Genomic DNA, 113,241 nt, shown 5'->3' with positions numbered 1-113,241 from the left:
GTGTTGCGGGCATATTCAACCCACACTAGTTACTGGCTCCAGGTAGTGGGTTTTGGCGCAGACCAGGCAGCGACTCGTTATCTCCAGGTCTTGGTTGGCTCCCTCCGACTGGCCGTTGGACTGGCGTTGGAACCCGGGAGACAGGCTGGCCGAGGCCCCAATGAGTGTGCAGAACGCCTTCTAGAACCGGGACGAGAACTGAGGACCCCGGTTGGAGACCATGTCCACTGGGAGTCCATGGATCTGGAAGACGTGATGCACCACAAGCTGGGCTGTCTCTTTGGGTAGCTTGGGGAGAGGAATGAAGTGGGCTGCTTTGGAAAACCGGTCCACTGCTGTCAGGATGGCGGTGTTGCCATCAGACGGGGGAAGGCCCCTGAAACCAGGGACGGTGAAGAACAGGCAGAGGTTGAAGGAGACCAGCCGGAGCTTGCCGGGGAGTTGTTCTGCACACAGATCATGCATGTGGCGACGAACGCAGAGACATCAGGAAACATGGTAGGCCACCAAAAGCGTGGTCGCACAAAGGCCAGGGTCTGATGGGAGCCTGGGTGGCAGGCCAGCTTGGAGGAGTGGGCCCACTCCAGGACCGAGGAGCGGACAGTGTCAGGAACAAACATCTGGTTATCTGAGCCTCCCCCTGGGGTTCGGCTGGGAATGCTGCACCTCACGAACATGCTTCTCTATTCCCTGCTTAGTGCCGTCGCAAGGATGGTCTCGGGTTCCGGGGGCGTAGCGTGGGGCTATAGTGACATGACAGCACATCTGGTTTGACATTCTTGGATCCCGGTCAGAATGAGAGGGAGAAGTTGAACAGGGTGAAAAGCAGGGCCCACCTAGCTTGCCTGGAATTGAGATGCTTGGCAGTGCGGAGATATTCCAGGTTCTTGTGGTCTGTCCACACAATGAACAGATGTTCCGCCCCCTCCAGCCAGTGCCTCCACTCCTCCAATGCCATCTTCACCGTGAGAAGCTCACAATTCCCCACATTGAAGTTCCTCTCCATGGCAGTGAGGCGATGGGAGAAGAAGGTGCAGGTATGTCATTTGAGGTCCAGTGCAAAACTCTGGGACAGGACAGCCCCCATTCTGACATCCGAAGTATCGGCCTCCACCACAAACTGGCGGGACGGGTCAGGATGAACCAAGATGGGAGCTGTGGTGAAACGGTGTTTGAGATCCCGGAACGCCTGGTCAGCACCTGGGGACCACGTGAGCGGAACCTTGGGAGAGGTGAGTGTAGACGGGGGAAGCCAGGGTGCTGTAACTCCAATCCACCACTGCTCTCACCTTCCCGGGATCCACCTGTACACTCCCTGCAGTGATGGTGTAACCCAGGAAGGGGATGGTGGACCGATGGAATTCACACTTCTCTGCATCACAAAAAGCTGGTTCTCCGGGAGGCATTGGAGAACCTGTCGGACGTGGAGCACGTGTTCTTGGTGGAACGGGAGATAACGACGATGTTGTCGAGGTACGTCATTCAGCAGAGCCTGAAACCCAGCAGCGTTGGTAAGGCCAAATGGCATGACCAGATACTCGTAGTGACCACTGGCCATGTTGAAAGCAGTCTTCCACTCGTCCCCTTTCCGTATCCGCACCAGGTGGTAGGCGTTCCCGTAGGTCCAGCTTGGAGAACACGGTGGCCACCTGGAGAGGCTCGAAGTCCGGTGAGATGAGTGGTAGTGGGTAGTGGTTCTTCACCGTGATGTCGTTGAGGCCCCGGGAGTCGATGCACGGTACAGGGTTTTGTTCTTATTCTGCACAAATAAGAACTCTGCGCTGGCAGGGTAGACAGAAGGATGGACGAACCCTGCAGCTAGGGAGTCCTCAATGTAGGTCTCCATAGCCTTGGTCTCTGGACCCGACAGAGAGTACAGTCGTCCCCGGGGCGGAGTGGTGCCTGGGAGAAGGTCAATCCCGCAGTCATAGGGTTGATGCGGCGCAAACGAAGTGGCCCGGGCCTTACTGAACACCTCCCGGAAGTCCTGGCACTCCGCGGGAATGGCGGAGAGGTCCGGGTCAACTTCCGAGCCCCCAGGAAGACATCTGGGGGCAGGCTGTGCTGACTTCAGGCCATGAGCGTGGCAGAACGGCTCCAGCCCACGATGGCACCAGCAGACCAGTCAATAAGGGGATTGTGTTGCTGGAGCCAAGAAAATACTGTGGGAACCTGAGGAGACTTAATAAGCAGGAATTGGATCGTCTCGCTGTGGTTCCCTGATACACGTAGTTTGATGGGGGTGGTATTGTGGGTGACCCAGCCTATAGTGCGCCCGTCCAGTGCTCTAACGTCCATGGGAATGGAGAGGGGCTGAGTAGGGATGCCCAGCTCGGACTCCAGGGTAGCATCCATTAAGCTCTCATCGGCCCTAGTGTTGATGAGTTCCTGTTAGAGATTTCTACTGGTTCACCCAGAGCAAGATGGCATGGAAAGGGGTATAAGTAATGGGAGAAGAAAAGTTATCTGAATGGCCCACCAGATTACTCGCTCCTATCGGTGAGCCTGGTCATTTAGTGGACAGGTGTACACAAAATGACCAGTAGTCCCGCAATACAGGCAACTCTTCGTGTGAAGCCTGTATAGCCGTTCGGCTGGGGACAGCCTCGCTCTGCCTAGTTGCATCGGCTTAGGAAGAGGTGAATTGGCAGACTTCGGAGACTCTCGGGGGAACTCGGGTAGCCTCGGGTTCTCTCGGCAACGAAGCAGTTGGGGACTTTCGGGATGTCTCGGAGGTGAGGTGGAAGCCCTGGGCGAGGAGTGAAATCGAACCTCCTCTCCTTCCTTCGCGCCCATAGTCGCCCATCGATCCAAATGGTTAAGGCAATGAGCAGGTCAAGATCCGTTGGTAGATCCCGGGCTGCAAGCTCGTCTTTTACTTCCTCCAATACTCTGTGCAGGAACGTGTCGAACAGCGCTTCCGTGTTCCAGGCACTCAACGTGCAGAAATCCACTGAATAGTCTGCCACACTGCAGGAGTCTTGCCGACGCTGGAGTCACTTCCGGGCAGCCGGAGACAAGCACAATGACAGGTGAAACAGATCACGGTGTGATACCAACGATACTGTAGAAGCCGCCTGCTCTTGCTTGGCAAACATATGGATCCATCCAACATGTGTTAACTCTGGCTGCTCACCAATCCAGAAAATGTTACATTGACAAATGATCCGAAATGACTTAACTAAACCCAAGCCAGGTATCAGTATCACCTTTATCATTCTGCTAAGGACACAGAGTTTGGCTGAAAAGTTTAGACTACAATGGCCTCTGAACAACTGCAAAGTAGGCGTTGTAAAGGTGGCAGGTAGCTTAGCAGTTAAGAGCATTGAGCCAGTAACCGGAATGTTGCTGGTTCGAATCCATGAACTGACTAGGTGAAAAATCTGTTGATGCAAGACACTTAACCCTAATTTCTCCTGTAAATCGTTCTGGATCAAAGCTTCTGCTAAATGTAAAGTAGGTTAATCTCACTGTTAAACAGCAATCTCAATCTCTGCTGTAGTGCTTGTCAAATAAATAAAAAATTCTCACATGCGCCAAATTCAACGGGTGTAGATTTTAAAGTGAAATGCTTACTTACGAACCCTTTCCCAAGAATACAGAGTTAAAAAGTAAAAGTTTTAAAACAATAAAAAAGGAAATAGTACTGTAACACAATAAAATATACAATAACGAGATTTCCGGTACTGACTCAATGTGCAGGGGTACGATGTAATTGAGGTCATTTGTACATGTAGGTTGGAGTAAAAGTGACGAGGATAGATAATAAACAGAGTAGCAGCAGCGTATTTAAAGAGTGTGTGTGTGTGTGTGTTGGAGTGTCATTGTAGTATGTGTTAGTGTGCTGGTAGAGTCCAGTGAAATTTGACTCAAGATTACAATTGGACGTCCAAATGTAACTAGCATATTTCCTCCAAACTGTGCTTGCCTCTGCCAGACATGATTGAAATCTGTAACCATTTCATTTAAAACACCAATATTTCATCTCAACCCAGCCCAGCCTGTATAGTCTGGCATGGATTCTTGAGGCTTGAAAGTGATTTTAAGAACAACAGCCAAACACAAGACATGATGGGGGAATTTCTAAGAGAAGCTTGCTCGCCAAGTCAAAGTGCATCAAGCTACATTGAAGTATAGCCTAATTCTGAACTCTAAAGTTGAATATCCCTCATGCTTAGATTGTCATCTATGGGCCATGTGATTATGTAGCCTGCCCTGGACCCATACTGTATCCCATACTGTTATGTACCCCAATCAACCCAATATGCCAATATTACACAATAAAACAACTTATTATGCTGTAACAAATGTAGCAGATTTATTACATTAGCAAACAAAAAAAACAAAATTTTGTTCAGATAGTTTTACTTAAAAATTGTACTGCATTATACTGGTAACAACTACAAGTGACTAAACTGTTAGCGCTAAAGCCATATATGGGACCATATCTATGTTCCCTCAGCCCTATATTCCCTCAGTTCCCACAGCCCTATGTTTCCTCAGCCCTATGTTCCTTCAAAAACCCACAGCCCCATATTCCCTTAGCCCTATGTTCCCTCACCCCATGTTCCCTCTGCCTAATGTTCCCCGCGCCCTATGTTTCCTCAGTTCTATCTTCTAAACCAGGGGTCGGCAACCGCAATGAGAGGAAGAACCTTTTTTTAAATTATCTTAATATCTAGTACTTTTGGAGCTACACGGGGGGGACATTATAGACAAAAACTTGATATTATTTGGATATTTTTCTCATTTTTGATGTAAACAGGTATTTTGATCCACTGTTGCATGAACAAATAAATAAGGACCATTTGGTACAGGAAAAACATCCTTGCATGTTTTCTGATGCTTCCTCTGATCATATCTGAACTCCTCTTTCCTTATTAATCTTATCCTGATTTAGATTATGTTTGTATTGCAAAGTGGACAGATGTGCTCACTGGTGGCTTCTGCAGTGACTTTAGGGTTCATATAGACATTGGCCAGTCAAATTCAAGGACTTTAAAATCATTTTTCAAGTACTTAATTATTATTTTCAAAGGCCTACATTTTATAGTAAATTGTTGTAATATACAGTGCATTCAGACCCCTTGACTTTTTCCACATTTTGTTACATTACAACCTTATTCTAAAATGGATTACAGTTTTTTTTCCCTCATCAATCTACACACAATACCTCATAATGACAAAGCAAAAATAGTTCTTTAGAAATGTTTGCGGAAATATCACATTCACATAAGTATTCAGACACTCAGTACTTTGTTGAAGCACCTTTTGGCAGCAATTACAGCCTTGAGTCTTTGTGGGTATGATGCTGCAAGCTTGGCACAACTGTATTTGGGAAGTTTTTCCCAATCTTCTCTGCAGGTCCTCTCAATCTCTGTCAGGTTGGATGGAGAGTGCTGCTGCACAGCTATTTTCAGGTCTCTCCAGAGATGTTCGATCGGGTTCAAGTCAGGGCTCTGGCTGGGCCCCTCAAGGACATTCAGAGACTTGTCCCGAAGCCACTCCTGCATTATCTTGGTGGTGGGTTTAGGGTTGTTGTCCTGTTGGAAGGTGATCCTTCGCCCTGGTCTGAGCTCCTGAGCGCTCTGGAGCAGGTTTTCATCAAGGATCTCTCTGTACTTTGCTCTGTTCATCTTTCCCACAATCCTGACTAGTCTCCAATCCCTGCCACTGACAAACATCCCCTCAGCATGATGCATGCTTCACTGTAGGGATGGTGCCAGGTTTCCTCCAGACATGACGCTTGACATTCAGGTCAAAGAGTTCAATCTTGTCCTTCTGGAAGGTTCTCCCATCCCCACAGAGGAACTCTGGAGCTCTGTCAGAGTGACCATCGGGTTCTTGCTCACCTCCCTGATCAAGGCCCTTCCCCCCCGATTTCTCAGTTTAGCCGGGCGGCCACATGTTAGATATTGCTGCACTGTCGAACTAGAAGCACAAGCATTTCACGACACTCTTAATAACATCTGCTAACCATGTGTATGTGACCAATAAAATTGGATTTGATTTGAAGTCAACGGTGATTTGTCAGAACCTGAGAGTACCCTTTTGGACATCAATGTTGAATTCAAGAGTGATCTGTCAGAACCCGAGAGTATCTATTTGGACGGCAACATTCCACAAGAGAAAAGTGATCGAACTGGGTAGGTACCTCTTTGGTTGGCATACAAATCTGAGCACTTGCATATCTCTTAGGGGTTGAGATTGAAAATGTAAGTGACATCGCACTAACACGTAAGAATTATACTATTCTGTGAATGGAACTCAATATGGGGTCATTCAGAGTGAAAATTGAACTATTCTTGTCATTAGGTTTGTGGCGGTCTAATTGTGCACTTATTTCAGTGATGGGATTGTGAAGACGAGGATCCCGAGGCACAGCCTGGCTCCTCTACCATGGAAGTGAATGGAACTGGGTAAGGTGTTATTCAGAGGGAAAAATGTATCTATTCTTCTGTTAGGAGTGTGTATCGGAGGCGAAGTCAGGTGCAGGAGAGCAGAGTGTAGTGAAAATGACAACACAAAAGGTCAAAATGACAACACAAAATAACAAAGTGTGCCCAAAACACAGAACATAGACAAAAAGTAATGCGGGTAACAATACCCACAATATCAAAATACACGTGATGGAGAACAGAGGAATAAATACATATGAATTGATTGGGGAATGAAAACCAGGTGTGCAGGGAACAAGACAAAACAAATGGATACATGAAAAATGGAGCGGCGATGGCTTGAAAGCCAGTGGCGTCGAACGCCGCCTGAACAAGGAGAGGAGCCGACTTCGGCGGAAGTAGTGACATCTTCTCATTACAGATAGGCAAACTTTTGATATTTTTCCAGTGATATAAAGACAGAGAATGAAGTCCAGGATACTGAGGCCCAGTCCCGCTCCTCTACAATGTCAGCGAACTGGAAATGCTCCTCGCACGCGCATCACACACAAACCTCACCACCACACAGACCAGGCTTGTTGTCCCGGAACCCAAGGACTCCTCTCAGGCCAGGTCTCTCTCTCCATAGAAAAGCAGAATACATTCCTGTTCTCCCCATCATACCAGCCAACTAGGCATGACACAAGACCCCTGAGATGGATGTAGTTGTTTGGGACTATGACGGGAGCGAATCAAACCCGGGATGTCTTGATGACAATTCAGATTATTGTGTGTCCTCTGATGATGAGTCAGATGAACTGGACTCGATCATCTCGTAATACATTTTCTGTTTTTGAGGATATAACATATGCCTGGTCCTGTTTATGTTTGTGCTGTATAGATAACTCCTATGGTTGTTGCCATGCCACATTTGGTATGACAATGACTATAGGAGTTGGCAAGACAACACAAACGGATCTGGGACCAGGCTAATAGCTTTGTGTTCTTTTGTGCTGGGGATTGCCTGCATGCAGCTCATGATAGTTATAGGAGTGATGGGGGGTTGTATGTGGAGAACTAGAATGAATCTGAATATCTTCTTTATATGTCAAATAAAAGGCATCTCTCTTCGGTGGGTTGATACTAAAAAACAAATTATAATTATAATAGTTCTTTACCACACAGGCTAGACTCGCGTGCGAAAAGGAAAAGAGTTCCAGCCGAGTCTCCCCATAGCTCCAGCAGAGGCAAGGCTACACCGAACAGTGCAGTTGCAGCATGTATGGAAGACAGAAAAGGACAGTGATGTGGTTCCCAAACAATTGAGGTTCTTTCAGCCAGGCAGCCTGGGGTGCAGCTGAACCCTAGCATCACTTATGGACTTATGCAAGCTGTTCTTCAGTGAACAGACCATGAGGGTCCTGTGTGAAAACGTTTGCTGCACTGAAAGTAAAGGGGCTGAATAATTTTGCACGCCCAATTTTTCAGTTTTTGATTTGTTAAAAAAGTTTGAAATATCCAATAAATGTCGTTCCACTTCATGATTGTGTCCCAGTTGTTGTTGATTCTTCACAAAAAAATACAGTTTTATATCTTTATGTTTGAAGCCTGAAATGTGGCAAAAGGTCGCAAAGTTCAAGGGGGCCGAATACTTTCGCAAGGCACTGTATGTGTTTGGCCTGGTATGGTTCTCAATCGGAGGCAGGTGTCGTTCGTTGATTCTCAGAGACATACTTAGGTAGCCTGTTTTCCCCATTTGAGTTGTGGGTGATTGTTTTCTGTCTCTGTGTCTTCACCAGACAGAACTGTTTTGTTTTCGTTTGTTCTCCTTGTTATTTTGTGTTCAGTGTTAATAAACATCAACATGGACACTTACCACGCTGCATATTGGTCCGATCCTTCATACTCCTCGTCAGAGGAAGACGACTCTCGTTACACGGGCATTACTTTTCCAGAGATGTATAAACTCATAGGGCTTCTGTTCTACATGTCCATGGTCAAGTTGAAACGGATGAGAGACTACTGGAAAGTGAACAGCATTTTCTCCCTCTTCCTTTGATTGATTGATAAATATATTTGATTGATATCAGCAGATTCATTAAATGAAAGATGTACAGCATTGATTGTTCCTTTATATGGGTGTGTGAACTGCTCCTATTGTTAAACCAATATCAATGAATTGGAAATGGTGACCACTCAGAGAAATACATTGATATTATTACTAACTGTTCCAAACTGAATATCCCTCATGCTTAGACTGACACCTAGAGGCCATGGGATGCTCTGTAAATGATGGTTGATAAAACCACAGAAGCCATAATGAGCTCAGGGGTGATTAGCTTTTGCCCTGATAGATTTGAGAGGGTGGACGCATCGGCGGAAATGGAGTCCCTAGAGAAAGCAAGAACAAGGTTCAGGAGTACTGCAGTATTATCATAAGTAGACGTATACTTGGAAAACAGGAGGAATGGAGGGAGAAAGAGGGAGAGGAGGTCTAAGAGAAAGAGGAAGAAGAGGGTGAGTTTGAGTCTGATAGAAATGGTGGGAAAAAGGGAGATGGTTTGTTAAAGACGAATGGTAGAAAGTGTAAGCAGAGGGAGCTGAAGACAGGAGGAGAAATGGAAGTGAAGTATCAGAGGTGGTAGGTGTGGTGAAGTTATTGGAGTCTATGACAGTAGGAGTGAAGTTTATGGAAAAAGTGGGCTCTTGTCCTTTGGCTGATCCATTTGTGGTTTCACGGTGGGTGAAAAAAAGAGTTGGGTAATGTGGAATTGGTGAGGGTAACCAGAAGTGGTCTATTGATAATTGTTTGTGTTTCTGTTGGTCAGAGGGAGAACGTGCTCGGAATAAAACAAATGGGAGCAAGAAAAGTGAATTGTTTCGCTCCCAAGAAAAGGGCACCAATGAAAAAAGTCATAACTGGGGTAGCAGTAAATATAAAAGTTGACCAGCTAAGGGGAAGGATCCAAGTGTATTTGATGTTCGATGCGACGCAGACAGGGTGGCGAGAGTGGGGAAATAATTATTGTCTGTTCTATAGAGTTTTGAAGATGAGTCTTTGCCCGACAAAGTGAAGTTAGGATATATAAGTTATCCTGTACGAGATTATGTGCTGAATGCCTTGAGAGACTAGTCAAGGAGCATATCACCTCCACCCTACCTGACACACTAGACCCACTCCAATTTGCTTACTGCCCCAATAGGTTCACTGACGATGCAATCGCCATCACACTGCACACTGCCCTTTCCCATCTGGACAAGAGGAATACCTATGTAAGAATGCTGTGCATTGACTACAGCTCTGCATTTAATACCATAGTACCCTCTAAACTTGTCATTAAGCTCGAGACCCTGGGTCTCGACCCCACCCTGTGCAACTGGGTCCTGGACTTTCTGATGAGCCGCCCCCAGGTGGTGAAGGTAGGAAACATCTCCCCTTCGCTGATCCTCAACACTGGGGCTCCCTGTTCTCCTACTCCCTGTTCAACCATGACTGCGTGGCCATGCACGCTTCCAACTCAATCATCAAGTTTGCAGATGACACTACAGTGGTACGCTTGATTACCAACAACAACGAGACGGCCTACAGAGAGGAGGTGAAGGCCCTCGGAGTGTGGTGTCTCACTCAACGTCAACAAAACAAAGGAGATGATCGTGGACTTCAGGAAACAGCAGAGGGAGCACCCTCCCATCCACATCAACTGAACAGTAGTGGAGAAGGTGAAAAGTTTTAAGTTCCTCGGCGTACACATCACGGACAAACTGAAATGGTCCACCCCCACAGACAGCGTGGTGAAGGAGGCTGAAGAAATGTGGTTTGTCACCGAAAACACTCACAAACTTTTACAGATGCACAATCGAGAGCATCCTGTCAGGCTGTATCACCGCCTGGTACAGCAACTGTTCCGCCCACAACCGCAAGGCTCTCCAGAGGGTAGTGCGGTCTGCAGAACGCATCACCGAGGGCAAAGCAACCTGCCCTCCAGGACACCTACATTACCTGATGTCACAGGAAGGCCAAAAAGATCATCAAGGACAACAACCACCCAAGCCACTGCCTGTTCACCCCGCTATCATCCAGAAAGCAGGGTCAGTACAGGTGCATATAAGCTGGGACCAAGAGACTGAAAAACAGCTTCTATCGCAAGGCCATCAGCCTGTTAAACAGCCATCACTAACATAGAGAGGCTGCTGTCAACATACAGACTCAAATCTCTTGCCACTATAATAAATGGACTTAATAAAGGTATCACTAGTCACCTTCAATAACGCCACTTTAAAAATATTTACATATCCTACATTACTCATCTCATATGTACAGTATATACTATTCTATACCATCTACAGCATCTTGCCTATGCTGCACAGCCATCGCTTATCCATATATTTATATGTACATATTCTTATTCATCCCTTACATTTGTGTGTATAAGTTAGATGTTGTGAATTTGTTACATTACTTGTTAGATATTACTGCATTGTCGGAACTAGAAGCACAAGCATTTTTCTACCCTCCATGAACATCTGCTAACCATGTGTATGTAACCAATAACATTTGATTTGATTTGAGGGTGGTGTTATTTGTATTTTATATCATTTTGAGATTAGTGAGTGTAGCGTTAGAAGGGTATTTATTTAGTACAATTTTATTTTTCAAGCAAAGTATAAGGGAGTTGTACTGCAGTCCAGTAGGTGGCGGTAATGCAACAAATTGGATGCCGTTCAACTGCCGTTGAACCTCATAGAAGAAGAAGAAGAAGCTTTTGCCCTTGTCTTGTAACTTTGAAACAGTACTCTGAACATGCGATGTATGAAAAATTACAAAAAAGTAACTTGTTCCCCCTCCCACCATTCTCCATTAGTCATTAAACGTCACGTGTACCATAATGAAAACAATTAAACGTATTTAATGTCGTTGCTTGCCAATTCCCAAGATATTAATCAAATGATCTACTCATTCAAATCAATGTATACTTTTGGAGAAATGTCTGAAATGCTGAAACGCAACGCTCATAGAGTTCATTGTCTAGAGAGGGCTGATGTCACGGTGTACCATACCAATCCCCTCATTCATTAGACCGCCATCAGCCATTCTCGTTCCAAGTGGCAACATGGTAGACGTGGATATCATCGTGAACAAGTTTGTGGCACTTTGGAGGATACCGTTTGTCCGTCTTAAATTGCCGTGGACTTTCTTGGTTCTTTCCATGGTGGGATCCCTTGTCAAGTCGACACAGCTCGTCCCGGAGACATATTTTAGCAACAGCAGAAATGTTCTCAATATGTAAGTAGAGTCAGCTAACGCTACCGGTTAGCAAACTATAGAAAGAAAGCTCGCTAGCTAGGTAACGTTAGCTTGCGAAGTGTCAAACCCTTGCGAGCACAGCCACGACTAGGGCCAAACGCCAGTGTTATTCAGTTAAACAGGCGAGTTAGCTAACTATATCCCCAGTTCGTATTTTCGTATTTATTTAACGTTACAATGCAAGGAGGAGCAACATAGAGGTTAGCTAACTACAACCACTTACCAAATTCCTCTTACCCCATTCATAAACACTAACGTTAAATACTTTTAGCGATAGCTATAGTATAGTATCTACTGACATGGGGAATTTTGTTAATAGTCCCGATGCCTACACTTAACATTAACAGTAACTGGCTTTTTTATTTGAAGGGGCATATCAACACAGGTTTAGAAAGCAATGATTATTGGAGTTTACACGGAGCCAAATGTGGGCGAATGTAATGGGTGAAAACCCTACATACGGCTAGACACAAGTTTGCCTGTGTAGTCTGATTATCAACGGTCTGTGCTACTTCTTACATGACCACTTCCTATATCCCTTTCAGGTATTTTGTCAAAGTGTCCTGGGGCTGGACTTTATTGCTGTTGACCCCATTCATCTTCCTCATATACTACAAAGACAGCTTGACCTTTGCCCTCCGGCGAATGAGCTCATTGGTGGTGGCCACAGCCATTTGGTACACCTTCACCGAGACCTTCTTCTACATTGAAGATGCCACAGGTACATGCCACAGGGATCAAGTCCCTCATAAAGAATTCACCACAAAGTGGAGATGCAGGAATGCTGGGGGTCAATGGGACGGCTATGACATCTCAGGACACTCGTTCATTCTCTCGTACTCTGCACTTATCATTGCTGAAGAAATGGCACCTATGGCTACCATGGAGAGGAATCGGAACATTGTTCTTGATCTGTTATATGTGTCCCTTAATGGAATAGTATTCATCTGGATATGGATGTTTATGTGTACCTCTGTGTATTTTCATAATTTCTGGCAGAACGGTCTCGGGACTGTTTTTGGAATTCTGGCATGGTTTGTCACGTATCGGGTATGGTATCCAAAGCCCTTATCGCCTGGTCTTCCACTTAAGCCCACAAAGCAGAGTTGACTCGCTTAAAATCAGCACTACTTAGTACTAGGCTAAACATCCTACTCGCACTCCTGTGTGGCTCTGCAACGTTTGGCACCTTCAAAACATTACATTTAAAAACATTGACATTCTTCTGAGGGTCAGTGTTGACCGTTGTTGTTGCTATTTAAAGTTGTCTTTCCTTCAGAAGGGTAATTTTGGACAGGGGTCCGGGGTTGGTTTGCATGCAGCCCCTACTCCCTATGTGGCCGTAGGCAGCTGGTGTTCTTAAAATGACTCTGAAGTAATCTGAGATCATTGCAGTGCATGGCGTTGACGTCTCGGTCCAGGCCTATCAGCTAGCTAGTCTTCTCCAGAGTTGGGGTCCATACCATTACTTCCTGAATTGAAAAAGGAATTCACCCAAACCTGAAGAAAATAATAATAATTCACCCCACTCTGGTGGTCACGGTGTAATTTTTTGTTTTACGATTTTGGCTTCAAATGTTTTATTAGTGTGGAAATATTTATTGTAGAGAAATGTATAAAGTAGCTTAATTTGTTTATCAATGGCAAATGTAGTGAACACTACATTTACAACGAGATACTATAAGGCTGATCTGTAAGCTATTTTGAAGGTAAGGTATTGTGGTTTGCCTACAAAATTATTGTAACACACAACCCTCCAAATAAAAATGAGATCAGTTCTGGAGCTAGTTGTACAGATTGCCAGATGTCTCAAATGTCCAGCAGCTCTCAATCAGCATTGCTTTATTCATAAGGCCGAAATACAGTCAGCCAAAATTGTAGCCTAGCTATTTCATTTTGTTATACAAATCATTAAGGACAACACACAATTCTTTCCAGAACCAAAGGATTCTAATCATATTAATGCTACTACTAGCTATAGGTGCATTTGTTTATTCTCAGCACTACCTAGGGACATTGAATATTGAGTATGATATACAAGTACATTTATTGTGAATTTAATTGTATTTTAAGTAGATTGCATGACTGTGCACTCAAATAAACTTCTTAACAATAAGGATATTGTCTGTTTTGTTTGTGAGAAAAAAATATGATAAAATAATAGAGAAAATACATTACATTCAATTTAAGTGTTGAAATAAGTTTATATTCTCCAATTTCTGTTTTTCAATTTCATAATACATTTTTTTGTTGATGGCAACTGAAGAAATTAAGGCTTATGAACAAACACAGTGCACTCTAAATAAATGCATGTTTATAAAAATAAGAAATACTATTGTGTAATATGCCCACAAATAATGACTAAGAGTACTCAACTTGATGAATTCATTGTCTCGAGAGTTCTGTGAGCCATATGAATTACAGACCTTATTTGCAGGGATTCATTTTTTCAGTTGTAAGAAGTAGATCATTATCGGTGACAATGGTGCTTGTTCTAATGAAACATATACACGCCTTGACAATGATAGGCTGGTTATGGAAAAGTGATTTCTCAATTGGTCTCTGACATTTCACCCAGACAGTGTTACAGTTTATGTATCAGTGAAAGTCCCAGGAGAAGCCACAATAGTGCAAGAAGAAAAAACAAAATGAAGTGGATTGTAGACACTTGTGTTAAACTACTGTATGGCTAATAATGAAAGACAACGTATGTTTAAGTTGAGTACTAGGCAAACTGTCAAATCAACTTAAAATATTCAGACCTGTGCCATTTTGTTATTGTTCTTATACAGGGGACTGCTGGAGTCAAATGTTCTTTCCATTATCTAGATCTCCAAAGCTCAACATATTGTGAATCATTTTGTTTTTACAGTTCTTCTGCACAGATTTTTTTTTTTTTTTTGTCACCAACAAACACAAACGTGATGAACTGTAACTTCTCAACTTCCAGTTTTCAGACAAACTTGGTCTGTTTTCCCGGACAAAGAATAAACCTAAACCTTGTCCTAAACTAAACAGTTATTTCAATGAAGATTCTCCATTGAGTATGCTATTTAGTACGGGACTAGGCTTTATCTGTGTCTAGGAAACCGGCCCCAAGTGTGTCTTGACAAGGAGAAGTAATAAAAGTGAAACCATTAGGTAGGGCCAAGTCCAAAAGTTGCACCCTATTCCTTACCTAGTGCACTAGTTTTGACCAGAGCCATATGGGCCCTTGTCGCATGAGTGCACTACATAGGGAACAGGGTGCAATTTAGGACATATATCCCACACAGCTGACACATTGCTAATGAAACATTGGTCATTGTCTTTGGTTCAGAATCCTCTTCCAACGCCCCATCTCAGTAGTATCAGCCATGCAGTCTGTTAACAACCATCTGCACAGTTACTCTGTTCACTCAAAGTGAATGAATCTCAAGTCTTTTCTCTTCCTCAAAATGCCTTGAAAAGAAAAAGTATATTTCTCAGTTGTTTCCCATGCCTTGACAAGGAGTGGACGGATGTTTAAGCAATGGAAATAGAGCTGAAGATCCAAGATTCCTCAGCTCTTCTCGTTTAATGCTCTCCTGTCTCCTCGATTCCCTCTGACATTTTGAAAAGGAGGGAGGGAGAGGACGTGAGGAAAGACTTTTGAGAAAGAGATTCTGGTTCTGTTGAAAAACAGAACTGGAGCTTCCTGCATTGCATCTTGTCCTGTGTTTCTTTTTTACCCCGACCTCATTTAAATATAAATAAATCCTTGTAATCATACAATGCAAACCCTGCTAACGTTCCACATTCATCTGTGTACATGCTAGCACTCCTGAATAGAGGGGAACATTGTATAGTTCAGTCAGACTCCAGAGGGGTTTTTTATAAGAGGTTTAGGTTTTAGAAGTTTAGGTTAAATGCCTAGTTATACCAGTCATATAACAAAATAAACAAAAAGGTTAGTTAGCTGAACTAAAACTCCAGGAATCAAAAAAATGTCAGCTATCCATGTGAGTATTTAACAGAACAATGTAGAATTTCATAAGCACTCTATAGGGGCACTGTTAAAGGCCACTGACTGATTCCCCGCTCAATATTGCGGAGGGCTCAATTTACCCTTTTAGTATTTCTCCATCATACCTCTGACTTTCAAGGATCAGTTTATGATCAGTTCAAAGCTGTGGTGTGAGAAATGAGAATCACCTTTTATTAATGAATGAATGGATGGAGCGCATATGTTTTCGTGGTGCTCTAAAGGTAGTGTCTGTATTTGGTTGGTTCAGCCGATCCCAAATCATTCCCGAACCATTCCCTCTGGCCCCATGTTTGCATATCTGAAGGGTCTGGGTAGGTATAAGCAGTGTCGTCGTGGAGCTTACAGATCTGCAAACAACAGTTATGGCCAAGGGATAGGGAGCTAATTGGGACTGACTGGATGTCTTGCTATCCTAACGTCTCATCTGGCAGTTTTTGGCAGCACAGGAAGTATCCGAAGTTCAGTATCAGTGTTCATCATGTCAATTGACTGGGTTTTAATAACGGAAACCCCAGGCCAACAGAGGAGTGAAGGGCAATAGGTGAACGCCAAAACAATGATGGAAAATTGTATTAAATGGGATATTTCTGGATGTTACCAATAAGGCCCTTTATCATCTTCCCCAGAGTCAGATGAACTCGTGGATACCGTTTTAATGTCGCTGTGTGCAGTTCGAATGAAGTTGCTAACTAGCGTGAGTGCAATTGCTTGCTAGCGTTAGCGCAATGACTGGAAGTCTAATGGTGACTGGAAGTCTAATGGTGTCTGTTAGCTTCCAGTTATTGTGCTAAAGCTAGTTAGCATTGGCTCGCGAAACTACCTCAAGCTTCCTTTATACTGGACACGGTGACAAAAAAATGTTATCCACAAGTTCATCTGACTCTTGGGAAGTATATAAAGGACCTCATTGTCAAAATCCAGAAATATCCCTTTAATAAAACTCTAGTACATGCAGGTTGTGGATGAGCCCCACTTTGGGTATGGTGATGCAATGTCAAAACATTATGTCTGGCTCTCTCATGTGTTGGGAATATGACCATAATTCAATATAACTGAACCTAAAGCATGTCTCCAAAATGAGCTAATGAAAAAGTAACATGTTGATCGATAGACCAGAAATTAAATAGATGAAGGCATTGAATACCAGAAAAAAATTGCTGTTAAGAATTCCTTTGTGTATGGAATGTTTGTATATTCTTTGTTCACCCAGGTAAGTAATAGTGTTCTCTATATAGATTCATATTTTCCTGCTGTCGTAAAACATTACAGAAAAGTTGAAACATCACACAAATACACAGACATTTAACATAAGGAGGTGGGGGCGTTCACTACACATATTTCTTTTTTAAAAACCAATAGGCAAAGTATCCCATCCCTCCCAGAGAGCCCATGAGGAAAGAGGCCCCGAAAAAAGATGGCGGCTTCTTTTTTACCATTCGGAATGCGTTAGGTAGAACTGCTGACAGGAGGGTTGTGTGGATGTCGCCCAAAACCTTGCGGAAAGCGTAGCGTTTTTGCACCCGCTCGAAAAAGGACTGGAGGTTGGGTCGGCTGCCGTCCTCCCAGTATTTCTTTGAGAGTCCCAAGAACTTAAGCCTGTGCAACAAGGCTCCCAGGCAGACATCAGCTAGTGTAAATTCAGGTCCACATAGCCACAACTCACACTTTTGACCTGCCAAAGGGAAAAAAAAACAGCATACTGTAGCAGAGTGGTATGAAGTAGCATTGTCCCAGATATGTGTGCTGTCTTGTCAACTCTTATATGACCATAGTACAGTGGCAAGAAAGAGTATGTGAACCCTTTGGAATTACCTGGATTTCTGCATTTATTGGTCTTCAAATTTGATACGATCTTCATCTAAGTCACAACAATAGACAAACATAGTTTGAGGTTGTGTCAGCTAAAGACCTATGAAATCTCTGGAACATGCTAACATCTGTGTTGACGAGACTACGATACGTAAAACACTGAACAAGAATTGTGTTCATGGGAGGACACGGAAGAAGCCACTGCTGTCCAAAAAAAAACATTGCTCAGGTCTGAAGTTTGCCAAGGTCCACCTGGATGTTCCAAAGCACTACTGACAAAATATTATGTGGACAGTTGAAACTAAAGTTGAGTTGTTTGGAAGGAACACACAACATTGTGTGTAGAAAAAAAGGCACAGCACACCAACATCAAAACCTCATCCCAACTGTAAAGTATGGTGGAGGGAGCATCATGGTTTGGGTCTGCTTTGCTGCCTCAGGGCCTGGACAGCTTGCTATCATTGACGGAAAAATTCATTCCCAAGTTTATCAAGACATTTTGCAGGAGAATGTTAGGCTATCTGTCTGCCAATTGAAGCTCAACAGAAGTTGGGTGATGCAACAGGACAATGACCCAAGCACAGAAGTAAATCAACAACAGACTGGCCTCAACAGAAGAAAATACACCTTCTGGAATGGCCCTGTCAGAGTCCTGACCTCAACCTGATTAAGATGAGGCGGCATGACCTCAAGAGAGCAGTTCACACCAGACATTCCAAGAATATTGGTGAAATTAAATAGTTTTGTAAAGAGGAATGGTCCAAAGTGCAGGTCTGATCTGCAACTACAGAAAACGTTTGGTTGAGGTTATTGCTGCCAAAGGAGGGTCAACCAGTTATTAAATCCAAGGGTTCACATACTTTTTCCACCCTGCACTGTGAATGTTTACATGGTGTGTTCAATAAAGACATGAACATTTATAATTGTTTGTGTGTTATTAGTTTAAGTAGACTGTGTTTGTCTATTGTTGTGACCTAGATGAAGATCAGATCAAATTTTATGACCAATTTATGCAGAAATCCAGGTATTTTCAAAGGGTTCACATACTTTTTCTTGCCACTGTATTTGTAGTTGGCAAGATAGAACAGATCTGGAACCAGGCTAGCAAAATAAAACAGAATATGTTTGGTAATGTCTGAACTGAAGGACATAAACATAAATAACATGGCAACAGTAAACATGTCGTCCCCCACAAATGGGCCCCACCCCGTGTGACTAACAAATTTCAGTTAAATACTATATCTTCCGCCTTGGGCCAATCAGTGTAATTCTGTAAATACCGGATCGCCATGGCAAGACACATCATTCACCCAAGTTTCGTCAAAATCAGGCCAGCGCTGTCTGAGATATTGCGTCTGACAATCATATGGACAGAGGCAGGTCCACAGTCCCCTCCCCGATTTCATCGATGGGGACAATAATCTCCCCTTACCTTTATACTCGATTTTCCTCTTTTCTAGCTCGGCCTCCACCTGATCTAGTACCATCGCCAACTCGGCAAGGATCTTCTTCAGGTAGCTGACATTGTCATGGTCCAATATTTTTGCCTGTGAGCACAAGAGTAATCCTATATCACAATACAGTACACGCACTTCAGCTCTCTGAGGTTCCATTCTGTGAGCTTGTGTGGCCTACCACTTTGCGGCTGAGCCGTTGTTGCTCCTAGACGTTGGAGGTTGGCCCTGGCAGTAGCAGCTATTCATGTTGATATACAGTGCCTTGCGAAAGTATTCGGCCCCCTTGAACTTTGCGACCTTTTGCCACATTTCAGGCTTCAAACATAAAGATATAAAACTGTATTTTTTTGTGAAGAATCAACAACAAGTGGGACACAATCATGAAGTGGAACGACATTTATTGGATATTTCAAACTTTTTTAACAAATCAAAAACTGAAAAATTGGGCGTGCAAAATTATTCAGCCCCTTTACTTTCAGTGCAGCAAACTCTCTCCAGAAGTTCAGTGAGGATCTCTGAATGATCCAATGTTGACCTAAATGACTAAGGATGATAAATACAATCCACCTGTGTGTAATCAAGTCTCCGTATAAATGCACCTGCACGGTGATAGTCTCAGAGGTCCGTTAAAAGCGCAGAGAGCATCATGAAGAACAAGGAACACACCAGGCAGGTCCGAGATACTGTTGTAAAGAACTTTAAAGCCGGATTTGGATACAAAAAGATTTCCCAAGCTTTAAACATCCCAAGGAGCACTGTGCAAGCGATAATATTGAAATGGAAGGAGTATCAGACCACTGCAAATCTACCAAGACCTGGCCGTCCCTCTAAACTTTCAGCTCATACAGGAGAAGACTGATCAGAGATGCAGCCAAGAGGCCCATGATCACTCTGGATGAACTGCAGAGATCTACAGCTGAGGTGGGAGACTCTGTCCATAGGACAACAATCAGTCGTATATTGCACAAATCTGGCCTTTATGGAAGAGTGGCAAGAAGAAAGCAATTTCTTAAAGATAGCCATAAAAAGTGTCGTTTAAAGTTTGCCACAAGCCACCTGGGACACACCAAACATGTGGAAGAAGGTGCTCTGGTCAGATGAAACCAAAATTGAACTTTTTGGCAACAATGCAAAACGTTATGTTTGGCGTAAAAGCAACACAGCTGAACACACCATCCCCACTGTCAAACATGTTGGTGGCAGCATCATGGTTTGGGCCTGCTTTTCTTCATCAGGGACAGGGAAGATGGTTAAAATTGATGGGGAGATGGATGGAGCCAAATACAGGACCATTCTGGAAGAGAACTTGATGGAGTCTGCAAAAGACCTGAGACTGGGACGGAGATTTGTCTTCCAACAAGACAATGATCCAAAACATAAAGCAAAATCTACAATGGAATGGTTAAAAAATAAACATATCCAGGTGTTAGAATGGCCAAGTCAAAGTCCAGACCTGAATCCAATCGAGAATCTGTGGAAAGAACTGAAAACTGCTGTTCACAAATGCTCTCCATCCAACCTCACTGAGCTCGAGCTGTTTTGCAAGGAGGAATGGGAAAAAATTTCAGTCTCTCAATGTGCAAAACTGATAGAGACATACCCCAAGCGACTTACAGCTGTAATCGCAGCAAAAGGTGGCGCTACAAAGTATTAACTTAAGGGGGCTGAATAATTTTGCACGCCCAATTTTTCAGTTTTTGATTTGTTAAAAAAGTTTGAAATATCCAATAAATGTCGTTCCACTTCATGATTGTGTCCCACTTGTTGTTGATTCTTCACAAAAAAATACAGTTTTATATCTTTATGTTTGAAGCCTGAAATGTGGCAAAAGGTCGCAAAGTTCAAGGGGGGCGAATACTTTCGCAAGGCACTCTATTATGGGTAAACAAAGAACTAACATAGAACCTGACACAATCACTTGGGGTAATTGCGCAATATCTATCCTACATCACACCGAAACATTGTCAAAAACAACCATGTTGGAGATGCTCTGTGTAATAGGAATGTACACAACAGCTCATATTGCTTACAGTTGTCAATGTGACCAGTTCATTTGAGTAAGAACAGTATCACCTCATCTTAACAATCTTGTAAGGCCATGCTCATTTAAAGAAATTGTTATATGCCTTTAAAACACATACACACACACACACACACACATGGTACATTTAGAGCGAACGGAAAGGTAAATTGTTTGTATTGTGACAATCATCTGTAATGTTTCTCTCTTTTAAGGCTTCTCCTGTGGTCTGGTGGTGCCATGCTGCCAGTCTTACCATGAGTTTTTTCTGCTTGGAGAGGTATGGCTCTGTCAGAGTGGGCTCCTCATGGTCCAGCTTCATCAGCTCAGACGCAGCGTTGGTCAGGTGTCCTGAGGACAGAGAGACAGAGACATCAGTGACTCCTGGATGAAATAGTGAGATAAGACACAATATTCAGTGCCTACTGGAGTCAATACCTCTGATAAACCCTTCTGTCACCACAAATGTCGGTCTAAAACAGTACCAAAGGCAGAGAGTTGATGTTCAATAACAGCAAATGATCAAGTGTATATGTTCCTAGTTGACAAGAGTATAATTCATTAGAAATACACAATTTACAAATAGAGATCCCATTAAATCTGCATTTCCCAAGGACAACCCATTTCCGTTATAAAGTGTGAGATATAAGTCGATAGCATGTTGTTCATAAAACACATGAATGACTCGGATTAAATATAAACATTGGTGTGCCGCCTCAAACAACAAATAAAGCAAGTTTATTTAAGAGACATCAACACAGGGCATGGGGTTTCCTGGTTAATATATTCCACTGCAGGCTTTTGGCTGGACTAGTCTTTTTCTTGATTTACGCAACACGTCCATGAAGTAAGGATTCATGTACTGAGTGCGGACTCAATGACCTAATATCGCATACAGAGAATGAGTGACATTGCTTCAATTCAATTTGATGGATTTTAACGATAAACAAGGTGAAATTGGACAGCGTAATTTGGTTCATGACAACCTGTTAACATGAAAATGTTGTGAGAACGCTGAATGGTAATGGATAATTATATCGGTTTTCATTTTGTTTTGGGATATTGCGGATCATGAACTCTGTTTATATTCAATATGATATTATTACAATGTGCACGGGCCTTGCATGTATGCATTTTTATGGTCTACTAATAAACATCTCAAAATAATTGAGTTCATACTACAGTTGAAGTCGGAAGTTTACATACACTTAGGTTGGAGTCATTAAAACCCGTTTTTCAACCACTCCACAAATTTCTTGTTAAACTTCTTATGGCTGAAGGAGCAGTATTGAGTAGCTTGGATGAAAGGTGACCAGAGGTACCCAGAGTAAACGGCCTGCTCCTCAGTCTCAGTTGCTAATATATGCAAAGTATTATTAGTATTGGATAGAAAACACTCTGACGTTTCTAAAACTGTTTGAATGTTGTCTGTGAGTATAACAGAACTCATATGGCAGGCAAAAACCTGAGAAGAAATCCAAACAGGAAGTGAGAAATCTGAGGTTGGTCGATTTTCAACCCAGGCCCTATTGAATTCACAGTGGGATATGGATGAAGTTGCACTTCCTGGGGCTTCCAACTGTCTTTAGAAACTTGAATGAGGCTTCTACTGTGTTGTGGGCCTGAATAAGAGCTGAATGAGTCAGGTTACTGGCAGAGAGCCATTTCCTGGTCATGCGCATTCCACATGATATCGACCTGCGTTCCATTGCTTCTCTAGACACAAAGGAATTCTCCGGTTGGAACTTTATTGAAGATTTATGATAACAACACCCTAAAGATTGATTCTATACTTAGTTTGAAATGTTTCTTCAACCCGTAATATAACTTTTTAAAGTTTTTGTCCGAAGTTATGTGGGACCTGCACGAGCGTTTGGATATGTGTACCTAACGCGCTAACAAAAGTAGCTACTTGGACATAAATAATGGACATTATCGAACAAATCAAGCATTTATTGTGGAACTAGGATTCCTGGGAGTGCATTCTGATAAAGATCATCAAAGGTAAGGGAATATTTATAATGTGATTTCTGGTTTCTGTTGACTTGAAAATTGTATTTATTTTCTGGGCTGCGTCTCAGATGATTGCATGATTTGCTTTTTCCGTAAAGTTTTTTTAAAATCTGACACAGCAGTTGCATCTAGGAGAGGTATATCTATAATTCCATGTGTATAACTTGTATTATCATCTACCTTTTATGATGAGTATTTCTGTTGAATCGATGTGGCTATGCAAAATCACTGGATGTTTTTGGAACTAGTGAACGTAACGCGCCAATGTAAACTCCGATTTTTTTATATGAACTTTATCAAACAAAACATACATGTATTGTGTAACATGAAGTTCTATGAGTGTCATCTGATGACGATCATCAAAGGTTAGTGAATAATTTTATCTCTATTTGTGCTTTTTGTGACTCCTCTCTTTGGCTGGAAATTGGCTGAATTTTTCTTTGGCTTGGTGGTGACCTAACATAATCGTTTGTGGTGTTTGTAAAGCCTATTTGACATTGGACACTGTGGTGGGATTAACAATAATATTACCTTTAAAATGATATAAGATACATGTACAGTGGGGCAAAAAAGTATTTAGTCAGCCGCCAATTGTGCAAGTTCTCCTACTTAAAAAGATGAGAGAGGCCTGTAATTTTCATCATAGGTACACTTCAACTATGACAGACAACATGAGAAGAAAAAATCCAGAAAATCACATTGTAGGATTTTTAATGAATTTATTTGCAAATTATGGTGGAAAATAAGTATTTGGTCACCTACAAACAAGCAAGATTTCTGGCTCTCACAGACTTGTAACTTCTTCTTTAAGAGGCTCCTCTGTCCTCCACTCGTTACCTGTATTAATGGCACCTGTTTGAACTTGTTATCAGTATAAAGACACCTGTCCACAACCTTAAACAGTCACACTCCAAACTCCACTATGGCCAAGACCAAAGAGCTGTCAAAGGACCCCAGAAACAAAATTGTAGACCTGCACCAGGCTGGGAAGACTGAATCTGCAATAGGTAAGCAGCTTGGTTTAAAGAAATCAACTGTGGGAGAAATTATTAGGAAATGGAAGACATACAAACCAATGATAATCTCCCTCGATCTGGGGCTCCACGCAAGATCTCACCCCGTGGGGTCAAAATGATCACAAGAACGTTGAGCAAAAATCCCAGAACCACACGGGGGGACCTAGTGAATGACCTGCAGAGAGCTGGGACCAAAGTAACAAAGCCTACCATCAGTAACACACTACGCCGCCAGGGACTCAAATCATTCAGTGCCAGACGTGTCCCCCTGCTTAAGCCAGTACATGTCCAGGCCCATCTGAAGTTTGCTAGAGAGCATTTGGATGATCCAGAAGAAGATTGGGAGAATGTCATATGGTCAGATGAAACCAAAATATAACTTTTTGGTAAAACCTCAACTCGTCGTGTTTGGAGGACAAAGAATGCTGAGTTGCATCCAAAGAACATCATACCTACTGTGAAGCATGGGGGTGTAAACATCATGCTTTGGGGCTGTTTTTCTGCAAAGGGACCAGGACGACTGATCCATGTAAAGGAAAGAATGAATGGGGCCATGTATCGTGAGATTTTGAGTGAAAACCTCCTTCCATCAGCAAGGGCATTGAAGATGAAACGTGGCTGGGTCTTTCAGCATGACAATGATCCCAAACACACCGCCCGGGCAACGAAGGAGTGGCTTCGTAAGAAGCATTTCAAGGTCCTGGAGTGGCCTAGCCAGTCTCCAGATCTCAACCCCATAGAAAATCTTTGGAGGGAGTTGAAAGTCCATGTTGCCCAACAACAGCCCCAAAACATCACTGCTCTAGAGGAGATCTGCATGGAGGAATGGGCCAAAATACCAGCAACAGTGTGTGAAAACCTTGTGAAGACTTACAGAAAACGTTTGACCTCTGTCATTGCCAACAAAGGGTATATAACAAAGTATTGAGCTAAACTTTTGTTATTGACCAAATACTTATTTTCCACCATCATTTGCAAATAAATTCATAAAAAATCCTACAATGTGATTTTCTGGCTTTTTTTTCTCATTTTGTCTGTCATAGTTGAAGTGTACCTATGATGAAAATTACAGACCTCTCTCATATTTTTAAGATGGAGAACTTGCATAATTGGTGGCTGACTAAATACTTTTTTGCCCCACTGTATGTTTGAGGAATTTTAATTATGAGATTTCTGTTGTTTTGAATTTGGCGCCCTGCACTTTCACTGGCTGTTGTCATATCATCCCGTTAACAGGATTGCAGCCCTAAGAAGTTTTAACAAACTATAGTTTTGGCAAGTCGGTTAGGACATATACTTTGTGCATGACACAGGTAATTTTTCCAACAATTGTTAATTAACAGACAGATTATTTCACTTATAATTCACTGTATCACAATTCCAGTGGGTCAGAAGTTTACATACACAAAGATGACTGTGCCTTTAAACAGCTTGGAAAATTCCAGAAAATTATGTCATGGCTTTAGCAGTTCCTGATAGGCTAATTGACATAATTTGAGTCAATTGGAGGTGTACCTGTGGATGTATTTCAAGGCCTACCTTCAAACTCAGTGCCTCTTTGCTTGACATCATGGGAAAATCAAAAGAAATCAGCCAGGATCTCTGAAAAAATAAATAATTGTAGACCTCTACAAGTCTGGTTCATCCTTGGGAGCAATTTCCAAATGCCTGAAGGTACCACGCTCATCTGTACAAACAATAGTATGCAAGTATAAACACCATGGGACCACGCACCCGTCATACCGCTCAGGAAGGAGACACATTCTGTCTCCTAGAGATGAACGTACTTTGGTGCGAAAAGTGCAAATCAATCCCAGAACAACAGTAAAGGACCTTGTGAAGATGCTGGAGGAAACACGTACAAAAGTATCTATTTCCACAGTAAAACGAGTCCTATATCGACATAACCTGAAAAGCCGCTCAGCAAGGAAGAAGCCACTGCTCCAAAACCGCCAGAAAAAAAGCCAGACTACGGTTTACAACTGCACATGGGGACAAAGATCCTACTTTTTGTAGAAATGTCCTCTGGCCTGATGAAACAAAAATACAGCTGTTTGGCCATTGTTATGTTTGGAGGAAAAAGGGGGACGCTTGCAAGCCGAAGAACACCATCCCAACCTTGAAGCACGAGGGTGGCAGCATCATGTTGTGGGGGTGCTTTGCTGCAGGAGGGACTGGTGCACTTCACAAAATAGATGGCATCATGAGGAAGGAAAATTATGTGGATATATTGAAGCAACATCTCAAGACATCAGTCAGGAAGTTAAAGCTTGGTCGCAAATGGGTCATCCAAATGGACAATGACCCCAAGCGTACTTCCAAAGTTTTGGCAAAATGGCTTAAGGACAACAAAGTCAAGGTATTGGAGTGGCCATCACAAAGCCCTGACCTCAATCCTATAGATAATTTGTGGGCAGAACTGAAAAAGCGTGTGCCAGCAAGGAGGCCTGGGATTGATTTGCCAAAACTGACTCAGTTACAACAGCTGTGTCAGGAGGAATGGGCCAAAACTCACCCAATTTATTTTTGGAAAGCTTGTGGAAGGCTACCTGAAACATTTGATCTAAGTTAAACAATTTAAAGGCAATGCTACCAAATACTAATTGAGTGTATGTAAACTTCTGACCTACTGGGAATGTGATGAAAGAAATAAAAGCTCAAATAAATAATTCTCTCTATTATTATTCTGACATTTCACATTCTTAAAATAAAGTGGTGATCCTAACTGACCTAATACAGGGAATTTTTCCTAGGATTAAATGTCAGGATTTGTGGAAAAACAGAGTTCAAATGTATTTGGCTAAGGTGTATGTAAACTTCCGACTTCAACTGTATGTGAATATTTTACAATTAATTGTAAATGGTGACACTGAACTTGACTTGACTTACTACGTATTTCAGCGGTGGCATACTTTGGGATCATGGAGTCGGTGGTGAGCTCTGGGTGCAGGATACAGCCGTGTGTGTAAGCATCCATGGGCAGGCCGTCCAGCAGCTCACGGTACTGCTGCACACGCTCGTGGAGTGGAGAGTCAGCATCGGGAATTAGCTGGGCCACCGTTTCTAAAAAGAAACCAGGTAAACACAGACAGAGGTATTTACAGCCAAACATACAATGCATTCGGGAAAGTATTGAGACCACTTAACTTTTTCCACATTTTGTTACATTACAACCTTATTCTAAAACGGATTAAAATATATTTTCCCCTCATTAATCTACACACAATACCCCATAATTACATTTTTGCAAATGTACTTTTTTTACACAAGTATTCAGACCCTTTGCTATGAGACTTGAAATTGAGCTCAAGTGCATCCTGTTTCCATTGATCATCCTTTCTTCAACTTGATTGGAGTCCACCGGTGGTAAATTCAATTGATTGGACATGATTTGGAAAGGCACACACCTGTCTATATAGGGTCCCACAGTTGACAGTGCATGTCAGAGCAGCAAAAACCAAGCCATGAGGTCAAAGAAATTGTCCATAGAGCTCTGAGACAGGATTGTGTCGATGCACAGATCTGGGGAAGGGTACCAAAACATTTCTGCAGCATTGAAGGTCCCCAAGAACACAGTGGCCTCCATCATTCTTAAATTAAGAAGTTTGGAACCACCAAGACTCTTCTTAGAGCTGGCCACCCGGCCAAACTGAGCAATCAGGGGAGAAGGTTCTTGGTCAGGGAGGTGAACAAGAACCCGATGCTCACTCTGACAGAGCTCCAGAGTGCCTCTGTAGAGATGGGAGAATCTTCCAGAAGGACAACCATCTCTGCAGTACTCCACCAATCAGGCCTTTATGGTAGAGTTGCCAGACGGAAGCCACTCCTCAGTAAAAGGCACATGACAGCCCGCTTGGAGTCGCAGACCATGAGAAACAAGATTCTCTGGTCTGATGAAACCAAGATGGAGGAAACCTGGCACCATCCCTACGGTGAAGCATGGTGGTTGCAGCATTATGGTGTTTCGGATGTTTTTCAGTGGCAGGGACCGAGAGACTAGTCAGGATCGAGGGAAAGATGAACGGAGCAAAGTACAGAGAGATCCTTGATGAAAACCTGCTACAGAGTGCTCAGGACCTCAGACTGGTGTGAAGGTTCACCTTCCAACAGGACAACGAGTCTAAGCACACAGCCAAGACAATGCAGGTGTGGCTTTCGGGACAAGTCTCTGAATGTCCTTGAGTGGCCCAGCCAGGGCCCAAACCATATCGATCATCTCTGGAGAGACCTGAAAATAGCTGTGCAGTGACGCTCCCCATCCAACCTGATAGAGCTTGAGAAGAGCTGAGGAGAAGAATGGGAGAAACTCCCCAAATACAGGTGCGCCAAGCTTGTAGCATCATATCCAAGGAGACTCTATATTAGAATAAGGCTGTAACGTAACAAAATGTGGGAAAAGTCGAGGGGTCTGAATACTCTCCGAATGCATTGTAACACATAGGACCATATAGCATTCTAACATATAGGCCTGTAACATAAATAGACAACACGGTATACCAACTTCAGCCTTTACTTTATGTGCAAACAGTCCACTTACAAAGCCTAACAATGGTGTGTAAGGGGGATTTTACTGTGAATGGAGTAAGCTCAACTACAACCCTGTTTCTGACAATGTGATACATAGGCCAATATGCAGAACCAGAAGCAAGATCAACAAATAGCTATGTGTTTTTACTTTAGATTAAGATACGAGCTAGTTTAGGTAGGCTATGAGCTGCTGAGGGCTGGCCAGAAAGCTGTGACTGATGACGGGGAGTGGGGACACAGGAAGTGCCCGGGGATATTCCAGTCTGTGCTGTTAATCTGGTTGTGTGTCTTTAAGGTGGAGCTGGAGGCCTGGAGCTGCACCCGGCAGACTGCTGACTAATCAGTCCAGGCCCAATAGGTAGACTTGGGCATGGCTGTGGCCGTACGTGGCTAGGCTCTGGAGGTCTGCTGCTGGTGCGCTCTGCTGCAGCACTAAGCACCCTTCCTCAGACAGAACACAAACAGGGGCATGGCCTTGGCTTGGACACAGCCACAGCACTGCTGCACCTCGTGCCAACATGATGATGGTGCACAATAAAATGTCGCACTGGAGAGAACCCACTGAACTCACTATGTTTTACTGCCCAGTCACATCTCACTCTGATACATGGCAAGCAAATGGGACACTGCTGACAAAATACCAAAACAAGATTCTCCCTGAGAAAGCATAAGGAGAGCATAAAGAGAGATTAAGGTTCAGCTTGCCTGGCTACCCAGACTCCTGGCTACCCAGACTCCTTGCTACCCAGACTCCTTGCTACCCAGACTCCTTGCTACCCAGACTCCTTGCTCTGCTAAAATGCTATGCCACGCCCACAAACTTTATTTTCCTCCTCAGGGAGTCTGGATATGACCATATGGTGCTTTCAAGACAATTGGGATCTCTGGAAAAAAACGAGGTCAGATCATGACATCAGTGATCTTCAAGTCGGAAAGTCGGAACTATAGAAAGATGCCAGAGTTTCCGACTTGGAATTATGAGTTGGATGACCTTTTAAAAAAAAAAAATTGAAGTTGGAGAGTTCCCAGTTGTTTTGAACGCGGCATTTCTCCCCAACCCTTCCCTGAATGCGAACACATTCATGGCGTCTGATTGGTCCCAGAAAACAAATGGGTTGGGCCAGAGCCAGAAAACGTGGTTGAAGCGGTGTTTTCGAAGTACATAATTGGCTTTAATACTGTGATTGGTTAGAGGCGATCCAATTGCTGATGACTTTGTTTTCACCATAAACGACGTCACTCAAACGACATTCAATGATGGCAGATTCACACGAAAGTCTGCAGCGAATGACAGAACAGCGTAAGAACTTAGTGTGAGGCGTCAGGCTAGTGCTTAGCTACCATAAAATAGTAAGTGATATGGCAGTGGATTTCACCTTGCTAGAGGTAGGATTTCAACAATAGGCTAACTTGAGTTGACTTGGCACTAGATTTCCTGTCCTTTACTATGACAGGATTTTCTCTGCTGCTTCATCTACACTTCCTAGGCCAACTCCAGTCCCCTTTGGCAGGGTGCATTAGAAAGTACACAGAATTGGAGACATTATCTGTAAATCAAGCAGCTGGATGACACATCCTCTTTAAAATGAGCATGAGGTCTGGGTCGTGTTCAGTAGGGCTAAAAAGTTTTTCAACCAAGTGAAACAGGGAGATAAACTACTCTGACATATACTATGCTAAACGCTTTGCTACACGGGTCCCTGCTGAACACAAATCTGCTACTCAACAGCCATATTGAACATGAATATAAACTGAAAATAATCAAAATGTCATTAAAGAAAAATAGCTACATCTGTTTAAAATAAAATAAGAGCTTGAAAGTTACAAATGGACGTTAATGACATGAGAGAAATCATTGGAGCACATCTGTTGCAACTGAAATCTGAAATCAGTATTGTCGGCTTCTATAGCATCAAGCCTCTCTGTCATGGATGGGTGAGTGTGAAGTGTCTCGATCTGAAGTAAGAGGAAGTCCTTCATCCATTGGCCATGGTAAATACTGCATCCCTGCAGGCCTTGCTGGAGCCATTCTCTCGGGACATTACATAACGACCCACAACCACCACCGCAAATGACCCAAAGGACCATGATAGGACACGTGATATACTGAGAAAAACATGGCGCACAGAATACAGTCAGCATCTGGGTTGAATTACACTTCCCTGGTGAAAAAATAGCTTAACACGGTTTACGAACATTAAAATAGCAACATTAATGCCTCAAAACGTCTCTACTCTTTGCTATGCAGCCGCCAGCCAGTCACTGACTTAATGTCATGGACGATCATTGATCCCTGAGCTGCAGTGAAACATAAGATTGGCCAATTAGATGTATCTCTGTTCACAACTGTTCACAATTCCGTCTGTAAGTATTCAATAACCTGGTGAATACTGTTTATGGTTACTAATAAAGACATGAGTAGCCCGGAAAAGCAGTACATCCCCAAGTTAGTCTCTAGGTAGCCCATCGCTATGACCTGGTTGTATACTGTTTGCTATGCAGTCACTACTGTAACATCATGGGTGAAAAGAGACCCTAAAGTAACCTTAAAGGAAAAAGATCAAGTAGTCTGAAAGGCAATACCTCCCCCAAAATGAGCCTCTAGGTACTCTATAATCTGGTTGTAGTCTGAGACGATGGTGTCTCCGTGGATGAAGACGGCCACCTCCTCCCCCAGGTTGAGCCTCATGAACCAGGGCTCCTTGTGCTCGGCTATAGGGAGACTTACGTCTCTCTCTTCACACAGCAGACCCTTCTCATTGATCACTAGACGCACCTGGACGAAACACAGAGAAACACTCGAGTTACATGTTCGTCTCATAGCAAAAGGCACAAGTTACATCTACATTTCATCTTCAGAGACACAAGTTACATCTTTGTCTCATAGCAAAAGGCACAAGTTACATCTACATTTCATCTTCAGAGACACAAGTTACACCTTCATCTCTTAGCTCAATTCAGTTTTTTTTTCAGTACTCTTGATGGTCCTTGTTATTACAATCTTATTACAAATATGTGCTAGTGAAGTGAATCTAAGAGGGAAATCCCTTCAGGTCTACAAGGGTTAACATAAAAAATTTAATTTTAAGTTGCGTTCGCAATTTAGCTTATTGTTGCTACTTGTACAATGTTTTGTTGGAGAACAATTTTAAAAGGAAACAATTATCTGTTTCTTTCCAACCAACTGCACGCCCTGGAGCAGAGAAGCCTGCTCTACACAAGTACAGACAGGCATGAAACAGGATGTTAAAAGTCCTTAGGAAAAAGTACTGTTCATGCATCACTGCCAGATGTAGGCCCCTTTATCTTTTGTGTTCATAATCCCAAGCAAAATAATGATGTTTTGTTGTGCTCAATAAGAACTAAAAGGGATTCTGTGAGGCAGACAGTATCCATTTACAGTGTCTTATTAAAATCCATGCCAAGCTCCGTAGATGGCTATTGTAGAAAGAATATGAATTACACTGTGGAGGTTGAGGGGGCCATGGGTTTGTTGTACATGGCCAGACAAATTATAACAAAGCATCGCAAAGTGTGAGTGTGAGTGCATCAAATTATTAAAAAGTTCAAGCCTAGGAATTATTACAACCCCTGTCTAGTACAGGGTAACCTTGTCCCCACGCTATTGTGCACAGAGGGAGGAAGACTGGTGTGTGAGACAGAACAGGAAGACCTTGTAGCTTGCTCAACTTACTGCAACAAGTCCCATCACTGATTACCTATGTAACAGCATGACACTTAAACAGTAGCTGAAGTAGATGACTGTAGAGAATTATTAGGGTATATACTCAACCAGAACAACGATTCAAAGATTACAAATATTCCTCAATCATATGGTTGCAGCAAATGTACCAATCTAACTCTTCTAACCAGACTATTAATTGCACCTTAACATTAACTCCTCATCATAAACTCACTGACCAGGGCCATACTAGCACAGATAACCTTCTGCAATTCTACACATTTGTCATTGGGCAGAAAGGTTTTTTTGTTTGTTGCAATTTTAAAGCTAAATTCCTAAATTCCCCCACCTCCTTTAAAGCAAATTTCCTGCAATTCTACACATTTTGCCATGGGGCAGAACATTTTTTTTTTGCCATTTTAAAGCTAAATTCCTAAATTCCCCAACCTCCAGAGGGCCCCTAAACTGATGTGTTCAAATCACATTTTATTTGTCACATTCTTCGTAATCAACAGGCTTCCTTACCAACAATGCAGAGAGAGAAAACATTGACAAAATAGAAATATAATAACACAAGGAATAAATACACAATGAGTAACAATAACTTGGCTATATACACAGGGTACCAGTGCGGAGTTGATGTGCAGGGGTATGAGGTAATTGAGGTAGATATGTATATATACACAGGGCACCAGTGCGGAGATGATGTGCAGGGGTATGAGGTAATTGAGGTAGATATGTATATATACAGTGCATCGGAGAGTATTTAGACCCTTTGACTTTTTCCACATTTGGTTGGTTACGTTACAGCCTTATTCTAAAATGGCTTTTAAAAATTCTACACACAATACCCCATAATGACCAAGCAAAAACAGTTTTTTTAAACATTTTTGCAAATGTATTGAAAATAAAAAAACTTAAATATCACATTGACATACAGTAAGTATTCAGACCCTTTACTCAGTACTCTGAGGTAGCCTAGTGGTTAGAGCGTTGGACTTGTAACCGAAAGGTTACAAGATCAAATCCCCGAGCTGTCGTTCTGCCCCTGAACAAGGCCGTCACTGAAAATAAGAATTGTTATTAACTGTTTTTGCCTGACTTGCCTAGTTAAATAAATAAAATAAACACTCTGTTGAAGCGTATTTGGCAGTGATTAGTGTTGGGTATGACGCTACAAGCTTGGCACACCTGTATTTGGGGAGTTTCTCCCATTCTTCTCTGCAGATCCTCTTAAGCTCTGTCAGGTTGGATGGGGAGAGTCACTGCACAGCTATTTTCAGCTTGTGTCTCTCGAGAGATGTTCGATCAGGTTTAATTCCGGGCTCTGGCTCAAGGACATTCAGAGAATTGTTCCGAATCCACTTCTGCACTGTCTTGGCTGTGTGCTTAGGGTCGTTGTCCTGTTGGAAGGTGAACCTTCACCTCAATCTGAGGTCCTGAGCACTCTAGAGATGGTTTTCATCATCATACTTTGCTCTATTAATTTCTATCTATATAGTCCTCCCACTAGTCTCCCATTCCCTGCCACCACCTTAGGGATGGTGCCAGGTTTCCTCCAGACGTGACGCTTGACATTCAGGCCAAAGAGTTCAATATTGGTTTCATCAGACTACAGAATCTTATTTCTCGTGACCTGAGAGTCCTTTTGGGTGCCTTTTGGAAAACTCCAAGCAGGCTGTCATGTTCCTTTTACTGAGGAGTGGCTTCTGTCTAGCCACTCTACCATAAAGGCCTGAATGGTGGAGTGCTGCAGAGTCATGGGGTCTGAATACTTTCCAAATGCACTGTAGTTGGGGCAATAGGATAGATAATAATCAGCAGCGTCATATGCAGGGGGTCCCCAACCAACGTGCTCATAATATGCTATCTGTCGGTGCCCCGACCTCCAAGAGGCCCTCAACTGATGTGTTCATATGCTATGTAAACGGCCCTGTCACTGATAACCACTGCCATCTGAGTTGGAACCACCAGAACCATAGATAGCGATAGAGATCTCTATATCTGACCCAGGGATCCACTGACACCTGAGTTGGACTCACTGACATCTGAGTGTTGACTACTGTATAAGATCTAGCAGTAGAGACTTACAGGCTCTGGGGTATACTGTAGTGACAAAGGTGTAAATCTCCAACCTTCTGCAGCAGTTAAGACTGACAGACAGTGAAGTATTTCTCTTCAATTGCTTCAGATGATGCCGTAACCTTAAGGTATCAAACTCATGCTATATCATTCCTCTTGTGCACAATCAATCATTTACTGTATGTCAGGTGGATCAATGATTAAATGAACTACATTATGAGAGATTGAGATATAGTTTACATACATTGATGATTTTCTAAAGACATCAAGAAAGACAGGTTTGTACAGGTTAATGCAATGACAGAGCAATTTTTTTGGTCTGTCTCAGCTATATCTGCAGTGACTTGGACATCTGTCTTAGTCCTCCTTAGTTTGACCAAAATCCCTATATGGATCATGTGAATTGTGCATGGACATAAATTGATGTACTTTTTTATGGCATACTCAAATATAAAACACATTTGCCTGTTTGTTGGCCACATACTGTATATTGGTGCTGAGAGGACAGAGGAACCAGGGTATCCTAACATTCCCTGTTCATTATCTCAAATCCAATGCCGCCTAAACCATCATTAACAGCAACCTCAAGTTGTACATAGTACACTTTGCCGAATGACAGTTTTAGGCTACTCTGTTAAGATGTAGGACTGTCGAAACGTTAAGGAATGCAACCTCTCTAAGTGGAACCCTCGACAATGACGTTTAAATGATGTTTACTGTTACTGTTGAGTGACAACAGGACCAGATCAGCAGTAGCTCCCAGAGTGGTTTGTAGCCAATAGCCTAATGGTTTGGAGTGGAGCAAAGCTAGCTGAGCACAATACAAACAGATGTGTAGAGCGGATGTCTAACCAGGTGCCTAGCAACACTGGCCCACATGTTGTCTTCATTGCATGATGTTTCTATATGTCATATTGATGCTAAATGTTGATCCTGTGTTCACTATATGTGCATTTGGGAAAAAACAAAACAATTATGTCTCTATATTCAAAATGCGTAATATACACTGAGTTTGTAAAACACTAAGGACTCTTTCCATGACATAGACAGACCAGGTGAATCCAGGTGAACGCTATGACCCCTTATTGACGTCACTTGTTAAATCCACTTGAGACAATTGAGACAGGGATTGCGTGTGTGTGTGCCATTCAGAGGGTGAATGGGCAAGACAAATGATTGAAGTGCCTTTGAACGCGGTATGGTTGTAGTTGCCAGGTGCACTGGTTTGAGTGTGTCAAGAACTGCAACGCTGCTGGGTTTTTCACGCTCAACAGTTTCCTGTGTGTATCAAGAATGGTCCACCACCCAAAAGACATCCAGCTAACTTGACACAACTGTGGGAAGCATTGGAGTCAACATGGGCCAGCATCCCTGTGGAACGCTTTCCACACCTTGTAGAGTCCATGCCAGATAAATGAAGTGTTCCTACTGTACACTCTGTGTATGTAAAAAGTTATATCAAGAATATTTAGGCTAGTTAGCTGGCTAACTCTTGATCCTGTAGTATACCCCTCATTAGAGAAAGGTATCTGTATCAAAAAAGGCTCACAATGGGCCCTATATACTATTGGAATAAAAATGGCCAAGTCTATGAATAGATTTTTGAACAACATATGCACTACATTGAGAGAAAGGCACAGGGAAGGTTGAAATGTTGCATTTTGTTTGTTTTTCACAGAGATACCTCACTTTCAATCAATTATTTACATTGTCATATTTTGGACCACAGGAGGTGTAGCCTGATTTCTCATGAATGAGGCGAAAATTGTCCAAACATAGCATATGCCTTGTTAGAATTAGACACCGTCTTCTAATCACCGAATCCATTGGAATATAACAGATATTGATCACCAATACAGTTATAGCCTATCCATCTCGTATAATTCAATGTCGAGGAAAATGTCCACACCTGATGATGCAGAGGTTTCATAACGTCTCGTATGAGAAATATTGCCTAAATGTAAAATAAAAGAAATAACACAAACGTGTAGGCCTACAACATTATATATATAAAACATCTAATATATTGAATTAAAAAATATATAGCTAAAGCAGATATGATATGTAAGAGACAGAGCGGGAACACCTCCATTTCATTTTCATGCTGTCGGTGTGTTACCTTTTGAGAGGTGAAAGACTGCGTCCAGTGATACAAAACAAGCTTGTCTTTAGAGAAACTAGGTTTCGACTCTATAGCTGGCTCTTCGCTTTTCTCCATATCTGTTATTTCACCGTCTTCATCCATGGCTGAGATTGGCCACCAGCTACAGTTGGTGGGGGTAACATTGTTGGAAGACGCCATGACAGAGGGTTTTGTGAATGTGAGAGAGGACCAAGGGAGGGAGAGAGGAGAGATGGAAGGAGGGAGGGACAGAGAGAAAAGGAGAGAGAACAAGAGCGCAAAGGATTTCAGCACCACGATCAGAGCATCATAGATTCGACGCGACGCGGCAGCATCAATTTTGGACAGCGCCCAGTACTGAATTCTAGATATCTTTCTTTAACGCTTGCGTTGGCAGAAAATGTTATAGCGTAATCCACACAACGTTAACCATTTACTCGAGCATGGGAATACGTTTACAATTATATTATTGTGTAAACTATTACATCACACGCGCACAAACATGCGCCAGTGACGAGAGGGTGCATTTTACGAGAAGGTCAAAGTGCTCTCTATGAGGAAGGAGTGTAGCATAGCCGTTATTGATAGGTCTTTGTTTTTAAAAGGACGGTGACCAATATTGGTAGTTGGATTAAAAAGCATTAAAAGCATTTTATTGTATTTTTAGGTCTTAACAGGTTACAGTATAGGGTCCCCAATCCAACTAATGATTGTGCAATTTAGCTGCATTGAATCAATTGCATTAACCCTTCTCATTTTACTCATAATAAACTCAATTACTCCACGTTTATAGAGCAATTTAGGTGTTTTTGTTGTGTTTTTTTATCCACAAATATTGCAATGATTCATCTGTGCCAGTAGATGGTGCGAATTTTACATGCTAGGGCTGAGCAATCAGGAACTTAGGCATCCCAAGCAAGCCTCAAGGTGGCGTTCAGCTAAGTGAACAAATAAATATGAGGGGTCGTGCTGAACATGAAATGTTCTAAGATCAATTCGGCGGCTGTAAATGGCAGCAGTTCAAGTTTTGAGTTGCATCATATGAATTGAAGCAATACGAGTTTAGAGTCAATTTTTGTATTAAGACTATATAGGCATATATGATAGTTTACTTTCGCATCCATAGCCTATTGGATCCCATGAAGGAAATACTGACAGTATTCAAGCAGTGGTACTATTTTTCCATGACTAAGATTTCAAGCCGTCCTTTTTATTTGGCTTTGAAATGTTTGTTTTAACCACATGTTGTTGATGGTGCATAGTTGATCGCCACCTTATTAAAACAGACCAGGTCTGTTTAAACGCTCTGTCTTCAGTGTGTGACTGTGGATATACCCTACGCATGCCCAACTCTGAAGTGGCGAGTGATCTGGGATGACTCCTTGCAGCAGGGTAAGGATTGGGTTGTATTTTTGGAACAGTGTGTGTGGATCTGGTCGCCTTGTTAGGTCTGCTTAAACATTTTACAACCGCACCAAGTGTTTTGAGATAGCAGCGGCAGAGTGAGGGGAAGCAGGGATAGGGGAAAGGGGCTTTTCTATGGCCACCTTGGAAAGCCATGCAAGATCCCTGGCTCAACCAGCAAGATAATACATCAAAAGACAGTTCAACTAAATAAGGGCATATAAGTTTTATCTCTCGGGGGGGAAACAACCGTAACAAATCTTACTCAGTCAGCACAGAGGCTGCATTAAGTTCATGACTCTAAAAATCGACCGGGGATCAACAGAAGTCATCCATGAGGGAATAAGAAAATGCGCGCCTAAATCAAATTTGCAGGGTCTAGTGCGAAGGCTACGTGAAAAATACCGAAAAGTACAAATAAATTCTAAGCACAGTACCAGGGATATCCTAAATAGTTTTTAATGACAGGAGAAGGTGGATGCAGTCTGAAGGAAGAGATTTTTATCTTGACCAAGATTTATTTGTTGTCATTGATTTGACTTTACCTTTGAATCACATTTTTGTATAGAGCCACAGAAGGGAAGGTATGAGTGGAGGTCGTTTTGAATTTGATGATGGCGGAGCTTATTGTGGTGGTTGGGAAGGTGGCAAAGCCCATGGGCATGGGATCTGCACCGGACCTAAAGGACAGGGCGAGTTCTCCGGCTCCTGGAATTACGGGTTTGAAGTAGTTGGAGTGTACACCTGGCCAAGCGGAAATACCTATGAAGGCTTCTGGTCGCAAGGGAAGCGCCACGGTCTAGGAGTTGAGACTAAAGGACAGTGGGTTTACAAGGGAGAATGGACTCATGGCTTCAAGGGGAGATATGGCTTGCGTCTGAGTGTGGGTAGTGGAGCAAAATATGAAGGAACATGGAATAACGGATTACAAGATGGATATGGCACAGAGACATATGCTGATGGAGGTATGTGATTGTTTTTGCTGTTGTATTATCTTGTCCAGTACCTGGAGGTGGGCTTGACATTTAATCATGTACCAGCCATATCATGGCATTTAATTAAATCAAGTATACACTACCGGTCATACGTTTTAGAACACCTACTCATTCCAGGGTTTTTCTTTATTTTTACTATTTTCTACATTGTAGAATAATAGTGAAGACATCAAAAAACTATGAAATAACACATGGAATCATGTAGTAACAAAAAAAGTGTTAAAAAAATCCAAATATATTTTATATTTCAGATTCTTCAAATAGCCACCCTTTGCCTTGATGACCGCTTTGCACACTCTTGGTATTCTCTCAACCAGCTTCATGAGGTAGTCACCTGGAATGCATTTCAATTAACAGGTGTGCCTTCTTAAAAGTTAATTTGTGGAATTTCTTTCCTTCTTAATGCGTTTGAGCCAATCAGTTGTGTCGTGACAAGGTAGGGGGAGTATACAGAAGATATCCCTATTTGGTAAAAGAGCAAAAGTCCATATTATGGCAAGAACAGCTCAAATAAACAAGGAGAATGGACAGTCCATTGAGACTTTAAGACATGAAGGTCAGTCAATACGGAACATTTCAAGAACTGTGCAGTTGCAAAAACCATCAAGCGCTATGATGAAACTGGCTCTCATGAGGACCGCCATAGGAATGGAAGACCCAGAGTCACCTCTGCTGCAAAGGATAAGTTCATTATAGTTACCAGCCTTAGAAATTGCAGCAAAAATAAATTCTTCAAAGAGTTCAAGTAACAGACACATCGCAACATCAACTGTTCCGAGGAGACTGTGTGAATCAGGCCTTCATGGTCAAATTGCTGCAAAGAAACCACTACTAAAGGACACCAATAAGAAGAAGAGACTTGCTTGGGCCAAGAAACACAAGCAATGGACATTAGACCGGTGGAAATTTGTCCTTTGTTCTGGAGTCCAAATTTGAGCTGTTTAGTTCCAACCGTTGTGTCTTTGTGAGACACGGTGTGGGTGAACAGATGATCTCCGCATGTGTATTTCCCATCGTGAAGCATGGAGGAGGGGTGTTATGGTGTGGGAGTGCTTTGCTGGTGACACTGTCTATGATTTGTTTAGAATTCCAGGCACACTTAACCAGCATGGCTGCCACAGCATTCTGCAGCGATACGCCATCCCATCTGGTTTGGGCTTAGTGGGACTATCATTTGTTTTTCAACAGGACAAAGACCCAACACGCCTCCAGGCGGTGTAAGGGCTATTTTACCAATAATTAGAGTGATGGAGTATTGCATCAGATGTCTTGGCCTCTACAATCCACTGACCTCAACCAAATTGAAACGGTTTGGGATGAGTCGGACCACAGAGTGAAGGAAATGCAGCCAACAAGTGTTCAGCATTTGTGGGAATTCCTTCTAGACTGTTGGAAAAGCATTCCAGGTGAAGCTGGTTGAGAGAATGCCAAGGCTGTTATCAAGACAAAGGGTGGCTATTTGAAGAACATTTAGTTGTATTTTTTAAATGGCTTACAATGTGATTCCATATGTGTTATTTCAAAGTGTTGATGTCTTCACTCTCATTCTACAATGTAGAAAACAGTCAAAATTAAGAAAAACCCTTGAATGAGTAGGTGTTCTAAAACTTTTGACCGGTAGTGTATGTAAGGGAATCTGGAATTGATCATATGTAATAGCGATACAGTAATGTGTAATAATATTGAATAGAACAAGAAGGCCCGCACACTGTTGAAGCTCCCAATTCATTGACAACGTTTCCATCCAAAACGGATCTTCGTCAGGTCAAACACACTGAGTGTTCACATCCCCAAAATATACACATTTCACCTCACATGACCATTGCGGACATGACGCATGGTGGGTGAAAAACACATTTGTATATCTCTAATAATGGAATAACAATGAGATGGGTGCATGTCATGGTTCCAGAACATAATATATGTTTACAAAATGACCAAGTGGGTAACCTGGAAGGCAAGACAAATCAAAGTAAAGTAACATATTCAGGTAAGAAATGGTCTGATATCAAACCTTTGATTCGGACCTCTAGGAGACATGGTACGCAAATCAGTGAATCCAATACAATTATCTTCTCAATAATAGATTGTCAGTATCTCCTCCCCTAATAACATTGTACCATTGCTGCACATCCATTTGCCTCACTTGACATTTAACTTACTTGACATTTAACATGTGAAGACGGCTAGAGGCAGTTGCACAGGATTGGTATTTACTCTCTGTGGTGCCGATATATTCAAGTGCAGCTGAAGATGTAGCATCAGGGATGTGAGTGATTATCTACAGTACAGTAGGCTTTCCAGCACAATCCTAATGTCCCGTTTCAGTGTTTTATGAGAGAATGAGCGACTAAAGCTTCCGCCAGTGGACCAAGAAGAGGAACCCAAGTGTTGCTGCAGATGGTCCATTGGGATCTTGCCCATTGCTAAGGACCTCTTGCCAAAGTATAGTGGCAGTGGAAGGCACATTAGTGGTGTGTGTCAATACAAAGTGTGTCCTGTGATGTGGCATGCTAAACTAAGCTATCTTAGCTGTTTTAGTTTCATTGTTGTCACACACACAAGAAGTCATGGGTGCTGATCGGTCGCCCCTGTCTATATAATCTTGATAAATTGGATCCTCGATCAGCACTCCTACTCTGAGATGCCCTAAAGAACTGGTGAGAGAGCGGAGGAACATTAACAGGAGAAACAACACTGATTCCTCTACAATGTTGACTGAATGGACCGTAGCTTAGGCAGAGGAGTTGGCAAAAGCACATGCAGTAGAGATCTAGGACTGGGCTATGTCTTCTCATACTGTAACTGTACACTTGAACCTGCTGAGTGATCACACCAATAAAATTGGTGGCGGTGCTGTCTGTTTAAAGCCCCTGGTCCCTTCAGTAGCTGACTCATCAGACTTGGGCCCATTTGATTGGTTGATTGAGAGATTCTGACACCATGTGTCAGGAAGTAATAATAGTCCAGCAGGCTGCTGTGTTCTCTTGGCCTCACGGTCCAACTATAGCTACAGCCAATGGCATCCAGACACAGATTTTGCATGACAGACTAGACCCATGATTAGTTTGGGTAACATAGATAACTTGCACTGTAGTCTTTCACGCAAACTATATGCCCAAAGGACAAAGTAGGGAAAAATGTGTCAGGGTTCTCTATCATGTTATGGTTCCTGACCTGCATTGATTCCACATAGTCTAAGTTACCTCAACATTGCAATAATGCAATTTATTCTACTTTCCAAACAAAACCATTCATCTCACACTGTTGATTTACCTTGCAGTGGCATAAGGGTGATGATAATGATAAATAGCCAACCCACACATCTTCAATGAAATTGTGTGTGACGTGTGAGGCTAGTGAAGACGGTTTAGTCTATATCTTGTCTATTTCTGTAGATGTTAACATATCTATTAATGCCCTCTGTGTCTTTTCAGGCACATTTCAGGGCCAGTTTACTGGCGGTATGCGACACGGGTACGGAGTCCGTCAGAGCGTGCCCTACGGCATGGCGGCGGTGGTCCGCTCCCCTCTCCGCACCTCCCTCACCTCCCTCCGCAGCGAGCACAGCAACGGCACCTTGCTCCAGCAGGATGTCCCCGCCATCACCACCACCAACGTCGCCGGCCAGGAGACCCGGGTCACCACGCCCACCAAGCTGGGGCCCTCCCGGGGCGGCTTCGCCCTGACCCTCCAGGTGGACCCGGATGCCGTTAAACCCAAGAAGAAGGGCCTGTTCCGAAGGGGGTCTCTCCTGGGGAAACTGAAGAAGTCAGACTCCCGTACGTCCTTATCCAGCGTGAGGAGCAAGTTAAGCTTCCTGGGATCGAGGAGCGAATCTGCGTTAAGTTCTGCTGCCAGCGATGTGGCCAGCGATGCCAACTCCACCATCAGTCTGGGAGACGAGAGCCTGGCCGGGCCGGATGATTTCCCCCCCGTGGAGGCCGACATCGATGCCACCACCACAGAGGTCTACATGGGGGAGTGGAAGAATGACAAGCGCTCGGGCTATGGAATAAGCGAACGGTCCAGTGGTCTGAAGTATGAGGGTGAGTGGTTGGACAACCAGCGACACGGCTATGGATGCACTACCTTTGCGGAAGGGGGCAAGGAGGAGGGAAAGTATATGAACAATATGCTGGTGAAGGCCATGAAGAAGAGGGTGATCCAACTGAAGGGCACCAAGATCAGGCAGAAGGTGGAGCGCGGTGTGGAGGGAGCTCAGCGTGCCTCTGCCATCGCCAAACAGAAAGCGGAGATTGCTGCTTCCAGGTATAGACAATAAACATACTCTGAGTGTACTAAACATTAGGAAGACCTTCCTAATATTGAGTTGCACCCCTTAGGCCTTCAGAACAGCCTCAGTTCATTGAGGAATCTTATCCAGAGCAAGTTACAGTAGTGATTGCATATATTTTCATACTTTTTTCATATTTGTCCCCTGTGGGAATCAAACCCACAACCCTGCGTTGCAAGCGCCATGCTCTACCAACTGAGCTACATGGGATACACGTGTGAAAAACCCAGCAGCGTTGCAGTTCTTTGACACAAACCGGTGAACCTGTCACCTACTACCGTACTCCGTTCAAAGGCATTTCAATATTTTGTCCTGCCCGTCCACCCTCTGAATGGCACACACACACAATCCATGTCTCAATTGTCTCAAGGCTTACACATTCATCTTTAACCTGTCTCCTGGTTCCTCTGTCCTCTCAGCACCAATATACAGTATGTAGCCAACAAACAGGCAAATATGTTTTATATTTGAGTATACCATAAAAAGTACATCAATTTATGTCCTTGCACAATTCACATGATCCATATAGGGATTTTGGTCAAACTAATGAGGACTAAGACAGATGTCCAAGACACTGCAAATATAGCTGAGACAGACAGCTCTATATATATATAGATGTGTGTGTGTGTGTGTGTGTGTGTAAGTGTGCGTGTGTGTGAAGCATATTTTGATTTGTTTAACACTTTTTTGGTTACTGATGATTCCATATGTGCTATTTCATAGTTTTGATGTCATCACTATTATTCTACCATGTAGAAAATAGTCCAAATTATATATATATATATATATATATATATATATATATATATATATACACATACATGACTGGGATAGACTAGGTGATTATAATCAGACACATTTTCAGTAACACTTCAATAGCACCAAAATAACAAGCACTCTATTTCAACCCGTTGTGGTTTAACTGTTTATTACCTATGTCCTATGAATAAACTATTACTTACCTTCTTTAAAACAAACGTTACAAATCCTTCAAGTCCGCCACATTTCTCTCTAAAACAACTCCCACTAGGCCTTGACCTAAGGTCAATGTTAAATGTTCTAGTCACCGATGATTATTTCTGCGTAGCAGTGCATGGACAAGAGAGCTACTTGACGCTGAAGGATCAGAAGAGGGTGATCTTGACAAATAACGAAACCCTGGAGCCAGATCAGAGTCAGCAGTTGCAGGTGTTGCCCTCATGCCTTATCTGGCTGTGGTCACAATAGGAACCATAGAGGACACAGGGGAAAACAATACTTCTCTGTGTGGAGTTACCAGGCTTCATAGACAGTTGGTAGCTGAACATGCAGTGTCGTTCTGCCTCTGCCATGTTTTAATTAGCCTTAGATCGGAGATCATGCTTTAATTCTTGCATCCATTTTTCCTTGCTACTCTCATGTGCTTCGAGGACCACCCTGGTACAGTAGAAGAAGGCTGTTTATTGACACCACTGTTCGTTGGCAGCATGGTGCCTCAAACAATGAAAATGAAAGTCATTCTCCTCCTGCAGTGTATGGGGATCCAGGTGAAGAGCAAAGTCAGCTATGTCAATCAGAAATTACTGCCAAGTTCTAAAGGGGAAGAGGCAATGCCATGGTTTCAGTTTACTGTGCAGTCCCTTGGTGTAATGGTGACATGGGCCTTTCTCTAAAAGGTTGTCTGTTGGATTCCCTGACAACCCTCTTACCTTTGCTGTTTGCGTCATGTGTGTGACTGGGTATTGTGACAGCAAATGATTCAATTCCAGTTGTAAAATGGACAGTAAAAGTAGGGAGGAGAGGGGAGGAGGAAAGGATGAGAGGGGAGGGGAGGAGAGAAGGAGAGGGGAGGAGAAGAGGAGGAGAGAGGAGGGTGTTAATGGGGGGAAGGAGAGAGGAGGGTGTTAATGATGGGGGTGAGAGAAGGAGAGAGGAGGGTGTTAATGAGGGGAAGGAGAGAGGAGGGTGTTAATGAGGGGGGTAAGAGAAGGAGAGAGGATGGTGTTAATGAGGGGAAGGAGAGAGGAGGGTGTTATGAGGAGAAGGCGAGAGGGGGGTGTTAATGAGGGGGTGAGAGAAGGGGAGAGGAGGGTGTTATGAGGAGAAGGCGAGAGGGGGGTGTTAATGAGGGGGTGAGAGAAGGGGAGAGGATGGTGTTATGAGGGGAAGGCGAGAGGGGGGTGTTAATGAGGGGGGTGAGAAAGGAGGGTGTTATGAGGGGAAGGCGAGAGGGGGGTGTTAATGAGGGGGGTGAGAGAATGAGAGAGGAGGGTGTTATGAGGGGAAGGCGAGAGGGGGGTGTTAATGAGGGGGGTGAGAGAGGAGGGTGATATGAGGGGAAGGCGAGAGGGGGGTGTTAATGAGGGCGGTGAGAGAATGAGAGAGGAGGGTGTTATGAGGGGAAGGCGAGAGGGGGGTGTTAATGAGGGGGGTGAGAGGAGGGTGTTATGAGGGGAAGGCGAGAGGGGGATGTTAATGAGAGGGGTGAAAGAAGGAGAGAGGGGGTGTTATGAGGGGAAGGCGAGAGGGGGATGTTAATGAGAGGGGTGAGAGAAGGAGAGAGGAGGGTGTTCGTTTCTATTAAAAACTGGGTGGTTTGAGTCCTGAATGCTAATTGTCTGAAAACTGTTGTATTCCATGGGTATGACAACAACAACAACAAAAAACATTTTACTGTTTTAATTACGTTGGTTAACAGTTTATAATACCAATAAGGCACCTCGGGGGGTTGTGTCATATGGCCAATATACCAGGGCTAATGGTTGTGCATAAGAACAGTGCTGAAACGTGGTATATTGGCCATATACCACACCCCCTCGTGCCTTAATTGCTGAATTCTATCGCCTTCCACTATGAGCCACCACTAATACATCTGAGAGGAACTAGCATACTTGACCGTAAGGGAACCTAGCTGCAGGGCACTTCAGTTTAGATTGATACACTTTTGAGAGAGGGTGTTGGTTGAGACTCTGCTGATAGCGAGGGAAATCCCTGAGGCATCAGCTTTCATATCTGACCGAGCATATCAGAATTAGATTTTGTTCTTTGTGTACTGTAGGCCTAGACCTTATTTGCACTCTTACTCACAAGCTCAGGCTACCGACACAGAGAAACAGTCACTGACGGTCAAGATGACACAGGTTTCCTCCGTGCCTCACCATAGAAGGCAGCAGTGTTTATGTCTACTGGAAGCCACAACAGCACCTGAAATAAGCCCAGTGTTTACAACAGTAAGCCTGCGCCCCAAATGGCACCCTATAGCCTTTATAGTGCAGGGCCCATTGGTTAGTGCACTATATAGGGAATAGGGGGCCATTTGGGACACATCACGAGGCTCTGGCTGATGAATTACAGATCTTGTCCTGGCTCCTAGGCAGATGGAAATCTAAATATTTCACCACTGATACCAGCGGCATTGCAAGAGTTATGGGCCAAACATTTGTTGTATTGTTTTACGGTTTTGCTGGATCCTCTTCTTCAGACAGGCCTAGCCATGAAGACTCCATACATAGACATGTGAAACAGCCAGCAGCCTTTTGAGGACTCACTGTGGAAACAGACGGTTAGTGGATGAAGGACACCACGGTGGTCTTAACCTGCCTGGTCCCTGGAGGTTTTCATCAATGAAAGAGGCCAAACCTGATTTGTCCCATACATTCCGCACATTGTCCCATACCCCGGTACCTCTAACCGGTGACCTCCAGTAAAGCAAAACTGATACAAAATCATTGTTCTAGTTCCTACTATTTCACTATTATTCATACATTGAAAATAGTGAAGTGGGTCTCCCGGGTGGCGCAGTGGTCTAGGGCACTGAATCGCTGTGCTAGCTGTGCCACCAGAGACTCTGGGTTCGAGCCCAGGCTTTGTCGCAGCCGGCCGCGACTGGGAGGTCCGTGGGGCGATGCACAATTGGCCTAGCGTCGTCCGGGTTAGGGAGGGTTTGGCCGGTAGGGATATCCTTGTCTCATCGCGCACTAGCGACTCCTGTGGCGAGCCGGGCACAGTGCACGCTAACCAGGTCGCCAGGTGCACGGTGTTTCCTCCGACACGTTGGATGCGCACTGTGTTAAGAAGCAGTGCGTCTTGGTTGGGTTGTGTTTCGGAGGATGCATGGCTTTCGACCTTCTTCTCTCCCGAGCCCGTACGGGAGTTGTAGCGATGAGACAAGATTGTAACTACTAAACAATTGGATACCATGAAATTGGGGAGAAAAGGGGGTAAAATAAAAAAATAAAAAAAGTGTCTGAGCTTGTCACTTGGACTCAAGAAATGGAGACGAACGGGAACTAACTAATCATTCATACATACTACACAGAGGAGTACACATTGAAGCCCTCTGTTCTGTTGTTGTGGAGGGGTGAAGGACAGGGCAGGGGATCTAGCCAGGATGGTATCCCTTAGCCAGACGTGGACCATGTCCCTGGCAGCAGTGACTCTCTGCGCGCTGCCCAGCCATCAGCCATGGTGCCAGGGCCAACAAGCAGCCATTGTGATTAAGTCAGTGGTTTATAAATACAACCTGTCCATTGAGACACCCAGCCGCCCTTAGGTTAGGTTAGCTAATGCTCCCTCTCCCTCCCTGCACTGACATTCAGTCAGTATTTTGAGGTGGGTGTGTTTTTGGTCTGGTGTGAGGCTGAGTCTCTTCAGAGTATATGAAGGCAGCAGAGGCCACGGCGGTCTGGGACTGTCTGGGTGTAAATGGTGCACAGAGAGAGAGCGAGAGAGAGAGAGAGGCCTAGTATCAGTAGTCAGTAAGAAATGGAGGCCTAGACTGACTGGGTGACTAAATAAGGGCAGGCACACACTGTTGCTGAATCACAATCACAGGGGAATGCAGGCAACAGTTGATTGCTGTTGCTATACCGTCTTCCAGCAACTTTCCTGCCCAGTCTAAATAGTCGACACTGCCTGAGAAGGCAGACCAGTAACATCACATCACAGTATACACTGGAAGTAGCACTGCTGTAAAACAACTAATCAATGAAGCGTGAAGGAAGTAAAACAACGAAGGCTTGCTTACTTGAATGATTGCAGGCTTGTTTTCTAAGATCCAAAAATGGAATATGTTTCTGGTGTTAGTGTCCTCAACTAAGCCTGAAGACAACTTTGTGTGTCTGTTGGAACCGTTTGTTAGCTAATCCCCATGCAGTGACAAAGCTCTGAAACAGGTTTTAGCACTTTCTCTCTGGTAGCTAGCGGACAAGGAACCAGACCTGGGTTCAAAAAGTATTTGAAATAATTGCAAATACTGTAGCTGGGCTTGATTGATCTTGTCTGGAAAACAATAGAATAGTCGCAAAACTACAAAAAACCTTGCCTATCTTGCATTCCAGGAAGGCTAAAGCAAACAGTTAACGTAAAACGATTTTCAAATAGTGTTTAAACCTAGGTCTGCAAGCAACACATAATTGACACCACAGCAGTCAGTCAGCCTTCCTTGCGTCAGCAGGGGTGTCAAATGGTTTCATGGATATAAATATGACCGAGCTCATAACTAAGTGGGGATATTAGGTTGGCGTATACATGTACCACACCTTGCATTAGCCGGGTGTCTAGACTTACATACAGTAGTGCTGATATGTAAATTTTGTTTCAATGCAGCCAATCATATGATTTGTAAATATGAGTGTTGCGGATAACACCGTCTATTCTTAGCTTTGTACTGTATGTACTCTTGCAAGACCTATTTATTGCCCGTGTGTAGTTGGAAAGGATGACAATAGGACGAAGATAACTGTGGTGAGACACACTTGTACCTGACTACGCGCGTACGGATTTTGTCAATCTTCCCATTCACATTGTTTCAAATCAGAAGAGGTAAAATGGAAGTTTAGTGTTGGTGTCGGTGTCCTATCACCCAGAAGAACAAGCAAATCATGTATGTCCTGACTGCTCTGTCAAGTAGCACATTTATACTGCTGGTACTATGAAACCCTCCCCCTGCTATAAGTTCAGGACCCCACTCATCTGCAGAGCACCAGTGACAGGCCACGATGACACAGGGTCTCCTGTGACTGTCGTGTGAAGCATGAAGAAAAGTAGACTGACCTCAATATAATTTCCAGCAACAGTGAAGGCTAATGAAGTGGGTTTTTTTAAAGCAGAAAATGACGTTAGCCATTCTTTTTCAAGTGAGTGTCAAGCTGGCTTTATGTTCACGTTTCAATGTCGGTTGGGGTCGAAGGCAAGTTTGTGACGACTGACTGAGTGTCTTGCATTCTTCTGGCTTCTTGCCCTTAGAATATGGGGTGTCTATTGGGGGAGTCTAAACGCACATATGGTATTTAGGCCGCAGCTTCATATCAGACTTTGTTGAACAAGTCTGTTTGAAGTGATTGCTATTGATTACTGCGTCACATTGCAAGAAAGGCATTTCACTGTACATGTGCATGTGACATTAAAACTTGAAACCTATCAGTAGAGGGCCACCAACTAAATTGTAGTAAAACTGCCTTGGTTCTGGAGTACTGAGCATTGATATTAGCATGGCCATAGATCTCTTTGTGCTGGTCTCAGATCTGTTTGTGCCATATTACCTGATGGTAAAACTGATTGTTGCCTGGTCCTAGATCTGTTTGTGTTGTATAGCCAACTCCTATGGCACAATATTGACCACAGGAGTTGGCATAGGAGTTGGCAATACAGCACAAACAGATCTAGGACCAGGCAACAATCAGTTTCACCATCTGGTAATACAGCACAAACCGATCTGAGACCAGTCTACACTAATGGTTTACTTAGCGAGCCATCTGAGAGGACTCTGAGGAATGTGAGGAGTACTGCAGGTAGTCAGAAAGCACCATCTGTTGTGACACTCCTCCCACGGAATGGCACTGCCTGGCAAGCCAACAGAACGGCACTACCATTTTAGGAACCTCTGAACACTACACACAAGATCATGTTGTTATGTGTTACCAGTAGCCTGTCATATCTGTGAAATGTTAACATTTTAGGATGTATGTTTGTCTCACTACTTACTTGCACAATGTGAAATTGATGTTTCTAGTCAGTCTAGATAGAGTCTAGACCAAACCTTGAGCCTCAGCCTAGACCACATTTTCATCAGAATGTCTCGTAGTATATTGTGCAGTTTTGAAAGTATGTTTTATACAACTTCTTACCCCAGTTAAAAGTTCATAGGCTTGTAAATGGCAGATGGGCTTGTCAGCTGTTCAATAGCACAGACTCTCCAGCCCTCAATAGAACAGACTCTCCAGCCCTCAATAGCACAGACTCTACAGCCCTCCATAGCACAGACTCTCCAGCCCTCAATAGAACAGACTCTCCAGCCCTCAATAGCACAGACTCTCCAGCCCTCAATAGAACAGACTCTCCAGCCCTCAATAGCACAGACTCTACAGCCCTCCATAGCACAGACTCTCCAGCCCTCAATAGCACAGACTCTCCAGCCCTCAATAGCACAGACTCTACAGCCCTCCATAGCACAGTCTCTACATCCCTCCATAGCACAGACTCTCCAGCCCTCAATATCACAGACTCTACAGCCCTCCATAAAACAGACTCTCCAGCCCTCCCTAGCACAGACTCTCCAGCCCTCCATAGCACAGACTCTCCAGCCCTATGTCTGCTCTTTTATCAAGATAACCAACCTGTCTGAGATTGGGCTGAGACTACTGTATAAGAAGATTGTTGACTTAAGAGCAGACCGGTATTGATATACTATATCAAGACAGGGAGTCCCAGTCACCTCAGCCTAATTGTCCCATTGGGGAAGTGCTGCCTACCCCTCAATGTCTTTAAGTGGATGGATCTATTTTGAGCCCAGCAGTGTAACATTACAGCATGTCAAGTATTTACATAGTAATGTCAGTCTCAGCCCCAGCTTGAGCTTGAGCCTGGGGTTGATATCAGTGGCATTGAATCCTGAATACCATCACTTTTTACTAGGTTTTGTAATAAACCCTGGGAGGTAAATCAGAGAAAAATAGAAGAGAAAATGTTGGGTAAGAGGAGGCATCTGTAGAGTACAGTGGGGCAAAAAAGTATTTAGTCAGCCACCAATTGTGCATGTTCTCCCACTTAAAAAGATGAGAGAGGCCTGTAATTTTCATCATAGGTACACTTCAACTATGACAGATAAAATGAGGGGGGGGGAAATCCAGAAAATCACATTGTAGGATTTTTAATGAATTTATTTGCAAATTATGGTGGAAAATAAATATTTGTTCACCTATTTCTGGCTCTCACAGACCTGTAACTTCTTCTTTAAGAGGCTCCTCTGTCCTCCACTCGTTACCTGTATTAATGGCACTTGTTATCAGTATAAAATACACCTGTTCACAACCTTAAACAGTCACACTCCAAACTCCACTATGGCCAAGACCAAAGAGCTGTCAAAGGACACCAGAAACAAAATTGTAGACCTGCACCAGGCTGGGAAGACTGAATCTGCAATAGGTAAGCAGCTTGGTTTGAAGAAATCAACTGTGGGAGCAATTATTAGGAAATGGAAGACATACAAGACCACTGATAATCTCCCTCGATCTGGGGCTCCACGCAAGATCTCACCCCGTGGGGTCAAAATGATCACAAGAACGGTGAGCAAAAATCCCAGAACCACACGGGGGGACCTAGTGAATGACCTGCAGAGAGCTGGGACCAAAGTAACAAAGCCTACCATCAGTAACACACTACGCCGCCAGGGACTCAAATCCTGCAGTGTCAGACGTGTCCCCCTGCTTAAGCCAGTACATGTCCAGGCCCGTCTGAAGTTTGCTAGAGAGCATTTGGATGATCCAGAAGAAGATTGGGATAATGCCATATGGTCAGATGAAACCAAAATATAACCTTTTGGTAAAAACTCAACTCGTCGTGTTTGGTGGAAAAACAATACTGAGTTGCATCCAAAGAACACCATACCTACTGTGAAGCATGGGGGTGGAAACATCATGCTTTGGGGCTGTTTTTCTGCAAAGGGACCAGGACGACTGATCCGTGTAAAGGAATGAATGAATGGGGCCATATATCGTGAGATTTTGAGTGAAAATCTCCTTCCATCAGCAAGGGCATTGAAGATGAAACGTGGCTGGGTCTTTCAGCATGACAATGATCCCAAACACACTGCCCGGGCAACGAAGGAGTGGCTTCGTAAGAAGCATTTCAAGGTCCTGGAGTGGCCTAGCCAGTCTCCAGATCTCAACCCCATAGAAAATCTTTGGAGGGAGTTGAAAGTCCGTGTTGCCCAGCAACAGCCCCAAAACATCACTGCTCTAGAGGAGATCTGCATGGAGGAATGGGCCAAAATACCAGCAACAGTGTGTGAAAACCTTGAAGACTTACAGAAAACGTTTGACCTCTGTCATTGCCAACAAAGGGTATATAACAAAGTATTGAGATAAACTTTTGTTATTGACCAAATACTTATTTTCCACCATCATTTGCAAATAAATTCATTAAAAATCCTACAATGTGATTTTCTGGCTTTTTTTTCTCATTTTGTCTGTCATAGTTGAAGTGTACCTATGATGAAAATTACAGGCCTCTCTCATCTTTTTAAGTTGGAGAACTTGCACAATTGGTGGCTGACTAAATACTTTTTTGCCCCACTGTATGTTTAGGTACAGTATACATCTTTAAGTGCTGTCAAACTCCAACTTTTGATAATACATTTATTTAATGCAATATTATGTAGCCTTAATGTCAAACAGACACATTGTGCAGACACAATATACTGTATGTTCTAAAAGTTTCACAAACTTCTGTACATGTATTTTATTTTAAAAAGTAAAAGGATGATTAAAGTAGTACGCAGTAAATAGGTCAATTTTTTTAATTATTTTTTTAAATCAAAGGTAATTTTATACTAAATCTGCATGTATTACATTTGCCTCCTCTACAGTATGTATAAATACACAGACTAATCCTGAATAAATCTGTGAATATAACATACACAGTACAGGGGAACACCCTGCAAACACCCTGGCACTAACTCATTGTCCGGGTCGAGGTGTTAAAAGAGTCATTTATTTCTGTTCCAGCCCAACGAGAGAGTAGGACACCCTCTCTAGCTAATAATAATAGTGAACCACATGACCAACTCAACTCCACACATCAGCCCTATAGCTTTTTAAATGAATGAATATTGTAAACAAGTAGCATTTTGTAGTATTTCTGTCCATTTCAGTCTGGTTTTGGATTAGTACAGTAGCGTTGGTTTTTACAGCACAACCCCTTAGTTGGTTTGTGCTTTTGGTTCGTACCAGTATTCATCTCTTGGACTATAGGGCTAACTGGGTATATGGCGTGGTATGGGAATCTTAAGTGTTGGGGATGTTCTCATTGCTTTTTATAGTCCAGACAAAGCGCCAAAGTATCTTTCCAAAATGAAGAGGAAGGGAATGGATCAGGCTTGCAATGGCAACAGCAGTCCCCTAAAACCTAGCGAAAGTGCAACAGGATTTCCCAATCATTTTCACAGGCAAATGTTGTCATGATCAAAGATCAGAATCGGATTATTAACAATGTTTCAGCTCTTAGCCTTAGATCTGTACATTTGAATATTTCATCACGATGACATCATAAGTAGCTACAGATTTAGCATGCTTTTGTAAAGTTGAACAGTTGAGGCCCTTTGCTCCACTATGAACTAAAATAAGTCAATCCAGTAAGTCATTGTAAGGTTGAGTTAGTTGATGTTGAGTAAAGAAGCTTTGTTTGTTTCCCTGCAGGACGACCCATGCTAAGGCCAAGTCAGATTCTGCCGATCAGGCCTCTCAGGCTTCCAACCAAGAGTCCAGCCTCGCCAGGTTGGTGGCCAGGGAACTGTCCCCTTCCTTCTATCAGCCAGGTATGTGGACTGGACTTCTCAGCTGCGGGATTGATATTGACAAGAGAAAAATATATACAATAGCCTTGATTTCCAAGCTTTCTTACATTCGTTCCAAGTGCTGTATGAGACTTGGAAATATAGTAATAATTGACTTTCAAGAACAGTATTGAAAAGCAAGTGTTACAAAGTGAATTTAACGAAATGACAAGATTTTAATAGCTGTTCTGTTCAAAGCATCTAGCGTATATTGTTGTTTAAAATTATAGATAGATCTGTCTTGCTACTGTTGCAGCTAGTCTTTGCTTGGCTTGGGCAGGCACTCCACAAGGGTAGTCACCTTTGACTATCTAAAAAAAGGACCATCTTACTTGGGTAGAGCAATCATATCAGTTTCCTTACAGCTCTGTCAGGGCCCAAACAGTCAGGCCCCAAAGCCTTGTCGAGTGTGCATTTCTTTCTCCCTTCAGTCACTCACTACCCACCCAGGACCCACTGAGTGCTTAGCAGATCCAAATAGATACTGATAGGACCTCCCGCAGCGGTGTAAGGCACTGCATCGCGGTGCTAGAGGCGTCACTACAGACCCAGGTTCGATCCTGGGTTGTATCACAACCGGTCGTGATCGGGAGTCCCATAGGGCGGCACCCAATTGGACCAGCGTCGTCCGAGTTAGGGGAGGGTTTGGCCGGGGGGGGGGGGGCTTTACTTGGCTAGCGAATCCTTGTGGCGGGCCGGGCTCCTGCAGGCTGACCTCGGTCATCAGTTGGACGGTGTTTCCTCCGACACATTGGTGCGGCTGGCTTCCGGGTTAAGCGGGTGGGTGTTAAGAAGCGCGGTTAGGCGGGTCATGTTTCGGAGGAGGCATAACTCAACCTTCGCCTCCCGAGCCCGTTGGGGAGTCGCAGCGATGAGACAAGATTGAAATTGGGGAGAACCTAAAATACCAAAAATAAATTCAGAAGAAATAGACACGGATAAAAAGTTGCCACTGACTGTCAAGTGCCTGCATTAAATATCTGTGTCTAATGGTACAAATGGGGCACGGTCACAGTGTCACTCAACCACACTGAAGCTGACAGGGAGAAACAGTGCTATTGTGAAGACAGACGCTGGGAGACGGGAAGCAAGTACAGGGAGTGAACATTTAATGAATAACGGACATGAGACAAAACAGGGACAGGATTTGGAGAGTGGGCACAAAACGACCTTAATGCAGACATTGGGAAGAAAATGAGGAAGTGACAGATACAGGGGAGGCAATAAAGTAATATAGTCCAGGTCAGTCCCGTGAAGCACTGATGCGCGTAACAATGGTGACAGGTGTGCATAATGATGTGCCAGAGAGGGGAAGTGGGAGCAGGCGTGACAGCTATAGACTATAGTATTTCCCGAATTCTTCATTTAAGAATTTTCCTTGATCTTCTTGATTGAAAAATTGGGGCTAAAATTGAGGGCTAATGCTAAACACCAGTATGTGATTGATAGTGATTGATAGTAGATTGTCTCACTCCCTCTACTAGTCTTTTTTTTTGTCTTTGTTTGTGCTTGCTTGTCTTTGTTTGTGCTTGCTTGTACTCTGTGTCAGATAAGTAAGTGGTTACGTCAGAGCCTGTTAATAGAAGGCTCTGAGTCAAGTCAGTGGTCATGTCCGAATAAACATACTGGCGTACTACATACTTAAACCGCATACTCATTTCGAAGCTTAATCTAGTTGTAGAAGTCACTCTTTTTTCCGACTCAAGTGTCAGATAAATCAGATAAATTGACGCGCTGTACCAAAACGAACGAATGGCTGGAGTCAACGCAATCACACATTAGATGAAGCGTTTGTAGTACTATTTTCAAAATTACAAATACTCTAAAACTTTTTTGCATAGTATTTAGTATGCTAGTGTGGGTATTCGGACATGGACAGTATTTCAAATCCTACCCTGCAAAATGATCTTGTAGGTTGTACATCAAAAACCAGCTAGCAGTTCTTATTTCTTTAGGCCTATATTACAGACTCAACTTTGGTTTGGCATATTGCAATTCAGCTATTAGTTTAAAGGCCCACTCTGTGATATTTACAGCCTAAAGTAGCATGTTTTTAGACCTATGAAATATCAACCCTATGTGATCTTATAAGGGAAATGCAGTTGCTGCTTTTTCTCAGGCCAACTGTAGTCACCCCACTGTGACTGTCACAGGACTGTGTTACAAGAAGACAGAGTGGCTCCAAATACAAATCTAGACCTTGGTGATACTCCTCAAATCCATCCACGACTGTCTGCACTTCCTAGCTAATAACCTCCATTATATCCTGCACTAACCATTTTTTTATTAGCTACCATGTAAAACAACACATTTCACTGCACCTAACCGGTGTACGTGACTATAAAACATCAATATAAATTATAAAACATAATAAATTAGTCGGCTCTTAATCTTGTTGTTATTGGAATCTCATCAAACATATACAGTGCCTTGCGAAAGTATTCGGCCCCCTTGGACTTTGCGACCTTTTGCCACATTTCAGGCTTCAAACATAAAGATATAAAACTGTATTTTTTTGTGAAGAATCAACAACAAGTGGGACACAATCATGAAGTGGAACGACATTTATTGGATATTTCTAACTTTTTTAACAAATCAAAAAATGAATAATTGGGCGTGCAAAATTATTCAGCCCCTTTACTTTCAGTGCAGCAAACTCTCTCCAGAAGTTCAGTGAGGATCTCTGAATGATCCAATGTTGACCTAAATGACTAATGATGATAAATACAATCCACCTGTGTGTAATCAAGTCTTCGTATAAATGCACCTGCACTGTGATAGTCTCAGAGGTCCGTCAAAAGCGCAGAGAGCATCATGAAGAACAAGGAACACACCAGGCAGGTCCGAGATACTGTTGTGAAGAAGTTTAAAGCCGGATTTGGATACAAAAAGATTTCCCAAGCTTTAAACATCCCAAGGAGCACTGTGCAAGCGATAATATTGAAATGGAAGGAGTATCAGACCACTGCAAATCTACCAAGACCTGGCCGTCCCTCTAAACTTTCAGCTCATACAAGGAGAAGACTGATCAGAGATGCAGCCAAGAGGCCCATGATCACTCTGGATGAACTGCAGAGATCTACAGCTGAGGTGGGAGACTCTGTCCATAGGACAACAATCAGTCGTATATTGCACAAATCTGGCCTTTATGGAAGAGTGGCAAGAAGAAAGCCATTTCTTAAAGATATCCATAAAAAGTGTCGTTTAAAGTTTGCCACAAGCCACCTGGGAGAGACACCAAACATGTGGAAGAAGGTGCTCTGGTCAGATGAAACCAAAATTGAACTTTTTGGCAACAATGCAAAACGTTATGTTTGGCGTAAAAGCAACACAGCTCATCACCCTGAACACACCATCCCCACTGTCAAACATGGTGGTGGCAGCATCATGGTTTGGGCCTGCTTTTCTTCAGCAGGGACAGGGAAGATGGTTAAAATTGATGGGAAGATGGATGGAGCCAAATACAGGACCATTCTGGAGGAAAACCTGATGGAGTCTGCAAAAGACCTGAGACTGGGACGGAGATTTGTCTTCCAACAAGACAATGATCCAAAACATAAAGCAAAATCTACAATGGAATGGTTCAAAAATAAATATATCCAGGTGTTAGAATGGCCAAGTCAAAGTCCAGACCTGAATCCAATCGAGAATCTGTGGAAAGAACTGAAAACTGCTGTTCACAAATGCTCTCCATCCAACCTCACTGAGCTCGAGCTGTTTTGCAAGGAGGAATGGGAAAAAAATTCAGTCTCTCGATGTGCAAAACTGATAGAGACATACCCCAAGCGACTTACAGCTGTAATCGCAGCAAAAGGTGGCGCTACAAAGTATTAACTTAAGGGGGCTGAATAATTTTGCACGCCCAATTTTTCAGTTTTTGATTTGTTAAAAAAGTTTGAAATATCCAATAAATGTCGTTCCACTTCATGATTGTGTCCCACTTGTTGTTGATTCTTCACAAAAAAATACAGTTTTATATCTTTATGTTTGAAGCCTGAAATGTGGCAAAAGGTCGCAAAGTTCAAGGGGGCCGAATACTTTCGCAAGGCACTGTATTTCTCCATGTTGTTCCACAGGCCCAGAGTACATGAAGAAGAGAGCGCTACAGGAGATCTCAGATGGCAATGAGAACACAGGCCCTATACTGCATGAACCACTGTTAGCAGGGCAGCCACCGACACCCGCTGAAAGCCCAATGCTGCACGACAGGCCTGACTCCTCTCCAGCCCGCACGCCCTCCCCCAGCCCTGCTGTGACCCCTCCAGCGTCCAGGCACTCCAAGCAGGGCAACGTCAGCAAAGAGGACCCCCATCTCCTCGGCCCCGCTGGCTGGAACGGGGACAAAGGCAATGGAAGTCGGGGGAGCAGCCGCCCCAATAGCAGAACCAACAGCCGACCCACCACTCCCGCCCCTGCCGCTGCTCCCCCTGAAGAGCGCCTCGCTACAGCCCCCATCCCTAGCAGCCGCGCCTCCAGCCGCTTGAGCAACAAGGTAGAGCAGGGCTCGGACCTGGAGATCAAACCCCTGGAGAAGACGGCATCTGAGACTAAAGTGTCCGAAGCTGCTCCCTCGATAAGTACCAGTGTCGCCTACTCAGAAGAAGAAAAAGAAGCCCCACCCCTTCCTCCCACCTCCAAAGTGTCTTCCAAAGCTGCCGTCACCCCCGAGCCTAAATCGTTAGAGCCCAAACAAAGAACAGAGTCGGTCAATGAACGACCCGTGTCCACCATATCTGAGAGCGAACCAGAGTCCAGTGCCCAGTCTGTCAATAAAGTGTCACCCAAGCCTTCGCCATCACTCAGGCAATTGACGAAACAGGAGGCCAGTCCAGCTTCAAAACCTGCCACACCTGCACCTACACCAGTGCCTAAAGCTGCCAAGCCAGCCCCGAAGGTTGAACCCAAAGCAGAGGCCAAGCTGATGAAGAACATGGTGAAGAGCCCAAGTGAAGTTACAGAAGTAGTAGAATTTGAGCAGGTAAGGCAATTCAAACACTCAATATCTCATGTATTGAAACGTTTTGAGAACACACTCAGTCAAATGAAGACTGTCCTTACATGTTATGTAGTACACTCTCCCATAACCTGGGTTTGAAAAGCAGACTCAGAACATACAGTAGGTCCTCTCTCCTCTGAGTGCAAATATGTAACCTGATGTTACTTTGGAGACTGTTATCTGCAGTTGATGCTGGTCCTTTAAACCACACTAATCAGACCCCATTTCTGATTAACTTCCCCTCCGCTTTTCCTCTGATGTAATAATAATTATCCCTCTAGTTATGTTTGTACCTATTCTCAACTGCATTTCCTTTCTGACAACCACAATCAAGGCAATTTGTTGGGAGCTTACCAACAGCTACCATCGTTAGCTACACATGTCCAATTTTGTAATCCAGATGACCCATTCCGATCTATGAAAGTATGTAAATGAACGTTGCATTTCAGGTGTCTGTTACATAAGTGTTTATCGAGGCAACAGTTGTTTGTTCTGAATGATTATGGAAGCTGTAAATGGCGTGCAGACTAGTGGTTTGTCTGGGACGTGAGACCTCAGCGCTCTGCCCTATATGGCATGTACTCTAGGGAGGTTTTTCCATGGCCCAGGCTCCCTGTGTTGAAAGGAGCATACAGCATATGGGAACCTACCAGACCGCCTACCAGACCGCCTACCATGCAGCAGCAGCTTCTCTCCCAGTCACCATATTTCACAAGTGTTGTTACTAGAGTCATTACAGCATTGCTACACAGGAATGGATGCAACTTAAATGTAAAAAGGATAATAGCGATTTCATTTTTCATTCATCCCATTTATATTGCTGTTGTTTCATAGATCTTAAACAGGTCTGTCTTGAGGAAGACATTTTTATCTCAATATGACAAACCTGTATAAAGGTTAAATAAAACATGAAATGGATCTACTACTGTACCTCTCTCTTCCAGAGTCCGAACACCATCATGATAACCATGGTGATTCTTCTCAACATTGGCCTGGCCATTCTCTTCGTACACATCTTGTCATGAAACACTGTCGACCCAGGTAACTAACACAGCTCTCTGACTGTCCTGCCAGTTACAGATATACACTGAAAGGTACCTGTTTCTTTTGTTTCAAGCAGTCAAAACACAATGGCACTGAACTTCTGACCCTTGCAACCTGTAAGGAAGTGTCTGTTTGATCTGGTCACATGACTAAGTATTGCTTGATTACAACAACAATTACTGTTTGCATGTTTTGACTCGGAGGTACTTCCAGGTGGTGACGATTATGATGATGATGATGAGACATTAACTTGTCTTCATATTTGTTTTGTGTGCTTGACCTTTTTCCCCACAGGTCACCACCTTGCAGTGGTGTTGAGGTCATTTTTAAGCAAGGACCATACAGAACAAGAAAACTGCCAAGAAGCACAAACCTTATATGAAGGAAGCATATGACAGCTCCTCCACACACAGCCTCTTGTTGATGTGACTGCGTTGAGGTTCTTTAAGGCTAATCTGCTTTCCAGAGGCTTGGAATCAGAGGAGGCTGGTGGGGGGAGCTATAGGACGACGGGCTCATTCATGTCTGTAATGGAGTTAATGGAACGGTGTCAAACACATCAACCATATGGAAACCACATGTTTGATTCTGTTCCATTTATTCCATTCAAGCCATTACAATGAGCCTATCCTCCTATAACTCCCCCCGCCAGCCTCCTCTGCTTGGACTATCTGGAGACGGATTTAAGAACACCATATGAATCCGGATTGAAGGACATCAATGCATATGAATCCATATGGCTCAGGATTGAAGGACATCAATGAATCAGGAAGAGGGTCTGGAAGAGAAGAGGGTCTGAATGGACACTGTGTTTGTAAAGAAGAGTTGTTGAGTGAGTTTCGGTGAGTTTCGGTGTCTACCCTGGAGATGTTGTTGAATGTTATTCACTGGTGAAGTTTTTGGTAAATTATATTTCACTGTATCTGAGTCAACTAAAGCACTGTGTGTTATGTTTTCACAAAGGGCTAAACCCTTCATATTGGCAAACACTGTCTCCTCAGATCACCGGCAGATTAGAGTGGTTGTGGTGTGGACAGGCTAGAGTGTCAGGAAAGGATTAGTTAGCTTTGTAATTAGATATTTATTTAGCTGATATCTTGTCTATAGGAATGTAATCTCTGGGAAAATCTCAAATGAACTGAATATTCTCTAATTTCTGCCTATTTTTGCCAATTATAATTAGTGGTTTGGGGCTAATATCAGTGTTCCTATTTATTGACAGAAATCTATATTATGCTCCTATTAATTGATCTGCCTTCTTCCTTTTTTGCCCTATTCTCAACTTTCTTCAGTAGTCATCAATAAAGACATGTTACAGTCTCTTTGACGTCACAGGGCTCTAAGACATGAAATGCTGGTTCTTTATTCGGCAACGCCTAAGAATCCGTGATGTTCTTGTCTGCAATGGCAATGCAACCCACCACAGCAATGCAATGTAATGGACAGTTGTGTTTGCACATAACATATTCTCTCTCCAAGGCAATTTTGAGTGAGTCACACTGGAATGGTACTTATATCTGTATTATTTAGTAAGAGGCTTTCAAATGGCACAGAATCGAGGAGGAATTCTAGGTCTTTAACCAGTGTATGTGGTATTGGATTTCTGGAGTAATGTGTATCTATGTTGTTTTCTGGTTGTCTGATCAAAAGAAACGTAAAGCAGCCTATTGAATGGTTTGATTTGAATAAAAACATGACATGAAAATAATGATACATTTGGGTGGGGGGTCAATTTTGTCAAAAACCATTAGGGAACATTTAGTGTAGATTTCAAGAGGGTATTTATTTGAACCAATGGGCTTGCGTTGTTAGGGCGTAATTGTGAGCAGTTGTTTGGGAATTCAGTTGGTCTGTCTGCTTCAGAATAGCTCACACCATTTAAGATGCATTGCACTCAGAACAAACAGTTTGCGCTTCATAATCAATCAAGATGATTTTTCTCCCAACGTTTGTATGCACGTGGGCACTGTTGTGGGTGTGTTCTGGTACCTTTTTGAAGTATACATCTCCAATGTGGTGTATTGAAAAGAAACACTCCAGGTCTTACTTTACTGGAGAGCACTACAGTATGAGATTCTGCACTGTATAAATCCGTATTTATAACTTTATTTCCCCTATGTCCCCGAACAGTTGTCTTCCCCTCAAAGACGATTGATAAGTAAGTGGGAAAAGATATTCAAGATAAGGTACTCTTGTACATTATGTAAAAGAGGCCTCAGATCTACTTCCTTGCTACTCCCTATGGACAATGCACTTGTATTGTTTCCCTCGTGCTCATAGCGACATTAGACTCTTCAACAGTCTCCTTACTCTCGACATTGTTTCATAAAACATCGAAACGTTCTGTAACATACTTTCATTGCAATAAAACACTCACGAGACCCTCAATCAGAAGTGACTGGTTATATCCAGGAGCTGATTATTTAAGACATAATCCTGGATGGATCCCATTGTATTCATAAATATTGCTGGTCCTCTTCTAAAATTGTGAAATGAAAATAAAAGATATCTTCCAATGTTGTGGTATATGTCATTTTCTTCACGGGGAAGATACTTGCACAATAAACACATGCAAACCAGGCTGCAAGGAGTACAAAGGCCTTGTAAATGAGTAGACCAGGCTTTTTGGGCACATGTAAATACCTGACCCATGCACATTGACTCATAATAATCTATATACTGTTGTTTTTGCATTCTTTCTGATCTCATGGCATCATACCAACGTCAAACCCCTTGCTCGTATATCAATTTTCCATAGATACAGCACATGGTTGCTTATATTTTTGTCATACCATTGCAACCATGTCTAATCCATACATTTAATGAGCTGGATAATTGTAAAGGAGCCTATATCATGTTTTGAGTCTAAACGCAGTGGGAACAAAGACAGTATTTTTAAACCCCAGCTGTCCTCTCTGCCAGCTTGACAGACCCCCCCCCCCCCCTATCCTGACTGGGCAGGATATGAATTCCAGGACCTATTTTAGATCAGGGCTGTGAATTAGGACTGAGTTCTTCTTAGGCCTAGTTGACTTTCACATTTGTAAATTGGAGTACGTTTCACTTTTCAAATTCACAATGAATGTAGTATTGTAGCATGTATTATTTGTTTGCATTCTGAGGGTGAACAAATGAAGTATATTTGGTCTAGCTCTACCCTGTATGCACTTATGGCTGTGATTTTTTTCAGATACATTTTTGAAGGGACTTTTCTAAGTGTGTTGATTTAATATTACCTTTGAGCTGTAGTGTTCAGTATTGAATTTGACCGGCCAACTACAGTAAGCGTCTATTGGTAGCTTCTGCATGTTCATGTTCACGGCAGGACAAGGACAAGTATTTATTGCACAACACTGCCCTCTAGACAAGAAATGTTTTAGGTATCAGATCAGAGGTTCATCCTACTTACAGTCTTGAAAACCAACACACACGAGCACCATAGCTGCTCTTTCAAAGAAAAGCTCTCATATATTTCAATTATTTAAACTTCGAGTAGTTTAAGTAAGTCGTTTTAAAACGTAATTATTTGTTTACAGGTTAGTATAAATGTGTAATAAGCGTAATAACACATACATTGAAATTGTGTGATTCTAGGAACTTCAGTGTTCCTAGAACCCAGTGAATCTGTCTAATCCACCAGTGTGACTTCATGTACAGGTCTATGCAACTAAAGGTACAAAGACCTCTAAATGGGAAACTGAAAATTACGACAAGTACACGTTTTGTTTTCCATACAATTTATTGTCAACATGAAAGTGCTTTTTGTTTGAGGTTAGGAGTTTTGAAAGGGCATACTGGCTGAAAAGAATAGAAAAGGGTGGATCTATGGAAAGGGGGAGTGAAAAGAAAAGGGTGGATCTATGGAAAGGGGGAGTGAAAAGAAAAGGGTGGATCTATGGAAAGGGGGAGTGAAAAGAAAAGGGTGGATCTATGGAAAGGGGGAGTGAAAAGAAAAGGGTGGATCTATGGAAAGGGGGAGTGAAAAGAAAAGGGTGGATCTATGGAAAGGGGGAGTGAAAAGAAAAGGGTGGATCTATGGTAAAGAATTTGAAAGACAGACAAAGAAAGACAGCCATTTCTAATCCTGTTCTCTGTCTTCATCTACTTCACTTCTGTCATGTCCCACCTCTTCATAATCCTTCTCCGGGGCTGCCATGTCAGCATGCACACAGCCCTCTGGACTTTGGCCAGGTCTCCACCAAGGACTACAGTGGGAGGCTGATAGTTGATGCCAACCTTGAAACCAGTTGGACACCAGTCAACAAACTGAATAGAATGTTTGGTCTTGACATCTTTGGGCATCACATCACCACGGTACAGAAGGCAGCATGAAATGTACTTGCCGTGGCGAGGATCTCATTTCACCATCTGGTTGGCCGGCTCAAAGCAGGCATTGGTGATTTCAGAGACAGTTAACTGCTCATGGTAAGCCTTGGTAAGCCTTCTCTGCAGAGATGACTGAGGCATAGGTAGCCAGAGGAAAATGAATACGTGGATAGGGCACCAAGTTGGTCTGGAACTCTGTCAGATCAACATTGAGGGCACCATCGAATCGAAGGGAAGCAGTGATGGAGGAAACAATCTGGCTAATGAGCCTGTTGAGGTTGGTGTAGGTGGGACGATCAATGTCGAGGTTCCTACGACAGATGTCATATATAGCCTCATTATCCACCATGAAAACACAGTCAGAGTGCTCTAGGGTGGTGTGGGTGGTCAGGATGGCGTTGTAAGGTTCCACCACAGCTGTGGACACCTGGGGAGCTGGATAGATGGAGAACTCCAGCTTGGACTTCTTGCCGTAGTCAACAGACAGGCGCTCCATCAGCAGAGAGGTGAAACCAGAGCCGGTGCCACCTCCACAGCTGTGGAAAACCAGGAAGCCCTGAAGGCCTGGTGAGAGAAAGAGAAACACGTCAATAAAAGGAGAATAACAGATGTCCACGTTCTAATCAGATAGTTGATCAAATATTTTATTCATTCATTCATTCTGAGAGAGCCACCAGTTTGTGGATACTGTCCAGCACTAGGTCAATGATCTCTTTGCTAATAGTGTTCTGTCCACGGGCGTAGTTGTTGGTAGCATCCTCTTTGCCAGTGATGAGTTGTTCAGCATGGATAACTGGCGGTAAGTCCCAGTGCGCACCTCATCTGAGGAGAGAAATCAGTAGCTCATGGAGGAGCTCAACACCAATGGAGTAAACAGAAAACGTACCTATGACTAGGCTCAAGGTCCAGAAAACACAGACCTGGGGACATGCTTTCCAGCCCCAGTTTCACTAAAGAAGGTGTTGAAGGAGTCGTCTCCTCCTCCGATGGTCTTGTCACTGGGCATCTGTCCGTCAGGCTGGATCCCATGTTCCAGGCAGTAGAGCTCCCAGCAGGCATTGCCAATCTGGACTCCAGCCTGACCCATGTGGATGGAGATGCACTCAGACTTCGGGAAAGATAGTTGTTTACAACTTTCTCAGCTAAATAAATAGTTTTAATTTGAAAATCGATCAAGTATTAACTGGAAATACACATAGGACAAATCATAATCCAGAGGAAATTATCACCTTCAAATTCTACTTTACAATCTTCTGAAAGAAACAAGTTCTTAGAATATCTTTTGGCATAATAGACAATTGGGCCAAAACATTCATCTAAAACTGGAATAGTAACAACAATATTTCATTTGTTTCAAAACGGAAATGGCCTAGAGTTTGTTTTGTTTAATTCTTAGCAACTCTGTAGGTGAGGAGAGGAGGGGGCTTGGGGCATGACAGAAAACGCTTTCATTGTAGAGATAGGGTACCGGTACACATGGGGACACATCACCTGACTGAAGAAACAAGTGATCGGCTGTTGAACAGACAAACAGACAGTGTTTTTTAAACCAAATGTCACACATAGCCTACTATGGGGGACTAATTTGACAAATCAATTACAATCTGATCAACACATTCCAAATAATGAATGCATTTGACTTCAAACTAATTTATTAGACCTGCTAACTACATATATTTTGATATGAAATGTTAAATCAAGGTATTTTTACTATGGCACTCAATTTTTTAAAACATTTAATAGCATATCAGCAAAGCAGTTTGAACTTTGTTATTGTCAGACATTCTGAAATATCTCATGAAATATTTAAGTTCGAAATGAATAAAAACCTTACAGGTTACTCATTACTTTCAGCCCACTTCAAAACGAGGCAATTTATTTGAATATATTATGAGTGCCAATGACTGAGTTTACATTTTCCTCTACAATGAGTCATTATCCCTGGGTCGCTTCTAATGCAGACATCAAAGCAGGAGAGAGATGTCATTAAGAAGAGACATCAGTTCAAAGTCAAGTTTTGTTAGAGTAGTTGGCTGAAGTTAACAAAATGATTGAGATTGATTTGTGATTTGGTTTGGGTTACAAAACGACATGTGTAAAATTATGACTAAAACATTTGTTTTAGTCAAATTGACAAATTGTGTTGAAAAAATGGAAAATAAACAGCTTTCATTTAACTATTGTAAGAAGATATGAAGTTATTGTAACTAACAATAATATGATTTGTGTGTACTCACCATGTTTAAGTTGAGAAATTTCAAGATGTGGTTCTGGAGAAATTGAATTTTCTTTTAGTTTAACTCTCACAGGCTTTTCTTTGGGAGACTGTAGTAAGAAGTCTGATAGAAAATTTGAAAGGTGGAGCAATTTATACTTCTACGATACAGTGGACAGATGTCAGAGAAATTCTATAGGAAGAGAAACTGCAGATTCTTTCAAACAACAATTTTATAAGAATTGAAAACACAAAGCAATCAATAACAACCACTCGATCAGTGCATCGTTAGGAAAGCCCAACGAACAGTTGTCTCTCTCCTCTTATAGAAAAAGTACAACCTATTTTGTTTATGTGTCAGTTTAGCAGATGGGTGGATACAGGGACGGAACATGGTGTGTAAAAGCTGATTTAGCTTGTCTGTTCAGATTAAGATAGCTGACGCTGCCACCATTGTCTGTTCCTTCCTGCATGTTTCCACACAGCTCCCTGTAAGTCCCTGTAGAATGTGAAAACAGGATGTCACATACTGCGGTTGCACCCAAACGGCACTTATTTGTATACCCAGACATATGACTAAGTCACATAAGACATGCCTGTATCAGCAAAAATACTAACATTTAACAATGGAAAATTCTCAAAGTAAAAACAGCATAGTAGGACTAATTAAACATTATAGTATGTCATGAATATTACATTTCCACCACACAGACTTTGTCGAAACTGATTGGAAGATCTTATATGCCTTTTCCCAATTGCTTATCAGAGAAGAATAGGTCAAAGTATCTCTCCCATATGCGTGTGGTTTAAGTAAGCATCTTCAGAACCTACTTTTGGAAGTTGAAGTAACACTGTAATATATTTCCAAAACTGCAGTACTACAATTACAGTTAGTACGTTTCCAAATTATAAAAATATCCCTTCCTTGTAACTGCAGTATTTATTTATAATTAATCTAGGTCTACCAGATACAGATTCCTCTACTTCAGATGAATATGTTGGAGTTTTAAAAACATTGATAAGTAATTGATGAAAAGTATACAAAAAATACTGGAATCAATTTAAACACACACTTTTATTGGTGAATCTTTAATGAAACAAACAAATCTGTGATTGTCACTACAACAAACCAGTTGTGCTTAAACCTAAACAAGAAGCAAGAAAATATCAAACTGTAAGAAGAAATGCATTGGTTTTGAAAATGTGCTACTATAAGATACGGGAGCCAAGGGCGTCCTTGCATGAACACTCAGTACTCCTCTCCCTCCTCCTGTCCGTCACCCTCGACGGTGTCAACCCCCACCTCTTCGTAATCCTTCTCCAGGGCTGCCATGTCCTCTCTGGCTTCAGAGAACTCTCCCTCCTCCATGCCCTCACCCACATACCAGTGCACAAAGGCACGTTTGGCGTACATCAGGTCAAACTTGTGGTCAAGACGAGCCCAGGCCTCTGCAATAGCAGTGGTGTTGCTCAGCATGCACACAGCCCTCTGGACTTTGGCCAGGTCTCCACCAGGGACTACAGTGGGAGGCTGGTAGTTGATGCCAACCTTGAAACCAGTTGGGCACCAGTCAACAAACTGAATAGAACGTTTGGTCTTGATGGTGGCAATAGCAGCATTGACATCTTTGGGCACCACATCACCACGGTAAAGAAGACAACATGCCATGTATTTGCCGTGGCGAGGGTCACATTTCACCATCTGATTGGCCGGCTCAAAGCAGGCGTTGGTGATTTCAGCCACAGAGAGCTGCTCATGGTAAGCCTTCTCTGCAGAGATAACTGGGGCATAGGTAGCCAGAGGAAAATGAATTCGGGGATAGGGCACCAAGTTGGTCTGGAACTCTGTCAGATCAACATTGAGGGCACCATCGAATCGAAGGGAAGCAGTAATGGAGGAAACAATCTGGCTAATGAGCCTGTTGAGGTTGGTGTAGGTGGGACGATCAATGTCGAGGTTCCTACGACAGATGTCATATATAGCCTCATTATCCACCATGAAAGCACAGTCAGAGTGCTCTAGGGTGGTGTGGGTGGTCAGGATGGAGTTGTAAGGTTCCACCACAGCTGTGGACACCTGGGGAGCTGGATAGATGGAGAACTCCAGTTTGGACTTCTTGCCGTAGTCAACAGACAGGCGCTCCATCAGCAGAGAGGTGAAACCAGAGCCGGTGCCTCCTCCAAAACTGTGGAAAACCAGGAAGCCCTGAAGGCCTGTGCACTGGTCAGACTGAGGAGAAAGAGGAACATGTCAATAAAAGGAGTCCACATTCGGATCAGATAGTTGATAAAAGATTTTTATTTATTCTGTGGTACCCACCAGTTTGCGGACCCTGTCCAGCACCAGGTCGATGATCTCTTTGCCAATAGTGTAGTGTCCACGGGCGTAGTTGTTGGCAGCATCCTCTTTGCCAGTGATGAGCTGTTCAGGATGGAATAACTGCCGGTAGGTCCCAGTGCGCACCTCATCTGAGAAGAAAAAAATCAGCAGCTTATGAAAAACAGAATGGGAAGTTCTCCTACAGGGACAACGGTTCTGCATCAAACCTTTTTCATCTGAGGACCTTCACTATGGAAGACAGGGTTCTAAAATGTTTTTGTTGTTGTTGGAAAAGGTTCTGGAACCAGGGTTTTTCAACAGCCCTCAAATTCAAATCCGAACCTCAAAAGTCAGTTCTACTGTTTTTTTTTTCTTTCTTCCCCCCTCTAATCAGGGACTGATATCAATCAATCACATTTATTTATGAGGCCCTTTTTACACCAGTCGATGTCACAAAGTGCTATACAGAAATCCAACCTAAAACCCCAGACAGCAAGTAATGACGATGTAGACCTGGGACACCAAATGGGTGCAATTAATTATCAAGTAACAGAAAACCAGCAGTACTCTGGACCTTGTATAAGATTTCAATACCCCTGTTCTACAGGGACAAGCCAAAGAACCCTTTATGGTTCTAAGTATAACCTTTTTTTCTTAAGAGGGAAAGCTTACCTATGACTGTGGGTTCCAGGTCCACAAACACAGCCCTGGGGACATGCTTTCCAGCCCCAGTCTCACTGAAGAAGGTGTTGAAGGAGTCGTCGCCTCCTCCGATGGCTTTGTCAGATGGCATCTGTCCATCCGGCTGGATCCCATGCTCCAGACAGTAGAGCTCCCAGCACGCATTGCCAATCTGGACACCAGCCTGACCCACATGGATAGAGATGCACTCGCGCTAGGGTGAAGAGGAAGACATTTTTTATTTGAAAGGAGGTTCGCAATAACCCAAAATAGGCTAGAGCAGTGGTATTCAACTCCTTCGAGGTCCAGAGCCTGCTAGTTTTCTGTTCTACCTGACACTTAATTGCACCCACCTGGTGTCCCAGGTCTAATTCAGTCAGTGATTAGAGGGGAACAATGAAAAAAGCAGTGGACCTGGCTTTGAGGTCCAGAGTTGAGTTGGAAGTGTCTAGACCTTGACATACGGTCAAAATATAAAAGATGTAATGTGAAAATACACAGCAAATTCCTCAGTGTTAAATTAACACTGAAAATGTGGACCTGTATAGACACTGAACAGTGTTGAATTAACACACTGCTTAATGTAATGCTTTTTTGCATATTTCCCAGAGTGCCTTGCCTTTCAAATGAATTGTAGAATTACCACCAGAGAGGAAGAGGGTGCTCAACTTGGTTTCCCATTGTTAAGGCGAAGAGACCTGTACCTTGTCAGTATATCCCAAATCCATGACTGAATTTGTTAATGACAGTGACGTCCTTGTTGCATTCATCAATTTTCAATCCCATGGACTTCACCATGTGAGATCCTAAGTGAATAGCTTATCATTAAAACATAATTATTTAATACATTATGTATTTCATAAGGCCTTATTTTGAGGGCATACACTAAAACATACTGGGTTGTTTGGATGACCCAACAGCTGGGTCACATAGGGCTCTATTCAATCAGATGTGCTTTTTCTGGCATTCACATAGCGGTTGTTTTGGCGGTGTCAGACGTGGAACTGCATTAGAGATATCAAATCCACATGCGGCTCCTGACATTATACTGTACCTAAAGTGGACATTGCCATTGGCTGTACCGAGTTGCAAAAACAGAAATCCCATGCAGCTTTGTTTACAAGTTGGAATACTGGAATGTGAGATGTAATCTACATCTTGATTATTTGAATTATTATTTCGTGTAATGATTTTTCTATTTGAACGTAATTATTTCTTTATAGTCTACACGTTCTTGTCCTGAACTTCTAACTCGAGTGTGGCTTCATGACAATGATTACAAGAGCAGCTGCTCACCAATTTGACGGCTCCAGCGCAGTTGCGCCAAAACATCCACTATGCAGGTGTCTGCTCTTGCTGGTTAAATACTTGATCTGAATGAATCTAGGCCTTCTGGGGTTTTTTAGGGCAATGTTTGATGATGCTGGGTTATTGAGATATGACACAGCAAGTCAGATTAGAAGACTGGAGGCTTGGTTTAGTAGGGTTGTGGCTTTCAGTAATGTTATTTTTGGCCACCCGTGAGAGTAAATGTCATTCTGGTTAATCTATTCTGTTCTAATTATCATCACATGTTACAGTTGAACACGGACTCCTTTGTAGCTTTAATTAATCTTACAGAAATGTGTGAGTTCCTTAAAAGCTTATGCAAATTCTAAAGTGATAACCCCAATGGGATAGTAACCACTTTGTTGCAATATGTAAATAATTATGTTCATATTTTTGTGTTACTGTGCAAAAATATTAAAGGAAAATGTAACATTGCTGTGTACAAACTTAACATGGTTAACAGGATTGACATTTACTCTCACGGGTGTCCAAAAATAACTGTTTAAAAGCCAAGCCCTTAATAAGCCATGCCTATTGAAAATAACCTATGGATTACATAAAAAAAGACCCAGCATTTAAGTGAATAAAATATGGGGTAACCCAACATTTGGGGTTTTTCACATAACCTGTCACATTATTCTGACTTGCAAAATGATGTGTAATTCCTATTGAAATCCAGACAGAATGTGGATATCTAACCTTCTGAATGTTTTTAACACCCGCAGCCTGCATTCAGAATGACTGCCAGGGTTGGGAAGACTGAATATGAAACTACCTAAATCATCTAAACTGGAACAAAAATTTCAGTAACGGGTGAAATAAGTTTAGAAAATGTATGTAATTTATATTTCAGAAGCATAAGATTAATTAATCAACCAATGTTGATTCAAAAACATTGATATTGAAACAAGCAATTATTCAAATCCACCTGCAATACAACAGTGTGTTAATTTAACACTGTTCCAGTGTCTATACTGGGCAACACTTTCAGTGTTAATTTAACACTCTCAACTGTATCATAGAGGCACAGAATAAGTTAGAGGAAAAACAAAAAGAAATGGAGGAACTTATTCAAGAAAGATCCAGTATAATATATTATAAAAATAAAGCGAACTGGATGGAATATGGGGAAAAATGCACCAAATTAATTTTCAATCTTCAATACAGAAATGCTACCAGAAAAAAATGATTTGAAACTTGTTACAAATGATGGATTCACGCATGATTCACCGAATGATACTTTGAAAGAGGAAGTTTAAGACTTTAAGAATATGTTTTTGTTTCAGTCTCCTCTAACCAAAGCTAATTGTATGGATTTTTTTCCTAATAATAATGTAAAATGAACATCTGCACAGAAAGATTTGTGTGAAGGCCAAATTACAGAGGAAAGTCTTTATGCAATTAAAGCCTTTAAGGCGGGGAAACTCCAGGGCTGGATGGCATACCAGTGGAAGTATACAAAACTTTTTTTATATACTCAGAGGACCATTATTGGCATGTTTTAACCACTCCTATATAAATTGTAGATTATCGGACACGCAACAAGACGGTCTGATATAATTATTACTGAAACAGGACCCAAGTGGTATATATAAAGATCCAGTTCATTTAAAAAAAATGGAGGCCTCTGTCACACCCTGACCTTAAAGAGCTTTTTATGTCTCTATTTTGGTTTGGTCAGGGTGTGATTTGGGTGGGCATTCTATGTTCTGTATTCTATGTTCTTTAGTTCTATGTTTTGGCCGGGTATGGTTCTCAATCAGGGACAGCTGTCTATAGTTGTCTCTGATTGGGAATCATACTTAGGCAGCTTTTTTCCCTTTGTTATTTGTGGGAAGTTGTTTTTGTTAGGGGCAGTCCCCGCCCTGCGCCTTTGTTAAGCTTCATGGTCGTTTCTTTGTTTTGTTGGGTGATTTGAAAAGCCATAATCAATCAATAATATAATTATAATTTTAGCAAAAAAAATTGTTTTAAATTTACAATCTGTAGAAGCTATGAGAATAGAACAGTTCAGTACTTTTGTGAAGCATCACAGCACAGTTGAAAAATATATGGCAAATAGAAATCCAAAAAGGATGGCGTTCAGAGATAGATAGGAGGGGTTGAATGAAGCTGAAGGGTGGGACTAATAACAAGATAACCAATGTAAAACATACAGGGTCTGTCAAATGTATATAGGTTCAGAAATGTTGTGAAATAGCACAGTTACAAATAGAAATCAAACTGGAGGGACATCAGAAATAGAGGAAGGACTAAAAACAAACAAAATATAACTATTGTAAAATAGATTGTGTCTGTAAAATGTGTATAAGATGCATAAACTGAAGGTGTTATTGTTTACTCCAATTGGGGGGAGGGTGGTAGGGTTTGCGGAGAATAATAAAGGTATATTCTTTAAAAAGTATGTATATCTATATAGGTATGTGTATGTATATATGTGTATATGTATGCATATGTGTATGTACGTGTATGTATATGGATATATATATTTACCAAATAAAGATATGGGGGATTGGATATGATGCAGACAATTACATTGATGGAAGTAACAATCTTTGCAATATTAAACTGATCCACCCCTAAGAAAAAAAGCACTCTCAATGTTAAATTTAACACTGGAGAATTTGCTGTGTGGAATAACAAATTATGATATCTCAGCCAAATGTTAGATTGCTCTTATATGGACCATTCTTTATTGCTGTTCTATATTCTATTATCGTATTATATCTAAGGGATAATCAATTAGGGGCTATGCATGTTATGGACATTTATGAAAAAACGTGGAAGGTGTGTTCCACGATGTGCTAGTAGAGTGGAACTGACCTTCCACGAACTTGCATTATTTTCCAGATAATGCATAGAGCCCCGAGTTGATTATCACATTTATACCATGGCTATAATTTAACACATTTACCACTATAAATGTGTTCATTTGCCAGTAGCAATGTGTTCAACATCCACTGAAGTAGCTAATAAGTTTACTAGATAGTTACAGTAGTTGCCATGGTAATTTAGCTAACCGAACCATCTGTCCTAGTTTGCCATTATGAAAAGCCAATTCAACAATGCCAATAATGTTTTCAATTCGACTTTTGCTTCAAAAGCAGCTCAAACATAGAAGATGTAAGAATGAACTATAGCCATTGAATTCTACCGTGAAAATATACTGTTCGTTATAGGGAAATTATACACACTCTAAAATGCCCTTCAATCTGATCAGAAATAAGTATTCAACAAAGCCATGGTATAACCCTGAATAATCAAATATTCTTTAAGATTCTACAGGTTCTGATTTGATCTAGCCTACTGTTCTACGGATGTGTTTTAGTGTTGTGTTTTCCTCTGACTGCGCAGCATATGGAGGGGATTATCTAGGTCAGCAAGTTTCATTGCTGCTGTCTCTTTAAAACGTTATGAGATTAGTCAAACCACATACAGATTTATACTGAAATTCATTCCCAGTGTTATAATAATAGTTTTTTTCCCCTTGAATAAATATATTTCAATAACCGCTGCAGCAGGTGAATAGGAGAAACCAAAAGTGCAAATATAGCCACACACACACACAGGTAGCATTTTTTTGTTTTCAATCTCTCATAGCAAGTGGCAAAAAAATATAGATAGCCTACTAAAATACACAGGAAAATATACATGCCATACAGTCTAATAAAGTAAATAGATTCGTCCATCAAATGGCAGTGAGACGACTGTCCACGTTGACCAGCGCTGAACATGCCTAATCTGATTTAGCCTACTGTTTGCACTGACCAAAGGATTTTGGAGAAGTAGGCTACCGCGCAGATCCATTCATTGCCGGTCCCCACAAAGTTTACATCTATATTAACCCCATTATATTTACCTGCTTTGAGTTCAGACAATTTGACATAAGTTTACACAATATTTGTAAAAAACAACAAAAAAACATTTCGATCGTTTCTATTTGACAAATGTCACAGAGCCCATGGATGCAAATCAGGACTGTCCCACACATTAATTACTAAAAAACATCTGAACAAAATGGTTGAAATTGTTGAATTTACACATTACATAACACGTCACCGAAAATTTGTCGACTATGCTCACCATGATAGCTTTTTGTGCAGGGGATGAGGAGAAAAAAATCAAATAACGATGAGCTCGTTTCAGAAGCCTGCAACTTGATGTGTGCGATATCTGAAGATAATCCCATGAGTGACGCAACCGTAATGCTATTCAGTATTAGGCTATGTCTGGGGAAAAGCTTCTAGCCTTCATGCACAGATTTTCTTTCCTAATGTCATTAATTATTTGAATAGGTTATTTTTACTGAACAGTATATGCTCCTTAGAAGCTGTAGCCTAAACTGTATCGAGCCTGAAACTTCTGGAAAACAGGTCAACTGCCATTCGTTCACAAATTGACGTTTATTGTCATGAGTCTTGTCCTGGAGGCAAACCTGAGCGATTTCCCCGTTAGACTAGATATGCAAGCTGCAAAGTTTTTAAAAAATGGCTTCAATGTAAACATTTATTTAAAAAATTTAAAAAATGTTTTTTTTGTCTTAATTTAAGATTAGGGTTAGGCAGTAGGGTTAGCGGTGTGTTTACGGCTAGGTTTAAGATTAGGGTTAGGTTTAGGTTTAAATTAGACTTCACGAATTTGTGGCTGTGCCACCTAGTGACCACACTGCAGAGCTGCCTCCAGAACAAGATTCATGACGACAAAAATCTAACCTGCCATTCATTCAATGAAAGACAACCCAAACACAACTAGTCAGGATTAGTGACATAAGTAGTACATTTATTACATTTCAAAAGCAGTACATTTACATTATAATCGGCTGTATTCAACCCATGCCAAAATGTCTTCATAAATCTAGCACAGAGGTTTTTGCTGTTACACAAGTGGAGTAAGTAATATATCCTTTATTAAAAAACAATTAATATGCAGTAACTAAACTACTACGTAACAAAATGTAAATACAATATTGTTAACAATATTATTACAGTGTTATTTCACAGGAATAAAAACAACAATGTAAAGTGTTACTAAAACCTGATTGTGTGCTTTATTTACCAAATTCATGACAACTATAGATATACAAAGTGAAATACATTTAACAAGACAATTATTTTAAAAAAGAAAATACTTTTGTCAGACAATACATTTATTTTTCCAATACAGTAGTCACTTGATTCACTGCATTTTAATACAAACGCTTTTGAAATCATGTTTAGAACTTCTGCTTCCTGAATAAGTAGCACCTAGTTTTCCATTTAGTACCCATATCCCTTACCCTCAATGGAGTCAACCCCCACCTCTTCATAATCTTTCTCCAGGGCTGCCATGCCCTCTCTGGCTTCAGAGAGCTCTCCCTCCTCCATGCCCTAACCCACATACCATACAGTTGAAGTCGGATGTTTACACACACTTAGGTTGGAGTCATTAAAACTCGTTTTTCAACCACTCCACAAATATCTTGTTAACAAACTATAGTTTTCGAAAGTCGGCTAGGACATCTACTAAGTAATTTTTCCAACAATTGTTCACAGACAGATTCTTTCACTTATTATTCACTGTATCACAATTCCAGTGGGTAAGAAGTTTACATACACGAAGTTGACTGTGCCTTTAAACAGTTTGAAAATTCCAGAAAATGATGTCATGGCTTAAGAAGCTTCTGATAGGCTAATTGACATCATTTGAGTCAATTGGAGGTGCACCTGTGGATGTATTTCAAGGCCTACCTTCAAACTTAGTGCCTCTGCTTGACATCATGGGAAAATCAAAAGAAATCAGCCAAGATCTCCACGTCTGGTTCATCCTTGGGAGCAATTTCCAAATGCCTGAAGGTACCACGTTCATCTGTACAAATAATAGTATGCAAGTATAAACAGCATGGGACCACGCACCGGTCATACTTCTCAGGAAGGAGACACATTCGGTCTCCTAGAGATGAACAGACTTTGGTGCGAAAAGTGCAAATCAATCCCAGAATAACAGCAAAGGACCTTGTGAAGATGCTGGAGGAAACAGGTACAAAAGTATATATATCCACAGTAAAACGAGTCCTATATCGACATAACTTGAAAGGCCGCTCAGCAAGGAAGAAGCCACTGCTCCAAAACCGACATAAAAAAGCCAGACTACGGTGTACAACTGCACATGGGGACAAAGATCATACTTTTTGGACAAGTGTCCTCTGGTCTGATGAAACAAAAATAGAGCTGTTTGGCCATAATGACCATTGTTATGTTTCGAGGAAAAAGGGGGAGGCTTGCAAGCCGAAGAACACCATCCCAAACGTGAAGCATGGGGGTAGCATCATGTTGTGGGGGTGCTTTGCTGCAGGAGGGACTGGTGCACTTCACAAAATAGATGGCATCATGAGGTAGGAAAATTATGTGGATATATTGAAGCAACATATCAAGACATCAGTAAGGAAGTTAAAGCTTGTTTGCAAATGGGTCTTCCACATGGACAAGGAGGCCAACAAACCTGACTCAGTTACACCAGCTCTGTCAGGAGGAATGGGCCAAAATTCAACCCATATTTGTTGTGGGAAGCTTGTGGAAGGCTACCCAAAACATTTGACCCAAGTTAAACAATTTAAAGGCAATGTTACCAAATACTAATTGAGTGTACGTAAACTTCTGACCCACTAGGAATGTGATGAAAGAAATAAAAGCTGAAGTAAATCATTCTCTCAACAATTATTCTGACATTTCACATTCTTAAAATAAAGTGACGATCCTAACTGACCTAAGACATGAAATTTGTACTAGGACTAAATGTCAGAAATTGTGAAAAAATGAGTTGAGATGTATTTAGCTAAGGTGTATATAAACTTCCGACTTCAACTGTATCAGTGCACAAAGGCACGTTTGGCGTAAATCAGGTCAAACTTGTGGTCAAGACGAGCCCAGGCCTCTGCCACAGCAGTGGTGTTGCTCAGCATGCACACAGCCCTCTGGACTTTGGCCAGGTCTCCACCAGGGACCACAGTGGGAGGCTGATAGATGAGTCCAACCTTGAAGCCAGTTGGGCACCAGTCAACGAATTGGATGTTATGTTTGGTCTTGATGGTGGCAATAGCAGCATTGAGATACTTGGGCACCACATCACCATGGTACAGAAGGCAACATGCCATGTACTTGTCATGGCAAGGGTCACATTTCACCATCTGATTGGTTGACTCAAAGCAGGCATTGGTGATTTCAGAGACAGTGAGCTGCTCACGGTATGCCTTCTCTGCAGAGATAACTGGGGCATAGGTAGCTAGAGGAAAATTAATATGTGGATAGGGCACCAGTTGTCAGATCAACATTAAGGGCCACCATCATATCGAGGGGAAGCAGGGATGGAGGAAACAATCTGGCTAATGAGCCTGTTGAGGTTGGTGTAGGTGGGATGCTCAATGTCGAGGTTCCTACTACAGATGTCATATATAGCCTCATTATCCACCATGAAGGCACAGCCAGAGTGCTCTAGGGTGGTGTGGGTGGTCAGGATGGAGTTGTAAGGTTCCACCACAGCTGTGGAGACCTGGGGAGCTGGATAGATGGAGAACTCCAGTTTGGACTTCTTGCCGTAGTCAACAGACAGGCGCTCCATCAGCAGGGAGGTGAAACCAGAGCCGGTGCCTCCTCCAAAGCTGTGGAAAACCAGGAAGCCCTGAAGGCCTGTGCACTGATCAGCTTGAGGATAAAAAAGGGACATGTGCAGTGCCTTCAGAAAGTATTCATACCTCTTGACTTATTCCACATTTTGTTGTGTTACAGCCTGAATTCAAAATTGATTAAATATATTCTGTTTCACCCATCTACACACAAAACCCCATAATGATCGTGAAAACATGTTTTTGAAATTTTAACAAATGTATTGAAAATTAAATACAGAAATATCTCATTTACATAAGTATTCACACCCCTAAATCAATACTTTGTAGAAGCACCTTTGACAGCGATTAGTCTTTCTGGGCAAGTCTCTAAGAGCGTTCCACACCTGGATTGTGCAATATTTGCCCATTATTCTTTTCAAAATTATTCTAGCTCTGTCAAATTGGTTGTTGATCATTGCTAGACAACCATTTTTAGGTCTTTCCATTGATTTCCAAGTAGATTTAAGTCAAAACTGTCATTCGGCCACTCATTCACTTTCTTTTTGGTAACCAACTCTAGTGTAGATTTGGCCTTGTGTTTAAGGTTATTGTGCTGCTGAAAGGTGAACCATGTTTTCCTCTAGAATTTTGCCTGTGCTTAGCTCCATTCCGTTTAGTTTTATCCTGAAAAACAAAGGCTGTTTATTTTAAAAATATATATATATATTTAACCTTTATTTAACTAGGCAAGTCAGTTAAGAACTAATTCTTATTTACAATGACAGCCTACTGGAGAACAGTGGGTTATCTGCCTTGTTCAGCGGCAGAACGACAGATTTTTACCTTGTCAGCTCAGGGATTCAATTATTCAGCAACCTTTCGGTTACTGGCCCAATGCTCTAACCAACAGGCTACCTGCCGCCAATGGCTGTAACACAACAAAATGTGGAAAAAGTCAAGGGGTGTGAGTACTTTCTGAAAGCACGGTAAAGATAAGTTTAAGATTCCACATTCAAATTATTTAGTTGATCAAACATTTAATTCATGAATTTATTCATTCATTAATATACCCACCAGTTTGCAGATCCTTTCCAGCACCAGGTCAATGATCTCTTTGCCAATAGTGGTGTCCACAGGCGTAATTGTTGGCAGCATCCTCTTTGCCAGTGATGAGTTGTTCAGCATGGATAACTGGCGGTAAGTCCCAGTGCACACCTCATCTGAGGAGAGAAAATTAGCAGCTCAGGAAGGTCTTGAATGAGGAGCTCAATACCAAGAAAGCAAGGAATCATATGCAGCCACACCTCTTTTCGATAAGAAACAAGGCTTACCTATGACTGTAGGCTCCAGGTGTCACGAGTCCGACCGAGGGTGTTTCCCTTTCCCGGGCAGGTGGCGCTCGGCGGTCGTCGTCACCGGCCTATTAGCTGCCACTGATTGTTTTTCCTCCCCCTCCTTGTATGTTGAGTGGTAGCACCTGTGAATGTGTAATTAGTTTGTCTTTATTAGACAGCCGGCCCGCCTGGTTGTTGTGCGGGATTATTTCATTGTAAACCTTCGGCTCTGTGGTATAGGCACGTTGTGTCCCATTTGTACATTTTGATTCCCTGTGTTTTGGGAACGTAACGTTTTTGTGAGCACCCTGTGGTGCATTGGTGCGATTAAAGGACGCGCAGCATTGAACTCTCTGTCTCCTGCATTTGACTCCACACCCACGACACCCGGAGCATTACAGAATCCCGCACCTATCAAATTGATGGAGTCAGCAGGAGCAGCAGCCAACCCTCTCCCATCGATGGAGGAACGGGTTCTCCACCACACCACCGTCCTTCATCGGATCGGATCCGCGATGGATCAAGTGATGGAGAGAATGGACAGATGGGAGAGGAGTGGGCTCCTCTCTCCACCTTCGGCACCCACGGTTCCGGACTCCCCATCTCCCGACTCCAGCACCCTCCGTCTGACGCTACCGAGGGCTTATGATGGAGCGGCGGCGGGTTGCCAGGGGTTTCTGCTCCAGCTGGAGCTATACCTGGCCACCGTCAGACCCACTCCCTCAGGAGAAGAGAGGGTGAGTGTCCTCATCTCCTGCCTCACGGGTCGTGCCCTGGAATGGGCGAACGCGGTCTGGAATGGTCCAGACTCAGCGCGGGAGCACTACCCAGAGTTTTCCCGTCGCTTCCGCGCCGTGTTTGATCACCCTCTAGACGGCCGAGCGGCGGGAGAACGACTATTTCACCTCAGGCAGGAGAGGAGGAGCGCCCAGGATTACGCGCTGGAGTTCCGGACCTTGGCAGCCGGATCTGGGTGGAACGACAGGGCTCTCATGGACCACTACAGGTGTAGTCTCCGAGAGGATGTCCGCCGGGAGTTAGCGTGTCGGGACACCACTCTGTCACTGGATCAGCTGATTGACATGTCCATTCGACTGGATAATCTGCTGGCTGCCCGCGGGCGTTCAGAGAGGGTCCTGTGCGTTCCACCACCCAGCCCCTCCGCTCCCATTCCGATGGAGTTGGGAGGGGCTGCGCCGAGGGGTACCGGAGGAGGAGGCCTTCCCTGCACCAACTGTGGTCGGAGAGGACACACGTCTGATCGGTGCTGGGGGGGTCCGTCTGGGAGTAGAGATGGCAGGCGGAACGATTCTCGGTCACCCCAGGTGAGTCAGCATCAAACTCACCCAGAACCCCCTGTTGGCCACATGTTTGTCTTAACTTTTTTCCTTCGCTTTTTTCCCTCTTCCCAGCATAGGGCGCTCGTCGATTCAGGCGCAGCTGGGAACTTTATGGATCGCGGACTCGCCCTTAAGTTAGGGGTTCCGCTGGTGCCGATAGATTCTCCTTTCCCCGTGCACTCCCTAGATAGCCGGCCATTAGGGTCAGGGATGGTCAGGGAGACCACGGTCCCACTGGACATGGTGACGCAGGGGAATCATAGGGAGCGTATCAGTTTCTTTATTATTGACTCGCCTGCGTTTCCAGTGGTGCTGGGGACTCCCTGGCTGGCCCGGCACAATCCTAAAATTTCGTGGAAACAGGGGGTTCTCCAGGGGTGGTCAGAGGAGTGTTCTGGAAGGTGTTTGGGAGTTTCCATCGGTGCCACGTCGGTGGAGAGTCCAGACCAGGGTTCCACGGTGTGCATTCCCCCCGAGTATGCCGATTTGGCAATCGCTTTCAGTAAAGTGAAAGCGACTAAATTACCACCTTATCGACCGGGAAGGGATTGTAGATAGATCTCCAGGTAGACGCTGCGCTTCCCAAGAGTCACGTGTACCCGCTGTCCCAGGAGGAGACGTTGGCAATGGAGACATATGTCACGGAGGCGCTGGGACAGGGGTACATTCGGTCCTCCATTTCACCCGTCTCCTCAAGTTTCTTTTTTGTGAGGAAAAAGGAGGGAGGCTTGCGTCCGTGTATCGATTATAGAGGTCTAAACGCCATCACAGTGGGGTATAGTTACCCTCTACCTCTCATCGCTACGGCGGTGGAATCGTTCCACGGAGCGCAGTTCTTCACAAAACTGGATCTCAGGAGCGCGTATAGTTTGGTGCGTATTCGGAAGGGAGACGAGTGGAAAACCGCATTTAGTACTACATCAGGCCACTATGAGTACCTCGTCATGCCGTATGGGTTAAAGAATGCTCCAGCCGTTTTCCAATCCTTTGTAGACGAGATTCTCAGGGACCTGTGCGGGCAGGGAGTGGTGGCTTATATCGATGACATTCTGATCTACTCGGCCACTCACACCGCGCATGTGTCTCTGGTGCGCAAGGTGCTTGGTAGACTGCTGGAGCATGACCTATACGTCAAGGCTGAGAAATGCGTGTTCTCTAAACGAGCCGTCTCTTTTCTGGGATATCGCATTTCCACCTCGGGGGTAGTGATGGAGGGTGACCGCATTAGGGCCGTGCGTAATTGGCCGACTCCGACCACGGTAAAGGAGGTGCAGCGTTTTCTGGGTTTTGCCAACTACTACCGGAGGTTTATCCGGGGTTTTGGCCAGGTAGCGGCTCCCATCACCTCACTGCTGAAGGGGGGCCCGGTGCGTTTGCAGTGGTCAGCAGAGGCGGACGGAGCATTCAACAAGTTGAAGGCGCTGTTTACTGATGCGCCCGTGTTGGCGCATCCGGACCCCTCTCTAGCATTCATAGTGGAGGTGGACGCGTCCGAGGCTGGGGTGGGTGCCGTGCTATCACAGCGCTCGGGTACGCCACCAAAACTCCGACCCTGCGCTTTCTTCTCAAGGAAGCTCAGCCCAGCGGAGCGTAACTATGATGTGGGGGACCGGGAGTTGCTAGCGGTGGTTAGAGCTCTGAAGGTGTGGAGACACTGGCTTGAGGGGGCTAAACACTCCTTTCTCATCTGGACCGACCACCAGAATCTGGAGTATATTCGGGCAGCTAGGAGACTTAACCCACGTCAGGCAAGGTGGGCCATGTTCTTCACCCGGTTCCGATTTACTTTGTCTTATAGACCGGGCTCACGTTCTACCCTCCTCGGGTCACCCTGGGGTGACGAGGACAGTGGGGAGCCTTCAGGGGAGGTATTGGTGGCCTACGTTGGCTAAGGACGTTAAGGGTTATGTCTCCTCCTGTTCAGTGTGCGCTCAGAGTAAGGCTCCTAGGCACCTTCCTAGAGGGAAGCTACAACCCCTCCCTGTTCCACAGCGGCCATGGTCACATCTGTCCATAGATTTCCTAACCGATCTCCCGCCGTCTCAGGGGAACACCACGGTTCTGGTGATTGTGGATCGGTTCTCTAAGTCCTGCCGTCTCCTCCCGTTGCCCGGTATCCCTACAGCCCTACAGACTGCGGAGGCGTTATTCACCCATGTCTTCCGGCACTACGGGGTGCCGGAGGACATCGTTTCTGATCGGGGCCCCCAATTCACGTCCCGGGTATGGAGAGCGTTCATGGAACGTTTGGGGGTCTCTGTCAGCCTGACCTCCGGTTATCACCCCGAGAGTAATGGGCAGGTGGAGAGAGTGAACCAGGAGGTGGGTAGGTTTCTGCGGTCGTATTGCCAGGATCGGCCAGGGGAGTGGGCACGATACATTCCCTGGGCTGAAATGGCTCAGAACTCACTACGCCACTCCTCTACTAACGTGTCCCCTTTTCAGTGTGTGTTGGGGTACCAGCCGGTCCTGGCACCATGGCATCCGAGCCAGACCGAGGCTCCTGCGGTGGAGGAATGGGTACAGCGCTCCAAGGAGACCTGGAGGGCCGTCCAGGAATCTCTACGACAAGCGAGTGGACGGCAGAAGAGGAGTGCTGACCGCCACCGCAGTGAGGCCCCCGTGTTTGTACCGGGGGACAGGGTCTGGCTCTCGACCCGAAACCTACCTCTCCGCTTGCCCTGCCGGAAGCTGGGTCCGCAGTGTGTAGGGCCCTTTAAAGTCCTGAGGAGGATAAACGAGGTGTGTTATCGATTACAACCCCTCGTTTCATGTGTCTCTCCTCAGGCCGGTGGTAGCTGGTCCCCTGCAGGACAGTGAGGTACCGGAGGTCCCTCCCCCCCCGCTGGACATCGAGGGGTCCCCGGCGTACACGATCCGGGCCATTCTGGACTCAAGACGCCGGGTGAGGGGCCTGCAGTACCTTGTGGACTGGGAGGGGTACAGTCCGGAGGAGAGGTGCTGGGTACCGGTGGGGGACATCTTGGATCCCTCCATGTTGAGGGATTTCCATCGCCTCCATCCGGATCGCCCTGCGCCTCGTCCTCCGGGGCGACCTCGAGGCCGGTGTCGGCGCGCTGCGGGAGCCACGCGTCAGGGGGGGGGTACTGTCACGAGTCCGACCGAGGGTGTTTCCCTTTCCCGGGCAGGTGGCGCTCGGCGGTCGTCGTCACCGGCCTATTAGCTGCCACTGATTGTTTTTCCTCCCCCTCCTTGTATGTTGAGTGGTAGCACCTGTGAATGTGTAATTAGTTTGTCTTTATTAGACAGCCGGCCCGCCTGGTTGTTGTGCGGGATTATTTCATTGTAAACCTTCGGCTCTGTGGTATAGGCACGTTGTGTCCCATTTGTACATTTTGATTCCCTGTGTTTTGGGAACGTAACGTTTTTGTGAGCACCCTGTGGTGCATTGGTGCGATTAAAGGACGCGCAGCATTGAACTCTCTGTCTCCTGCATTTGACTCCACACCCACGACACCCGGAGCATTACACCAGGTCTACAAACACAGCCCTGGGGACATAAATTCCAGTACCGGTCTCACTGAAGAAGGTGAGGAAGTCATCTCCTCCTCCGATGGTCTTGTCGCATCTGTCCATGTGGCTGGATCCCATGTTCCAGGCAGTAGAGCTTCCAGCAGGCATTGCCCAGCCTGACTCACGTGGACAGATCTGCACTCACGCTGGTGAGGAAAACCTTATTTAATTAGAATCAAACTCTAACAAAAATGTTTGGACACTTGTTCTATACAATCAGAATATCTTCTCAGTATTAAAAACAAATCATCCTAGCCTACCTCAAAATAGTTTATAAAAGAGGGAGCTACTTTGCTGATAGGAGAGGAAGACAGACTTTGTTGCAGCAGTGTAACAGTGTATCATTGCAGTGAGTGAAGGTAGTAACATTGTAACAGCCCTCACAGCATCAGATTGTTTTCGGCTCTATAAAAGGCTAAATAATCCAGAATAATTTATATCTGCCTTATTGTAGGTTATGCTAGTGTAACGTAGGCTCTCCATCACCGATATATGACTATAGGGCTGTGCACAGACCTTTTGGGGGGCATGTGCTCAACCCCAAAAAATGTCAGGGCTTCCTGAGTGGTGCAGCGGTCTAGACCCTGCATCACAGTGCTTGAGGCATCACTACAGACCCAGGTTCGATCCCAGGCTGTGTCACAGCCGGCCGTGACTGGGAGACCCGTGAGGCGGAGCACAATTGGCCCAGCGTCGTCCGGGTTAGGAGATGATTTGACCTGCCGGGATTTCCTTGTCCCATAGCGCTCTAGCGACTCCTTGGGCACCTGCAAGCTGACTTCGGTCGCCAGCTGAATGGTGTTTCCTCCAACACATTGGTGCGTCTGGCTTCTCGGTTAAACGAGCAGTGTGTCAAGAAGCAGTGCGGCTTGGCAGGGTTGTGTTTCGGAGGACGCATGACTCTCGATCTTTGTCTCTCCCAAGTCCGTAGGGGAGTTGCAGGAATGGGACAAGACTTTCACTACCAATTGCGGTAAAAATACAACAAAAAATAAGCTTTGGCAGCGATTACAGCTGTAAGTCTTTCTGAGTACGTCTAAGAGCTTTCCACACCTGGATTGTGCAACATTTGCCCATTATTCTTGTACTTCTAGCTCTGTCAAATTGGTTGTTGATCATTGCTAGACAACCAATTTAAGATCTTACCATAGATTTTCAAGTAGATACATGTCAAAACTCAGTAACATTCACTGTCTTCTTGGTAAGCAACACCAATGTAGATTTGGCCTTGTGTTTTAGGTTATTGTCCTGCTGAAAGGTGAGTTAATCTCCCAGTGTCTGGTGGAAAGCAGACTGAACCAGGTTTTCCTCCAGGATTTACCCGTGCTTAGCTCCATTCCATTTAGTTTTTATTCTGACAAACTCCCCAGTCCTTAACGATTACAAGCATACCCATAACATGATGCAGCCACCACTATGCTTGAAAATATGGAGAGTGGTACTCAGTTGTGTGTTGTATTAGATTTGCCCTAAACATAACACTTTTTTTCAGGACAAAAAGTGAATTGCTTTGCCACATTTTTGCAGTGTTTCTTTAGCGCCTTGATGCAAACAGGATGCATGTTTTGAAAAAATGTTATGGGTATGCTTGTAATCGTAACCCGGACGACGCTGGGTGCCCTCAAGGGTGCTGCGATTATTTTGGAGGGGGTGCTTATACAGGACCAGTAAAGGCCCAGTACACTACTTTTAAACTAAATGTACATTTAAACTAAGTGTATTTGAGTGTTTACCAGCATTTTGTAGTCTGATAATTATCTGTACAAAACAGTTAATCTGATAATCTGAATATGAAAACACTTGCTTGATATATGTTTTCCAGTTTCTTGAAATACTTTGCAAATGCACCTTTTTTCTATGTGAAAACTTAAAATGGTCTATTTATTCCTTTTCTATTTTAGAAGACGCTAATCCAGAGCAATTTACAGTAGTGAGTGCATACATTTTCATACTGGTCCCCCATGGGAATAGAACCCACAACCCTAGCATTGCAAGTACCATGCTCTGCCAACTGAGGCACATCATCACAAACCACTTGATGTCTCAATGTACTTAATTACTGTATTGTGCATTGTTTTGCTTCATGGGGATCGAAAGTCTACAGGTACAAACCTAGATGACCTGCCAACGTAAAATACAGTAATGTACATTTATTTACATTAAGCGGATTGTAGGATTTTAAATTAACACTGCACAAAAAGTGGTTGTTTTCCATGTTATTTGATCAAGAAAAATATTTAATGTCATGTGGATGTTTTGTGTCTTTGCCCATAACTTTGCACATTTTGATGTAAATGTTAGAGTACAGGGTCTTGTTCTGTCTGGATTCCATTAGAATGACAATCGCAGAGAAAATGACAGGGCAACAAGTCTTATAATTCCAACTATTGAATCCTGCAAGATACTGTTCTTAATTATACACCTACCTTTTTTTTTTGCCAAAGCTGAGATACTCTCTGGCAACTGAGTTAGGAAGGACGCCTGTTTCTCTGTAGAGACTGGGTGTATTGATACGCCATCCAAAGTGTAATTAATAATATCCCCCATGCTCAAAGAGATATTCAGTCTGCTTTTTTTAACCGCTCTTACAATTGATTACCTTCTTCGCGAGGCATTGTAAAATCTCCCTGGTCTTTGTGGTTGACTCTGTGTTTGAAAATTCACTGTTCGACTGAGGGATCATACAGATAATTGTATGTGTGGGGTACAGAGATGAGGTTGTCTTAAAAAAAATCACTTGTTAAGCAAATTTTTACTCCTGAACTTATTTAGGCTTGCCATAGCAAAGGGGTTCAAGACATTCAAGACTCACGACATTTCAGCTTAAAATGTTTAATTAACCTGTAAACACTTTCAAAAACATATTTCTACTTTGACTTTATGGGATATTGTGTGTAGGCCAGTGACAAAACATCTCAATTGAATTTATTTTAAATTCCGTCTGTAACACGACAAAATGTGGAAAAAGTCAAGGGGTGTGAATACATTCTTAAGGCACTGTAGACACGTAAGCTTACTGACACCACAAACACATGCACATCCATACACAAACACTTTTACATTCATGGTTTGCTGCTGCTACTCTGTTCTTTATTTTACTCTTATTATTATTAATTATCAACGTCTAGTCACTTTACCCTGCCTTCATTTACATATCTACCTCAAATACCTTGCACCTCTGCACATGAATCTGGTAGTGGTACTCCCTGTATATAGCAACATGTTATTTTATTCCTATTTCATTTTATTTGTATTATTCTTTTTAAACTCTGCATCGTTGGCTCGTAAGCAAACATTTCACGGTAAAGTCTACACCAATCACTATGCAAATGTACACAGCAAAATCCATGGTGTACATTTAACTCTGAAAGAGTCCAACTGCACTGAAGTTAAAATAAGACATTTGAACGTGCTAAAGGTTTAACTCAGAAAATGTTCCCCCATTTAATTCTGAAAGTGTAAAATGTACACTATTTTTAGTGAACATATGAGTGTTAAAATAACACTTTTGAAAGTGTTGATGATTTATCTCTGTTGCAGTGAAGTTGATTAAACAGCATGATCATTACACAGGTGCACCTTGTACAATAAAAGGCCACTCTAAAATGTGCAGTTTTGTCAATGCTACAGATGTCTCAAGTGTTGAGGGGGCGCGCAAACGCCATGCTGACTACAGGAATGTCCACCAGAGCTGTTGCCAAATTGTTGAATGTTAATGTCTCTACCATAAGCCACCTCCAACATCATTTTAGAGAATTTGACAGTACGTCCAACAGGCCTCACAACCGCAAACTAAGTATATCATCGCAAGCCCAGGACCTCATCATCTGGCTTACCTGCAGGTTTGTCTGAGACCAGCTACCCAGACAGCTGATGAAACTGAGGAGTACAGTGCCTTGCGAAAGTATTCGGCCCCCTTGAACTTTTAGACCTTTTGCCACATTTCAGGCTTCAAACATAAAGATATAAAACTGTATTTTTTTGTGAAGAATCAACAACAAGTGGGACACAATCATGAAGTGGAATGACATTTATTGGATATTTCAAACTTTTTTAACAAATCAAAAACTGAAAAATTGGGCGTGCAAAATTATTCAGCCCCCTTAAGTTAATACTTTGTAGCGCCACCTTTTGCTGCGATTACAGCTGTAAGTCGCTTGGGGTATGTCTCTATCAGTTTTGCACATCGAGAGACTGACATTTTTTCCCATTCCTCCTTGCAAAACAGCTCGAGCTCAGTGAGGTTGGATGGAGAGCATTTGTGAACAGCAGTTTTCAGTTCTTTCCACAGATTCTCGATTGGATTCAGGTCTGGACTTTGACTTGGCCATTCTAACACCTGGATATGTTTATTTTTGAACCATTCCATTGTAGATTTTGCTTTATGTTTTGGATCGTCGTCTTGTTGGAAGACAAATCTCCGTCCCAGTCTCAGGTCTTTTGCAGACTCCATCAGGTTTTCTTCCAGAATGGTCCTGTATTTGGCTCCATCCATCTTCCCATCAATTTGAACCATCTTCCCTGTCCCTGCTGAAGAAAAGCAGGCCCAAACCATGATGCTGCCACCACCATGTTTGACAGTGGGGATGGTGTGTTCAGCTGTGTTGCTTTTACGCCAAACATAACGTTTTGCATTGTTGCCAAAAAGTTCAATTTTAGTTTCATCTGACCAGAGCACCTTCTTCCACATGTTTGGTGTGTCTCCCAGGTGGCTTGTGGCAAACTTTAAACGACACTTTTTATGGATATCTTTAAGAAATGGCTTTCTTCTTGCCACTCTTCCATAAAGGCCAGATTTGTGCAATATATGACTGATTGTTGTCCTATGGACAGAGTCTCCCACCTCAGCTGTAGATCTCTGCAGTTCATCCAGAGTGATCATGGGCCTCTTGGCTGCATCTCTGATCAGTCTTCTCCTTGTATGAGCTGAAAGTTTAGAGGGACGGCCAGGTCTTGGTAGATTTGCAGTGGTCTGATACTCCTTCCATTTCAATATTATCGCTTGCACAGTGCTCCTTGGGATGTTTAAAGCTTGGGAAATCTTTTTGTATCCAAATCCGGCTTTAAACTTCTTCACAACAGTATCTCGGACCTGCCTGGTGTGTTCCTTGTTCTTCATGATGCTCTCTGCGCTTTTAACGGACCTCTGAGACTATCACAGTGCAGGTGCATTTATACGGAGACTTGATTACACACAGGTGGATTGTATTTATCATCATTAGTCATTTAGGACAACATTGGATCATTCAGAGATCCTCACTGAACTTCTGGAGAGAGTTTGCTGCACTGAAAGTAAAGGGGCTGAATAATTTTGCACGCCCAATTTTTCAGTTTTTGATTTGTTAAAAAAGTTTGAAATATCCAATAAATGTCGTTCCACTTCATGATTGTGTCCCACTTGTTGTTGATTCTTCACAAAAAAATACAGTTTTATATCTTTATGTTTGAAGCCTGAAATGTGGCAAAAGGTCGCAAAGTTCAAGGGGGCCGAATACTTTCGCAAGGCACTGTATTTCTGTCTTTAATAAAGCCCTTTTCTGGGGATAGATTTATTCTGATTTGCTGGGGCCTGGCTCCCCAGTGCGTGGGCCTATGCCGTCACAGGATCACCCATGGTTGGGCCCTGTCCAGTCATGTGAAATCCATATATTAAGGCATATTGAATTCATTTCAATTGACTAATTTCCTTATATTCCTTGTAACTGATCAAAACATGTTACAATTGTTGCATTTACATATTTTTTCAGTATATAATCACAGATATTAAAAACAATCCCCAAAGAATCTAACTGCTGTAGAGCATGCTGGGAAATATGATAATGACGGGTGTGGTTTTGATGGGACTGTTTTACTCTCCACAGTGTAAAACAATAACTCTAGCTATTAACAACAACACTGGGGGTTATTTTACACCACTGAGTGTTAATTTCACTCTTACAGAGTGGAGTTTATTCCTGAGTCAATGTTATCAAATGAAATGTTATACTGAAAAATCAACACTGGCCAAATTGCTGTGTAGCCTGTCATTACAGCCATACATTTGTAATTACTTTTTTCATTTTCAAAACGCAAGAGAGGCGAAAGAAATAAACTGTTTTACACCTGCATTTGGAGCTGAAAGTCATTCATGTTAGGGATATATCATGTCACTTCTCTGGAGTCCAGAGCAAACAAAATTATTTGATCTACTTCTAGTGGAGTTTGCAGAATCAGATCAAAAGCATGTTCTGTCTGCAGCTTGCATTCACTTTGGAGGCCATCCTACCTACAGAGTGCTCATTGCCAGCCGGGTAGCCCTGTTCCTCCTCACAATTATCATAATAATTTGCCCAAATATGTTACATCTTCATTCCATAATATTGGAGGTAGTGCGATGTTACAGCTGCTTGTCTTCAAAAGTTTGGACACACATACTCATTAAAGAGTTTTTCTTTATTTTTACTATTTTCTACATTGTAGAATAATAATGTACACAGCAAAACTATGAAATAACAGATTATGGAATCATGTAATAACCAAAAAAGTGTTAAACAAATCTAGATAGATTTTATATTTGAGATTCTTCAAAGTAGCCACTCTTTGCATTGATGACAGCTTTGCACACTTTTAAAATTCTCTCAACCAACATCACCTGGAATGCTTTTCCAACATTCTTGAAGGAGTTCCAACATAAGCTGAGCACTTGTTGGCACTTGTTGGCTGTTCTCTGTGGTCCATCTCAATTGGGTTGAGGTCGGGTGATTGTTGAGGCCAGGTCATCTGATGCAGCACTCCACCACTCTACTTGGTCAAATATTGCCCGTACACAGCCGGGAGGTGTGTTTTGGGTCATTGTCCTGTTGAAAAACAAATGATAGTCCCACTAAACCAGATGGGATGGTGTATCGCTGTAGAATTATGTGGTAACCATGCTGGTTAAATGTGCCTTGAATTCTAAATAAATCAACCACAGTGTCACCAGCAAAGCACCCCCACACCATCACACCTCCTCCTCCATTCTTCACCGTGGGAACCACACATGCAGAGATGATCCTACTCTGCATCTCACAGAGACACGGTGGTTGGAACCAAAAATCTCAAATTTGGACTCATCAGAACAAAGGAAAGATTTCTACCAGTCTAATGTCTATTGCTCGTGTTTCTTGGCCCAAGTAATTCTCTTCTTTTTATTGTTGTCCTTTAGTGTTTTTTTTTGCAGCAATTCGACCATGAAGGCCTGATTCGCTCAGTCTCCTCTGAACAGTTGATGTTGAGATGTGTCTGTTACTTATTTGGGCTGCAATTTCTGAGGCTGTTATCTCTAACAAACTTATTTTCTGCAGCAGAGGTAACTCTGAGTCTTCCTTTCCTGTGACAGTCCTCATGAGAGCCAGTTCCATCATAGATCTTGATGGGTTTTTTGACTGCAGTTGAGGAAACTTCCAAAAAGTAACATTTAAGAAGGCACACCTGTTAATTGAAATGCATTCCAGGTGACTGTCATCAAGACAAAGGGTGGCTGGCTACTTTGAAGATTCTATAAAATACAAAATACGTTTTGATTTGTTTAACACTTTTTTGGTTACTACATGATTCCATATGTGTTATTTCATAGTTTTGATGTCTTCACTATTATTCTACAATGTAGAAAATAGTCAAAATAAAGAAAAACCCTTGAAGGAGTAGGTGTGTCCAAACTTTTGACTGGTACTGTATTTCCAGTTGCCACCCAAACTAGGCCTATCTGAACTATTAAACTGTTAAGTCTGTTCTGGCAAAGATGAGTCAGTAGCAGATTGACAAACTGTATTTTATATGGATGAATAATGTAGACCTCCTCTGTTATTGACAGGCAAAACTGGTGGATTTGAAACAAGTTCCTTCTGGTCACTAACCTGGATATGTGTGCCCACCTTTGTGCAGCAATGCTGATGACTGGTCATTGGTAAACAATCAACAACTGCAACTTTTTGTTTCTGAAGAATATTTCAGATTTTAATGGAGACGTGCGGGCAATGGGTTCAGACCATCAAGGACAAAAATTGTATGCCAAAAAAAAAAAAAATTGGGAGGGAAATTATAGGCTATCACCACTGAAAAGGGCATTTTGGAGACGGGCAAAGGGGCATGTGCTCTGCACCGATTAAACCAATATTTTTTTACTAATTGACTGACTTGGTTCAATTATTTGAATTCTATTTCTTTCTTTTTTTCTGTGAGCTCGATGCGCACATTGTTGAGTTTATCTGTAGATAAGACAGATCAAACCCGAACTGTGCAATGTAGTAGGGAGTTGTAGTTTCCAACAGGCCAATATTCTACATACAGTCATTTATCGCAGAAAACGTGGCAATTAACTGCAATGACCATCATTTATTGCGTGCCTACTTCTCAGTCTGTGTTTCTTTTACTCCTGTTATGTAAAAGTGACAGAAAAATGCGTGCTTGAGGGATAGAGAACAAATGCTTCAAGAGGTATCTTTACCTGAAAATACATGATTTAAGTGATTGGTAATTGGTATTCAGCAGTAGTTGTATTTAGTCAGACAGCATTGGCAGCAGCTCGATAGAGATGAGATGATGACTTGGAATTAAATAATAAAGTAATCAAATAAAACAGATGTAATATACATAACAATTTAAATATTTTATTAAAGTAAAGTAATGTGAATAAATTATGGTTAATAAGTTATAAGCACTACCATCAATGGATTTTTATGTGCTGTTACAGCATTCAATCCACATAACGCATAGTGCATTTAATGTCAAAAATATCGAACCGACTTCAGAAAACACTAATTGTTTAGCACTACTGCACTACTGCCCTATTGGTGCACGTGCTTGTAGGCCTACATTACTGACGAGTGACGATGACTATGCATTGCAAACATTCGCGAACTGGTACAGTCAGTGGCGACCCGTCACTCAGGGCAGGTAGGGCAGAGCCCCACCTGTTTTGAGTCCCACCTGCCAAGCTAAAAATAATAATAATATATATACACACTTCCTATTTTGCAACAAAGCCTCCTTCACTCATGCTGCCAAACATACCCTCGTAAAACGGACTATCCTACCGATCCTTGACTTCGGCGATGTCATTTACAAAATAGCCTCCAACACTCTACTCAGCAAATTGGATGTAGTCTCTCACAGTGCCATTTGTTTTGTCACTAAAGCCCCATATACTACCCACCACTGCGACCTGTATGCTCTCGTTGGAAGGCCCTCGCTACATATCCGTCGCCAAACCCACTGGCTCCAGGTCATCTATAAGTCTTTGCTAGGTAAAGCCCCACCTTATATCAGCTCACTGGTCACCATAGCAACTCCCAGTCATAGCACACGCTCCAGCAGGTATATTTCACTGGTCATCCCCAAAGCCAACACCTACTTTAGCCGCCTTTCCTTCCAGTTCTCTTCTGCCAATGACTGGAACGAATTGTAAAAGTCACTGAAGCTGGAGACTTAGATATCCCTCACTAACTATAAGCATCAGCTGTCAGAGCAGCTTACCGATCACTGCACCTGTACACAGCCCATCTGTAAATAGCCCACCCAATTACCTCATCCCCATGTTATTTTTTTGCTCTTTTGCACCCCAGTATCTCTACTTGAACATCATCATCTGCACATCTTTCACTCCAGTGTTAATACTAAATTGTAATTATATCTCCACTATGGCCTATTTATTGCCTTACCTCCCTAATCTTACTACATTTGCACACACTGTACATAGATTTTTCTATTGTGTTATTGACTGTACGTCTGTTTATCCCATGTGTAACTCTGTGTTGTTGTTTTTGTTGCACTGTTTGCTTTATCTTGGCCAGGTCGCAGTTGTAAATGAGAACTTGTTCTCTACTGGCCTACCTGGTTAAATAAAGGTGAAATAAAAAAGTGTTGCCCTGACGACTATGTCTGCTTTAATGCTATTGGGCAAGTCATGGTAAATCTGTCCAGTAAAGAACACCCTGCTTTTCACATTGGATAAACGAGACCATCGTCATTAAGCACCCACCTAGAACCCCACCCATTGTGCAATGTCAATTCTGCATTACTCTGAAATGTTTTGCCACAAATTGATTCATTGCAATAACTGACCACTAAAAAAAATGTCTATTTAGCATATCCCTGATTTTAGTAATGGAATTTTCATTTCGTTTTTATCACTTCATTTAACAGTATTTAGAAATAATTATGTTTCAGCTCAGTCCTGACCTAATTTGAGTTTTTTAATCTATATAGGTCAAATGTATATTCTGCATATGATATAAAAATGCTTTGAAGATGTTTGCGCCAAAGCCTGCTTCATTCATATTGATCAGCAGAAAAATGCATGACAGTCAGATACAATGTTACACTCCATTTGTCAACCTAACCTAGTTACTGTCTCACCACCTCCAAGCTGCTTCAAAGAAACCCATACAATCGATAGGCCTAGCTCTATAGAGCACACAATATAAACCCTGTGGCAAAAGTGTAATCTATTCTATAGAGCACACAATATAAACCCTGTGGCAAAAGTGTAATCTATTCTACATTCATTCTTGTGATTAGTTCAACCTTGCAGAATGAAGGCCCTCCCATCCACTGAGAGAGATCCCCCTATGATCCACTGTTATTATCATTGATTGTTTAACTAATAGTCAAATGTATGACCCCAAAAAAACATCTGGGTCAGAGGGTTTAGACCCTTACTGTCATGCGGAGCGGAACAGGTGAAATCAAGAGCAGACTCAGACGAGGAGACTGGGATGAGGTAACCATGGTATTTATTGAAACACGGGAGGGGGAAGATTGAGTGCAGGTCAGGGGAAGCTTGGGCGGGTTGCAGGAAACCAGATGCGGAGGCTGAGGGTGAGGCGAGAGGTGTTGGGAGGTCCGGAGGGGAATCCAAGGGAGCGTAAAATGAGGAATCCAGGACAGAGTAGCAGGACTGATGAGAAGTTGGACTGGAGACAGGGACCAGAGTCAGAGCAGGCAGAACTATAGCGGAGAGGAAAACAGCATCAGGCAAGGGAAACCAGGAACAAACAGCTGGAAACATGGACAGACTGAGCAGAGATTACAATCTGGCAGTGTGGAGGTGGCAGGACTGAGTATTTGTAGTCTTGACTATGGAACAGATTGCAGCTGGTGGGGATCTGCTCTGACTCGAGCACACCTGTCTCTGCCCACACAATCACACACACACACGCACACACGCACGCACACACACACACACACACACACACACACACACACACACACACACACACACACACACACACAGGAGTGGCGGCTGGTCAAGGCGACACAGGATGAGCACTAGAGGGCGTGACAGGACTAGATGTGACGTTTTCTTATTTAAGGTTGCTGCCTCTATCATCGGCAAGCCTATATCTGACCTTTTTAATCTGTCTCTCCTCTCTGGGGAGGTTCCCATTGCTTTGAAGGCAGCCATGGTTCGTTCTTTATTTAAAGGTGAGATCGAGCTGATCCTAACTGTTATAGGCCTATTTCTATTTTGCCCTGTTGGTCAAAGTGTTGGAAAAACCTGTCAATAATCAACTGACACTGCTTTCTTGGTGTCTATAGTATTATCTCTGGTATGCAATCTGGTTTCCGCTCAGGTTATGGATGTGTCACTGCAACCTTAAAGGTCCTCAATGATGTCCCCATTGCCCTTGATTCTAAGCAATGTTGCGCTGCTATTTTTATTGACTTGGCCAAAGCTTTTGATACGGTAGACCATTCCATTCTTGTGGGCTGTCTCTGAGGGGTCTTTGGCCTGGTTTGCTAACTATCTCTCTCAAAGAGTGCATTGTATAAAGTCAGAAAATCTGCTATCTCAGCCACTGCCTGTCACCAAGGGTGTACCCCACGCCTTTCTCAATTTACATCAACAACATAGCTCAGGCAGTAGGAAGCTCTCTCATCCATTTATATGCAGATGATACAGTCTTATACTCAGCTGGCCCCTCCCGGGTTTAAACTCTCTACAACAAAGCTTTCTTTCTTAGTGTCCAACAAGCTTTCTCTGCCCTCAACCTTATTCTGAACACCTCCAAAACAAAGGTCATGTGATTTGGTAAGAAGTATGCCTCTCTCTCCATGGAAGTGATTACTATCTCTGAGGGTTTAGAGCTTGAGGTACTCACCTCATACAAGTACTTGGGAGTATGGCTAGACGGTACACTGTCCTCACTCCCCCCTATCTGAGATATCTACTGCAGCCGTCATCCTTCACATACAACACCCGTTCTGCCAGTCACATTCTGTTAAAGGTCCCCAAAGCGCACACATCCTTGGGTCGCTCGTCTTTTCAGTTTGCTGCAGCAAACACTCAAACTGGACAGTTTTATCTCAGTCTCTTCATTCAAAGACACAATCATGGACACTCTTACTGACAGTTGTGGCTGCTTTGCGTGATTTATTGTTGTCTCTACCTTCTTGCCCTTTGTGCTGTTGTCTGTGCCCAATAATGTCTGTATCCTGTTTTGTGCTGCTACCATGTTGTGTTGCTACCATGTTGTTGTCATGTTGTGTTGCTACCATGCTGTGTTATTATGTGTTGCTGCTGTGCTACGTTGTTATCTTAAGTCTCTCTTTATGTAGTGTTGTGTTGTCTCTCTTGTCTGATGTGTGTTTTGTCCAATATTTTTTTTTACATTTATAATTAATTTATTTAAAAAATGCATCCTCCCGCAGTAGGCCGTCGTTGTAATAAGAATTTGTTCTTAACTGACTTGCCTAGTTAAGAAAGGTTATATAAAATCAAACAAATAAAATGTAGGCCAGGTACAAGTGTCATTGTGATTATTATTTGTATTCATTTCAAGATATTCTGTTGCTTGTTTTAATATTTATGGTCAGTCGCAGCCTGACCACATTCAGTTATAAAAGCACTGTTCAATATGGGTGCCTTCATCAACATGGGTAGACTTAAATAGCTGATATTATTGATCAAATGTTTGACTGCACCAACTAAACTTGAATTGGTGGTTGTTGTAGAACTACTGTCTGTGCTGCTGATAATAGAGGCCCAATGACTCAAGCCTAGATCTAGGACAGGGAGCAACAGACACCCAACCCTCAAGCCCCCATCCTCCCTTGGTCCATCCGTTGCTAGGTGATGAATAACGGGGTTGCTTGGTTACAGGCCAAGTATCCACATAAACCGTCTTTATCTGTTGGTCACATGACCAAGCTTGAATAGCAGCAGCAGTAAAAAAGGAGTAGGACACAGCTGCCCCGGTGGGGGATGTGACTGAGGCTTCCCTCCAAGTCCAAGTTCCTTGTTTTTCTTTTCTCTTATACTAAGGTATAGAGGACACAGTTAAAACCTCCTTTCTCTATCTATGGTAGGATGAGCTGGGGAAGAACAAACTGTGGTGGAAAGAATTGTGATAAGGATGGGTGAAACCTTAACTTTTAACAAACAAATGCCAAACAATGCATGTGGTAAGGCAGTTTAAACGAACCTTTTGAGGCATTGCTATGGCTTCATGATTTGTTTGGATAAGGGGGAAAAAATGTCCATAAAAAATAATTGTATGTCATTCAACATGCAGCAGCGAAGTGGAAAGGCTCAGGGGCAACCCTGGTTGCTAACCACATGGGACTCAATGGCAACTATACACTATCCCCATAGGGTTATAAATTATATCCCCATTATCTGCTCCAGAAGTCACTGAGAGAAGAGCACTAGAAAAACACAACGTTGTTTATCATGAAAACGTCTATTTTTATCACCTCTATAAAAAAAAAGCTATTTAAGATTTATGCCCTACAGTGGAATATGTTTTTTAAGCATGAACGGCAATAAGAAGTAAGCCACAGATACTGTAGACATGGCTGTTGATTTCAAAATCCACTTTTGAAAGCTTTTATCATAATCACAAAGTCCTTAAAGCTTTAATATGTTCACAGAGATAACCAGTATAGGCCAACAACTGCTTTTGGACTACATTGGAAAACCATGAGTGCGATCCATAGATTCCATAGTGGACCACTCCCAACCAGCTGCTCTTTAACTTCAGGGCTCCTTGTCTGTCATCTGTTGCGGTGTGGGAATTGTATAGGCATGAGACCACACGTCTTGTCCGCTCCTTCTACAGTGGACCTAAATCACACTCACACTTTACTGTATTAACACACAATTGACATTCATCTTTGTTTCTTGGTAGCTTACCCAGTGAGCAAAACTGGTAAAAAATATGTGATTTCAACCCGTTTTTCTGTTCAAATGAAGTCTTTTCAACCAGTTTTGCTCACAGGGTATATTTAGAATATTCCAAAATAAAGCTCTAAAGACAAACTAATTGCTTGTTTCAGATACTTTTGAGTGGATTTTACAGAGGGGCTGTATCAAAGCAATTATTCACTTTACAGAATTTTTGTTGTTTTTGTATGATTTCACCTTTATTTAACTAGGCAAGTCGGTTAAGAACTTACAATGACTACCAGACAAAATCCAGCACTCAGGATAGTCTGACAATGCAGGCTTTTCAACCCTGGGTTGTTGTGTAAATCCTTCAGGACAGTCTGTGTGGTGATGCAGACTTATCAGGGAACTCAGACCTGAGCCCTTGAAATCAATACATGTTTGGCCATTATGGCTATATTCAATTGGATAGATAGCAGAAAGAAAAAACGCTTCCATAACAACGAATACACTCAGGCCAGCCCAGTGCATTCAGGATCAAGACACGGTGATCACGTGGCTAGCCCAGAGAATATAGGACAAAGAGGGAGGAGAGATAGGAGGAGAAAAATAGGCTTCAGCAGCATCATTGGACCACTGGCTCAGCTTCAGTGAGATTAGCGTCCTTCCCCTATTCTGTCATTTTAAATTATTTATCTGGTACTGTTCCCCAAAAGGACGTTGGACATAAATCTATATATAACCATAATTTAAGATGTGGGTATGTGTTTTAGGTTGTCCTATAGTGATAGATTGGAAGATTTCTTTGAGCATTCTGACCTTCAGTAACTTCCAACACTCCCATTGATTTGCAGTCAATAATCCTAATGCTAAAACTGTCCCTACACCTAAATATGGGATTGCTCAATCTCAAGTGTATTCGTGATAAGATGCATTTTTAATTGGGGTGAACTATATATTCGAAAAGCGTGACACAGGACATAGGGTCAATTCACTACCTTTTCCATTCCCTGAATTACATACCATTTAATAATTATCATAATGGACAACTCGAAAAAATATACAATTAGCATAAAAGCTTCGTTTTAAAAATGTCATTTTCACACTCATATAGGCGAATTACACAACGCACACTGCCTGTGCATAAATCTGGAAGCGCCGCCCCTCTACATCAGCAGTTGTTGCGTCGACCCTGACGGACAGAGAATACACTTATTCATTCAGACACAAATAGGGATCTCTCTGCGTATTGCTTTGTGTTTTCCCTTATTGTTCGATCCTCCTTAGAAAACATGGTAAGTCATGTTGTTTTTTTCAGCAATAATAAGCCTGAAATAATTACGTTTTTGATGTTTTCTAATGAGAATTTATACAATTATGAGACAATATTACACCCTAATTGTGGCTATCTATATGGGTCGATTCTTATTGTCTCGGACAATGAATTCTGGATTGGGGGGATTTTGAGCATTTTCGTGCAGAATATTTGTTTAGACTGCGTTAGCGTTTGGAAATGGTATTGCATGCTATTTCGGTTTAATACAAGGGTATTACATAAATTGGCATGGCAGTGGAATGAAAGAACAAGGGCACTATATTTTGCATGCAGAAGTTATGCTAGCTATTGAAAACATGAATTATACAATGTTCATCATAGGCAGCAACATTTATTTATCCAGGAAATTGATTTAAAATGGTAATAAAATGGGATTATATTCTCACTGTCATTCATTGTGTTGCTAGGTGTGGGAGGGCAGACTGGGTGGGGACAGAAGGGGAATATATGTCTCTCTTCTGTAACAAATGTCTAACATTATGTCTAGTTTAACCCTGAAAATAAACCTATTCCTCTCCAGATGCCAGCTGCATTTTAATTCCTTAGTGATGTAATATGACTTTCTTGTCAGTTTAATAATGGTCATATGTTCATAGATGGCAAGATTCCTCTGCTATTGGTCTTTATTTATACTGTTCTTCAGTTTACATGTAGACTACCCAGTCTTCCACTAGGTGGTGTTTTTGGCAAGTGTACATTTTTGTCAAATGTACTGTAATTCTGCTACATTAAAACCTCTTAAAGGATCGGCCCAGTTAAAAAAAAAATCGCCTAAAATTATATACCCAAATCTAACTGCCTGTAGCTCAGGACCTGAAGCAAAGATGTGAATATAATGTAGGAGAATTTAACACATTATATCTGGTAAAAGATAATACTAAGAGAAAACAGCGTTTAATTTTTTTTGCACCATCATCTTTGAAATGCAAGAGAAAGGCCATAATGAATTACTCTAACCCAGGCGCAATTTAGACTTTGGCCACTAGATGGTTTTAATCTGATCCAATGTACTATTGCATATATGTTCAAACTGTTGTATCAAGACTGCCCAAATGTGCCTAATTGGTTTATTTATACATTTTCAAGTTCATAATTGTGCACTCTCCTCAAACAATGGCATGGTATTCTTTCACTGGAATAGCTACTGTAAATTGGACAGTGCAGTTAGAGTAACAAGTATTTAAGCTTTCTGCCCTTATCAGATATGTCTATGTCCTGGAAATTGTTTTTGCTTCTTACAACCTCATGCTAATCACATTAGCCTACATTAGCTTAACCATCCCGAGGATGGGACACCGATCCTGTAGAGGATTAAGTATTTTTCCATTTATTTTCCAGCGTGAGTGTATCTCTGTCCATGTGGGTCAGGCTGGAGTCCAGATTGGCAATGCCTGCTGGGAGCTCTACTGCCTGGAACATGGGATCCAGCCTGACGGACAGATGCCCAGTGACAAGACCATCGGAGGAGGAGACGACTCCTTCAACACCTTCTTTAGTGAGACTGGGGCTGGAAAGCATGTCCCCAGGGCTGTGTTTGTAGACCTGGAGCCCACAGTCATAGGTAAGCTTCCTGGTTCTCATTCAATTGAAATAAAGTTATGTCAAAAAGGATTTCCTCTGCTTTCTTGAGCTCCTTAATGAGCTGTTCATTTTCTCTCCTCAGATGAGGTGCGCACTGGGACCTACCGCCAGTTATTCCATCCTGAACAGCTCATCACTGGCAAAGAGGATGCTGCCAACAACTACGCCCGTGGACACTACACTATTGGCAAAGAGATCATTGACCTGGTGTTGGACAGGATCCGCAAACTGGTGGCTATCTCAGAATGAATGAATTACATATTTGATCAACTATCTGATCAGAATGTGGAAATCTGTTGTCCTCCTTTTATTGACATATTTCTCTTTCTCCTCAGGCTGACCAGTGTACAGGCCTTCAGGGCTTCCTGGTTTTCCACAGCTTTGGAGGTGGCACCGGCTCTGGTTTCACCTCTCTGCTGATGGAGCGCCTGTCTGTTGACTACGGCAAGAAGTCCAAGCTGGAGTTCTCCATCTATCCAGCTCCCCAGGTGTCCACAGCTGTGGTGGAACCTTACAACTCCATCCTGACCACCCACACCACCCTAGAGCACTCTGACTGTGCTTTCATGGTGGATAATGAGGCTATATATGACATCTGTCGTAGGAACCTCGACATTGATCGTCCCACCTACACCAACCTCAACAGGCTCATTAGCCAGATTGTTTCCTCCATTACTGCTTCCCTTCGATTCGATGGTGCCCTCAATGTTGATCTGACAGAATTCCAGACCAACTTGGTGCCCTATCCACGTATTCATTTTCCTCTGGCTACCTATGCCCCAGTCATCTCTGCAGAGAAGGCTTACCATGAGCAGCTCTCTGTCTCTGAGATCACCAATGCCTGCTTTGAGCCGGCCAATCAGATGGTGAAATGTGACCCTCGCCACGGCAAGTATATGGCTTGTTGCCTTCTGTTCCGTGGTGATGTGGTGCCCAAAGATGTCAATGCTGCTATTGCCACCATCAAGACCAAACGTTCTATTCAGTTTGTTGACTGGTGCCCAACTGGTTTCAAGGTTGGCATCAACTATCAGCCTCCCACTGTAGTCCCTGGTGGAGACCTGGCCAAAGTCCAGAGGGCTGTGTGCATGCTGAGCAACACCACTGCTGTGGCAGAGGCCTGGGCTCGTCTTGACCACAAGTTTGACCTGATGTACGCCAAACGTGCCTTTGTGCACTGGTATGTGGGTGAGGGCATGGAGGAGGGAGAGTTCTCTGAAGCCAGAGAGGACATGGCAGCCCTGGAGAAGGATTACGAGGAGGTAGGGGTCGACTCCATTGAGGGGGAGGGAGAGGAGGAGGGAGAGGAGTATTGAAATGTCCCTGCAGGCAAGACATTGTCGAACATTGTTACTGTTGCATGATCTGATTATGATACCTAATAAAATATTTAATTAAATTAGCCATTTGTGCTCTTGGTCTTTATTCACAACATTATTTTGACAAATAGAAAGACAATAGTGCAGTTTGGGGGGATTTTAATGGGGGAAAAGATATTAAAATGTATAACTTCACCGTCGTTTCCACTAATATTCACTGGTCAAACCTCCAGTATAAAACTGTTAAATCAATGTTGGTCTTACCATACATATGCTCTTTGAAAATGTTTAGTTTGAGGGAAATAAGCCAAATTACACACAGTTAAAAAATAAATGTATAAAAAGTATAAAACAAAAAACAAAACATGTCAGATGACTATATGTGCAAATAAAATGTTTCTTGGGCTGTTGTTTTGTGTGTATTTGGCAGTTGAATGGGTTGTTGTTGTCCATTCACACAAGCCTGTCATCGAGCAGTGGGCTGTTCTCTACAGGAGCCTGTCGACTCAGAAGATTCCAAAACAGCAGAGGTCCAGAGCTCCAACCAGGACTGCTCTCAGCGCTCTGGGAGGAGGAGCCAACCACAGACTCCTCCTTCAGAGGACGGTAGGCTTTGAAACGTCTGTGGAACAGAAAGAGAACATTAATTTACATATTTTTTTTTACTAAGCTCACTTGACAAAAATGTGTGAATCTTAACATGTCTCCCCTGGTGAAATAACGGATAAAAAAGGTCATTAGAAAGGTACTATCAATGGTACAATATGACGCATACAGTTGCCCTGAGACATGGCTGTACAGTGTAAACAGACACCATAAGTGTCATGCCTCAAAGCAAGCGTTACAGGTTATAGTTTGTGGTGATATGGAACCCTTCAGAAAGGTGTGACAAGTGTAGACCAATGTTGATGTGACTCACTTGTAAGTGTAGGCCACGGATCCAGTGACCAGAGCAACGATCAGGACCCCTATCACCATGGCTACAGTGCCCACTGAGGACAGACCGGAACCTGCCAGAACACAGACAATAATGTATGTAAAACAACTTCATATAACAACATCATTAAACAACATATTAAAATATATTAATTATTTTCTAAACAATAACAATACGTTTTGGACTGGAAGGCGTTGGACTGATTGTCCCTGGGACCCAGGTATGAGACATGGGTGGTGCTACCACCCAACATAGCCACCATACAGAGATGTGAAGAGCAGACATGTTACAGTACATACCCATGGTCACGCTAACTTTGGCGCTGGTGACTGCCAGACTGACATCATTGGTCATGGACACATTGATGCAGAAGATGCCAGAGTCATTGAAAATGTGGCGCAGTACCAGCTGGCACTCAGAAGAGGGCGACACTGTGTTACACATGGTGTGGACTGGCATCAGACAGTCTGCATCCGACACCAACATGCACACCTCTGTGGGAAGGCTTGGTGGAAAACAGACACAGGGTCAGAAACACTCAGTGCAACAATAGAAGCCGGTTTCCCAGACCCAGACTAATCTTGGACTAAAATACAATAATAAAAAATAATAATCCAGGACTAGGATTAATCTGGGGAAATGAAACTAGCCCTGGTGCTTAACTGGTGGGATTTTGGCCTGTATTCCTTATTGATTTGTCTGTGGGACATGATTCTGCTTAGGGAAATAATGACTGCTTTGATTCTTTGAGACAGTCACCCTTTAATTGCTTTGGTGCAGGAATGCTCACCTCCCATGGCAGGTGACAGTTAGATCCACTACATTTCGTTCAACCTCAAATGCATCAGTCTTGATCAGAGCATTGTCCACTTGCACTATCTTCAAACTCTCAATGCCCTCTGACAACAAAGACATAAAGACGGGATGTAATAATCCTCAATGTTAATCAAATCCAATATTAGGAAACCACAAGATGGAGATTTAGATGTCCTTAAGACAGTTGACTCACCAACAATGTCAATGCCAGCGCAGAAGGACCCATAGCGATAGATCACACAGTCATCATCCTTGGGTTTTTCACCTGCTTCACGCTTAACAACTATCACCACGGGATCTTGGGCCGTAGCGGCCTCCCCTGTATCAGGAGAAGAGTGACAATCCAACTATTTAAAACACCTTAGACATACCATTGATTCCCTTAATTCATCAATTAACATGTTAAGTAGGTGATTTGAACACACCAGCTGGCTCTACTTCAGAAGCAGCTGTTGTTGAACCAGCGGAGACAGTTGAGGTGTCAGGGTTGACCGGAGAAGGTGTCTTTGTGTGCTGAGCGGTGGAGGCTCCCACCTCAGTCGTGTCCTCCTGTGTATCAGTCTCAGCGGGGACTGAGGGGCCTACATTTACTGTAGCTCCCTGTGTGGCCGCCGTTACTGGAGCAGCTGACACAGCCGCAGCAGGAGCTCTCACTGGGGAGAGAAACATGACCATTCAATTTCCTATTTTCTTGGTCAGTTCTGGCATAGCCTACTACGTTTTGGGTGAATGTCAAAAGTATTTCCCCCACGATTCATCACGTCCTCTCTCCTTGACGAGACTAAGGATGCAAGGAACCCAAGTAAAGCCTTTTGACATTTACTTCTGGACTACAGCGTTTCAAGATGAGAATTACCTGTCGTGCCTGCCAGGTTGGCAGGCCCAATAGTGACAGTGCTACCAGTGGGGATAACACCAGCTGGTGTGGCACATGCTTTATCAGGGATAACGGCCTGTACAACCACCCGGGGCTTGAAGCCGCCAGCCACTATGTAGGTATGGGTGACAGTCAGCTCTCTGGAGATGAGAGCTCCGCTGCTGTCACCAAAGTCCCAGTTGTATGTGATGTCAGCGTCACTCAGGTACTCGCTGGGATCGTGGAGACTGATGGTGAAGGCTATCGCTCTGTTCTGGACGAAGCTCAGGTCTGCCTCGTTGACGTCGTTCACTTGGCTCATCGAGACGGCAAAGGGGATTTGATCTAAAGAAACAGAAATAAATACCCTCAAGTAACTTCTAGTAGCAAGTATTGTTGTTTTCTACGTAGTTGAATAAACATATGCATTTTAAAATAGTACTAAAATGTGTTCATTCATTCACTCATTAAGTCATTCAATTTGTTCACTCATTCATTCTACTAACCAGTGATGGAGAACTGTGTGGAGGCGTATCCCAGAGGGATGAACTTCTCGTGGCTGCGGTAGTGGTAGATGACAATGTCCACTATGTAGGAACCCAGAGGGACATTGTCTGTCCCGATGGTGAGGGAGGAGGAGGGGCCATCAGACACCTGCCAGTACTGACCTGTGAGGCAAAGCAAAGGAAACAGCTTTGCATGCTTATAACAGTGTTATTACATGGTTATTACACATTTATAACATTCCTACAAGACAAAGTGAAACACGTTAACGTGAATACTGTAGGCCGAATAGATGAGAGTGCTTGCAGCTGTACTTACCCCATGTCTTCCATACAAACACATACGGAGGGGGTTTGTCACCACCCTTCCTGAAAGGTGTGCCGTCGGGAAAGACTCCGTTCCACTCCGTGTTCTGTGCAGGATACACTGGCTCAGACTGATGGTAGTGTGTTCCTAGAGGAAAACAGAGTTGGTTTCCGCTTTGTCTTTAGACAGAGGAGTATGTACTATGAATATGTCGTATCTAACCTCAAAACGTTAATTTTTGCAGACAGTAACTTGGCACTGTAGTTTCCAAAAGGAAAGAACCATACAGATATTGTAGACTGTCATGAATTATTACTGAACAATAGCTGTCCAGAAGCCAGCACTCATGCGAGATTTGGCTCTGGGCACCAAGATTACCGTATAAGTGACAAAAGCCCCATATATAGCCAAAATCGCTAATCTTGTTCACAAGACTCTTCCTCCCAATAAGCCTAGGGATGAGGTCATCAAAACCCAGTCAGTCCTCGAGGACTTACCATTGACGGTGAAGTCCTCGGCCCACACCACCTCTCCGTCGGGCATGACCTTCTGGTTGTGTGGGAACTGCAGCTCGATGGTAAAGGTCACCTTGGCTGCAGTCAGGGTCGGTGCGTCATTGCCCACAATGAACTTTACCTTGCCACCTGTTGAGAAGAATGTACACGTTGAATTGAATATCATAAGTATACTATTTCACAAGAACAATTGACTTACTTGACTTTAAACCCTTTTGTCCACAGAGATATTCCTGATAAATAAGAGGACATATGTTATTTAACCATCAGTGTATTTAACATTGTGTTGAGACAGAAGAAAATTGTGCATACCTTTCCAAGAGTCTTTGTAGCGAGGGTCTTCATCTTTCCACACCGGATACATTTTCGTATTCCATGATGGATATCGTGTGAAGCGACTTTTGGGCTCTGGAATATAAATCATAGAAATGACATCAGTAAAATGCATGCACAGTCAGCATTTATTCATTAGAGTTGAAAAGGCAGGAGATGGTCACACTTTCGGTTGCAACCAAAGGAGGGGGCTTAGCTCTGACCTAGGTGACTGCTTATCCCAAAAGCTCTACAATCCCCCTCAATCCTATTCATGTGACTGTCAGCTGAGTGTGTACCATAACTTTACTACAGATTAGGGCTAAGGGAGAGGATTGTCTTTGACATAAGGACCAAAGAGGTCAAACTGTTTATATTTAATTGCACTGATAAGCACAGACTATTTTCATAAATGCATTTTTTAAAAAAATCAATAATCCCCCCAAAAAAGACAAATCAAAATGATAAATCTGAGTTAGATTTACCTCTGGTCATCCATACACGCCACCCTATAGCCAAAATCACAAAATAATGATATCCCAATTGGGGGAGACTGTAAAGTGATTATCAAGGATATGATTGTTAGAAGGCTACTGTAATGTGCAATGATCCCACCATCGGTACATCTTACTGTAAAGTCAAGAATTTAGAGCCGCTGACTGATACTCTCTATATTGTTCGGAATGAATGCAAACTACCGATTGGTGACAAAGGAGACCCTTCTCTCTTGTGCTTTAACTATTTTATTTAAAATCTCATGCGACTTGCACAATGTTGAAGGTTAGTGCATTGAATCTTCCTAGAGGCCCTATTACTGCAATGATGCTTCCCCATAAAATCAAGGACTAATTCATATTTGTGCAATGTTTGCAAAGTATGTGGAGAATAAAATTTACAATCTTAATTGAAACGGTTTTTTGTCCAGGACTAGGCTTAATCTGTGTCTGGGAAACTGACCCTGTGTCATGCAAAGGACACATAGTGCTGCACTGAGGAGCCACTGTCATAAGAGTGGCTAAAACAATACCAGATGCAGTGTTTCGCAATACGCAGCACTACTGAAAGGTTTGAATGAAACAAGTGTTACTAAATTATTATCATATTGTGAAATACTGACATGCCACAGCCTGAGGTAAGAAATAATGCCTTATTGTAACTTCAAAATATACTTTCTTATAAACATAAAATCTAAGTATACCAGATTATCTGGTATACATAATGATATCCAGAGTGGCTGTACATATGTAGCATCTTAATTTGATCACCATGCAGGAAATGTAAAGCTTGTAGTGTATTTTAGGTTTAAAAAGGCTTTTGAAGTTTGTAATTTCCACTTTGAAATATTAGACTTGATTTTCCCTTACGAAAAATGTGTCAACCCCCACAAACATGTCCATTAATTATAATACACACAATAATTCACATTTCCTGTTGCTGCAGGATAATTTTCCTGCTGTAGTAAACTGGCTTAAATTAAGATCCTACATCTGTACTTACTTGCTGCAGCAGATGAAAACAGTGCCAGCAACAACACTGCAAGAACTGTCCCCGTCTTCATTCTAAGAGTGCACGCTTCCTTTCCACATTAAATATGGAATATCCCTTTTCTTCTCCTCCAGTGCAGGTCAGAACAAATTCACCAGACCATTGTGATTCCTGGCTTTATAAATTCTTTAATCTCTGGCCTCACAGCAGTAGTACTAAACCCCTCCTACCCCACTGAAACTGTGGTCCCACCTCCCCAAAGGCAGTGGTGTAAAGTATTAAGTAGTACTTTCAAGTATTTTTACTTAAGTAGTGTTTTGGGGTATCTGTACTTTACTATTTATATTTGTCAACTTTTACTTGACTGTATTTCAAAAAAAAAATTATGTACTTTTTACTCAATTCATTTTCCCTGACACCCAAAAGTACTCGTTACATTTTGAATGCTTAGAAGGACATTGTCTAATTCACACACTTGTCAAGATAAAATCCCTGGTCATCCATACTGCCTCTGATCAGGTGGACTAAACACATGCTTCGTTTGTAAATGGGTGTGAGTGTTGGAGCTTGCCCTTAACCATCCATAATTATTTGAAATTGTGCCGTCTGGTTTGCTTAATAAAGGAATTTGACATTATTTATACTTTTACTTTTGATAAAGTATATTTTAGCAATTACATTTACTTTTGATCCTTAAGTATATTTCAAACCAAATACTTTTACTCAAGAAGTATTTTACTGGATGACTTTCACTTAAAAGTCATTTTCTATTAAGGTATCTTTACTTTTACTCAAGTATGACAACTGGGTACTTTTTCCACCACTGCCCAAAGGCACTTGTGACATGTGTGGCTTTTCTAGAACAGTATAGCAGGGCTCATTTACATTAGGCACACAACAAAAAGGGGATTCAAATATATTTTACATACACATTTTGGTTGACCTGTGTAGAACATGTCTACAAGGTTTCAGGAGATACCTGAATATATGAGACGATTAACTTGTCTGCTAACACATGATAATATCTGGGGAGTGATATACATCACAGTTAAAAAAGAAGACATGACTCAAACATAATACACCTGTAGTGATTATTTCCCACAAGGCTGTGCAGTCTTGGGACCCATGAAATTGTCTTTCTTCCTCTTGGTCTCCATACTGTAGCCACATACACTCACCATTACCTACACATACAGTATAAGTCAACTTAGATTCATATAGTATACATTACTGTGATATATTATGGATGGGTGTAACAACTTGTGAAATCAGTCTACATTCCCAAGGCTGTGGGGCTCTGTTAGTCTTAGGATAGGATACCAAAGGTTCATGCTGCCTTGTGAATGAATTGTGATAGTGCATATGGGGCAATACTATGGTATGTACAGTAGATATGCACTTCTTATAGGCTACTGTATAATGAAAAGTGCTTTACAAATGTAATAAATAATTATTATTATTGAAATTGCTGGAGTAGCAAGAATGTTTCAAACTTTCATTAAAATTGGGTAACTACATGTGAAAACTTATGTGCTCCCATCTTAAAATACCACCAGATCCATTGCATTGAGGCTAATCTGGACTCCGTCCCAAAGACTACTGTCCCCAATGATTTAAGAGATTTACCCTCAAATACTTTCAGCTCTATTCTAATGAGGATATTCAGTACTAAAATGGTCTAATAATCTGAGCAATAATGATCAAATCCTATCACTCATAACAGTAGTAAGAACACTCGATGAGATATACAGTACCAGTCAAAAGTTTGGACACAAACTTTTACATTGTAGAAGAATAATAGGGAAGACATCAAAACTATGAAATAACATATATGGAATAATGTAGTAACCAAAATAAACTTTGACAAATCAAAATATATTTTATATTTGAGATTCTTCAAAGTAGCCACCCTTTGCCTTGATGACAGCTTTGCCCACTATTGGCATTCTCTCAACCAGCTTCATGAGGAATGCTTTTCCAACAGTCTTGAAGGAGTTCCCACATATGCTGAGCACTTGTCGGCTGCTTTTCCTTCACTCTGCGGTGCAACTCATCCAAAACCATCTGTTTGGTTGAGGATGGGTGATTGTGGAGGACAGGTCATCTTATGCAGCACTCCACCACTCTGCTTGGTCAAATAGCCCTTACACAGCCTGGAGCTGTGTTTTGGCTCATTGTCCTGTTTAAAAACTAAATTATAGTCCCATTAGAGTAAACAAGATGGGATGGCATATCGCTACTGTGGTAGCCATGCTGATTAAGTGTGCCTTGAATTCTAAATAAATCACAGACAGTGTCACCAGCAAAGCACCCCCACACCTCCTCCATGCTTCACAGTGGGAACCACACATGCAGAGAGCATCCATTCACCTACTCTGTGTCTCACAAAGACACAACGGTCAGAAACCAAAAATCTCAAATTTGGACTGCAGACCAAAGGACAGATTTCCAACGGTCTAATGTCCATTGCTCGTGTTTCTTGACCCAAGCAAGTCTCTTCTTACTGGTGTCCTTTAGTACTGGTTTCTTTGCAGCAATTCGACCATGAAGGCCTGATTCACACAGTCTCCTCTGAACAGTTGATGTTGAAATGTGTCACTTGAACTCTGTGAAGCATTTATTTGGGCTGCAATCTGAGACTGGTAACTTGAATGAACTTTTCCTGTGCAGCAGAGGTAATTTTGGGTCTACCTTTCCTGTGGCGGTCCTCATGAGAGCCAGTTTCATCACAGCGCTTGATGGTTTTTGCGACTGCAATTGAAGAAACTTAAAGTTCTTGACATGTTCTGTATTGACTGACCTTGTCCTAAAGTAATGATGCACTGTCATTTTACCAAATAGGGATATTTTCTGTATACCCCCCTACCATGTCACAAACTGATTGACTCAAATGCATTAATAACCTCATTGGGATCGGTGTCCCCCCGCGGGACGGTTGAGCTAACTTAGGCTAATGTGATTAGCATGAGGTTGTCAGTAACAAAAACATTTCCCAGGACATAGACATATCTGATATGGGTAGAAAGCTTAAATTCTTGTTAATCTAACGGCACTGTCCAATTTACAGTAGCTATTACAGTGAAAGAATACCATGCTATTGTTTGAGGAGTTGCGCAATTATCAACTTGAAAATGTATTAATAAACCAATTAGGCACATTTGGGCAGTTTTGATACAACATTTTAAACAGACATGCAATGGTTCATTGGATCAGTCTAAAACTTTGCATATACACTGCTGCCATATAGTGACCAAAATCCTGGGTTGGAATAACACATTATGGCCTTTCTCTTGCATGTCAAAGATGGTACAAAAAAAATACTTAGAAAAAAACATGCATTTTTCTTTAAGTATTATCTTTTACCAGAGCTAATGTGTTATATTTTTTATTTCACCAGGTGGGCAATTTACAATTGCGACCTGGCCAAGATAAAGCAAAGCAGTGTGACACAAACAACACAGAGTTACACATGGAATAAACAAACGTACAGTCAATAACACAATAGAAAAAAAAGTCTATATACAGTGTGTGTAAATGGCATGAGGTGGTAAGGCAATAAATAGGCCATAGTGGTGACGTAATTACAATTTAGCAAATTAACACTGGAGTGATAGATGTGCAAGTAGAAATACTTGTGTGCAAGTAGAAGAGCAAAAAAGTAAATAAAAACAATATGGGGGTGAGGTAGGTAGATTGGATGGGCTATTTACAGATGGTCTGTGTACAGCTGCAGCGATCAATTAGCTGCTGAGATAGCTGATGTTTAAAGTTAGTGAGGGAGATATGTCTCCAACTTCAGCGATTTTTGCTATTCGTTCCAGTCAATGGCAGCAGAGTGGAACTGGAAGGAAAGGCGGCCAAAGGAGGTGTTGGCTTTGGGGACGACCAGTGAGATATATCTGCTGGAACGCATGCTACGGGTGGGTGTTGCTATGGTGACCAGTGAGCTGAGAAAAGGCAGAACTTTACCTAGCAATGACTTAGATGACCTGGAGCCAGTGGGTCTGACAATGAATATGTAACGAGGGCCAGCCGACGAGAGCATACAGGTCACAGTGATGGGTGGTATATGGGGCTTTGGTGACAAAACCGATGGCTCTGTGATAGACTACATCCAATTTGCTGAGTAGAGTGTTTGAGGCTATTTTGTAAATTACATCGCCAAAGTCGAGGATCGGCAGGATGGTCAGTTTTACGAGGGTATGTTTGGTGGCGTGAGTGAAGGAGGCTTTGTTGCGAAATAGGAAATTGAATCTAGATTACATTTTGGATTGGATTGTTTAACAGGAGTCTGGAAGGAGAGTGTACAGTCTAGCCAGACACCTAGGTATTTGTAGTTGTCCACATATTCTAAGTCAGAACCGTCCAGAGTAGTGATGCTAGTCAGGCGGGCGGGTGCGGGCAGCAATTGGTTGAAAAGCATGCATTTAGTTTTACTAATGTTTAAGAGCAGTTGGAGGCCATGGAAGGAATGTTGTTGTATGGCAAAGAAGCTCATTTTGAGGTTTGTTAACAGTGTCCAAAGAAGG

At 42.8% G+C, this 113,241-nt stretch overlaps 6 protein-coding genes and 2 pseudogenes across 6 annotated transcripts; 3 read left to right on the top strand and 5 right to left on the bottom strand.

Moving 5' to 3' along the window:
• The first annotated feature begins 9,138 nt into the window (after window positions 1-9,138).
• LOC110492030 (acyl-coenzyme A diphosphatase FITM2) lies at window positions 9,139-13,796 on the top strand. The gene is made up of 2 exons (XM_021565988.3): window positions 9,139-11,661; window positions 12,228-13,796. Exons 1-2 carry the CDS (start codon window positions 11,417-11,419, stop codon window positions 12,790-12,792), a joined length of 810 nt encoding a protein of 269 aa, XP_021421663.1. The 5' UTR covers window positions 9,139-11,416; the 3' UTR covers window positions 12,793-13,796.
• A 70-nt stretch (window positions 13,797-13,866) lies between these two features.
• LOC110492029 (ganglioside-induced differentiation-associated protein 1-like 1) lies at window positions 13,867-36,962 on the bottom strand. The gene is made up of 6 exons (XM_021565987.3): window positions 36,414-36,962; window positions 31,114-31,306; window positions 26,893-27,066; window positions 21,231-21,325; window positions 18,930-19,044; window positions 13,867-17,360 (listed from the first exon to the last, which is right to left on the bottom strand). Exons 1-6 carry the CDS (start codon window positions 36,594-36,596, stop codon window positions 17,017-17,019), a joined length of 1,104 nt encoding a protein of 367 aa, XP_021421662.3. The 5' UTR covers window positions 36,597-36,962; the 3' UTR covers window positions 13,867-17,016.
• A 447-nt stretch (window positions 36,963-37,409) lies between these two features.
• Window positions 37,410-62,478, top strand: LOC110492027 (junctophilin-2). Its single transcript, XM_090202859.1, has 6 exons — window positions 37,410-38,785; window positions 42,253-43,087; window positions 53,786-53,904; window positions 57,999-58,900; window positions 59,863-59,959; window positions 60,257-62,478. The coding sequence occupies exons 1-5, from the start codon at window positions 38,407-38,409 to the stop codon at window positions 59,941-59,943; spliced, it is 2,316 nt and encodes a 771-aa protein (XP_090058985.1). The 5' UTR covers window positions 37,410-38,406; the 3' UTR covers window positions 59,944-59,959; window positions 60,257-62,478.
• A 1,455-nt stretch (window positions 62,479-63,933) lies between these two features.
• Window positions 63,934-65,375, bottom strand: LOC110491059 (tubulin alpha chain pseudogene; annotated as a pseudogene).
• A 2,184-nt stretch (window positions 65,376-67,559) lies between these two features.
• Window positions 67,560-75,297, bottom strand: LOC110492026 (tubulin alpha-1B chain-like). The gene is made up of 4 exons (XM_021565984.3): window positions 74,917-75,297; window positions 69,496-69,718; window positions 68,824-68,972; window positions 67,560-68,733 (listed from the first exon to the last, which is right to left on the bottom strand). The coding sequence occupies exons 1-4, from the start codon at window positions 74,917-74,919 to the stop codon at window positions 67,753-67,755; spliced, it is 1,356 nt and encodes a 451-aa protein (XP_021421659.1). The 5' UTR covers window positions 74,920-75,297; the 3' UTR covers window positions 67,560-67,752.
• A 653-nt stretch (window positions 75,298-75,950) lies between these two features.
• LOC110491058 (tubulin alpha-1C chain pseudogene) lies at window positions 75,951-78,618 on the bottom strand (annotated as a pseudogene).
• A 21,266-nt stretch (window positions 78,619-99,884) lies between these two features.
• Window positions 99,885-103,064, top strand: LOC110492025 (tubulin alpha chain). The gene is made up of 4 exons (XM_021565982.3): window positions 99,885-100,040; window positions 101,420-101,642; window positions 101,745-101,893; window positions 101,998-103,064. Exons 1-4 carry the CDS (start codon window positions 100,038-100,040, stop codon window positions 102,976-102,978), a joined length of 1,356 nt encoding a protein of 451 aa, XP_021421657.1. The 5' UTR covers window positions 99,885-100,037; the 3' UTR covers window positions 102,979-103,064.
• A 59-nt stretch (window positions 103,065-103,123) lies between these two features.
• On the bottom strand, window positions 103,124-108,970 carry pmelb (premelanosome protein b). Its single transcript, XM_021565981.3, has 12 exons — window positions 108,725-108,970; window positions 107,228-107,323; window positions 106,898-107,044; window positions 106,413-106,547; window positions 106,097-106,258; window positions 105,591-105,935; window positions 105,160-105,387; window positions 104,928-105,053; window positions 104,709-104,817; window positions 104,218-104,423; window positions 103,901-103,991; window positions 103,124-103,603 (listed from the first exon to the last, which is right to left on the bottom strand). Exons 1-12 carry the CDS (start codon window positions 108,783-108,785, stop codon window positions 103,435-103,437), a joined length of 1,875 nt encoding a protein of 624 aa, XP_021421656.3. The 5' UTR covers window positions 108,786-108,970; the 3' UTR covers window positions 103,124-103,434.
• Window positions 108,971-113,241: the final 4,271 nt, after the last annotated feature.

The sequence above is a fragment of the Oncorhynchus mykiss genome, chromosome 16, assembly GCF_057628025.1.
Source record: "Oncorhynchus mykiss isolate SJ-2025 chromosome 16, ASM5762802v1, whole genome shotgun sequence".
Taxonomy (NCBI): Eukaryota; Metazoa; Chordata; class Actinopteri; order Salmoniformes; family Salmonidae; genus Oncorhynchus; species Oncorhynchus mykiss.
The sequence above is the reverse complement of the archived record's forward strand: the minus strand, read 5'-3'. Positions and strand labels throughout refer to the sequence as shown.

What these genes read in the sequence shown, in the direction of transcription:
- LOC110492030 (XM_021565988.3), top strand. Translation starts at nt 11,417, where the DNA reads ATGTCACGGTGTACCATACCAATCCCCTCATTCATTAGACCGCCATCA. An exon ending in AGCAGAAATGTTCTCAATAT is followed by an intron (nt 11,662 to 12,227) that starts GTAAGTAGAGTC and finishes TATCCCTTTCAG; the next exon opens with GTATTTTGTCAAAGTGTCCT.
- LOC110492029 (XM_021565987.3), bottom strand. Translation starts at nt 36,596, where the DNA reads ATGGCGTCTTCCAACAATGTTACCCCCACCAACTGTAGCTGGTGGCCA. An exon ending in CCAAGCAGAAAAAACTCATG is followed by an intron (nt 19,045 to 21,230) that starts GTAAGACTGGCA and finishes TTGTGCTCACAG; the next exon opens with GCAAAAATATTGGACCATGA. An exon ending in GAGGAAAATCGAGTATAAAG is followed by an intron (nt 17,361 to 18,929) that starts GTAAGGGGAGAT and finishes TCCCTTTGGCAG; the next exon opens with GTCAAAAGTGTGAGTTGTGG.
- LOC110492027 (XM_090202859.1), top strand. Translation starts at nt 38,407, where the DNA reads ATGAGTGGAGGTCGTTTTGAATTTGATGATGGCGGAGCTTATTGTGGT. An exon ending in CCCTTCCTTCTATCAGCCAG is followed by an intron (nt 53,905 to 57,998) that starts GTATGTGGACTG and finishes GTTGTTCCACAG; the next exon opens with GCCCAGAGTACATGAAGAAG. An exon ending in AAGTAGTAGAATTTGAGCAG is followed by an intron (nt 58,901 to 59,862) that starts GTAAGGCAATTC and finishes TCTCTCTTCCAG; the next exon opens with AGTCCGAACACCATCATGAT.
- LOC110492026 (XM_021565984.3), bottom strand. An exon ending in CCTGGAACCCACAGTCATAG is followed by an intron (nt 68,973 to 69,495) that starts GTAAGCTTTCCC and finishes TTTTCTTCTCAG; the next exon opens with ATGAGGTGCGCACTGGGACC. An exon ending in TGGACAGGGTCCGCAAACTG is followed by an intron (nt 68,734 to 68,823) that starts GTGGGTACCACA and finishes CTTTCTCCTCAG; the next exon opens with TCTGACCAGTGCACAGGCCT.
- LOC110492025 (XM_021565982.3), top strand. An exon ending in CCTGGAGCCCACAGTCATAG is followed by an intron (nt 101,643 to 101,744) that starts GTAAGCTTCCTG and finishes TTCTCTCCTCAG; the next exon opens with ATGAGGTGCGCACTGGGACC. An exon ending in TGGACAGGATCCGCAAACTG is followed by an intron (nt 101,894 to 101,997) that starts GTGGCTATCTCA and finishes CTTTCTCCTCAG; the next exon opens with GCTGACCAGTGTACAGGCCT.
- pmelb (XM_021565981.3), bottom strand. Translation starts at nt 108,785, where the DNA reads ATGAAGACGGGGACAGTTCTTGCAGTGTTGTTGCTGGCACTGTTTTCA. An exon ending in CAACCTGGCAGGCACGACAG is followed by an intron (nt 105,388 to 105,590) that starts GTAATTCTCATC and finishes TTCTCTCCCCAG; the next exon opens with TGAGAGCTCCTGCTGCGGCT. An exon ending in TTCTGAAGTAGAGCCAGCTG is followed by an intron (nt 105,054 to 105,159) that starts GTGTGTTCAAAT and finishes CTCCTGATACAG; the next exon opens with GGGAGGCCGCTACGGCCCAA.